General features: G+C 38.0%; 21 protein-coding genes and 1 long non-coding RNA gene across 28 annotated transcripts in view; 8 read left to right on the top strand and 14 right to left on the bottom strand.

Moving 5' to 3' along the window:
- Window positions 1-23,176: 23,176 nt before the first annotated feature.
- Window positions 23,177-23,937, bottom strand: LOC111518553. The gene is made up of 2 exons (XM_023175701.2): window positions 23,567-23,937; window positions 23,177-23,503 (listed from the first exon to the last, which is right to left on the bottom strand). Exons 1-2 carry the CDS (start codon window positions 23,924-23,926, stop codon window positions 23,279-23,281), a joined length of 585 nt encoding a protein of 194 aa, XP_023031469.2. The 5' UTR covers window positions 23,927-23,937; the 3' UTR covers window positions 23,177-23,278.
- Window positions 23,938-24,794: 857 nt separating this feature from the next.
- LOC6638035 lies at window positions 24,795-25,538 on the bottom strand. Its single transcript, XM_002061102.4, has 2 exons — window positions 25,145-25,538; window positions 24,795-25,071 (listed from the first exon to the last, which is right to left on the bottom strand). The coding sequence occupies exons 1-2, from the start codon at window positions 25,520-25,522 to the stop codon at window positions 24,880-24,882; spliced, it is 570 nt and encodes a 189-aa protein (XP_002061138.1). The 5' UTR covers window positions 25,523-25,538; the 3' UTR covers window positions 24,795-24,879.
- Window positions 25,539-26,634: 1,096 nt separating this feature from the next.
- On the top strand, window positions 26,635-27,405 carry LOC6638036. Its single transcript, XM_002061103.4, has 2 exons — window positions 26,635-27,033; window positions 27,108-27,405. Exons 1-2 carry the CDS (start codon window positions 26,653-26,655, stop codon window positions 27,321-27,323), a joined length of 597 nt encoding a protein of 198 aa, XP_002061139.3. The 5' UTR covers window positions 26,635-26,652; the 3' UTR covers window positions 27,324-27,405.
- Window positions 27,406-28,019: 614 nt separating this feature from the next.
- Window positions 28,020-28,781, bottom strand: LOC6638037. Its single transcript, XM_002061104.4, has 2 exons — window positions 28,383-28,781; window positions 28,020-28,308 (listed from the first exon to the last, which is right to left on the bottom strand). The coding sequence occupies exons 1-2, from the start codon at window positions 28,761-28,763 to the stop codon at window positions 28,117-28,119; spliced, it is 573 nt and encodes a 190-aa protein (XP_002061140.3). The 5' UTR covers window positions 28,764-28,781; the 3' UTR covers window positions 28,020-28,116.
- Window positions 28,782-30,013: 1,232 nt separating this feature from the next.
- On the top strand, window positions 30,014-30,652 carry LOC6638051. The gene is made up of 2 exons (XM_002061105.1): window positions 30,014-30,391; window positions 30,461-30,652. The coding sequence occupies exons 1-2, from the start codon at window positions 30,014-30,016 to the stop codon at window positions 30,650-30,652; spliced, it is 570 nt and encodes a 189-aa protein (XP_002061141.1).
- An 830-nt stretch (window positions 30,653-31,482) lies between these two features.
- Window positions 31,483-32,249, bottom strand: LOC6638052. The gene is made up of 2 exons (XM_002061106.4): window positions 31,851-32,249; window positions 31,483-31,776 (listed from the first exon to the last, which is right to left on the bottom strand). Exons 1-2 carry the CDS (start codon window positions 32,229-32,231, stop codon window positions 31,558-31,560), a joined length of 600 nt encoding a protein of 199 aa, XP_002061142.1. The 5' UTR covers window positions 32,232-32,249; the 3' UTR covers window positions 31,483-31,557.
- Window positions 32,250-34,381: 2,132 nt separating this feature from the next.
- Window positions 34,382-35,559, top strand: LOC6638054 (probable RNA-binding protein 18). Of its 2 annotated transcripts, none has more exons than XM_002061108.4 (4): window positions 34,382-34,637; window positions 34,700-34,788; window positions 34,905-35,072; window positions 35,148-35,559. In XM_002061108.4, the coding sequence occupies exons 2-4, from the start codon at window positions 34,756-34,758 to the stop codon at window positions 35,481-35,483; spliced, it is 537 nt and encodes a 178-aa protein (XP_002061144.2). In that variant the 5' UTR covers window positions 34,382-34,637; window positions 34,700-34,755; the 3' UTR covers window positions 35,484-35,559. The 2 variants fall into 2 exon arrangements, with proteins under 2 accessions (XP_002061144.2, XP_023031323.1); XM_023175555.2 differs by having other exon boundaries at window positions 34,384-34,637; window positions 34,859-35,072; window positions 35,148-35,558.
- Window positions 35,560-35,580: 21 nt separating this feature from the next.
- LOC6638013 (probable 28S ribosomal protein S25, mitochondrial) lies at window positions 35,581-36,360 on the bottom strand. The gene is made up of 3 exons (XM_002061109.4): window positions 36,118-36,360; window positions 35,851-36,045; window positions 35,581-35,791 (listed from the first exon to the last, which is right to left on the bottom strand). Exons 1-3 carry the CDS (start codon window positions 36,252-36,254, stop codon window positions 35,620-35,622), a joined length of 504 nt encoding a protein of 167 aa, XP_002061145.1. The 5' UTR covers window positions 36,255-36,360; the 3' UTR covers window positions 35,581-35,619.
- Window positions 36,361-36,811: 451 nt separating this feature from the next.
- On the top strand, window positions 36,812-38,666 carry LOC6638014. Its single transcript, XM_002061110.3, has 3 exons — window positions 36,812-37,017; window positions 37,100-37,646; window positions 37,718-38,666. Exons 2-3 carry the CDS (start codon window positions 37,180-37,182, stop codon window positions 38,523-38,525), a joined length of 1,275 nt encoding a protein of 424 aa, XP_002061146.1. The 5' UTR covers window positions 36,812-37,017; window positions 37,100-37,179; the 3' UTR covers window positions 38,526-38,666.
- On the bottom strand, window positions 38,656-42,070 carry LOC6638015 (chitooligosaccharidolytic beta-N-acetylglucosaminidase). The gene is made up of 3 exons (XM_002061111.3): window positions 41,819-42,070; window positions 39,168-40,705; window positions 38,656-39,100 (listed from the first exon to the last, which is right to left on the bottom strand). Exons 1-3 carry the CDS (start codon window positions 41,971-41,973, stop codon window positions 38,919-38,921), a joined length of 1,875 nt encoding a protein of 624 aa, XP_002061147.1. The 5' UTR covers window positions 41,974-42,070; the 3' UTR covers window positions 38,656-38,918.
- A 16,498-nt stretch (window positions 42,071-58,568) lies between these two features.
- Window positions 58,569-60,416, top strand: LOC6638016 (diencephalon/mesencephalon homeobox protein 1-A). Its single transcript, XM_002061112.4, has 2 exons — window positions 58,569-58,801; window positions 59,626-60,416. The coding sequence occupies exons 1-2, from the start codon at window positions 58,595-58,597 to the stop codon at window positions 60,253-60,255; spliced, it is 837 nt and encodes a 278-aa protein (XP_002061148.1). The 5' UTR covers window positions 58,569-58,594; the 3' UTR covers window positions 60,256-60,416.
- Window positions 60,417-60,941: 525 nt separating this feature from the next.
- Window positions 60,942-62,241, top strand: LOC6638017 (palmitoyl-protein thioesterase 1). The gene is made up of 4 exons (XM_002061113.4): window positions 60,942-61,489; window positions 61,550-61,699; window positions 61,856-61,982; window positions 62,038-62,241. Exons 1-4 carry the CDS (start codon window positions 60,975-60,977, stop codon window positions 62,155-62,157), a joined length of 912 nt encoding a protein of 303 aa, XP_002061149.3. The 5' UTR covers window positions 60,942-60,974; the 3' UTR covers window positions 62,158-62,241.
- Window positions 61,984-69,939, bottom strand: LOC6638021 (carbonic anhydrase 2). 2 transcript variants are annotated; one of them, XM_047011128.1, is made up of 5 exons: window positions 69,467-69,771; window positions 67,207-67,370; window positions 63,190-64,025; window positions 62,984-63,120; window positions 61,984-62,909 (listed from the first exon to the last, which is right to left on the bottom strand). In XM_047011128.1, exons 3-5 carry the CDS (start codon window positions 63,662-63,664, stop codon window positions 62,769-62,771), a joined length of 753 nt encoding a protein of 250 aa, XP_046867084.1. In that variant the 5' UTR covers window positions 63,665-64,025; window positions 67,207-67,370; window positions 69,467-69,771; the 3' UTR covers window positions 61,984-62,768. The 2 variants fall into 2 exon arrangements, with proteins under 2 accessions (XP_046867084.1, XP_002061150.1); XM_002061114.4 differs by lacking the exon at window positions 67,207-67,370 and having other exon boundaries at window positions 69,467-69,939.
- Window positions 69,940-71,200: 1,261 nt separating this feature from the next.
- On the bottom strand, window positions 71,201-72,497 carry LOC6638022 (AT-rich binding protein). Its single transcript, XM_047011439.1, has 2 exons — window positions 72,060-72,497; window positions 71,201-71,971 (listed from the first exon to the last, which is right to left on the bottom strand). The coding sequence occupies exons 1-2, from the start codon at window positions 72,390-72,392 to the stop codon at window positions 71,231-71,233; spliced, it is 1,074 nt and encodes a 357-aa protein (XP_046867395.1). The 5' UTR covers window positions 72,393-72,497; the 3' UTR covers window positions 71,201-71,230.
- Window positions 72,498-72,773: 276 nt separating this feature from the next.
- On the top strand, window positions 72,774-76,359 carry LOC6638023 (ATP-binding cassette sub-family F member 2). Its single transcript, XM_002061116.4, has 5 exons — window positions 72,774-73,038; window positions 73,904-74,700; window positions 74,786-75,291; window positions 75,353-75,889; window positions 75,974-76,359. Exons 2-5 carry the CDS (start codon window positions 74,040-74,042, stop codon window positions 76,103-76,105), a joined length of 1,836 nt encoding a protein of 611 aa, XP_002061152.1. The 5' UTR covers window positions 72,774-73,038; window positions 73,904-74,039; the 3' UTR covers window positions 76,106-76,359.
- Window positions 76,360-76,892: 533 nt separating this feature from the next.
- On the bottom strand, window positions 76,893-78,325 carry LOC6638024. Its single transcript, XM_002061117.4, has 2 exons — window positions 78,058-78,325; window positions 76,893-77,987 (listed from the first exon to the last, which is right to left on the bottom strand). The coding sequence occupies exons 1-2, from the start codon at window positions 78,249-78,251 to the stop codon at window positions 77,123-77,125; spliced, it is 1,059 nt and encodes a 352-aa protein (XP_002061153.1). The 5' UTR covers window positions 78,252-78,325; the 3' UTR covers window positions 76,893-77,122.
- A 158-nt stretch (window positions 78,326-78,483) lies between these two features.
- Window positions 78,484-80,509, top strand: LOC6638101 (U3 small nucleolar RNA-associated protein 15 homolog). Its single transcript, XM_002061118.4, has 2 exons — window positions 78,484-78,759; window positions 78,830-80,509. Exons 1-2 carry the CDS (start codon window positions 78,667-78,669, stop codon window positions 80,357-80,359), a joined length of 1,623 nt encoding a protein of 540 aa, XP_002061154.1. The 5' UTR covers window positions 78,484-78,666; the 3' UTR covers window positions 80,360-80,509.
- A 692-nt stretch (window positions 80,510-81,201) lies between these two features.
- Window positions 81,202-87,727, bottom strand: LOC6638102 (ubiquitin-conjugating enzyme E2 Q2). 3 transcript variants are annotated; one of them, XM_047011274.1, is made up of 9 exons: window positions 87,643-87,727; window positions 85,571-86,455; window positions 83,943-84,059; window positions 83,505-83,873; window positions 83,359-83,433; window positions 82,991-83,282; window positions 82,782-82,930; window positions 82,626-82,707; window positions 81,202-82,556 (listed from the first exon to the last, which is right to left on the bottom strand). In XM_047011274.1, the coding sequence occupies exons 2-9, from the start codon at window positions 85,730-85,732 to the stop codon at window positions 82,525-82,527; spliced, it is 1,278 nt and encodes a 425-aa protein (XP_046867230.1). In that variant the 5' UTR covers window positions 85,733-86,455; window positions 87,643-87,727; the 3' UTR covers window positions 81,202-82,524. The 3 variants fall into 3 exon arrangements, with proteins under 3 accessions (XP_046867230.1, XP_023031302.1, XP_023031309.1); XM_023175534.2 differs by having other exon boundaries at window positions 87,333-87,727; XM_023175541.1 differs by lacking the exon at window positions 87,643-87,727 and having other exon boundaries at window positions 82,626-82,704.
- Window positions 87,728-88,564: 837 nt separating this feature from the next.
- On the bottom strand, window positions 88,565-92,270 carry LOC6638103 (hypoxia up-regulated protein 1). 2 transcript variants are annotated; one of them, XM_002061120.4, is made up of 3 exons: window positions 92,117-92,270; window positions 91,495-91,831; window positions 88,565-91,275 (listed from the first exon to the last, which is right to left on the bottom strand). In XM_002061120.4, exons 2-3 carry the CDS (start codon window positions 91,827-91,829, stop codon window positions 88,785-88,787), a joined length of 2,826 nt encoding a protein of 941 aa, XP_002061156.2. In that variant the 5' UTR covers window positions 91,830-91,831; window positions 92,117-92,270; the 3' UTR covers window positions 88,565-88,784. The 2 variants fall into 2 exon arrangements, with proteins under 2 accessions (XP_002061156.2, XP_046867231.1); XM_047011275.1 differs by having other exon boundaries at window positions 92,220-92,266.
- A 7,842-nt stretch (window positions 92,271-100,112) lies between these two features.
- On the bottom strand, window positions 100,113-109,484 carry LOC6638040 (homeotic protein ocelliless). Its single transcript, XM_047011451.1, has 2 exons — window positions 108,722-109,484; window positions 100,113-101,453 (listed from the first exon to the last, which is right to left on the bottom strand). The coding sequence occupies exons 1-2, from the start codon at window positions 109,054-109,056 to the stop codon at window positions 100,190-100,192; spliced, it is 1,599 nt and encodes a 532-aa protein (XP_046867407.1). The 5' UTR covers window positions 109,057-109,484; the 3' UTR covers window positions 100,113-100,189.
- Window positions 109,485-109,673: 189 nt separating this feature from the next.
- Window positions 109,674-123,819, bottom strand: LOC124460509. 2 transcript variants are annotated; one of them, XR_006954420.1, is made up of 3 exons: window positions 123,758-123,819; window positions 123,635-123,703; window positions 109,674-109,697 (listed from the first exon to the last, which is right to left on the bottom strand). It is a non-coding gene; the product is annotated as an uncharacterized LOC124460509 (long non-coding RNA). The 2 variants fall into 2 exon arrangements; XR_006954419.1 differs by lacking the exon at window positions 109,674-109,697 and adding an exon at window positions 111,452-111,778.
- A 14,018-nt stretch (window positions 123,820-137,837) lies between these two features.
- Window positions 137,838-137,975, bottom strand: part of LOC6638041 — a 1,138-nt gene continuing 1,000 nt past the window's right edge. Inside the window, exon 2 of the mRNA XM_002061123.4 lies at window positions 137,838-137,975. This exon is cut by the window's right edge and continues 479 nt beyond it. Within this exon, the coding sequence (XP_002061159.2) occupies window positions 137,873-137,975 (103 nt within the window). The 3' untranslated portion in view covers window positions 137,838-137,872.

A 137,975-nucleotide genomic window follows, 5' to 3' on the forward strand; every position in this document is an offset into this window, starting at 1 on the left:
ACTTGATGAATTAAATGCTGTGGCAAATATGTTTGTCTCAGTGCTGTTTAATTTTTAGACCAGGGTCTAGGAAAAAGCTTTTTATTGCGGTTTGATTTTTTTTGCCTTCCTTGAGTCGATTTACTATATATTTTTTGGTAATGTTTAGCAATTTTTGGGAGGAAAGGTAGGAAACAAAAGTGCTTGGCATTGTGCCTGCAAACCATATGCCAAAGATCATTGTTTTTTTCTTTTTTTTTTGAGTGTATGCTAAAATCTAGATGATGCCAGTCGCAAATTTTGCAGACGAAGACGAGGCAATAGCAGCAACTCGTCGTGATTGACATTTGAACTGCTAATGAAGCTATCACTCGTACGAGCACACTACACACACACACACAGTGGAGAGTGCAAAGGTGCAAGGACAAAACAGAAAGGATGTAGTACAGTCGCATATATGTATGAATGTTTATAGCTATAGTCGTAGCTGTCATCGTGTGGCAGTCAGAGAATAGAGTTGAGCTTCTTTCCGCCTCGTAGGTGGCACAAAATTTTACCTCACATTCTTTTGCTTTCTTCCAATGGCAACACAACGTGGCAACAACAACGTTGCAACAAAACACACACCGTGCACTGAAGGTTGAGTGAGAGACTTTGTGTGAATGCTCTTAAAATTTCGCTTCTTTTTTTTCTTTTTCTTTTTCTTTTGCATTTTCTGTGTTTTGACAACTGCGAATTCATCAATTCCATTGCAAAAGACAATCAAACGAATGCAAATTGAAGTAGAAGCGATTAAGCTGAAAATGGATTTGTGTATTTTATGCCATTGGCAGAGAGGCAAAGGAAGAGGAAGGCTTAAACCCCATTCCATACCAATCCATCCGTCCCATTCACTCTATAGTCAATCGTTCGCTCGCTCGCTCGCTTACACTCACTTAAGAGTGGAAAAACAGCTTGACTCGGCAAAAGTTTTTGTAGGCCGCCGCTAAAGTTTGCCACGCCCACTTGAGTAGCAAAAAGGATGGGACAAGGCGAGTCTGAGGCTAAGAGTTTTGTGCATTATGCAACCTTATTGTAGAATTCTGCTGATGTGGCACCAACCGCCGCCACCTCCATCTACATTCCACACCATGTCGTCAGGACAAATTGCAAATGCTGCACAAAATGCAAAACGCAAAATCTTACGAAAATACTAGACGACGCCGGCGACGACGACGACGACAACGACAACAACAACAACAACATCGAAGGAAGCTTTCGTTTTCGTGTTTTTCGTTTTCTTTTTTTTCTTCTTCTACTTGTTTGCCACAAAAGCCCAAAAGATAACGAGACAATTTCGTGCGAAATTTGGCGCAAATCTCAGTGCGCTATTTGTAAAACGTCTTCTATGAAAAGTAGAAAATAAGAAAAACCGAGAAAATGACAGGCATTCAAAATGTATCGTTATGTCAATGTGTGTGCGCCTCACATTTCAAAAGATTTGATTAGACATAGACACTTACACACAAGTGCAACTGCAAGTGTTTTTCACTGTCAACTATCTTTAGCTAAATCATTTCAATTAGTTGTTAGATCGATCGAATGGGAAGCTCTCTGCCAACTTAAGCCATATAGTCACTTGGGATGAACGAAAGAAAAATTCCCAAAAATATCTCCCTAGTGGAGCATCCTAGAAAATTAAGACTCGAGGAAACAACGACATAAAGATGGAGCAGAGCAAATCCTGGAAACTCTCTGGCATATCCAGCCTTAATAGAAGCATTTGATTGTGCTGCTTAGAAAGTAGAACACTATTTGATTAAGATAAGAAATATCCATCTACAGACAAAATTGTTTTTATTATTTTCTTTCTGGTGTTTCTACCATGCATGCATGATAAAATGGCATACTAAATTATTCAAAATGTGTATAGCATAAAAGGCAGAAGGATCAGTATTAACAGACATAGATCTCATAGAGTATAAAAGCTAAAGGCACCAAATTTATCACCATTTTCAAAAAGTTTCGTTTAAAATTTGTTTAAATTGGCATTAAAACCCAGAAAGGTAAGATTTTAGCCAATTACTGAGTGTTTGATTAAATTTTAAAAGAATGCTTTATTTAAACTTGTAAAAATATATAATCAAAATTTCTTTATAATTTTTATCTTGGGAAATTTGTAATTCGACAGAATTTTTTGTCCGATTTTCAAAGTTTTTATCTTTACTTTCTGTCTTGTCTTTGAATTTGTATACCAAAGTCTTCGCGTTGTTTCACTTTGTGCTATATTGAAATGAATTTAATTGACTTTTCTATTTGTTTGATTGACTGCAAAGGGAAAGTTCTACTAAGTAGTATTTTCTTTTGACTATTCCAACACTTGGCACTGATTTTTGAGCCTTGGTACAAAATTTTGTGTGTCATTGATAAAAACTGTATACAAAAGTAAAATTTTTTAGGTTGAAAAACAAAAATATGTTGCTACTTGTGTACTTTTGCATTGTTTATACAAGACAATATCTTTGGGCCTTTCTCTCTCCCTGTCTCTCTCTCTCTCTCTCTCTCTCTCTGTGGAAACATTTCTCCTTTAGGTCAGGCAATTTAAGTTTTCCCTTCAATTCTGTGACCAGCGATGACGATGATGATGATGATAATGTTGTGCCCCATTCTCTGGCTGCCTTTTTTTTATTGTTTTATGAGGCCTTGCAGCAACTGCAACTGCAACAGCAACAGCAGCTGTTTTGGGGCGCAACTTTAAACATAGCTGGCCGTGCCATGGACCTATGGGGCATCTTCGTGTTGCAGCTGCAACAATTTCATAAACTGCTGATGATGCACAGCGAACTTCTACATAGATGAGGCATGAGTATGGCCATGGCCTCTAACCTAGTTAGGGCTTCGTGTTCGAAGTACTTCAGAAGTTCGCTAGTTTTTTTTGTTTTGGTTTTTGTTTGTTTGTTGTTGTTAGCTAGATCAAATGCTATTTCTTTAAGGTGGACTTAGAAGTTTTGAATTTAATTCGATAATATGTATTTAACCTCATCTTATATCATGAGTCAGTTGATCAATCTTATGCTCTGTTACTGTTCGATATTTACCATTAAAAGTCTTTGTATGATAAGCGTATCACTTAGGAAATGCAACAGCTAATACAAACAGAATAATGCTTACGTCACATGAGTGATTAAATAGCTCAACCAAACGCAACAAGCAGGCAAGCATTTTGCACAAAAAGGGTCTAAGGGTCTCGACAGGGAAGGGCCATGGAAATGGAAACAGCAAATATGACATGGCAAATTCAATGCACAATACACGAAAATGCACTTAACGGCAATCAATTGCACTGACGATGACGATAATGATGATTATGATTGTAATGATGATAAGGACGATGTGCACCATCATCTTGTGCACCTAGCGAAGGACACTTGACCCGCCTGTCCTGCCTGTCCTGCCCGGCCCGCATGGCTCGCTTGCTGGGTGATTGAAAAGAATCTCTTATGGCAGAGCATTGGAAAACAATGTGCACAACACATGCAAATATTTATTTTACTGTTTTACACGCCCATCAATGATGGAGTGAAGCCCAAGTCCACGCCCACTCGCTTCATACGCCCCATTGCCCAAGAAGAACAACGTCCTTCGACCCAAATATGGCTAAAAGAATATTGTAAGAAACAAAAACGCTGAAAGATTCCCTTCTACTTTTCTTTTAACTTGCTTGCATCTCGCCCAAGAGCAAAAAAAAAAAAAATAGAAAGTTTGAACTTTTGAAATTGTTTTCACTATGAAATTTTTATATTCGCTCTCCCCCCTCTCTCTCTCTCTCTCTCTCTCTCTTTATCTATCTTTCTTGTTCTCTCAGTCTGCACTCGTGGACAATGGACGGTGTGTGCGAATATTTCATGTTTATTTTCAAATCATGCGCAAACAGCAAAATCAAATTATGCAAAAAATGTGAATGAATGAATTTTACTTACGGAAGGAAGTCTCCAACAAGCACGACAACGACAAGAACAACAACAATGACAACATTTAGTTTCTGTTACTACTTTCTATTGTCCTAGCTGCAATCAAAACTTTTCTGTCTGTTCCAATAACCAATAATAATTTATTCACAATTTGAACATATTTTCTCGATAGATCAACTATCTAAAGTGTTATTTTATTGATGCTTTTTGTTTGCGGCGATCTTTAATTTAGATGCATTTTATTTACAATTAATCAATTTCACTTGTCCATAATCTAAAATTATTTACGTATTCAAAATATTGAAGTTGATTCTTAAGTTGATTAGTTCTTCAAAATCAAATCACGACAAGGGAAGCAAAGTTTTAATTCCAACAACTTACCATATTCCCCAAGGCTAAAGCTAGATTTTTTTTTTGGTGGTTATTGATTCTGATTGAAACCTGTATAGAAAAATTATAATGGTCATCTTTTGGATGGGATAGGCGCAATCTTTCTTTTTTGATTAATAAGCACATGTTAAGTTATTCAGTCAAACCAACTTACATTGGGCCAGAAACTCAGTTTTTTATGGCATTTCAAAGTTAAAGTTGTGAAATTTTGCAAAATCAGTAGAACTAATATTGAATTATGATATTTTCAAGGTTTTAAAATTATTGCTTAAAATTATTAAAATATGCATACTTTTAGGCGTTACCTTTTTTTCTCTTAAACTTTTTTTTGAAAGTTTGTTACAATACAAATATGAAAATTTGAAATCGTGTTGCTGATTTTAAATTAAAAGTCAGTTAAAAAACCAATTGAATGCATTTTACCAACAAACTAATTGAAAATTGCTTTTTTTCGATTCAGTAGAATAAAATTGCTCAACCAAAAAAAGAAACGAATGTCTAAAATTGGACAAAAATTATTAATAACAGGCTTTCGATTCGATGTCTTCAATATACTTGTCCCAATTTTTTAACTTTATGCCAAAACGAAAAGCAAAATCTGTCCCAATGTGCAATGAGACGTCAAAGCAACCAGAACAAAGCAGAAGAAGCAGCAGCAGCAGGCAGGACCAGCTGAGCTCGAACCACAACCTGGGACAAAAATGCCTTTACGAATGCTAATTCATAATCTTAATGACAATGATGTGATGTGCCGGTGAATGTGGGTTGTGTGTGTGTGCGTGTGTGTGTGTGTTTGTGTGTGCGTCTGTGTGAGTGGTGAGCGGATTGGGGTTTGCTGTCAGGCAGGCAAACAATTCTAAAATAATTTGCATATCCCGCACTCCCGCGCTTTTTCACTGTGGTTTCATTTAGAGGCTTGGGTTCGGCTGGATTTTGAGGCTGCTTTGTCATAACTCTGGCGACATTTATCTCAATTTCACGCACGCTAAATACTTGCCGTACACACACAGACACACACACACACACACACATACACATAAAGAGGCAGCTACTCGGCATAATAATAACCGGGGCAGGCAGACACCATCATTTCCCACATTCAAAAGTTCCCTCCCACCCCTTCAAGGTCTTCACTCATTTTACCAAAAAAAAAAAAAAAGAAAAAAGAAGAGAAAAAAACTCATCTCGTTGTCAACGTTGTCGCTCTTCGTCTGCTTCCTGTTTAAATAATAAACTAAGAAAGCTTAGCGCACAAATGCAAAGTTAAATATGCAAAATACACACACAGAGAGACAGAGACAGAAAGATAGATAAAGAGAGAGAGAGAGAAATAGAGTGGCCTCTATACCCCCATGTTTATCGTTCGGTTGAATTGAGCGGCATTCCCGCAGCAGCGCCCAAAACGAAGGATCATAAGCCGCTCAGCAGCTCGTTGAATGTATTTAAGCATAAATTTCAATTATGCACCAAATAAAAGCATCACAGAAAGACACACACACACCACAGAAAGGAGAGTAAGATAGAAAGAGATGGCCACATGCCCTCTGCATAGAGGCAGTGACTGCCTCTAAGCCGTTGCCATTAAAGCCGGCAAGTTACCGACTACGGCTTAAAAGATATTCCATCTTGTCTTATTTTCTTTTTCCTTTTTTTTGTCCTCCTTCTTGTGACATTTTCTAATATGTGGATTGGGGTAACGGTGAGGCGGGGAGGGTGCTGCTGTTGTGGAGCGTTGGAGCGTTGGATGTTAGCGATTTGCGTTGATTTTGTCTGCGTTGGCGGCTTTGAACTTTGACATGCGTAACATGCGTTCTGTGTGTGAGATAACAGAGAAAACTGGAAGTTGGAGGTGGAAGATTGGCCGGAGTACAGGATACACAACGTAAAACAAGTTAAGGCAATCAATTAGCATTAGGTTAGCCAAAAAGGCAATAAGAAGAATCTAAAGAGCATGGTAATGTTCGAAGTATTAGTCGACGCTAAAAGCCAAGAAATATTTTAACAAAATATGATGAAACACCATTGGATAAAGTCGGTATCAGTTCGGTTATACCGATATTTATACCTTTAAGTTAAGCCTTATGAATTAGTTTCATTCATATCCATATAATGCTGGAGTAGTTTAACTTGATCTGAATCATGTCGTTTGCATACTAAAGCTCCTTTTAAATTTATCTCCTTGATTACATGCAATCGAATTCCTAAATTTGCTTTCCGTTTTCTGAGATTTTAATCAGCAGTTATTGATATATTTAACTGTACAATTATGCGTCACCATGAATGAGACATTATCTCCCCCTTTTTGAAACAGGAGGAATGCAAAGAAAGCCATTATTATCGGCTATCCCTTAGGTAAATTGCAGTCGCGAACAGAGAAATGAATATAGAACAAACAATATAGAATAGGAGAGAAGGATTTAGCATTGTTTGACCTATTTGCCTACACACTTAAATGCGATTAATGCATTATCATGAATAGATGAAAGCTATGTGGAAATTTCCCCATTGTCTCAAACAAAATTTCAATGCTCGAATTGGACAAAATGGCACAGATAACTTTGCAACTGCAAACTACGGGGAATACATACATACAAATATATATGTATTTAAATTCATTTACATACATACATTTACATATATGTATGTATGCATGCAGAAAAGTGACAGAGAAATGCAATACCCGATGTCAATGTACCCATGTCATCCCAGAATTATTCCAGCCTGCCTGCCCCAGCCACTCACGGCCAATAGCAAACGTTTCCCTGCGGCAGCGAATGCAAAATCAAATTACATGTTTAACAAACAAACCACTTGCATGCTATCGAACATATACCGAACCACCCAGCCACCTACATCACACACACTCTATCCACACCATTCCCACCCATCTCATGCCTGATCTGGAAAGTGCTTGGGCCAACATCCTGGCGTAACCATAAATGCCCTCAATGCGTTATGTTTCGACTAATTATTCACATTAATTCTAATTTGATTTGTTTATTTTGTATAACAAAATGTGTTTGCATTTTCGGGGCGGGCTTAGCAATAATGGGCGTGGTGCGTGTTGTTGCATGCAACCAGCGCCACCAGAACTTGAGCAACTAAGTAGCCCATGGTCGTAGGGCAATTCCAAAGGGGGAGGTATTGGAATAATTGGAATTGAAACAACAAAAAAAAGAAGATATAATGTATACACATAGAAAGATGGGAGAAATGAATTTAAGTAAATGAATGAGATATAAATTTATAAATCTAAGAGTAAGAACAAAGAAAGAGTAGAATGCCAATGGAATTAAAAAGTAAATCCAAAACATTTCCAATTGGAATTGCATCACAAGTCAAATATATTTTATATTTAGAAATAATACCTACAAATATAAAACTATAAAAACCACAAACCTAAATTTAAAGTAGAAAGAAAAATAAAGAGGTTCGAAGAGTCTACGAAGAAGAAATACTATGAGAATAGAGAAAAATATGGTAAAAGTCTGATGTGAGTATTGAAGAAACTACGCCCCTATATGTGATTAAAGTCAGAGATAGTGTTAGACAGAGAGAGCCAGAGAGAACTTTGGTTGAAAGGGGGGTAAACAGTAAGAGAGAAGTCCAAATGCAATTGAATTTTGTTTAAAACGTAATTAAATAACACTAGTCTGTGAGTCAGTGAGTCAGTCAGTCAGCCAGGACGAACTATTGTTTAATGTGCATTCGTCTATGCGTGTGTGTGAATGTGTGTGTGTGTGTGTGTGTATATGCCACAATGGCTGACCAAAGTTAAATACATACAGACTTGCATATAAACCGATCTAAGCTGATAATAAATGTTTCTATAGAGAATGAGAGAGAGAGAGAGATATGTGTGAGTGAGTATGTGTGTATGTGTGTGTGTGTGTTTGTGCTGCGGTAAATCAAAATCGAAATCAAAATATAAATCGAAATCGTGTTCAGATTTCAAAATACAAACAATATGTACCTGCTCTTAAGAAACTATTGGTCGAACATTCTCAAAGTCACTCATTGAGCTAGTTGTTTCATTTGTGTGTATGGACTCTCAAATTCCTGTTTCACTTTGATTAAAATCTTTTTGTTCATATGTACATAAGTATGGGACTATTTGTAGTTGTGTGTGTGTGTGTGTGTGTGAGGGGTATAGAAATTATGCAAAGCACAAGTTGATTATGTTGAATTCTGTATTGACTCCATGTTGGGGTTGTGGGGGGAGTGGGAGTGTTGGGGTTGGGTTTCGGAGGTCTGTTTTATGCAGAGATTGTCAAACAGGAATAATAAACATAAACACAAGTCACACGCCCCGCGGCTTGTCAATAGGTTTGCAATAGGAGTCAAGTATAACCTTGTATGTATGTGTTGGGGGTGTTTGGCCAAAAGGGAAGGAGTGAGGCAGCGGAGGGGCCATACCATCAATCAAGGCGTCTGGTTGGAGGCACAGCTGCAAGAGGCTTCGTCAAATTCCAAATGCAAACAACAAAGCAACTAAAAAACACAACAAAAAAAAAACAAGAACAACAAGAAAGAAGCGAATCACGAAAAAGCCAAAAAGGGAAAGTACACAAAATCAAAGCAACTGCCGCAAGGCAAAGTGACTGAATGCCAATGTATAAAATTGTGTGTAAGTGTGTGTGTGTGTGTGTGTGTGTGTGGAAGTTAGAGAGTTTGGGCAAAAGACAAATCTTAATGAATGCCAAGCCAAATGAATGGTAATTAGTGTATACAGAAATTAAATGATTAAAATATTTCTAAAGTACATGCAGCAAGTGATTATAACTACTTAAATGATTAATGAATATTATCGAATGAAACAAGAAAACTACAAAATAACCTAGCAGACATTATTAAATGAAATTGCATTTCCAAGCAAACTGTTTTGAATAACTTCATTTAGTTATAATTCTCAATTATTTTACTGGTCCAGTGAAATCAGCTGATGAGAGAACAATTTTTTTAACATTTTTTTTCCATTGAATGGTTTTTCCAATCACCTCAAATGAGTTAGTTTCATTCACCATGACAAATTTATTTCATCGTCGTCGTTACGTTACATCTCTCTCCAGGATTAGTTTAATGGTATTTTTTTTTTTTGTTTTGCCTTTCTTCTGTTGCCGCAAACCACATGAATGTCTAGGGCAAATGTGGTTAACAGGTGCGGTCTGTTGTGGTTAAGGGGGTATAGTTGGCATGGAAATACACACAAATACTTACATACATATGTACGTACACATGAACAAAAAAGAATGGATTAAGGATGACACGAATGCGAAATGTTAGAGCAAGTGAGTAGCAGCAAAGTATTTATGTTATTTTGTAAGAGAAAACCACAAGCGAAGTCTAATTAGCAAGTATGTGTGAAGTGAACCACTCACTCGTATAGCATTCCACTCACACAGACAGATACACACACCACACATACAACAGAAGATGTTTTGCATACGGATAGCGTACTTAGATTTCACTTTACTCTCATTGAAAGAGAAAAAAGTATTAGAAGGAACTAAAAACAAAAAACTGAAAAAATGGAAAATGAGTTGAGGTAGAATATAACATTGGATTTTTCCGATTTGTTTTTACAGAAACAGAGAATGTCAAAGTCGAGCAGGTGACGTATTAGTTGAGTGTTGCCAAGGCATCATCAGGCAATTAGCCATCTGAGCCATAAGCTTTCATGTGTTGAAGTGATGGTAAAATCAATCAAATTCAATAATTTTTTTAAATAGAACACTTTAATTACATCGTTAAATCAGGCCGTTTTTCGTTTCCGCGTCGTTTTCAAACGTAAATCGAAAGCAAATTCGCATAGAAAGCTACTTGATTTAAATCTTGGTATTTAATCTTATGATTGCCTAACTTAAGCGATCGGAAAAAAATCAATAGACCTATAGAAAAATCTTATTAAAGTAGGCTTATTGCAGAAAAGTCTTTTTAATTTTAGTGGATTTATTTTTAAATCATCAGTGTGCCTATATTAAATACTATACATCCATACACTAGACAACTTATCCACTAAAGACTGCAGAAAAATCTTATAAAGTTTCAGGAAATAAATGATTTTAAAATGACCCGCGCTAAGCTTTGACTTAGCCAAAGTTAATTTCTTTCTCATTTGTCTTAAATTCAAGACAAACTTAATCTCGTGTCTCGATTAATTGATTTACAATAATACACGAGGCTGTTTCAAAATTTTGCTTAACTGCAATAAAAGCTCGAATTGTTGTAAGTATATATTTGTATATATATTTGTATATTCTTGTCAAAAAGTAGGTTCAATCTGATCGAATGAACAGTTAACGCAATTTTTTGGTCCATCACTAGAAATGTCATGTAAGGGTAAAAGTTCATGCGAATGTGCATATGATTAATTAAAGTTAAATTCCTCATTTGTCATATTTATAAGATCTGAAAAATGATGGCTACAATTTAAATTGCAGGACACTGTAGCAATTTGGCACTCAACTCGGCCAAAGGGACATCAGATTGTTGCCAATTAACGCAGCTGCCCAATTAATTTAAAATGCAACGCATCAAATCTAATTGCACAAAACTGAATTAATTTTGCCAAAACAACAACAGCAGCAACAACACAAAGAGTAAACCAAAAATGTACAAGCCAAAAGAGAGAAAAAATAAACATAAAAAGAGAATTAGCCAGTGGAAATTATTAATGATTTGCGTATACTCTTTATGAAATTAAATACTTTTGTTTAGTAAATTTTGTTTATTAAATGATCATACCTACAGACTTTTCGTTATATAAGTACAGTCTTTACTTTTGTATAGTGATTATGAAACGCTTTAAAAAAAAAATCAAAGTACTTTACCTTACACTACATTTATTCATGCAGTTGCCTCTTACCCTGGACTTGGATCGAAGTACAGAGTGCATGGGAAAGTAAGGAAGACATAAAAGTAGAAGAAGGGCAAAGTCATACGGCCACGCCCACACAAGATGCGTTGGGCTGATGGCATATTGTTAACAATTCTGTGTGCATACCAAAATGGCAAGGCAATGCCTTTTCCCACTATGACTCCCAACCCATTCGCAACCCAGACCCCTTTCAACCACACTGGATCCCTTGATGCTGTTGTGTTTAATTTCTTTTTGCTGCCTTTTGCCCCGCCTTCTCACTCCACACATATACAGACACAGACACACACACAGCGCGGCTGCATGCAAATGAAATGTCATAAAAATTGCAACTCAGCAGCTGCAAGTCGCAGTTGTTGCTGTTGTTGCTGGCAACCACACCAGCAACAGAAGCAGCAACAGCAACAGCAGCAGCGGCAGTGGCAAGAAACAGCGCTGCAACGCAGCGCGCATATTTTTCCAGGTTTTTTAATTTTAAAAAAACGCAGACTGTTTTATTTTTTTTTTTTTTTTTTTGCCTTTGCTGCTGCTGCTTCGTTTTTATGCTGCTGCTGTTGGTGCTGTTGCAATGTTGCATAAATGAAAACGGGAATAGAACAATTTTTACAGAGACCGCCGCATCGCTGCATACACGGACACATACCCACACACTTATGGGATAGTGGGACAAACGACAGTTTAGAAATTGTGAAAAAAGAGAGTATTAAATTTTCACTCTCTTGCCCCAACGGAACAAAGGATAACTCACCGAACCAACTAACCACAGGTTCCCCTATGGCCAAACAAACAATATCTTTATGCATGATTTTTTGTTTTTGTTTTTTTTTTTTTTTGTTAAATCAAAAGTTTTCATAGAATTTTCCACTATGAAATAACCTTTTAGTCATTTAGAGGGAGAGCATTACAAAGTCGGGTTGTAGACGACCGGTTTTTTCCACACTATTTTGATTTCAAATAGTAGATGTCTGTGACACTTTTTTTTCGTATTTTTTTGTGTTGCTTCTTTCGTGTGGCTTTTGTTGTGGTTGGTTTTCTTTCATTTGCTTTAATTGCAAAACTCAAACGCACACTGAACGCTTGGCCCCAAAAAGTAGGCAATGCTATTTGCCAGTCACGTTAAGCAGCGACGCGCGCGCATTGCGACGTCTACGTCGACAGCGACGCTGACAGCAAATTGCTATTGCACTTTCTGTCAATTTGTTTGTTGGCATTTTATTTGTCTTTTTTTTCCCGTAATTTGGCCAAAAATGTTTAACAATTGACGTCATCGTCTATATGTATTTGTGTGTGTGAATGTGTTGGAATCTGAAGTGTGTCTAAGTGTGTCTGATGGATTTAAAAGTGTTGATATGTGAACCAAAATGTTGTTAAAAACAAATAGATAACCAGAAACGAAGAGGCGCAAAAAAGTGTTTTTTTCTATCCGGGAATGGACAATCGGCAATACAATATGATATACATGGGACATTAGCAGTAATATCCTTCAAATCAGATATTTTGTGTAAATACTTTATACTTAATACTTTAGACCCCTAGGGATCCGAAAGACCATCCATCATTTGTAAATTAATTCCTTGCTGAAATATAAAATAGAAAAAATGTATATTGCTTGATAATTTAAAGCGAAGATTAAAAAGTAAAGAGTTGGCCAAAAGAAGCCTGAGCTTGGAAACATATTTTTGGGGCCTTTGCTTTTATTTTCTTTCTTCTACATTTGCCTTCAACCCATTTCGCACTTCCTCTCCATGGGCTCTCAACATGAAGTTGGCCAATGTTGCTGGTGCTGATGATGGTGATAATAATGATGATGATGATGTTATAGTCACATTCTCTAGCATTCAGCCATCTGCTGGACTTGCAGATGACCACAAATACCACAACACTTGACAGGCAACTTTGACCCACTCTCACATCTTCCTATTGCTCCTACTACTATCTCTAACTCCTGCGCATTCATTGGTGAACAATGTAACAACTGCGTGTAAAGTTGCACACACACACACACACACATACGCATTGCGGAGACAAGTTTCATCAGTCTTCAATTTGGTCCCCATATGAGAATGCTCATCCCCATTTCTCTTGATACTTCTATCAAGCTGATCAAAATTATTTGAAGCTTTTTGCAATTTTTGTAATTAAGCGAACAAAGCGAACAAACATTTGTTCAGGCATTTGCCTTATTGTCCACTGGTGATTAAAAGGGGGACTGTGAGGGGAAGAAGAACGCTTGCGAATGAAGTGGTTTTTTTCCAAATGGAGTGTCGAGGGGTAGGGCGGGGGTGGATGCTGCTGAGAGTGGCAGCTGAAAGTGCCAGTTTTATTGTTGTAAAAGTTTGGGCTAGCACAAGTGCAAAAACTGCAGCATGCAAATCGAAAAATAATTACAATTGCGCAAAGTTTTTTAAAACGAGCAGACAACTACACAGAAAGAGACAGACACATGGCAAAAGAGTGAAAGGGAAGTAAAGGCTTCACACTGCCCCAACACACACAAATCAATTACGTGAATACTAGAATTGCAAAAAACTCATCAAAATTTCCAATTTTCAATTAGTGTGTAAGTAATCGAAAGAGCAATCGTTTTGATGGATGTTTAATTTTTTGGTTGCTCGATTTGGATTTTTCTCCCAGTGTAGATTAACTGGCATGTGGTCAGCAGCAGCAGCAGGAGAACTAGGAACCATGTGAGTTAGGGAAGTGCCTGATTTCTTTCCGTTTCCTCTGGCCCTAGCAAAAAACCAAATGACAAAATGTGTGTGTGTGTGTGAGTTTGAGTGTGTAAGAGAGAGAGGGAGAGAAGGAGAGTGAATATGTGTGTGTGATTTGACAGTGCATTTGGCTATAGTATCAACTGCTTCTACGTTTCTTCTCGAAACGAATTGCACATTAGACTCACACATTTACAACAAAACAAAAAAAAAACATATATACAAAACTGTAAGTATTTGTCACTCTCTCTCTCTCTCTCTACCCCTCTCAGTTTATAGTATCTCTCTTTCTCTATCTTGAAAAACTTTGAAAACTCATTCAGTGTCATGTAGATTTTTCGTATTTTTGCGTTTTGCCCCGACAAAAAATAATTGTTAGAGCTAACTTTTTGCCAAGCTCATAAAACTGTGCACTAACCCCCCTCCCCCACCCCATTCATTCCCTCACCAAGCCACTCAGCTGGTGGCACATCTAGCCTTTCAACTGCCACCATCAAAATGTGTTTTTGTGTGGGTGGGTGTGTGTGTGTGTGTGTGTGGCATTTTAAAAACTATTGTTCATTTCAAGCATCAAGAAACTTGCAAAATTGTTGTTGAAGCACAGTCGAAACTTTATAATTTTGACGCCTTGGCAGGTGGCAAGTCTAACCCGCAGCACCAGCCCCAGAGCAACACCATCAGCAACACCCACCCACCAACCCCCCTCTTACCCCACTCCTTCTCCAATTTATAGACAACTGAAAAAGTTGAACATACATACATACATAAATATACATAGGCAGAAATACAATGAAATAATGGTAAGCAGCGGCAAATGCAAAAAGCAAACAACAAATTTTGGTAATCAAAAAAATGTTGTACCATCAAATGCTTTAACTTCAAATTGACGCTTCTTATTTATTATGGAATTCTTAACTTAATAAGAGAAACAACCACAAACTAACTGAGTGACTAACATATTTTTATCATTTACTTAGTATGCATAATTGAATAGACTGTAGTAGCCAAATCCCACACCACACATCTACAACAAAGGATTGGGAATAACATTGCAAGTGAAACATACGAATCCCACTGGCATCATCCAACATCATCCCAAAGTCGTCCAAGTTATGTTTTATTAGGAAAACTACAAAAAATGAATAATTAATTTAAAAAAAAAAGGGTTTACTTAACAATAAAAAAGAACAAATGGATGAGATATACGGTTTTTGGCCATCTGCTTACCTATTCATGTGGGAATTCTTTTTAGACCCACTCAAAATGTGTAGGCTTTTCTTTCACATATCAATGGGTAACTTCTGTTTCAGTTCTATTCATGTAGATGCTGCTGTATGGAAATCGAAAGTAAATAAAACCTGATGTGAGATAGAAACATTTGCCGTAGATGATGAATTGAATAGGGAAATTTTGGAATAGGATATAAAAAGTAAAGCGACTATATTATATTTAAATCAAAGTTAATACAACCCTGAGAATGAGAAATAAATAACAAAATTTTGGAATAGGAATATGGTATATGGCGATTGGATAGATTTTGCTGTCATGTGGGAATAGCCTTAAAAAAAAAAACTCTAGAAAGGCGATTTTTAATGTAATTTTATCTAATTTAGTGGTATTCTTTGGGGACTAGTATGTGTTGAGACCTATGTATTTGACTTTTAGAATTTGTAATACATAAAAACTCATATATTAGATGACCCTTCATCCAAATGTATACATATATATGTACATTTACAGTGGCTTTAAAAACCACTCAAGTTAAGTACTCGGTAAGTTAACTCATACTAATTACTTACACATCATTCTTTTTATGGTTGTGGGGTTTTTTTTTTTTAGTATTGAATTGAGTTGGAGGTGAAATTGCTTAAAAAGGTATTTATGAGCATTTTGTTTCTCCCTCATTGCTGGCGTCGTCTTTGATTCAATTAACTTTGTTTATCCGCTCATAATGCATGGATTATCAATATCAATTGACATCAATTTGGGCCACCACCACCAACAACACCAACAACACCAACAACAACAACAACAATAGCGACACTAACACCAACAACCATGTTTCGATATGATTTTATGCTGAGGCATTGAAAAGTTGGCTTTACTCCCTAACTTTCTCTAAGGGCATAATCAAAATTGAAAATGGACTAAGGAAACTAATTATATCTGTTTGAAATCTCAATTTTATATTCAAATATAACCATAAAGGCAAGTGAATCCAAGATGAGACTAACGTTAAGAAGGTTTTTGGGTTTAGAAGTTGCTCTAATGTAGTAGAATTCCAGCAATCCAATAATAAAGAGCATTGAAACTTCGTTATTAGCTTATAAGGATAGATTTTGTATATATGTATATAGATTTTTTTTTATTATTTTTGTTGTTTCGATTTTTTGTTTTGTGCTTTTCTGTGGCGACGGCATTTCAATTAAATCCTCTTCGTCTAATTGAATTGAATGAAAATTGAATTGAATTACGCTTTCAGCGTGTCGGTGTATATATGTATATGTGTGCTGTGTGTGTGTGTGTGTGTGGCTTTTAAAGCTGACCCTCTGACCCATTAATGTTCCTGGGCAAAAAACGAAAAATGTAATTTTCCATTTTGTAGCTTTTGAGTTTAAGTAGAAATTTCTGGGAAAAAGATTGATGCAGGACCAGAAGCAAGAGAGTTGAGGCAGCCATATGGATGTGCTTGCTTTTTATATGTCTTTAATTGCCACACTCAGATACACAAATATATGTATGTATATACAAAGCGAAAACGAGAGCGAGATAGATACATACGAAGGAAAGGGAATGGCAACAGGAGGATATAATTTAACAAAAAAAAAAAGTAAGAAAAGCGGAAAAATCTTTGCATGTTTTCGTATTTTTAATCTATTGCGCTAGCAAGATGTTTCTGCCTCCATTTCTCACTCTTCTTTCTCACTGTGTTCCTTCTCTTGAGACAGTGTGTGTGAAATGTGGGGGAGAGAGAGAGACAGTTTACATACAACTTGCCACAATTTATGCATTATTATTCGGTTGTTGTTGTCTTTGCTCTTTTGACTTTTCAGTACCCTGTTTTACATACGGGATATACACGAAGTTCGAAGTGCTTCGAGTTTCTAAAGAAGGTCAAACTTTAGCCGACATAAAAATCAGAAGATACTGTATTAAGCAATATGAAAACCAAACAAAAAAAAAAAAAAAAAAACTATCCAAGCAAGAATTTGTGTTTATATCGACCAGTCTAAGAAGTGAATCGGTAAATTGCTTAAATAACAACAACAAAGAGCAATGCCAAATCATACATTTAAAATTCGTTGATTTTTTTACTTACTTAAAGCCAACCAACCTAACTTATGCTGGATATGTCTGTGTTCCATATTCAACTACTTTAAAACCGCCTTAACCTCTTCATTTGCTGACAGTATTTTTCCTTAGTTGTTTTCTTACATTTATGTTGTGCTTTTTATTGCCCAACATTTGCCATAAGAATGAGATGTCGAATACGATAATGAACAACAGAATGATGGTCATAATGAAGATGAAAAATAAGAACAAAAAGACTAAGAGAAGTTGAAGACAAACTACAAGGCACATTGGGGCCAATGGCAAAGAATTTGAGAGTGGAAATTTTGGCGACTTTTAACCTTACCCCTGTCCATGTGGCGTATACGTAATTTTGGAAGCATCTATGTATGTACCTAAACACATATATGGTCAGGGGAGGGCAGCGGCGTTGAACTTGCTTTAAGTTAAAAGATAACTGACAAAGCAAAAACCAAAGCGGATTTAAAATTCTAACCAAATGTTTAATAACTTTTTTACTTCACATTTTAACTAATTTTGTATTGTTAACAGAAAAGAAAACATTAGTTTTAACCATTTCACATTTAAATTTATAACTTTGTACAAACAAAAAAAATTGGCAATTGGGCCCAATGTGCAAGGTTTATATAATCAAAATATTTTCAACTCTCTCTCTCTTTTCCTCTTTTTTCTTTCTCTCTCACTCACTCATCAGCAAAAGCGAATGCGTTTTCTCAACGTCGCGACGCGTCGTCAACGCTGGCAGAATGTAATTTGTTTTATGGTTTTTGTAGTACCGTTAGTTTTACATTGCCGACCCTGCCCACGCCACATGCACAACTCCCCCCTCTACCCTCATGGCATTTGCCGAGTGCCGAGTGCATTCAGTGTAAGTTAAATTTATGCAACACTCGTCATGTCTTTGTCTCCTTCACATCTGATCCTTCTTCTGCTCATCTTGTAATTTCCCTCTTACCATTATTATTGTTATTATGATTATTATGATTATTATTATTAAACATTTGTTGTTGGCATTTCTCACATAAGTTTTAATTAAAATCCAAATCTGTTCAAATCTATCTATCCATCATACATACTCACATATGTAAATGTAAATATGTATATGTATATGTGTGTGTATGTCGCTTTATGTTGTTAACTAATTTGCAATTTTGAAGACATTTTCCACCTTCTTTACATGCACTTGGCGAAAAAACTCTTTATTTTTGGTTCCAACTTTTAAGATCCGCCAAAGTATGATCATCATTTATCGATATTAAATAGCGACTGCCTATCGATCTCGTTGGGTTTAAAGCTACGTTCTTGCAAATTTTGTATGTTTTCTTTTTGCACAGTGTATTCAAGTTAAAAGATTATGCATAATATGCCAAACGAAATAAGTTGTATTAAGTTTATGGTATAAATTTTGTATTATAAGTTTAAATTTGGCCCTTGATTTACAAGTATGAGATAAAAAAAAGCATATAAATTTAATGGATCTCTATCATACTTCTCATCAAGAAGAAATCATCATAAGAAATTTTACTCCTAGCTCAGTTGCTTTAGTTAGCTTAAGCTCTAAATATATATTTTTGTTAAGTCATCGCATTGTGTCCATTTAAATTTTGGGAGACTTGTTCTCGCCATTATGATATTTGTGTTATGTGTTCTGGGGATATAATATTCTGAAGTATATTTTAGTGCCCCATAATATTTTGCATGTCCTGATCCAAGGCGTTGTCCCATAAATTCCACGTTAAGGGGAGCAGTTTTTGCAAGTAGATAGATACACACCGATGCGCATACATAATTTGAATAAGTCACAAAAATGCACATTTATCGCATAATTCTGTCGTACATCAGCATGGCAGGCACACTCCCACACACACACAGCAACACATACGCACGTGTGTGGGTAGGAATACTTTCTTTCTTTTATTTCCTTTTTTTTTTTTCATGCTAAAACTTTGAAAGCTAAAGTGACTGCTTTGGGCCAATTCCATGTACCTTGTATGTATTTTCATTGAAAAGCTAAGTTAAATGAATACATTTTGTTCAACAATCTGTATAATTCACAAAATTCTCTGTCATTTTGGTATGCTAAAATGACTCCATGAGAAAAAAAGTACACTTAAAATTTAGTGGAAGAAATTTGTAATAACTAGTCCGATAACATGCCGATGGCTAATCGATTGCAGTTAAAGCTATCGAGCATTCAACATCTCTATAGGGATCAGCTGTATGTCAGATACTTGGAAAAATTTGTTTTGACATTTAAAATGTAATCAAAGATAATTTCTAATGAATGTGGTGCAGGGTCAAGTGATTGTATACGAATAAAGGTCATGAATATACTTAAATAATAGTCCAATCACATATTGATAGATAATCTATTGCAATTAAAGCTATCGACAGCGTAGTTTTTTGTGGTTTTTTTTTTAAAGAATTTTCAAGCTGCATTTAAATTCTTCATTTATGTGGTGTGAATAGTTTTGAGTGTTGTGTGCAAATTGTCCTGCCATATCATCCTTCTCACAGATTTTACTGGTTCTGGCAGATAACCAAAACATTTGACAAAATCATTACAACCATTTCATATAGTTATCGTTATACAGATGCATACCATATATATATATATATATATATATACATATGTATACCTATAGATATAAATTTTTCCTGTTCTCTTGTTTTTGTTGTTGCTGCTGCTCGAGGAAATGGCAAAAGCTGTAAAAAAAAAATGAAAAAAGAATTTGCATTTTTATAACAACTTAAGTCACCAGACGACTTTACTTTTTTCCAAGCACTTGAACTGGTTTGCTGCTTTCTCTCCTATACAAAATTTTGCATGCGTGTCATGCCACGCCCCCTCAACCTACATATACATATGGAGTATGTGTGTGTGTGTATGTGTGTGCATTTATAATAGCAGTTATATTTATGCACTAGAAAACGAAAAGAAGCAAAAAGCAGAAGAAACTTCAAGGAAGAGCGGGAGGAAAAAAAAGGCAGCAAAAATTGTGTCCATTTTGCAATTTGCCGCCGGGCAGAATGAGCAGATTGAGAAGGCGGTGGTGCACTTATATATATATATATATATATACACACATATATATATAACTTTATATGGTAAATGGTATGATAGTGTGGCAGCAAGGGAGTGTGCCACATATGGAGAAATTGCTGTTCATGGCAGACACTTTGACTTCTTCTATCCTGTCCTGTTGACTCAAATCAGTTGATATATAATTTGAGCTACTTTTTTGATTGACTCAAATTACACAAATTGCAATTGTTAATAGTTAATACTCCTTCAGAGAAAGACTATGCAACAGTTCTGTAGCTATTGAATGACTGGCAAATACCTATTTTTTGCCCATACCAATTGAATTACAAAAAGCTAGGAAAATAATTTCATTTTTTATCCCAAATATGTCTATTACGTATGATTTAAGGCCTATAAAAAGTTCATATAAATTGTCCTAATATCAAGTTCTAAAGCAGTCTAAACAATAGAAAGTGAAGAAAACTTCTTTGAGTTAGCAGAAAACTCCACTCTAAATACATTTCATAGATTTTATTTAGTTAAACAGTTTATATTTTCCAGTACAACAAGTATTTCATATTGGGTATCTTCAAGTCGCATATTTTTCGTTTGGTCTAGATTAATATTTACTATTATGAAACTACAAAATCGACGACAGACTGCTCTAATGTATGAGGAAAGTGCATAATTTGTTATTCAACAACTTTTTCAATTATCCAAGAAAATTGAATATAATTGACAAAACTGAACTAAGAGTTTGAAAACTATCTATGATTTATCTTTGATTTATTTATAAACACATGTTGAAATTCCAGTTAGAGTCTTGTTATTTTTCAGTAAGTTTCATATAATACACACTAGTCTAGGGTCCCATAAAACTTAAGGGGAGGTAAAATAAACCATTATATAATTTGATTCATTAAGTGAAATTGTTGGAATTGAAATTTCTATGGGATAAGAGACCAATTTATCTAAAAAGACATATATGTTTTAGTCAAGAAACTAAAAGAATAAAAAAGAATATAAAGAAACTATAACACCTTGAGACTCTTTTTTAAAAAAAACAGCCTCCTCCACTGGCGCGTACTTAAAACAATATCGCAAATAAACAAAAAGATATTTAATACATATGTAAATATATAGCTGATTTAAAAATATTGTTTTTCTTCACAACGACGAATGCTTCAAGATGAAAAATTTGGTTTTTCAGTCGAATGTTTTGTAGTATTTCTACACTCCGACGTGAGCTTATAATTTCAGCTATATCTCCGAACGTATTTATCGGATTTATTTCAAATTTTATACATACATACTTTACAATTTACACATTCCAATAAAACAAAACAATTGATCTCTAAATTTTTAGGTGAACAAATATGTTGCCTTAAAATAGAAAGAGTTAAATTAAATGAAGTATATAAGATTTCTGGTCAAATCTGGCCTTCAATTTGATCTCCTAATTTTAAAATGACATTTAGTAAAATAAAGCAAAATAAAAGACCAAGAGAAATGCTCTAAGGACTAAAGTTGACTGGCAACAGTGCACACAAAATGGTCAGCACAAAAAAATGAAACAAAAAAAAAAAAAAAGAGAAAAAAAAATCATTTGAAATATGCAACAGACGTCATACCGTCGTCCAGTTGTCCAGTCGTCCAGTCGTCGAGTCATCCCATCGTGCCGTCGTTTTGTCGTTCATTCATTCCGTCGTTGTCGTGGTCATGGTTCTGTCGCTGTCCGTTGTCCTCATCCTGCTGGACAGGATGGAAATAACTTGATGCGGACGCATGTAGACACTGCTAATGCGCATTGTATGCGATAAGTTCCCAAAGCTTCTCTCTCTCTCTCTCTCTCTCTCTCTCTCTCTCTCTTGGCTTGGGTAGCTGAGTCCGTCCCAGTGTGCTCTGTGTGTGCTGCAGCTTCCGTCGTTGGAGACGCCGTCTAACAGGAACCATGTGAAGCTTGTGCCTTTCCGTTTTGTCGCTTCACATGGCTGATGGGCTGTTGGGCTGATGGGCTGAATTGTGTATGGTAGACGGCCTCTTGGCCTCCTTGACTCGACCTCGCCGACCAAAACACAAATTACCATCGTGTTGAGCCACTAACAAGGAGACAGAAAAAGGAACAGTTGGTGGAGCACAAACGATGGCGAATCTAGCAAGGAACTAAAATGGGAGTGAGTTAGCCATTCGAGATGATGAAAAACTGTGGCTCTTAATATGTATGCATGTAAAACATATATATGTATATCTGTATGTGTGTGTGTGTGTGACTGTTCCTTTGCCATCATTTGTTTAAATAATTCACCAAGCGCTTGAGGTCCCGGCATGCATATCGAGTTTGTCCAGCAGCTACGTCAACTGCCATCCTACACATGAATTAAAAAAAGTTATCTTAGTTTTCAACCAACTAGTTAATCCTGTGCGCAGGCTATTCTCCTTAGGCCATTCCCACAATGGAATAAACAATACATCTATTGAGTGAAACTTTTTCTTTTTTTTTTGGGATTAGTTTAGTAACATAGAGGAAACTAACTTATAAGCACGTGTCATCCTTTTGTCTACAATTAGATCATGATCATGAAAATTTATGAGTGTTTCTCCAAGTGTAGGGATAACAAGGTCCTTAGTTGGGGTTTTTTAGTATGCAAACTGCAATTTCTATATATAAGCTAAAGATGTGATGTGATGTGATGTGCCGCTTGCAAATTTCCTGCTTGTGCGCACATTTTAATGTGGCTTACAATTTGTTGTGCATGCAGCAGCAGCAGCAGCAGCAGCAACATGTTGGCCATTTGTCCTAGTCCCATAGTCCTGTCCGGCCAAATCACTTGAAATGGCGTAAAAATTGGACGATTGTGGACTCACTTACGCCATTAGTTGTAAAGAACTTAAAGTGCCATATAAACGAATCACGTTATAAAGCTATCGATAATTTAGTGATGCATGGGATTTTTTATCGAAAGTGTATCCCCAAAGTTGATAGATTTATTTGGCAACTTGCTTAGTTCTTTAGAACTATTGTATCGATCAGAAGTCATAATGTCACCGATGATGTTGCATCCGCCTTGGAGAGACCATTCGCCAAGCAATCCTCTAAATTGGACTCTTCATTATTCCGATTATTCGAATAGGTGCGATAAGATTCGGCATAACATGCCTCGGCAATAATGTCAATGCGACGAAAATCTTCGGCAATTTCACGTGCCAATTGAGCTCCATCCAGGGATAGATTGTTAAGGGGAATGGACTTCTCGCTACCCTTCAATAACGATAACGGTTATAGCATCATCATTATTATCAAATTGAAATTCAAAATACTTACAACTTTATCGTAACACTCAAACACGCTTTGCGTTTCACTCTGCTGGGGATCGCATTGTAAAAGTGGGCCACAAATGTCATAGGCAGACGATGATAGATTCTTTCGTGACTCGGAATAAAGTTCCTCGATTCCACTAGCTCCAGATTGACGATCGCTCCAACACTTCGTATAATCGATTCTATATTGTGTGTCAATCTCTTGCAAAATAGGCAAGTACACAGGGAAACATTCAATGTTCTCTCCCGTTTTTGATTGACGCAACATAAGTTCCATTAGTCTTGGACTATCTGAAATTCCTGTTGGTTCAGCCCAAATTGCACCAATCAAGGCAAACCAAACAATGAATACTTTTGGCAACATTTCTTGTTGGTTGTTTGTTGGAGTGAAAAGTAGTTATGATTCAAAGAAAGACACTGGCTACCTATTTATACCGCAAGTTGTCTGAGATTTATAAGGGTAATGTCCCGTTTTGCTTTGCTTATCGGGTATTCCTGTGCTATCAAATAGGCAAACAGAATTGATAGCTGGGTTGGGCATTGCCTTGAGGTTGTAAATTATATTAGCCATCCAACTTGAAATTCATTTGTTGTCCATTGTTATCAAAGTCAGCAAATCGTTTCTGAAGTGGGCCAAAATCTCAAATGCTATGTCGTCATGGCAAAACAAATTGTTACTTAAAATTTATGAATGACTTAAGTTGGCGTTTCACAATATATATTCAATTGCTACCTTCACGCGTGGTAGACAGACTTTTATTTCGATAGGCATCAAATGTATATACCTATATATTCAACAAATATATTTTTTAAGACGCTCAGGAGTTTGCTTCTCAATTTTTAGCATAAATCATTTTATTATTTTTATTGTATGAGCTTGTTGTATTCAACATAAGTAAAAGTTTCAGTTGCCAACTGCTTGCTGTAGTAGGTCGAGAAGCTATACAGTAAACCCTTGATTAGCAAACACAGTAAATTATTGTAGTTTGTTCGTTAAGCAAGCCTTTTTGTTCCCAGAAAAATGTTTACCTTATACTTCGTTTTCCCCAGTGTTCCTTAACCGAGGGTCCACTGTATATACTTTTTTCCAAATAGCAAGTATTATACTTAAAGTGGCATTATAAATATAAGTTCTTTCCTTAACAACCAACCATAATATACAACAAACAAAGTATTTGTTTTTTTTTTTTTAAATTAAATGATATTTTAATTCATAAGTTAAATCTAAATAAAATAGGATTTTTTTTTTTGCTTGCTTAAGGATCTGTTTATTCTTTAGCCAAGTTAGAAAAACTATTCAAGCTCAAAGTATGCAATTCAAACACCATTTGACAAGCAATACTCCAGACTTGACTCGGCCTCGTTCCGGTCATTGGAGTAGGTGCGATAGGCAGAGCCGTAACAAGCTTCGGCGATAATGTCAATACGACGGAAATCTTCGGCGATTTCACGAGCCAATTGAGCGCCATCCAGAGTCAGATTGTTCAGTGGAGTGGACTTCTCGGTACCCTTGAAAAAGTTCAAAATAATCGAATAAGCTAAATATTATTGGAAATTGAAAAATTCTCGTCAATCTACTTACAGTCTTCTCGTAACACTCAAATACGAGCTGGGAGCTACCTTCTTTTTGCTCACATTCCAACAGTGGTCCGCAAATGTTTTTAGCATTCGATGATAGATTGTCTCTGGGTATTGTATAGAGTTCCTCGATTCCACTTGCTCCAGACTGACGATCCGACCAGCATTTCGTGTAATCGATCTTGTATTGTGTGTCTATTTCCTGTAGTATGGGCAAATATACGGGGAAGCATTCAATATTCTCGCCCGATCTCGACTGACGCATCATAAGATCCATCAATTTCAGATTGTCAGCCATTCCCATTGGCTCTGCGGAACGTTGAGTGGCCAGAATTGAGCCAACGAGGGCCAGCAACAGGAAGGTAAATACTTTTGAGAACATTTTCGTTCGAGGAGTAACAAACTCGTATGTGTCAAATGGAACGCATGCCCACCTATTTATACTTGAAACAGATTTCATTCAAACAACCTCAGAAGAGAATGTCGCCTTGGCTTTTGTTATCAGACGTTATCAGATGTTAAAGTCCGTAAGGACGGATGCACGACAATGCCGTAATATATATGAGAGTCGTAAATTCCGTACGAATCCAGCCGAAATTCGTAGAAACCATTATCACGTTTGCGATCTTTTCAGTAAGAGAAAGTCTTGGTTGGTCTAGTCGAATTTGATTTTAGTCGACTTCACAATTATCAGCTTATCAATGAAAACGTTTTGATGGTCTAACAATAGATTAAACGATTCTAAAAATAGAACCATCGATTTGAGGGCTCTCTAGTAATTCCCCTTAGGGGGGATTCTTAGAGATATCTTCAAAAGTCTTATTCATAGATCGCTATTTATTATATCGCTTGTGTCAATTTGTCAAATTAATCAATAATTATGACCAGATAGATAAGAAATTTCCTGGAGTAATAAACAATGTGGGGAAATTTGTTTTCAATTAATTGATTTATCTGTGTTATTTTGATGCTTTTTTAAGGTGAATATCATTCAATGTACTTTTTCCTGCATTGAGACAATTCATACAATTTGATTTCTCCAAATCAGACTTTAAAATGTTTTTTTTTTGTATCCTTTCAAACTCTGATTATCTCATCCTCTCGATTCTTAAAGGATTAGGCTTTATTTTACCATACTTGAATGACTCATATGAGGAAATCCAGACATGAGCATCAAAAGCCTTGTAAATATAAACGAATATTCAACATTTTCTTCAGTTTAATAAAAATAAATAAAGGCACGACGAATTTTGCGCCAAGTTAGAAAATAGCCCAATTAATATTGATAACGATCTCGTCATGGGTAAATCGTCATTAAGTTGCTCAACTATTTAGTATTATGACAACCGATTAGATTTCCGTTCGGAAACGACAATATCCGCAATAACAATTGATAACCCAACTCAACGGGACATTCCCTTATAAACTTTTACAATTAGTTTCTACTATAAATAGTCATAAGCTAGCCGTAGTTATGGCACAACAATTCGACACTCTGTGAAAGCTGGAAACATGTTCCCAAAAGTAATTACTCTTCTCGTCTTGGCCTCCATTGGCCAAATCCTGGCTGTTCCTTCGATTGATTCGAAACCAACAGGAATGTCTGAGGATCTCAAGCTAATGGAACTTATGATGTATCAGTCGAAATCGGGAGAGAATATGGAGTGCTTCTCTGTGTATTTGCCGATTCTACAAGAGGTAGACACCCAATACAAGATCGATTACACGAAATGTTGGACGGACCGTCAATCGGGAGCTAGTGCAATCGAGGAACGTTATTCTGAGCCCAGAAGTAACCTTTCATCTACTGCCTATGACATTTGTGGCCCACTCCTGCAATGCGAACAAAAGGACAGTGAGACGCAGAGCGTGTTTGAGTGCTACGAGAAAGTCGTAAGTTGAAATAATTTCATATTGATTCCATTTACCTCATCGACTAATCATTGTTATTCTCATTGCTTTTCAAGGGTACCGAGAAATCCACTCCACTGAACAATCTGACTCTGGATGGCGCTCAATTGGCTCGTGAAATCGCCGAAGATTTCCGCCGTATCGACATTATCGCCGATGCTTGCTATGCCGAGTCCTATCGCACCTATTCGAATGATCGAAACGATGCCCAGGCAAAGTTGGAGGACTGCTTGGCAAATGGCATTTCAAATACAAAAGATCCATTTAATTAAGAGTATAATTTTAAAATGGTTGGCAAACGATAAACTTTTTCGAAATGCATAAAAGCAAATAAACATTACTTAATACTTAAAATATTACAAAAATATTCTACTTGTTTGGGTGACCCTCTTGCAATTCCTTAAACCTGGTTTGGTGTCCAAAATTGTTCCAAATTTCAAAACAGTTGACTATTTGGCTAATTTAAGTACTATTAATTATTTAAGTGACTTGATCTAGTGAAAAAAAATCAGTAGGACTCCAAGGGATGAATTTCGCTCAGCAAATAAATAGACATATTTTGTTTTAATTTTGTTGAAAATAAATAATTAATTAAAAGATTAATAGACAGACGTTTGTGTATTTATAAACCATATAATTTGTTGTTTGTAATCTTTAAACAAACTAGAACTCTGCCTATATTAGGTGACTTCCAGCATTTTAAAAGGTTTGAAATATATCAAGACAATTTATAAAAATAATTTGAAAAACTAAGATCTCATTTGGCTAAAAAATTAATTGGTCTTCCCACCAAATTTACCGAAGTGCTGTCTAATAACATTCCAAGAATTTATTAAAAAATAATTCAAATTACTGACATTTTCTTATTCGTGGAAACACTTGGAAAACTAAAACCATGAATAATGTCAAACTGATGAGAGTAAAGAGTAATAGTTTAGTCACGTATTTATAAAACAGATTATTGCATTATTATAACTTAAAAGTTTTTTATTTCGGATTGTTTTGAATGTATTTTTTCAGACTTTGCTAATCATAGAGAAAACTAAAGCGTTAAATGGGTTCAACTCAGATACCATTTGCCAAGCAGTCCTCCAACTTTGCCTGGGCATCGTTTCGATCATTCGAATAGGTGCGATAGGACTCGGCATAGCAAGCATCGGCGATAATGTCGATACGGCGGAAATCTTCGGCGATTTCACGAGCCAATTGAGCGCCATCCAGAGTCAGATTGTTCAGTGGAGTGGATTTCTCGGTACCCTTGAAAAGCAATGAGAATAACAATGATTAGTCGATGAGGTAAATGGAATCAATATGAAATTCTTTCAACTTACGACTTTCTCGTAGCACTCAAACACGCTCTGCGTCTCACTGTCCTTTTGTTCGCATTCCAGGAGTGGGCCACAAATGTCATAGGCAGTAGATGAAAGGTTACTTCTGGGCTCAGAATAACGTTCCTCGATTGTAATAGCTCCCGATTGACGGTCCGTCCAACATTTCGTGTAATCGATCTTGTATTGGGTGTCTACCTCTTGTAGAATCGGCAAATACACAGAGAAGCACTCCATATTCTCTCCCGATTTCGACTGATACATCATAAGTTCCATTAGCTTGAGATCCTCAGACATTCCTGTTGGTTTCGAATCAATCGAAGGAACAGCCAGGATTTGGCCAATGGAGGCCAAGACGAGAAGAGTAATTACTTTTGGGAACATGTTTCCAGCTTTCACAGAGTGTCGAATTGTTGTGCCATAACTACGGCTAGCTTCTGACTATTTATAGTAGAAACTAATTGTAAAAGTTTATAAGGGAATGTCCCGTTGAGTTGGGTTATCAATTGTTATTGCGGATATTGTCGTTTCCGAACGGAAATCTAATCGGTTGTTATAATACTTAATGACGATTTACCTATGACGAGATCGTTATCAATATTAATTGGGCTATTTGCGAACGTTAACCCGAATTTTGTCAAGCCTCAATATTGGTAGTTAATTGAACAAATTGTTAAATATTCACTAAAGTTTAGATGGCTTTCTATGTCTGATAGATTCTAACTTATTTTGAAGGCAGATAAAGGAGACCTTTTTGACCCCATAAGGTATATATACATATATAGTCTTGATCAGCATGAAAAATCGACTCTTTATAGCTATATCCATTTGTACAATCATAGGTACTCTTGTCGTTAATTTTAGAGCTATGGAAGATAAGTATTGAATGGACAAAAAGTTTGAGTAACTTTATCAATTTTTTAATTTAAAAAGTTTTAAGTATTAATCGTTATTTTTAAGTTTGAAATCAAATAAACAGAACTCATGCAGTGGAAGATCTTGCTTGCTGGAAAACCGTTGTGAAATATCGCAATTTGACCATTTTATAAATCAAAGAGGTCGTCTGGAGCTGGGAGATTTCCGTGATGAAGCGGAATCTGGGACTTTTCACTGAATTTCCGTTTGAAAACAAATTCAAAACTAAATTTTCTTATGCGAATTTCCAATTATTTCGTATCAAAGAACTATAATAATACGAAAAGGAACCGTAAATATTTCGTTTACTACTTGAAAAGTGTCTAAGTACTATGCCAGAGAAAGATAGATAAGCAAAACCTTTATCGATTTTTCAGTGAGAAAGTATAAGAGTATAATAAACTTTGACTGCTCGGAAGTTAGACTGCAGAATCATTAAAAAATCTTATCGAATATTCAAATAAAATCACCTTTGATAAGCTATTGATTGAATCAAATAAAATGCCGGCCACTAGACCAAGCAAAACTTTCTCTTTTTGCCCGAAATGCCTTAACAATTTACAATGCAAATAACTTAAGGAAATGGCAATATCCGTTATTAAGTACTTTAGTTCGATTTTCCTTCACTTCTAGAATCTGTTTTGAGTATAAATAGGCGGACACAAGTTTCATTTAACACATAACAGTTTGTTAGCTCTTCGACAATCCATACATAGAAAATGTATTCAAAAGTATTCACTCTTCTGGTCCTGGCCTCCATTGCCGAAATTCTGGCTGTTCCCATAGCTTCAAAGCCAACAGGAATGTCAGAGGATCTCAAGCTTATAGAACTTATGATGGTTCAGTCAAAATCAGGAGAGAATATGGAGTGCTTCGGCGTCTATTTGCCCATACTTCAGGACATAGATACCCAATATACTATCGACTATACGAAATGTTGGACCGATCGTCAATCTGGAGTAAGCTTAATCGAGGAAACTTACTCCGAGCCCAGAAGCAACCTTTCAGCAACTGCGTATGATATTTGTGAACCATTATTGCAATGCGATCCCCAGCAAAGTGATACCCAAAGCGCCTTCGAATGCTATGAGAAAGTTGTAAGTGTAATCGATTAATTTTTCAAACTCCTCGTCCTCATTGTTATATAATCTTTTAAACAATTAAAGGGTACCGAAAAGTCCAGTACGCTCAACGATCTAACTCTGGATGGCGCTCAATTGGCTCGTGAAATCGCCGAAGACTTCCGCCGTATCGACATTATCGCCGATGCTTGCTATGCCGAATCCTATCGCACCTATTCGAATGATCGAAATGAGGCCCAGGCAAAATTGGAGGACTGCTTGGCAAATGGCATTTAAAGCGCAAAAGAATTGAATTTAGACCATAGCCTTTGAATGCTTAGCAAACGATGAACTATTTCAAATAAACTTATTTTAGATACCCAACAAATTATTTTGTTCCTTTGGCAACCTTCTAGAAATTTGTCAGATTTCTATGTTCATCAAATATATATATATACAAACATATGCTTTATTAGTTCAGAAACCCCTTTTCCTCGTTTCCTTAAGAGGTCAATTAAGGAAAATTTCCACTCAAAACTAAGATTTTACCTCAGAAATTGAACAAATTTTGATATATAACGAACGATACCACCTTTAAATGCTTAAGTTTTCTCCTTAAATGCAAAGTCAATTTGGCTCTATTATATAGTGGAATTATAGTTACAGCAAGGAAAGCAGTATACCAAAACACTTGCCAAAATGTACTTTTTCTTTAATACACCAAGTGCGTCACATTTTAAACAACATCTGCCAACTAACTTTATCTAAGGCATTTGCAAAACTCTTGATAAGTCACTGATTAAACACCAATAAACCAGCCACGACCTCTTTTTTTGTAACCAATTGTTATGTAGGTCAGGAAATTAATAAAGTATTATGAATCGAGTTGTTTTAAGGTTAAAAGGATTTAGTTATACAGTAAAATCACGATATAATGAACTTATATCGTTATAACGAAAAACCTATTATAACATATTTTTTAAGTACTATCAAGTATCCATAGCAAATCTGTCGATATAGCGAAGCATTTAGTGAGTCCATTTAAATTATTTACATCAAGGTTTCACTGTATATTGGTTTCGAATAACAACTATCTATATATTTTATAATTGATCAATTAGTAATGATTTTCTAATGGGGAAAATAAGTACCATTTTATTCGCAATTTTCATTTAAATTAAATTTAAAAAAAAATATGTATTTTAATTCATAATGGTGGTGACTGTTTCGGAAAGACCATTTGCCAAGCAATCCTCCAATCTAGCCTGGGCATCGTTTCGATCATTTGAATAGGTGCGATAGGATTCGGCATAGCAAGCATCGGCGATAATGTCGATACGGCGGAAGTCTTCGGCGATTTCACGAGCCAATTGAGCCCCATCCAGAGTCAGATTGTTCAGTGGAGTGGACTTCTCGGTACCCTTGAAAAGCAATGACAATATCAATGATTAGTCAATGAGGTAAATAGAATCAATATGAAATTCTTTCAACTTACAACTTTCTCGTAGCACTCAAAAACGCTCTGCGTCTCACTGTCCTTTTGTTCGCATTCCAGAAGTGGGCCACAAATGTCATAGGCAGTGGATGAAAGGTTACTTCTGGGCTCAGAATAACGTTCCTCGATTGCACTAGCTCCCGATTGACGGTCCGTCCAACATTTCGTGTAATCGATCTTGTACTGTGTGTCTACCTCTTGTAGAATCGGCAAATACACAGAGAAGCACTCCATGTTCTCTCCCGATTTCGACTGATACATCATCAGTTCCATTAGCTTGAGATCCTCAGACATTCCTGTTGGTTTCGAATCAATCGAAGGATCAGCCAGAATTTGACCAATAAAGGCCACCAGCAGGAAAGTAAATACTTTTGAGAACATTTTGCAAGCAGCTACCAATCGTCGAAGAAGTAAGAAACTGTTGTGATTAAAATTAGTTTGGTTTTTAACTATTTATACTGGAAACAGATTCCAATAGCTTGTGAAGGGAATGCCCCCTTGCCTCGGGTAATTAAACGTTATCAGACATCAGAGTACGTTTTGACGGATATTGCCGTTTCCGACATCAAATTTAATCGAATTTCTTCAGAAATCGTTATCACCTCGCGATCTGTTCAAGAAGAAAACCGATTGCACTGCTGATTATATTTTACTAGTAATCTATCTGTAAACTTTAATTAATACTAATGACGCGATCGATAAGGAATTTGTACGAGACTTTTTGCAAATATTTACTTAGATCATGGTTAACTATTTTATTCCAATTTATGACATTTTGCCATACACATTCAACGTATTAGGCTGCCTACCAATGGCATTCAAAATAATGTCATAAGCACATAATGATGGTATTTGAAAAGCTTAGATAAGATATTGAAATTAGATTTGATGTGCTAATTTTTAGTCTTTTAGGTCTCTTTTAAGGATGATTTTCCATTTTAAATAACACAATTACAATCGAGTTATGACTAAACAACTTAGACCTTTAATAATATTAACAACTTTTCATGATCATATTATTAGAGCAAAAAGAGATGTGTAGAGCTATTTTATCACAAGCTTCGAGCAAATAGATCATACCGCTGCTTGAACGCTAAAACTAGTTGGAAATTGTAACTAGATAAGGTGCAAAGAAAAACCCCGCTTATAATTTTAAACAACATAAGTATATAAAGTATTTCCAATAAAAGTTCTGCTTTCTTTTATTTGATTTTTCTTTTGAAATGTTTTATAGTTTCCATTCGTTGCATATTTAATATCCAGTTACTGCGGTTGTGTCTGTAAGGCCGTATTGCAAGCAAAAATTTAAATCGCTTTGTGCCTCTGTACGATCATTCGTATAGACACGAAGAGCCTCGCCGTAACATGCATCGGCAATAATGTCAATGCGACGGAAATCTTCAGCGATTTCACGGGCCAATTGAGCGCCATCCAAAGATAGATTGCTAAGGGAATTGGACTTCTCGGCACCCTAGTTATGACCAACGATGATTAGATAGATCGTTAAAAAGTTAGAGAACTGTACTTACAACTTTCTCGTAGCATTCGAATACAAGCTGGGAGCTACCTTCTTTTTGCTCACATTCCAACAGTGGTCCACAAATGTCATAGGCAGTTGATGAAAGATTATCCCGGGGCAGAGTATAGCGTTCTTCGATTCCACTAGCTCCCGATTGACGATCAGTCCAGCACTTTGTGTAATCGATTCTGTATTGTGTGTCTATGTCTTGTAAAATGGGCAGGTGAACGGGGAAGCATTCGATATTCTCTCCCGATTTCGACTGATAGACCATAAGTTCCATTAATTTCAGATTCTCGGACATTACGGTCGGTTCGGCAGAACGCTGAACTGCCAAAATTGGGCCAATGATGGCCAATAACAGCAGAGGAACAAATACTTTTGGAAACATTTTGAAGCTAACACGGAATGATGAAGGAGCAACAAATGGCTATGCTTCAATTATAAATCGCTGCTACCTTTTTATACCCAAAATAAAAACAGATTTCTGATATTTATGAGGGAAGTTTTGGTTATCAATCGGTTATCAGTTTTAATGCCATGGACAACGAAATTTGAAATCTTTGGTTGTAAATTCGATGAAAAGTTTCAGCCGAAATTCGTAGAAATCATTATCATATCGCCGTCTGTTCATTTAGAAAGTTAACTTCCAAAATAGGCATCGGACCAAGTTGGACCATAAAAACTAAAAAAAAAATTAAGCACATGTAAATATTTGGAAAAACCGGGAACTTTGCATTTGTTGTTGTTAAGAAATTGAGGCTTGACTAACAAACCTTGACATTGCTGAGTAGGTAAAATAAAACAGCTACGAGAGTTTCGACCTGGCTAAAGACTTCAATGAAATAAAATATTTAATATTTAAATATGAGATTCAAAAATTTGCGTCAAATTTAACTGCAATTTGTTATCGATAAGCGATAACAATATCGACCTCTAAACAAAAATAGTGGGAAATGTTCGAGTTCGTGAGTAAAACACCCGAACATGTTCGAGCTCTGCAGTTAAACACCAAACTTGTTTGCATAAAAAAACTGAAAATAAATAGAAATTTTTTTTGTTTTTACGCGAAAATCAATCAATACAAACATTATCCTCATACATATATTGAAACGATTCGAAGCAAACATTACCAAGATGTCCAATGACCACCAATAGCAGCTAATCCTAAACCAAAGCCAATTTTGATGACCAACGACAGAAAAGGAAGCAAGAAAGCAAAAAATAAAAATAGTGATATTGACCACTTGACCAAAATGGCAAGCAAAGTAAGTAAAATAAGGATAACCATTTTATATGTAATTCGATGATATAAATATCACTTATATAGACAAACAATACGGCAAGCTCCAGCTCTAACAATAATGAGGAAGAACAGAGACGCATATGGGTGGGCAATCTGGATGCACGAATCACCGAGTAAGTTAACCCGTCTGTTGTTTGTGCCCAATGTAGTCGTTAACCTTTTGCCTTATTTTGTCATTTATCGGTTTCAACTACTCAAACTAATGCAAAAATGCGGCGCCATTGAAAAGTTCGACATGCTCTTTCATAAGGGCGGTCCCCTAATGGGTCAGTCCCGTGGCTACGCGTTTGTTACCTTTGCCCACAGTGATGGTGCAACTCAGGCATTACTGAAATTGGATGGCAGTCAGGTTGGCAGCCGTTCCATAGCAGTGCGTCTGGCCAAAAATATCAAATATGTGAGTAGAAAAAGAACTAAATCATGGAGAGATGAAGAGTGAGACAACTTTTCAATTCCATCTTACTCTTACCAGGATGACCTGCAGAAACCCAAACCACGTCTAGAGATACCCGCATTGGGTACTGGTCGACGAGAAGAGAAGATAAGCAAAACGGAGGCTATAAGAGCTATTGAGGCTAAACTGAAGCTTTTGGAGCGACAAACAGATGATAATTTAGAACTCAACACCACTCAGATGGGCCTGGGCGTGTCTTATTCCACGGGTCGTGGCAGAAATGACCAGCAACATGGCCCTGTACCTTTCATTCAACGTTACCAATTCAACAAGGAGCGCGAGGAACGTGATCGCAAATCCTCAAAATCTTCGGCTCCCTATCATAGGCAGCAACGACCTAATCGACGGCGCTGAAATATTGCCATTTGACCAGACGTCAAAACAATCAATCCGCACTCATCCTCATACCATTAACAATTAATTTATTACAAAAAAAGAAAAAAAAAATAAGTAACGAAACCAAAAAATTGTTTAATTTGGTTTTTTTTATCTATTTGGGTGCAAATAGAAATTTGCCTCGCATTTTTTCGGGCAGTGGCACCGTTCCAGGGCAAGCAATCTGTCCAGGTATCTCACAGATGCAATGCCGATCACAACCATAGCCAAAATTAGCTGGATTATCCTTACTCTCGGCCAGACGCGCCTCAGCATCCAATTGTTCTCTATAAGACGACGAAAGATTAGTAACAAATGGAAAAGGGAGCATCATCGTCATGCTTACCTCGTCTTACCCACCACCTTGACCAGATGATCTATAATGTCGTCATGTCCCTTGCCATCAATATCGATGAGCATATCTCGTCCATCCTCAAAGTAACATCTCACAAATGGCGATGGTGTCATATTCTTAAGCGTTAGCACCTGAACCTGAGGATTCTTGAACTGCACTTGTGGTATATTCCAGAACACAAACTCTCTGCAAGATGTACATAGTGTGAATCAATGGGAATCTATTAAGAAATTCCACCTGCCCACCATCGCTGCTCACCTGGCTCCCGCATGATGTTCGCCGTATGTGTTATAATTTACACTGAATATCCGCACTTTATCCTTGAGAACTAGTTTGCCAGCATTTAGATACTTTAAAGTACGGCGTATGGGTTCACGTCCTTTCATAAACGGCATTTTCACACTAGTTCTTATTCAACTTTCTAGCAAAGAAATTAAAAAATTAAAAAAAGTCAACAAATTCGTTTCTTGTGTAAGCGGCTAATTCAGTGTGACCAGGCAGTATTTGGTTTTAGCGGTTTTTAAGAAACTGTGACTTTGCTTAAGAAAATGTAACGAGTTATGTAGATCAAAATAATATATAAGAATGTTTTTTAAAAGCAGGTATGACATATAGAGGAGCTAGCCTTTATGATTTACAGCACGATTTAAACTGTTTTCTTTGGAGCCATGCATTATATTTACTATTTCTTAGTTATCAGTTATCAAAAGCATTGCCAGATCGCTAAAACAAAAAACCTTAAAAATCTTCAAAACTTGGCGGGACTTTTTAGAGAGTTGTAAATTTTTACAATATATGTTTCATAATTAAAATTCATTACGAAAACAGTTTACTTTTTATAGTAAAATGACGTGTCGGTGCTGATGTAAAACTCATAGAAAAATTTCGTTTTAACAATTCGAAAAGAGAAAAGGGACATTCCCATATTCTGGCAACTCTATAGAAAATTATATTTCACTTGTTAGTATTTTTCCACGCAGCATATTTCAAATAACTTAAACCTGTCACAATTTATTCTTGACTAAACTGAGCAAACAATAATCCCAAACTGTAGATCCAATTTCACCCTATTATCTATTTTATATGAGCTGGCGGTCATCGAAGGGCACGGCTTATAAAAAAAAAACTGATTTGAATTGAGGACCACCCGCAAGCAAGGTGAGTTGATTAAAGAGGAAGCTGAAGACTGACGTGTAGTTTTCCAGTTTTGTTATTTGTTTGATTTTCCAACTGATTATAGGTTAGACCGTGCTGCTATCACAAACATATAAATACATAAACTAGCAAAACATTCGCAGTATTAGTTTCGCGACTCCCAAGATGGCAACAACAACTCAGACGCCAACTTTTGGCGATATTTCGGCAAAATTCACTTCTGCAACGCTCGATGAGATTATCCGGAATGCTGGCGGAACCAAGCATACCTCCTACACTTGGGGTGAAGGCGGCAAAAAGGGAGATTCCTATTTGAGCAAAGTTTTCCGTATGTGTGTCTATGGTGTCAAGGAGCCCGAGAACACAACGCTGGTAGCGAATGTTATTATTAAAGCCATGCCAGACAACTTGCATAGACGACGACTCTTCCGCTCGACGGACTTTTTCCGCAATGAGATAAACTTCTATCAGAAAGTGGTGCCAGCCATTGAGGCCTTCCAGGCAAGCCGTGATCCCAAGCCCAACAACCCATTCGTTGAGTATCCCAAGTGTTTAGCCGCTCTATGCGATGGTGTCAATGACTTCATTGCCCTAGAGGATGTTGGCTTCCGTGGCTATCGTGCGCCCAATCGGTAAGAAAATGAAACGAAACCAAATCTCCTTTCAAATTGTTAAAATGTAAATATTTTTCGTTTTATTTTAGTCAAAGCTACATTTCTCTGGAGGATGCCCTATTGACAATGCGTTCGCTGGGTCGTTATCATGGCGTGGCCTTGGCATTTAAGGCATTGGATTCGGATAATTTTGAAAAGGCTGGCAGTGCATTGGAGGAGACCTACTATAGTGAGCATACCAGAGAATGGTATACTGGATTCCTTGCCCTGGCCGAGAATGTGGCTAGTGATGCAATTAAGAAGACGTATCCACATACAAAATATGAAACAATATCCAATAATTTCCTGCAACCTCAACTCTTTGATGATCTAATCAATTTGGTTTCCACGCGCTCCAACTTGACCGTTTTCGGTCATGGCGATTGTTGGACCCCGAATTTCCTTACTCGTTACAATGTTGAGGGTAAACCAGAGGAGATCATAATCATTGATTTTCAATTGGCACGCCTTGCCTCACTGGCCCTAGATATTACCTTCTTTATATACTCGTGCACCAGCCAGTCATTACGTGAGGAGCACTATGATGAACTATTGAGAGCATATCTGGAGAGTGCACAGAAATTGATTACCGATTTGGGTGGCAATGCGGAGGCTATTATCAATTGGAATACCTTGCAACAGGAATTGCGTCAATTTGGTCGTTTCGGTTGCGGCATGGGCATTGAATCGTTGCCCATGTCTCTGATCGAAGACGATGAGGTGGCCGATTTGGATGCCATTGTTGAGAACGCTGTACTCACCGATGTTTGGAATATAACACCATTTAAGGAGCCTGGCAAAAGCCAACGTATTGCTGATATATTCAAGCATGCCATTGATCAGGGATATCTTAAATAAGGATTTTCTCTTTCTACATATATCAAATATTGACAATATGAATAATGTACCTCAAACTTTTTAGACATGAGTCGAATAATTCCAATTGAATACTTTTTGACTTTTAAATAGATAAATAAAATATAATGTATATTATACATATATGTATATATTTGCCTCAACATAAGGATGTATATATGCTGAATCATAGGCAAAACATATTACAAACGATTTTCATGCACAAGTTTCATAATCAGTAATTGTGTAACAATTTCTAATCACTTTGTCAACAAAGCCATCTCATTTTTAAGTTAATCAAAAAGATTTATAATCACGAAAGAAAAAAAACTTTTATTTATGTATATGTATATACCTAGGTATGTATGTATATGTGAATGAACTTAATTTTAAGGACTAAAGGCAATTGCCCTCATGCAGAACACACCAATGTGGCGTAACCGCATCCGCGTGTATGCCACGTGCCAATAGACGCTCACGATAGCGATAGAAGCGTCTTTGGGCCAACAGGGCAGATGATTTCGGATTCGACCAAAGTCTTTCGGCAGCAGCTCCAGCTCTTGGCCAAATGCGGGCCTCTGTAAATATGCAGAATGGAATTACTCCTACACTAATCACAAGTTGTCCCTTTCTCTTTGGTCTTACCCAATGAATTTTGATCAACATATTCACTCCACATGCACACCTCACCACCAAGCACTTGATCCTTGCGTGCACCTGAGGGCAAGGCATTGCCATAGACAGTCTTCCAATTGTAGTAGTTGGTGGAGCCCCAGAAACCATGATCCAGATACCAAGCATCCTTGGTGGATATCAAAATACGATAGCCCCGCTGCAAGAGTTCCCGATTCAGGGAATCTGCAGCACTCACCCAGGTTTGGATGATGAAACGTTCCTTGGGTAGAAATTCCTCAATAGTTTTCGGATCTGTCAAATGACTGGACCATAATATCACTGGTTTTGGTTCCTTATTATTCGGAAACATGCGCTGATTGATATCATCCCAGGCATCGAGATTACGCTGATGGAACTGCGACCATAGACGCAGGAAACTCAAAACTCCGAGGTCATAGCCCCGAGCTACCATAACATCGGTTATCTCTTTGGTATTGTTCCAGCAGGGCAGGAATACCTCATCGCCACCCATGTGTATGGTCTCTTCGGGTGCACCCAGTTCGGCAATATCTTCGAAAATCTCCTTTAGCACAGCGTACATGTGATCATTTATGGGATTAAGTTGCCCACATGGCGGTTGGACGCAATACTTTCGCCATGGCGATTGATTCAGGCATACGGATATATTGCCCAAGCCGGCACTGGGACCCCATTGCCAGCCGTTGCCTGCATGTGAGGGACCATCGATTTCGATCAGGACACGAATACCCCGGAGACGGGCATATTTTACCAAGTTGACGGCATCTGCCCGGGAATAGGTCTGTGCCGTAGAATAGGCACCAAAACGTTGCATTTCCGGTACACGGGTTATCTCTAGGGGAAAACTATGTGTGTCCACCACATGCCAATGCAGGACATTCAATTTGGATGCGGCCATGGCATCTATAGTGCTTCTTATGTATCGCAATGGTAGGAAATTCCTAGAGGTATCCAAGAGCACACCACGATGTGGAAAAACTGGACGATCTGTTATCCGTGCCGCACTGACCAGAAGCAATCCATTCGTTATGCTCCCGGTAACCAAATTACTCAGCGTCTCAAAGGCATGTCGGGCCCCATAAACTGTTGGCGCCTTGATATCGACAAATGTGACTTTATCTGTGCTACGCACCACCATCATATAGCTCTCATCCGTGGTCCAGTCCAATACCAAGCTATTCGATTGCACTGTAGCCTTGACAAGGACCTCCTTACTGCTGGCCAAAGTGCAATTGCGGGTACATTCCTTGAGTAAATTGCTTACGAACAATCGATTCGTTTCGTGTAAAAACTGTGTGGTCACATCATTGGGGGCCACCACGTTGAAGCGTACCTTCCATGGATCAAAATGCACCCGCTCATGGGACAGGGAGCACTCATCCCCAGTGGGCATTGGCCAAATGGATCCATATTTGCCACACGATAGACGGCAATCGCGTTGACTCTCGAATTGATGTGACAAGTACTGGACACCCGGAACTTGTTCATCTTCTGAAGTGCAGATATCCGTTGAACTGCACAGCCATTTACTGAAATCAATACAAAAAAAAAAGAAAAATACAATATAAATTCATGTTATATATATAACATCGTTTAAACGGCAAATCGATCTGTACTCTCGAATAAAATCAAAATTCTTGGATGAAACATTCTTCAACGAGCCGAAACTGTAGCCCCTTAAGTAAATCCGTTTTTATCCTATTTACCATTTATCTAAATCACCCCAAGGCCAAAAATCTAGGATTAATCTAGGATATTTTATCTGCCTTATTACCTTTTTTGTCCATTAGCACGGATAAACGAATGTAATTCTATGGGTCAATTCTTACAGATTCTAGTATCCGATCCGCCAAATGCCCTTTGTATTTAAAACCTTTTAACTTAAACTTGTTTTTAATTTGTATTTAATGTACACAACATTAAAAACAACTTTAAATACAATGTTTCTTACAAATAGCTCATAGACAGATATGTACACCCCCTTTTGGGGGATTCCTTGAAAAGTCTTGAAGTGGATTCTCTTAAAAAATCAACCGTCAGAATTCGGGAGAATTCCATCCTGGTGCTTAACCCTAGACCGTCATCGTTTGTCGAATCGCCATTTTCAAAATCGTCAAAAATATGGTGTTAGATATGTGGTTTTACTACATTTAGATAAATCTAAAAATATTTTTTTTATTTCTCACAAATTTCATATTCCGTATGTGGTTCCCCCATGTACATATGTATATGTATGTATGTATATATTTTAGATAAAGCCACATACTTTGTTTCTTTTGAGTAATAATATAAGTGCCATTGTTTTGGTCAGATGTTTATATTCTACACAAGTGGGCTTCACATACATAAGTATACTTATATGTATTTTTGTATATTCAATTAGATTTGCACTAAACTAAAGCTTCGTTTTCACCTTAATGCACAGGGCAATTTCCCCTAAGAGTTTCAAGTTGAGCTAATAAACTTTTTCTGTTGGCCAGCAAACTTGGCTAGAAGTATGCATAATATAATCACCATGTAACTGTAATATTAGTTGGATCAACTCTATATAAAATTAATATTTCGCGCACATATTAATCAATCAGATTTCAGTGTGTTTCCGGTTTATGATTTCACTTTCAATTGTTAGCCGAGACACAAACCTTCTGCCGCTGATTCTATTGCTGGACGTCTCAGAGCTATCGTTGGCGTATGCAACTGGTGCAAATGCAGTGATTGCTGCAGCTGCAGCTGTGAGGCAGAGAGCACTCCATGCACCCCAATGATAACAATGTTTGTAACTAGTCTGGTCGGGCATCTTTTTCCCTTTTAAACGGTTGGCCTGCAAATTTCTTGCTATTTATACTCCACAAAATAACTGAAACACACTCTCACACACACAGTTGATAAAGAAAATGGGTGAAGAAAATAAAAAAAAAAAAAAAAAACAGAAAAGAAAAGTAAAAAGAAATGCAAACAAATCAAGGCGAAACTAAGCGAAATTTCACTTGCAGCCTATCGCATGCAAATGGGCGCAACACAGAAATAAAACTGAGTTAAAATTTGTGCTGCAAAATCCAAGCTTATCGACAGAATTACTTAGACTCAGCGGGGCAATTCGGCGCATTCAGAGAGAGTGAGAGAGAGAGAGAGAGAGTGAGTAAGGGGGAGTGAGAGTACAAGAGTGGAGCGGATCGACGTGAAGCGGCATGAAAATGAGCGACATCGGGCAAAAGGGAAATGGATTGTGATTGTGGCCAGGGTTGGACTTAGAGAAATGCAGGCGGGCATCTAAAACTTCAATGGCGTGTCTATGGGGGATGAAGTAAGAAGAAGACAACTAATCGACACACAAGATCCGCCACCTGACAATAATTCAACTCTCCCTTAAGCCCTATATGGATGTATTTTGTGTGGTCCCGCTTGATCCGCCCCTGTATGTGTGCGAGAGTGTGTGTCGCTGATTTTTTACTGTAGCTGCTGCTGCTACTTCGGATGGTCACTGTGGCTACTGCTGACAAAGCTGTGCCTCCCCAACTGTCCATTGGCATATATGTATGTATGTATGTATGTACATACACATACAAGTACATACATACATACATACAAACGTCGACTAGGGCGACCCGAAAAAAATAAAACAAAACGTCAACGATCCACCAAAATACGAATAAAACAAACCACGCAAAAACAAATACCACAAACAGATAATAAAAAAAAAAACAAAAAAATAAAACAAACTACTTAAATTTTTATATGTATGTATGTATGTATGTATGTATGCATTTATATCTATAGTAATTAAGTCTGGGTACTGATTTCTTGATAACAAACGTGTATCGAACTTCACTAACACACCTTTTCCTTTTCTGGATCTATCTTTCAGAGGGTTCGAAATCGATTCTTCGACTTTGATTACCCTGTATACATACATACATACATATGTACATACATATGTATATATGTATGTAGAGGCATTTGATATTCAATTTGTCAGTTGTCATATGTCCCAAATCAGATCAGTAAATAAATTATGTATTTTTTGTTTTAGAGATCGTAATATTTAATAATAGCGTTTCGAGTCTGGTCATGTTAGCTTTGGGATAACTTTGCCCTCTAAAGTATGCAGTAGACAAGGTAAGATACATATGTATGAACATGAAGCAATACTAAAAAAAGGAGTTCCGTCGGGGATAACGGAAACGATTGTGGATAACGAATAATTTTTTTTTTTTTACATATGTATTTGTAAAAGCACTTTAAGGTTGACTGAGCCCCTAGATAATAAGTGTATACAGTGAAATCTCGATTTAATGAATTTGAGGGGGTCTTTCAATTTGTTTCGTTTTATCTATGGATTCAGTATGGGAACTTAAAAAAGACTAACAACGCCCACAAAAGGTTTATTAAGAAAGTTATGGCAAAAAATATTTTTTTAGTCAACAGGTGCGCCACAGTGCTTGCAATAGTGAGATGCCATGATTGAATTGGACATGAGAAGAAAGTTTAAGTTTAATATATTTACGACTAGAAGATCTAAATTGATTGATCGACTGATCAGATTAGCTATAGACTTATGTGATTTTTCAATTTGTTTATTCTCTTTTTAGTCATCCCTCGGGTAGGCCATCGATATTGATAATCGGACTACCCATTGAAAACAAGTTGAAAGCAAATTAAAAAGTACAAAAAGAATATGTGGGATATGGGGGTGTTTGAGTGTGTGGGTGTTCTAGAGCATTGTTGATTATTATTTGATTGTATTCACACACACACACACACTCATACATATATATGTGGTTCTTTTTATTATTTATCATTATTATTATGATTTTTATTATATGTATATTTCAATTCCATTTCCATGTGCCATGCCATGCCATGCCATGTGTTGTTGTTGTTGTTGTTGCTGTTTGTGTGTGCGCTTTTGTGCGCTTTCAAATGAATTATGCTATAGCCCCGTCGCCTTGGTCCATTGTTGTTGAACCCAACCACCCACCCCCTAAAATAAAACCTCTGCCCAACACATGTGCCATGTGTATGTGTGTGTGTGTGTGTGTGTGTAAAATTATAATAATTAAAAAATGTGCAAAACGTTGCTGTAATAGGGCAGAGTAGAAAGAAAAAAACCAAATCGCAACCAAAACCCATGACTTAGAGATGAGTTTTAGATTTGAGAAAGAGAAACCATATATGTACATATATATTCGACTATAAGTAGCCATTCATGTGTATACTATTGTCTCTCATATAAACTAGAAGCTCTTACTAGTCATCATTTGCACTCATTGCCCTACACCAACCTTTTCGAATAGTGAAATATTTCAAGTGTTTTTAAGTGATATCAATTGTTTGTTTCTTTATGCCTAATAACAGACAGAAAAATACTTAATTTCATTATCGCAAAATGAGATGTTTTTCAAAATAATGTCACGTTTTTTATGAGTAACTCACATGACTTCCAAGTGAGAGTTCCTCCTACAAAACTAAAGAATGCGATACTCGATATTGCCATATACATAGAATAGAATAGAACTTTAATATCTACAGTGGGTGCAAATTAAAAAAACTTTTAAGAAGTTAATTTAACAGCGAAGTTTTGAATAAGGAACTAATACAAATATTGTCGATAAAAGTATTCGAAACGGACTGGAAATACTTATACTTATACTAATTATAACACTTTTGTAATGGCAATGTGTTTAAGAGCGAAATTTTAGAAAATGAGTAACTTGTAAATTGAAATACAAAAGTTTTTCTTACTGAAAATAACTGAAAATAAGGGGGTATTTCTAATAATGTGGCAAGCACTGTACTATTTGTTTATCAGACTTGAGATTGGAAGTGTTTATGCGTTTTCTTTTAAATTTTTTATCCTTTATATACTTTTGATAGTTCACTTGGAGATCATTAGCTTATATCCCTCAGAATCACGCCCTCATCTCTAATCTCTCATATTCAAGTGTGTGAAGAAAAGGAGTGAGGGGATTTACCCACACACAATCACATGCGAGTGAAATTAATTTTCTCAACTTTTTTTTTTGTTTTTCTAGATTCTTTTTATGCTATTTCTGAACCAGGATCATGATTATCATAATGCAAAATGATAACGATGTTGATGCTGATGATGCTGATGATGATGATGCTGATGATGATGATGATGTTGGCAATGTGGCAACAAACTACTTCAACTACGCTTCTCTTTACTATGTCGCTCTAGGACAATGCAACAATCCAAATGCAGATGCAAATGTGAGTCGTCTCGTCCGTCCGTCGCCACTGATTATGATGTTGATTACATTGTGGTCACGCCCACGTCTCTCAGTCCGCCAGTCTGTCTGTCAGTTGGTCTGTCAGTCTGTCAGCCAGTCAGTTAGTTTGCCCCGTCCGTCATGCTTTCCAAGCCCAAACCCAAACCCATCCTGCCACATTTCACTCGTTTTTGTTTTCTGTGAGCTTAGAACAATGCAAGATTAAAAAACTGTAACAAATTACAAGCAAAAGCGGCAAATAAATTACAAAACCAGAAAAGAAAACAAGTTAAATAGAAGATGAGAAATAAACAGAGAAAAAAACCAACAAACCAGAGAAAAGTTTTCCACTCGTTAACTAGGTATTTGATGATGGCCATCATGTACTTACATTTCACATATGTGTAAAATGGAAATCGAGTTAGATAACAAATCAGAATTGTAAGAAAATTTATAATGTGGTTTATTTACTACAATTATTATTTGGGAGCTATGGTATATAGATAACAATATTATTCATATTGCCATGTATGTATCTACAATTAATGGGCACTTAAACCGCAAGAAGTCGAAGAAATTGTGAACATTTGAAGGAATTTCCTTAGAAAAATTACTCATTTCCTTATTTTGGGTAAAGATACAAGAGAGGAAAGTAAGAGAAAGAAAGGATTGCGGAGGAAAGTTTACAAATTGATTGTCATTGGAAACCTGTAGATTTGATTTGGCCTTTGATATTGGACAGGTTCTTCAGGTTAGATGATGTTAGAGATTTCTCCAAAAAAAAACTTTCTCTAGAGTTTACTTATTTAAACTATTTAAAAACACTTCTGACTCTATTTGATTTCGGATATAATACAAAATCCAAAGACCTCAACTTAGGGCCTTGAACTTCTATAACAATTCAAGTGTAGGATAATCAAATCAAAAATAAAATAAAAAAAAAAACTCAATATCAGAATCAGAATTAAGCAATTAATTAAAAAGCTAGAGAAGAAAAAGAAAGAATGGAAAAAAACAGCAAAAAAAAAAACAAAACAAATGCAAAATGCAAAAATAGAACCATGTGTGTAAAACACAACACAACAACAAGAAGAAAAACTTTGCACAAATTAAAAAAAAAAAAACAAAAAACAAAAAACAAAAAAAAGCTAGTAGAATCAATTTAAGTTTGGCTCACACCGATTTTTGAATACCCTTGTTCGATATGATTAAGAAGTAAAAAAGAGTTACTCTCTCTCTCTCTCTGTCTCTCTCTTTATCTTTATTATTCATTTATCTATCCAATTCTTTTTGAATTGTATTAAACGTAGAATTAGAACGTCTTAGAAACTCAAATTTAGCAATATTTTTTTAATTATAGGTAATTGAAAAATAAATAAAAATATAGTGTATTTTGAGAAAGTTAACTTAAAAGTAAAGAATATATTTCTGTTACACCTTTAAAACTAAAACAAAGCTCGCCTAACCCTTTCAGGATCGAAATAAAACGCAACAATGGTCCAGAAGGGACAAAATTTTCATTGTATATAGTACGTGATTTACTTAGCCAAGTCTTTAATGTAATATACCCATTTGAAATGAAGTGTATTTAAAAAAAACCACCAACCGGACTAACATTGGCTCTTCATTTGATTCTCGTTGTTCCTGTTTGTTGGTGGTACTTTTTCCATCTATCTCTCTCAGTCACTCGCTTTCTCTCTATGCATCTTTCTATCTCTTTCTTCTTTTTGTTTCTGATTGAATTGAAAACATTTTATGCATTTGATTTAATCAAAAGAGAAATAGAATCTGAATCTCAATGTGAATGCAGGCGGGTTCAGTTCAGGGCATTGAAAATGAAATGCAAAATGGCATTCATTCATGCAATTTGCATTGTTTTGTTGGTGGACGACGACGACGACGACGACGACGAAGTCGACGATGATGACGATGACTACAAGAGCAACAGCAACAGCCTCTGCCTCATTCACTTCCGATTTACAACCCCCCATCCCTGTAAAACGTTTAGCCAACCGCTGCCACCTGTGCCCACCCATTCAACCGACCATCATCATCGTCGTCATCGTCATCAGAACTGAGGGTCGGGACTGCCTTCAGCTGTGGCTTAACTTCTATGCCCTTGCGTAAGGCCTTTATAACCGATTAGATATATATTTTTGTGTAGCTACACATCTTATATGATTTACATACAAGGACAAACGATAGACCTTAATTGCTCTAACTAAAACAATATGTAGTCTAAATTTTTGTCAAATGGGTCACGGATTTCTCTCAAAAATATTTCCTCAAAACTTTTAGGCTTTCTGCCATAATGGCATCTTGTTAATAAGGGATTAAAGATTTCAAAATCAATTGTTAAATTCAAGAAGTATATATGTATACATTCTTGATTTATGCTGAGCAAGAGAGATAGGATCACATATAGAAATGGATCACACAGTGCCACTAATCACAGAATGTATTGACTCTTTGTCCATTTATTTATCAAATTACAGTCTGACCAAAATGGGAAAGTTGACGAAAACTAAATTTTAAAAATTCTGAAAAATGTTTTAAATCTCTTAACTTTGGGAATCTGTAACTTTGCCAAATTTTAACCAATTTTCGAAAGTGAAATCTCATTTTAGTGCTCGTAAATTCAATTTTAAATTGAAAGGTTAGAAATGCTAATTATAAAGTTATCTTTTCAAGCGAGACAGAAAACGCCAAAGAACTTCAAAATATTTCAACAATCCCGAATTTCATGAGGCTCTAATTTAGTCAATTTTAGATTCCGATGTTATTGATTTTCAATATTCTGAAATGGGTTAGAAATAGGCCAAATTACCGACTAGAAAAAATGTATGTTTGAAATGTTCTAAACGAAACACATTTTGTTTGTTAGTTTTAAACCGATTTTCATTCATTCATGCTATATTCCATTTTTATGGTGGTTCAACTGGTGTCTTGACTGTCTATTAGTCTCTTTATGTCCATTTGAAATTTGGTTCATTGGAAACAATAATAACCATATCTAAATGGTCAGAAGATGAAGGACTCAATCTAGCCTTTGGGGAAGGGGAGAGGAGCCTATCGACTCCAACTCCATAATTGGTCTGTCATCTCTTTTCATGCACATCTGTCTATCTTTATGGTAAAGCATTAATTAAATGAACTTTGTAAAACATTTACACACACACTCATACACACACATACATAAGGACGCCTATTTAGTCAGTTGGGGGCAATAAAATGTTTGCAATATTGAAGATTCAATCAAAATTTTGCATCCAAATAAAATGCATTTATATTATTGGCATAAAAAGAGAGCTGCAATGTTTCTAAAAGCTAAAGGAGTTGTGGGCGTGGCAGAATGCAAATGCAATCAATATAATTGATGGCATCCTCACACACATGCATGTGTGTGTGTGTGTGTGTGTGTATTTGTATGCGGTCTTTCGACCTGAAATCGTTCATTGCATATTCCATTGAGACCTTTTGAGCAAAAATAAACAAAATAAATATCAAATGCATTATAATTTATAAAATTGATTTTGTAAAAAGCATTTAACAGATTATTTTTAACAACAATAAAATGAAACAAAACAAAAAACTACAATTTTCAGCATTTCAATACGCCAAAGTAAAACTAAGTGCATGAAATCTTATATTTACTTTTATGCAGAAAGCTCTTTGACCCACACATAATCAAACAAAATAAATAAAATATCTCAAAACTATCCTTTATTTAGAATTCATTTTTATATCCAGTTATTAACGGATTTTCAACACCTTGAAAAACTGTTTAGTTGAAATTCTTTACACATTTCAGAACATACTTTTAGAGTCAAGACTTCTGATCCAATTTATACTTTTTGGATTGGATGGAGGAAATTTCAAACAAGGTATTCAATAATTCTTTCCTCATACCTTTTTTGGCCATTATGCCTTTTACGTCACTCAATCGTATGTGTTTTCAAGGAAAAAGTAGAATTCCTTCCCCATTGAAAGAATTCTTTCTTGGAAAAATCAAAGAAGAATTTAAAATAAAAGGATAGCTTATGTATCATTGAATTCTTGCACTTTTGGGGCTGAAAGAAAACATACTTTAATTATATTTAAGGCATATTTTACGAAAGTTTATCTAGTGAGTCCTCCCTATTAGTTTCCTAATGCTCTAGTATGATTTGATTGTTACGATATGCTGGAATAAAAGGACAAAATGTACACTCCTTGTCATTAGATAAACGCCAGTTTCCCTTTCCCTTCTATATGCTTAATACTCGCTTATACTTTCTTAAGAATATCTCGACAGTTTTAAAAATTGTATACCTATTAAGTTTAATAGGTTGAAATCAAGTTCATTAAATGCCTTCTATTAGCTATGATTTTGAAATGTTTAACTATTTTGTTTTACGAACTAGTATTTAGAATTTAGGGAATTTAGACTTAATAAAAAGTCTACAAATTGTTGCTTGTTTCTTTTGCCTTCCTGTCCATTTCTCTATGTATCTATGTAGCCTATCTTATCCCATTCTGTAACTGTATAAATGTATGTAAAGACCCTTCCCTGTCTAGCATTTGGAAGGCGCCAACATAATCAGTATAACAAATGAGATCCTTGTCGACAGTTGTTTGCAGCTTTTGTGTCAGTGGCATCATCATCATCAACTTCATCATCATCATTATCATAGCAATGAGTGAGAAGTGTAGGTGGGTGGAGGGGAGGCTTTTGAGGGGTATGGATATATGGCAAGGTACTGTCGTTGTCGTTGTCGTTGTTGTTGTCGTTGTCGACTGTTGGCTGCTGTCGGCTCTTTTTGCCTGACGCTCTACATTGTTATTGTTATTATTTTTGCTGCCTTTATGCAATGTTTTGATTAATTTTTGCCACAGACCTCACCCCCCGTGAACCCCCACCACCGTCCCCTTTTGGCCCTGTCTCTCTCTCTCTCTCTTTCTCTTTCTTTCCTTCATCACCTTCCCTTCCTTCGCGTGCATTTGCTTGACTGCATTTGGTTGGCTGGTAGAAAGGACGAAGGCAAGCAGCAAACATAGGCGATAAGCATGGTTTTAGGTGTGGGAGTAGGTAGAGCGGGGGGTGGTTGTTGTGGGTAGGCGTGGCTGTTTTGTTTAGTAGTTTTATGGCTCGCCTCGCGGTAAACAATGAACACAACAGCAAAAAACAACAAAAAAAAAAACAAAAATTTCTGCCACTGTGCATTGTCTCGCATTCTAAATCCGACCAGATGGGGGGCGAGTGATGGGGAGGGGGAGCGAGAGCGGGGAGGCCGCTGGATGTAGTGAGTCGGAGACGTTGTTGTAAGATTTAATAAATCAACATGGCAGCCAAAGACGAATGAGATTGTTGGAAATTCTGAAGGATAAATTTGAATCGATGACTGCAAATTGTTTTTGTTTTTTTTTTTTTTTGTGTTGTTCTTCATCTTTTTCTCCTTTTTGTTCCGAAATGTTGTACAAAATTAGTTTCAGCATGAGACAGCTCGTATAATTGGCTGACCTCAACTTTGAGATACCCTCTATACATACATCCAGGATAGTAGGGAATTAGGTGCCTTCTTAGGTAGTTCCCATGGAATAGCATCTGTCAGTTGATTTTTGTTTAATTTCGACACTCTCTGACGAATCCTCAATTTCTAACCGCTTTTTGAAAATGATATCTCTCTTTTTTTATAAATTTGCTAGAAAGGATATATTAATTTTGGTTAGAAATGCTGAACGCAGGCACCTCTGATCATATATGGTATTTATTATATTCTTCATCTGCGCGACAAGACGAGTTCATATAGCCAGTTCCCTCCGTCTGAATGAACGGAAACTCCTCCAAGACCGCAGAAATTTTGCATATGTCCTTCTATAAACTGCAGATCATTGCGTATATCGACCTTGGCGTGATTGAACCACTATATCACTATATAGCTGTCGTAGAAACGAACTTTATTATTCCACAATCGTTTGTTGTTAAAATTATCCGAAAATATACTTTATTAGATTCGAAAAGTTTCCGCCTGACAGTTACATACATTTGGGCGACTTTAATATATCATTTTAGCCTCTCTTGATGCATGGTATAAACAAAATGGTCTATCTTCCATCTCTTCATTACTTTAAAAGCCTAGAGAAATGGCTTGACAGAATCCTATCAAATCAAAAAATTATGTTTAAGAAGTCGTTGCCGAAGATTCAAAAAGTAAAGCTGAATCAGTACAGATCAGAGCTCTATGTCATCTCAAGTCTCAAAGGAAATCAGCAATGCAATTTGTTTTTGTTTCCTTCATTCATTCAAAAAGAACGTATTAACGCTTAGATGCGATGGGGAGAGGGAAAACGACGCAGAAGCAGCTAAAGATGTTGGTTAATTGGAATTTTTAATTATGATTTGTCAATGCAAAAGGGAAAACGAACACACAAAAAACAACAAAAAGAAAAACAAAAACAAAACAAGAAAACCCGCTGGCTTCGCCTTCAACTGTGCGAGTCAACAAAGGAAATTTGTGCACAGGCAAACTAAGAGGCAGATGAAGAGGTTAGAGGTAGCCAGTTGATGGAGCAAACATTGGACGGATGGATGGTTGATGGTTAGATGGTTGGTTGGAGGCAAAGTCAATGAAAACGAATCTTACAAAGCGCATTACGCATTAAGACAAAAATCATAAATGAAAAAACATAAATTTCCATATCTAGAAATTCTCGGACAACTAGCAGAAACAGAATATCTGCAACTTGTAATCATTTTAATTGGCACAATAATAAGCCATTTAGTACTCGGCCTCTCCTCTCCTCGCCACAAACCTTTTACCCTTACCCATCTCACAGAAAGAATCTCTCGCTTATGAAAATCATTAAGTTAATTACATTTTTTGTGCAAAAAAAAATAAAAAACAACAACAAGCAACAAAAAACGACAAGAGAGCCAGAGAAAATGCATTAAAACAAAACAAAAAACAGAAAGAAAAAAAACAAAAAACCACGATATTGAAAGCAAGTTTCAAGTAACCGAAGTGTTGAATACCCTTTAACTAGGCTTTGAAACTATGCACATATAAGAGCAATAGAAATTCAAGAATCTGTTTAGATTGATTAAATCTCAGAATAAATCTTATAAACAAGATTTTTTTTATATCTAAAATTAATATCATTATCCCATAAAGATTCCAAAAATTTCAATGGTCAATGCCAAAACTAGTTGGGAATCATAAGGCAAATATGAAAAACTAAACTCACATTGCCAAATATCCAAAAAAGTCTATAATAAATCGACTTAAACTTGAGGACTTTGAACTGACTAACGAGTTTTAAGATCTAACTAAGAGCACTGTATTTCAATTTTCTAAAGAAAAAAGCTAATTAAGATGAAAAATATTCTCACAATGTATTATAATCCCAAAGTTTTGAGTCAATTTTAGGCGAATACCTTTGGCAAGGGTATCAAAACGAAATATAAAAACACAAAAATTATAATCAGCGCCACACAAAAGTACATGGTGCCAGAGAGATGGGACTAGAATGAACGAAAGTAGATGGGCAGGAGGCGTGGTTTAGACGCCTGAGCCTTTTTGGGGTCTGTGGGGTAGAAGTAGAAGAAAAAGGAAAAAAATGTGCATTTTTTTTTTGTGTTGCTGCTTCTTTTTAATAGAAACAACATGAGAAAATTTTTCATAATACTAATTGCATAGTCACAATGTCATTTTCGTTGAGAGAGGGAAGAGGAGAGGGGCCCAGGGAAAGAGTGGTGGGGTGGGGGGGTAAGGCAAGGCCTATGCCTATGGCGCTCGCCCGTGTTTCTGTCTGTCTGTCTTTCTGTCAGAGCTCAGTCAGAGAACGAGATGAGATGAAACTGAATTTATGCTAAAATGCAGCCAAGCAAAAACAACAACGAGCTGCACGTCAGCCAAACGAGCCCCTCCACCCTCCACCCTCTCCTTTACCCGTCATGGTTGCCCATCGCATCAATCCGGGCAACAAGGACTCAGCAAGGACTACGACTCGTCGACATCGTCGTGCCTGTCGCTCTCTTTCTCTCTATCTATCTCTATCTCTTTTGCTGTCACTGTCTCTGGCTCAGCCTCTGCCGGCTGCATTCCACAAAAGAAAATGAGTTGGAAAAAAAAGTAATTAAAAAAAGAAGCAGCAGAAACGCATGCGGTAATTTACAAGTCACAACGAAGTGACAAATGTCCTACAGATCTCAGAAAGATAGAGAAAGGATTCTCAATTACATGTTCGATTTGTATAACTATAATCAAACAATCTAAACCGAATTTTCAAATTTTAACTGAGAAATTTCACTCAACATAGATCAAGGGCTGTGAAATGGGAGAAACTTTACCCCCTGAAGTATGCAATAAGCAGTCAAAAAGTTCATTTTCTGAACCATTTTATCCTTGTGCTTCTCAAAGCAAACATTTCAAGCATTTCAAATTGAAAGCAAACTGAATCTCAAATATTTGACTCCAAAACATTTTTTACTTCAAATTGTACTTATTATTATGCTGAAAAGTCGTATATAACTGATTGGTAGGGTAAAATTTGTAGAGCCTTTTAGAGAGTTGCATTGGGCCTGTCAGGGGGGAGGTGAGAAGAGTCCATGTTAATGGGAACTGGGTACTGGGGTAAGGAAAATTAAAATGCATTAACACAACGTAACAATGTGGGCAAATGTTAACATTGAGCGCTAATTTGCCACATGCCGTTGCAGCTTGCCTCTGGAAAAATTTTCATATGTGGATAATGCAATGAGAGAGAGAGAGAGAGAGAGAGAGAGAGAGACAGAGAGACAAAGAAAAAAGAGTGAGTGGCATGTATGAAAAAATAAAGGATATGTAGTTAGCATGCGGGAGTATAAAGTCAAATTAAGGATTGGGCTAGAACGCAATTAGTTTTGGGACGTATTAAGTTATAAGAATTAAAAGAAATATAATATGAAAAGTTTTCTTTTAAAACATATACATATATCCCAAATTGTAAGCAATTATTACTGTATTACTTATCAGGCTCTAAATAAAATCAGTCAAATGTTTTTAATATATTTTTTGTAAATTTCTTTAAATTTAAAATTTTAAATTTTTGGTTCTTTAACCAACTTGAATTTTTCCATGTTTTTACTACTTTTAATGATATAATTAAAGAGTCTTCAACTTTTCTGACTGGCTCTGCTTCGAAACAAAAACCTTGCGCTATAATAACAAAGGGCTATATATAACATAATAAAATAAATCACAAAATATGAAATGAAATTATACAATATTGAATGAGGATCGATTTACTGCAATGTTGCACGAGGATCCTGTGTGAAATACTTACTACAATGTTAAATGAAGATCCTCTGTGAAAGGTTTATTATAATATTAAAAAAGCATCTTCTGTAAAAGATTTACTGCAGTCATAAATAGTTCCAGCTGAGTAGACCGATCTGAGAAATGGGGATAAAAGAAATCTTCGAATTTATTTATGGATAATTTTGCATGTCCTAGAGCTAAATATTGATGGTAAGCAATATTATGTTAAAGGTATTGAACAATTTGCACTGAAATCAATTTTTAAACTTTAAAACAATTTTCAAAGAGATTATACTAACATGATAATAGACTTCAGGACATTGAGAAAAAGGTTGAAAATAAAAAGCATTAATTAACAAAATGATGCAATAATACAATGAATTATATTTTTGTAATAACTAATGATTATGGTTATCATATATTCCAAAAAAAAATGCATTAGTAATAAGAATTAATTGTTTCCATTTTATCAGCCAGTTATTGTTGCAAAAAGTGTTGCCTACTTGCGGGATGTAACTGGAAAATTACACGTCAGACGCCATTTTGATTCAGTTTTTGCTGTTGTTCCTTGTTACTGTTACCGTTGTTGTTGTTGTTGTTGTTGTTGTGTTTGCCTGTGATGCAGCCATATTAAATCAAAAATGCAAAAAGCAACATGAAGAGAGTAAGAGACAGAGATAGAGAGAGAGAGAGAGAGAGAGAGAGAGAGAGAGCGAGCGCTAAAATAAATAATTAACAAACATGCGCGAATGAGATAGCAAAACAATAGAGAGTACTCACACTCTCCTCTACAAGCACACACACACACACACGCATACAAAGAGAGCAAGAGCAAGCTAGTGAAAGACCAATCAGCGCGACAAAACAATGGACACACTCACAAACACACACTTACACAGGGTGGGGTGGGGATAGGTAGCAGGGGGCGATGGGAAAGGGTGTGATGGGGAGAGGGTACAACTCCTTGCAATGCTCAGGTGGAAACGCGTTGCCTAATGAATTCCAGCAACAACAGAAAACATCAGCTACAACAAAAACAACAAGAGAACAGCCCAGCATCAAATTACAAAATTAAAAATGGCGCTGAGGCCGTAGCAGTAACGGTAACGTAAAAAATGTTACTTCAGAAATACCCTGAGAGAGAGAAGGAAGAGTGCTGACTTTACCTACTCTTGCCGAACTACTTTTTTTTTATCATATTGTGATCTTAATTCTATATGCATATATACAGAAAGAAGACTGCCAAGCAATGTTAGTATGCCTTTATCTAGATCAACTAAAATCACCGATCATAGATCTATTTTGTACACAAATATTAAAGCAAAACGGATTTTTTAAGACTTTATAAATGCTGTAGTAGGTAGCTTAGAAAGGAGTTTAAAACCACACAATATCTATCTATGGACGAAAAATGATAGAAACATGCCCGCTTAAGTATGCTATACATATTTCAAGGAAATACCTGGCCAATTCAGAAATCCATTTAATAGAAAATGCCATAAGCCGATACAGAGTATGTCCCCCTAAAGTATGCGTTTCGAAATAATGGGCTTTTTGGGATTCTTTTGAGATATATTGATATAATTTTCATAGAAAATGCCAACAAGTCGATACAATAACAAGTTGCATTGATCATAGACAAAAACTAATGTCGAGAGATATGAAATACAGTAAATTTTGCCTCTAAAGTAGTCATCGAAATCCTATTTTGGGTGATAAACATATACACATGTAAATCGTAAAATTTCCATCTTTTTATCAAGAACTTCCGCTTTTTTACAGATTATATTCTATGCAATTTACATATAATTTGTTTTGGGTATTATTAGTTTATTTTTAAATCATTGACCCAAAAAAAATGAATTAAATAGTTAGAACCAAATGGAATTTAATTAACATTTTCGAAAGGTCAGTTAAATTTATAGTTATTGGCATTACTTGGAGCTTACTAAAGTTGGTTGGACATTTAGCCATTTTCATACATCTTTCAACTCCACTGCCATTTGACAGCAACAACAATACATTATTCCGAATGGGGGCCATAATTTTCATGAGTTTTCTCATTATCTCATCATTATTCGCTTCCTTGTTCTGTTAGGCCTGATGCCTATGATGCTTATGGTCCACCCTCACAGCTGCTCTCGCTTATGATTGGCTTCGGCGCAAAACAAGTAAAATGAAATAAAACACAACAGACGAGTGAGGGAAGCGAGAATGAAAGGAGTAAAAGGACCTGCCACGCCTATTCTTCATAAATAATAAATAAATATAATTTCTAGCGCAAGCGCAAGGCAAGAAAAAACAACAAGAACAACAAAATAAACGAAACAATGCCATGCAAATGAGAAAATTACATCCCTTCATTTGTTTAACTTGCTCACACACATACACACACTCACACACATAGACGGAGACTTATATGAAGCTTGCATTGTGTGTTCATCTTCATCATCATCATCTGCTGTGGTGGCAACCTCATTTAAATGCACACAAATACACATCTCTCTCTCTCTCTCTCTCTCTATGTGGGTGTATGTGTGTGTGTGTGTGAACGGAGTGTTGCCCTATTGTTATGCAGCTCGACGTCGACGTCGCTGCTGGCAGCATTAAGTGATTTGAATTTTATTATTCACAGGTACATTTCTCATATACAAAACAATACACTGGCGCACCACCCAACCATCGAAGCTCATCCACCCATCCGACTTTACACCACGCACCGCCTGCATGCACAGTGGGTCAGAAGTCGGCCAAAACAATGAAAAATTAGGGGAAACTGCGCCCTAAAGTATGCAATAGGCAGTAAAAGAGTTTCTCTAAAATAAAACGTCCCTTTATAATGCAACATACATAATTTTTAAGCTAAAAGACATTTTCAAATTGAAATTTTTTCATTATAATTATCTTATGATTTAGCAAATAAAGTAAAATTTTTGCCTAAGAGCAGGTTACAATTTTGAAAGTCCTTGAAGCCAGACTGAACCTGCTTATACATACATATGTCAAAATTTAGTAAATTTAATATGAAGCCATTTTCAATTTCTTGAAGATTTTGATATTTTCTAATAAAAGATTAAACCAATTATTCAACTTACTCTTCATTAAGTCTCATTGAAACGAAAATGTCGAAAAGTATGCTACAATTTCTTTTCATTGCTTTGAGTACACTGTGCACCACTCATACATACAACCGCATCCGCATCCTTGGCAAAAACAACGTTTATGAGGTTTTTTGTGCTTGTGCCGTAATTTAACGAAGTCAAAACGAGAAAACAATAAACCAACCAACAAACGCAGCAAATGCCAAAGACAGAGCGAGCTAGAAAGTGAGCAGTACGGAAGTAAAAACAAGAGCAAGAGAGAGGCACAATAAATGAAAATCACACACACAGAGAGAGAGAGAGAGAGCTCACAACGAATCGGAGAATGCTTCCGAGGATGCGCAGCGTTATAGAAGTTAGAGTGAGATGGTCAAAACGTCGGGAATAAAATGAATAATTAATAGCAATAATTGTTAATCAGAAAACTAAAATTTTTAATATAAAAAAAAACTAAAAATAAAACAAATTTGCCGACATTCTTCTCCGAATCAAAACAAAAACACGAACGCCTTGCGTTCGCAGGCGCAGCATCGCACACGTAAAAGCACATGCACACACACACACACACACAGCGAAAGAGACGAGCGCATCCTTGTGCATAAAAGCCAAAGGACATTGCCTGCATTTTCACAGTCGCTGGCCAAACGTTCAGCTCGAAACTTGATTGCAAACGCAAGTGGAATTGTCCTTTTTTTTGGCGGATCTCTAGAAAACATTTTTCGTATTTGATATTTTGATTTTTGTTCAAGTGTGTGTGTGTGTGTGTGTGTGTGATTTGAAAGTCGAAAACAAAACTAAACGAAAAAAACATGGCTGGACCTTTTATATCGCCTCTACCGGGTGATCTGCTAACGGAATATATGTTTGGTCGACGAAGACAGCGAAGAAATCGCACGACATTCACTCCACAGCAATTACAGGAACTGGAGGCTCTCTTTCAAAAAACCCATTATCCTGATGTCTTTTTGCGCGAGGAAGTGGCCCTGCGGATTAGTTTGAGTGAAGCACGCGTTCAGGTGATTTAATAGATCTAGTGAACAGAATCGAAACGAGATCAAAAAACACATTCTCGAACAAATTGCTGGACAACCCAGAAAGACTGTAAACGAAAACTTTTCAAAAACCATTCAAAAGTCCTAATTATAAAAGAAAAACAATAATAAACCAAACATTTTTCAATTCAGATTCATTTCTTAGAATCACATTAATTTTGTCATAAAACTCAAAGTTAAAAGCTTTTTTGTATTCAACTAAATAAAATGAATAATAATTTGGGTTTTCAAGTGTTTTTAAGTAGGGTTTTTCACAATATAATATAATTCAAAACTTCAATTTTCAATATTTAAAACAAAAAGAAATACTTCAATTTTTGTTGCTCTTAAAAAGAACTTAGGACTTTCTAAGTTATCCCATAAATTTTGGTATTCTTTATAAAGAGATTTAGCTTAAAGTGAATTAGACAAATTTAGACGTCTATAGTTATTATGAAATCAGTAAAAGAATCTAAGGACAAAAAAATAACCAATTCTGCTGATTTGTATTACTTCAATCCAATTGATTATAGCCCTCAAAAGAATAAAGAATTAGATCCAAAGGCAGATCCAAGGCTATAAAATGGGAGAACTTTGTCCCTTAAAGTTTGGAAAATTATTTATTGACTTCAAAATATGTACAACTTTTCGTGTTTGCGTCAAGGATTCTTTTTTTATCCAAAGGTTATTCCAAAGCAAAGCAAAGTTTTAAAATCATAATTTTTTTAACAAAATGTTAAAAAACAAATTTAGAACACTTTTTTTTGTCAAAAATTTAGTTTTGAAGAATATTTTGTTGTTTTATTTAGGTCTGGTTTCAGAATCGCCGGGCCAAATGGCGTAAACAAGCACGTCTCCAGCTTTTGCAAGATGCCTGGCGTATGCGCTGCCTCAGCCTGGGTACACCGCCAGTTATAGCTGGCGGAACCGGAGCTGGAACTCCATCGGGAGGTAACACAAATGGCACTGGCCCCAATCGAAATCAAACGGCAGAGAATTTGAGCTCAGCCAAGGATGATTTGGTCAATGGAGCAACAACGCCAAATGGTGCCAATTTCACTATGATGCATCCAGCGTTCCAACAGCATCAGCAGCAGCAACAACAACAGCAGCAGCAACAACAAGCCCTAACACATCCGCAACATGATAATAAACAGCTCGCGAAAACCTATACGGAACTGAAATTGTACAAGGAGTCAACTCATGGATTAGATTTGGGCAGCATGGCCGCCTTGTCGCCTGCCTCCGATGATGGTTCAGATGATGGTGGCGATGTCTCCGATGGTTCAGAGGAAATTGATTTAACTTCTGGTGCCTGCATTGATTTCTCACAGAGCAGCAAATTGCAGCAACAAAATCAACAGACAGCTGCCTCTGTGGCATCATCAGTGGCAACGGTGGCATCTACCGCATCTGCCGCGACGAATGGTGTGCACTAGAATGGGATGGGTAATGGAGGTGCATCGGATCTATTTAATGCAATTTATTTTGTTTAGCAATAAAGCTAAAAAAAAAAAACAACAAAACCAAAAACAAACCATGTGATATGTCTTAAAATAAAACAGCGGTGAGTATGGTAAGCCAACACCTGATGCTCAAAAATCATCATAGATATATATTGGCGGGTCCTGTTTTCAAATGAAATCAGGAAAAGAAAAGGAAAATCTAAAGAAAAGCTGCTGTGAAATTATGTTGCTCATGATCTTAATGAACTTTTAATTTGAAAAATATAACTACACAATTTAAATAGAAAGCAATACGCAACCCTTAATAGTGCAGGAATAGAAAAACATGGTGGCTTAAAAACCTGAGTTAGCAGAAATTTAGTTTTCAAATATTTGAGATTTAACGGTTTCAAATTCATACATTTCAATCGATACTTTTCGTTAGTAATCGATACCTTGGACAACAAGTCGAATATTCCTCGATTTCATAACACAAAATACTGTTCGTAGTACAACATTTGGCAGCCAAAAACCAAGTTGGGTACAAAAGGAATCTTGCTAACAACGTTCAAACTTAAACGCCAAAACGAAATTCAAACAACGCGCCAAAAAATAACAACTGGCAACGCCAAAAACGTTTTCCAGCACTAAAAGCCGACCTTTCCTCTTTTCAACACTGAAATCTCGAGTATATTTATTTACAAACAAAGGCAATGCATTTGATGAACTTTGTCTCGTTCGTGCTCCTGGTCCTGGTTTACCTGATAAATAGTCATGTAGCTTCAGGTGAAAATGCAACAGTTCTACCTGTCGTCCTGTGGCATGGCATGGGCGATACTTGCTGCCTGCCGTTCAGTTTGGGCTCCATTAAGAAACTGATCGAGGAGCAGACAAACGGCACTTATGTCTACTCCCTGAAGATTGGCGGCAACATTGTCCTGGACTATGAGAGTGGCTTCTTTATACATCCCAATAAGCAGGTGGACTACGCCTGCAAACGTCTGGCCCAGGATAAGCGCCTGGCCAATGGCTACAATGCCATTGGTTTCTCCCAGGGTGGCCAATTTCTGCGAGCTGTGGCCCAACGTTGTCCAGAGCCACCAATGCGTACGTTAATTAGTCTGGGCGGTCAGCATCAGGGTGTCTTTGGTCTACCCAAGTGTCCAACATTAAGCACCAGTACCTGTGAATCCATTAGCAAGCTACTGAATGTTGCCGCCTATGAAGAGTAAGTGGAACATACAAACTTGACCAAGACTAACTCTGTCTACACTATTTTTGCCAACAGTTGGGTCCAAGATGAACTAGTCCAAGCCACCTATTGGCATGATCCATGGCATCAGAATAGATATAGAACAAAAAGCTCTTTTCTGGCGGATATTAACAATGAATTGCTCATCAATAAAGGCTATTCCGAGAATATCAATAAGCTAAGAAGGTAATCGAAACCAATCTGCTTACTCATTGCTTGTGTACAAGTTTCACAACACAAACACACCTGCTAAAAGTTATTATAAAACAGCTGTATATAATCACATTCATATTAAGTCTCTAATTAAAATTCATTGATAATTTAGTATGATTTTTTCCACAGGTTTGTTATGGTCAAATTTCTAAACGATACCATAGTCCAGCCCAAAGAGTCACAATGGTTTCAGTTCTATATACCCGGACAGGATCGTCTCATCCAGCCTTTAAATGAGACAAAAGTCTATCAGGATGTAAGTCAGAATATGGATTTATAATTTATTATTAATTTTCTGCTTTTCTTTGCAGTTGGGTCTGGACTTAATGCATGAACAGGGTAAACTTCAATATCTTAGCACTGAGGGCGATCATTTGGCCATATCAAAGGAATGGTTTATAAAAAATTTAGTTCCCCTGCTATTAGACTAATTCTATAACTAGTTATGATGTATAATATCCTTATAATAACTCCCCCCAATATATAGAGAGAACAAAAACCAATTCAGCTTTAAACGCAACATTATATGTGTGTGTGTGTGTGTATGACATGTATATACATTTAAATATATATATATTTATATAGAATTTTGCTTCCAATTAAGATCTTTTTAGTAAATTCATTTTGTTTTTCTATGTTTTTTCCTTTTTGCATACAAAATACTTAATTAAATCATGCTTTATATTTCTCCGAAATATTTAATGCAAGGCAACTGCGTGTTCCGACTATTAGGATTAATGTTTATAGATATATATACGTATATATGTATAGGCACATATACGTATGTAGTATATATATATATATGTATATAACGCTATGTACATGAGGCAAATAACAAAAGAAACTTATCGACAACCATAGTTAGGATATACGTATATAAGTATATAGTGAATAATTATATAGAATAGGAAAACACTTAGATGAAAAGTCAGAACAGAGACCCATTGGAGGAGGTTTTTTTTGTGTCATTTTGTTTTTTGTTTTTTTTTTTCTTTGTTTATGTTTTTTGTGTATGTCTTCTTTTACTTCAAGCTTAAGCACATCATAATTTGGATTTGGGTGTTGTATTACGAACGAAAAAGGTTTCCGGATCCTTATGTGGACGTTGTATCTCACGATAATTATTCACTATCTTTTTGGACTCATCTTTGGGACATGATTGCAAATTGCGAAAGACGCTGACCTATAAAATGAAAATAAATGAATGATTGATTACCATTTTGATCACATTTGAATTGTGTTAGATTAGATACTCACTTGTCCACGCGATACATATATTGGCGTACGATAGATAATCCAAGTGACGGATTCAAAATACGGCGCCGTTGTCAGCGATCCCTTATATGTGTAATAATGTTTACTCAACTCCTGCAGTCCAATCCATGATAGACAGTCTATAGATGGGTAAAAAGTAATCAAAGTAGATTATAATCGAAGAAGAAAGGGATTTATGCCCATCATACCGGAATCGAGTGATGCATTTGTATGTATCTTTTGGACTATCCGAATGCCTTCGGTGATTTTTTTAAATTCCGGACAATCTTTTTCTCCGCAAGCCTGGATGAAAAAGGCAACAACTGCCAGGCCATCGGGTTTGTTTTTGGCCTCTGCGAAGTCCTTATACTTGGCATTATAATGGACAGCATGAGCTTCCATGGAATACTTCATGCCCTCGAGTGTATGCTCACAGCCAGATTCATCCGAATCGGCCCAGTGGAAATGCAGTTGCTCGAATACATATTTATGCGTTTCCAGTGCGCCGCCAATTATAAATGGTTGTTGTTTTCGTTTACTGAATGTCACCATTGCCGATGTTCCTGTATTTTGTACACGTGCCACACCCACAGGCTCCCAATGTCCATGATATTCCAGTGGATCAACATCATCAATATGCTCGATGGCTCGATTACTTATCTCAATCGGCGATTGTACTGGCATTGCGTACCGAGTTTAAATGATTATTGATTACTGATGATGACGACGATGACGATGACGATGAAGATAAAGATGCTTCTATTTTTTGCCACTCGACAAAATCCTCCTCCAAGACGACAACAAGCTACTGTCTAAACTGAACGAACTGTGATCACTCTATGTTATGTGTGCAGCGGCGTATTGAAATTTCTTTTTCCTCAGCTTATAGACACGCCCGCGATCGTCGGCGCTGGCGTTGTCCAAGTGCTCGGCTGACAGCAGGAAAGCTTGCGGCGGCGACGTCGTGATGGCGATTTTTATAATCGACTTCGGGGTGGTACTAAATAAATTAATCGGCCTTAAGAATGCCTCTCTCAAATGGCCACTGCAAGGCAAGGAAAAAACAAGAAAGAAAGAAAAAGTCATTATGTAGTTTACATTGCGTGACATTTAGTTGCTATTTAGTTTTGTTTGTTTTTGTTTGTTTTTTCTTTTGGAAACTGGACACCAATAATAATAATGCAATTGTCAACTAAAACACCCAAACAGACAGCCAAGAAACCGAACAACCAATACCCACCAGCTCACCACCCACCTGCGTGTGTTTGATTAGCCATTTGAGAAATTGATGTACCTCCCCTACACGCCCTCTTCGATTCCTTTTCGTTTCACATTGTAAATGAAAATGACTTTATTACAAACTCTTATTTCATTTGCTATACCCTGCATCTAAGCTCAAGCATTTACTCGACAATCAATTAAGTAATTCTAATAAGAAGTTTCGCATGCAGGGTATTTCATAGTTTTCACACTTTACTCATACGTTTCATGTCCTTTTTTCACTCCCATTTGTCTAGTTTGCTGAATGCTAATAAAACTATTTGCATTTATTGATTTTTACTTAAATTGCAAACACACACACACACACACACACACACACACACACACACAATGAATAGATAGCAAAAACAAACAATTTGTTTTCTTTTTATCTTTCAATTATTTATCCATATTGTAGAAACTTAGAGCCAAAGTTTGTCATGCAAATACAAGGATATATGTGTGTATATAGGGCGATGTATATCTGGATGTAATCTTGGGGTCAAGGGGTTATAGTATTGCATTTCAAATGACACATTTTCGTTGGCTTCTCTTCATTTACTCTTTGACTTCTTAGATCCCTCTTTTACTTCTATATCCTTGAGATACTCTCGGATTGGGCACTGATATAGAGTGGATAGATATCAATGTAGAAAGAGAAATCTTTCTCTCTATACCCCCCGAGGATCCGCCACTGGCCATCAGACCTACATACATACATATGTAGGTAAAACTTTCCATTGATTATTAGCAGATCAAGTTACTTTCTGTACAACTATTACCTTGCCATTTGTGATATTGTGTGTAATATGATCAATTTGTTTCAAATAAAACCTTCTGGCCTCAGAATTTCTTATTGAAGTTTATATATCCAAATAAATAATCTTTTCATGAATTAACGCTGAAAAGCCAACAGCATTTGGTCCAAGTTGTTAATAACCACACGAGTTATGAAGAAAACTACTCGACTCTGGTTAAAATGTTTTTCATAGATGTCAAGATTCCAAAACTTTTCAGTCCCAATCCCCGACTAATTGTGGGAAAAATGGTAGAACAGATTTCAGCCCAGAGAACTTAACCAAATTGAGAATGAGCGAAGCAAATAAGCCAACAAATTTATCAGTATAAGCCAAAACTAAGCTGGAAAATTAAGTAAAACAATTAAATTTACTTTGCAATTTAAAATTTGGACAAATTTAATACACAGAATGTTCAAGGCTTTAAAAAAAGGATTATTATATATTTTTGTGAAAAGATCTTACAAAGATTACAATGACAATTTTTTGATATTGCTAATTCATCAATGATTCGAGTCAGAATTCTCAATTTTGAGATATTTTTTTGACTTCTTACGCGTTCTTAAAGAAATGTCTTTTTGGGTATTTGAAATGTCTAGTTCACTTCTAGACCAAGTCAATCCATCAATCAATTTGTAATCAATTGAAATTGTTTTTCTTTTCTTTTTCTCTCTGATAATAACCTTTAAGAACTTAATTGCCAAATTGTGTGACACGAGATGTCTTTATATATGTATGTATGTATGTATGTACATACATATACATATGTATGTATTTATAGCCAAATCTAAATGGTGCTTATCTCAGCTCTAGTCTCGAGAATAAATGAAACCCTTATCATCACACATCGATCACAATCGTTAATCGAAAATAAAATCGTTCAAGCCGCGCAATCAACTCTTAAGCACTTAATGACCCCCAAACAGAACGATTAGAGACAGATTAACTAACTACCCATAAAGCAGTCAATAGAAATGCAACATGTATAAATTTAGCTTTAAGTAAATATGATTTTAATTGGCATTTTTATGATGGCCACGCACATTCGAACTAAAGTATGCACCAGAGCAGTTAGTTAATTGCTTGCTTAAGTATTTTGGACAAAAGTCGCAACACTTATGATGTAGGCAAAAGACTAGAGACTTATCGCTAATGGAAAACCGATAGGAACTAAGCCTCGATGGTTCTCTCTCTCTCTCTCTCTCTCTCTTGATTATAAATTTACGACAGACACTTCTTTACTCCTTCTCATTTTTATTGGGCGATCAAAAATGAAAAGAATTTATGATAAGACTGGCAATTTTTTTCCTTTCTTTTCCTTTAGTTTTGAAAATCATTCACAATCGTTATCCATTTAAGAGACCAACAGCTAACAGAAAGCAGAAAATTCTAGAATATCGAATTCAATTGTTCATGCCATAAAAACATATATCTGTATACATGTATGTATGTACATATCTTTATACATGTGTAGATAATAAGCCCAATTCTTGTTTTAATACACGTAGTCAATTTTAATGATATCTTATCACTTTTATTTCTTTCTCTTTCTCTGTTCTTTTCAACATTAAAACTATGTCACACTTTTTGGGCTGCGTCATTCATAAGCTACGTCATCACTTGATTATATAGATTTCCTTTGGTAGGTCTCTTTTATCGTCTTCATGATCCTTCAGCAGGTTCTCAAGGTTTGAAAGCATTCGTTATGTTCCTAAGAACAAATTTTGATTATACCTAATTAATTGAGTGACAGTTTAATTAGTATAGAATAGAAAATCGAGCTGAGAGATATATATTCTGGGCGTCTAGTCAATATAAATAGTCGTTTACAAACGTGTCTCCTGGAAAATTGCTCCCCCAAGAGCAATTTATTATTAGCTCCTAACCTGCTATGAATATCGATTTCCAACACCAAATCGAATACGTAAGACTTGGATCCTCAACTGATAAAGATTCATTCAAAAAAATATAAGCTTTTTCCAGCCTTAAATTTAGGACGAATGGCAAATAAAAAGGAATGTCTAATAATTGTATCAAACTGTCGATTAATTCGGCCCAGGCTTTCTCCAAGATCTGTACAATTAGGTCACACATATCCGTGAACTAAAAATTCAGAGGATATTCCTTGTGGTCTTTTTGTTGTCGAGGACTCTGTCCATTTTTGCATACCTTTTACAATAATCTTGAACAAAATGTTATATCATTCTTCCGTTTTGCCATTTTTATTTAGTGTTAACAATTAACTTCACTTGTCTAGACAGTAAATTCTGTGATTATCTTATCCAAAGTAAAGTTCCATAGTTGCCAATTCATTATCTTGCTTTTTAGACTTGCTAACAACAACAAAAAAGAAGAAAGGAAATTCAATTATTCAAATGGGGCTTTTCGTTTCGTTGTTTTTAATCAAAACATTATTATTAAGTAGACTTCTCACTCACCTTCTGTTTCCAAGTACTGAATGTACTGGAAACTGATATCACTTGGTAATAACCGGATTCGGCAATTCTTCTATTTGTTTTTTATGTTTGTGTGTGTGTGTGTGTGTGTGTGTTTTGCCGTTTATCATTTAGTTTACGTTAATTATCCGGCGCGTTGAATTACACAACTAATTTGTGGGAAGGGGGGGAAGGGTGGTCTGAGGTACTTGTTTGTACTTGTACAAAGTAATATAAATTTACTTGGACTTTGTTATCTCGCCACGATGATGATGGCTATCATTAATATTGTATAATTTGCATAATGCTCGAAATGGTTTTGATAGGTTTGGTGGCTTTTTGGGTGGCAGTATTTTAGTTGTTCGCCTGTATTGATAACAAGAGAATGTGTGATGGAAAATTAACAGAACCGAAGTTCAAGTGGCCTAGGCCAGGCAGGCAGCAGGGCGCAGCACTTGAAATCGATGGAAACGTCAGTCATGGCCTTGAAGAATGGCATAAACCACCAAGAGACCCATGATGTGGATGTGAATGTGATGGATGAGACCCGACCATAACTGAGTGAGAGTGGATAATCAACTTTAACTTGAGCGTTTTCATATCGCCATGTCAAATGTGGTTTTTTTTTGGAACACTAACTAAAATTAAATATGTTAGTCGTTCATACTAATTGAATTGACCGACCGACCGACCGATTGATGAAATGATAGCACAGCAAATACGTGCAAAAAGCAAAATTCTACATCTACGCATTAATGATGACCTCATTCTCATTCTTTCACCATCCACTATTACATGGTATGTAAATATGCGTATGAAGCAACAGGCAAAATAGAAGAGTAAAAGAAGAAGAAGAAGATAGTCACAACCAACAGCAACGTGCCATCGACCAAATAACTAATCAAAGTAGCTAACAAAAGAACCCAAGTACGTCGAGACTAGTTGAAGGACTACAAAAACAATGGGACACACACAAAATATCCTTCAAAAGCAGAAATAATTTGTCTAAATGTATACAATATCCTACAAATCATCTTATAGATAAGAGAATGGTCAATAACATTTCTAAATTAAGATTAAATGATTAGAATAACATCCGAGGGGGTGGTGGGAGATTTTCGATAATTAGGAAATGCTTAACTCCATTGTTGATCGAAATTAATTAATATTGATTGCTTTGTGTTTTGTTTTTTTTTCGTAGATATCTAAAATTTAAAGATGAATTTAGAACTGTTATCATCTATCCGTCTCTCTATCTCTCTCTCCCTCTCTTTCTGTTTTACAAGAAGAGTATCTCCCACAAACATTTATCGATAAATCTTCTACAACAATAAAAATAACAACACAAACGCAATTATTCATCATTATCATTAGCGAAATGATCTTGCTATGTATTCATAATCGAATGATGTTTTCGTTAACTAAAAGTTAACCGTTAATCACAATTACAGGGTGATTACTCATTCTCTACACTCAGCTGCAAGTTATATACATACATACATAGGTACATATATGTATGTTTGTATCTTTTTTACTCTAGGAAACACAGAAGCCAAAAGTTATGATAGGAAAAAAAAGGCAATCAATAAAAAGTTGTTTTTTTCGCTTCAAGTGCAGGGTCAGACATACAGAGACCTGACCTTCACACACACACACACAGAGGAGAGAGAGAGAGAGAGAGAGGAGCACTCTCTCTCACACACACATATATATATATATATGTACATATTAAAAGCCGGGTGGATTGTAGGTGGTATGGCAAAGAGCAATAGTGGGATGAGGGTGGGCCAAGGGGGATCTTTTCCTGATTCAGATGATTAGCAGTACCCAAGGAGAGGAGACATTTTTAATAACTGTGTTACTTACACACAAGCACAGAAAACACACGCACGCCTACTTACACAACTCTATATAAATAGTAATAATGTCTATTTGTATGCGGATAAGTGGAATTGTTTCATCTTATTTTGCTCTGCTCGTCGTTTTCTATTTACCTGTTGATTTACTTTTGCACTTTTCGTATTATTGTGTGTGAGTATGTTTTCTTCTTCTTCTGCTATCGCTCTCTGTCGTCTGTATCGTTGTCTGGCCACAGCAGCAGCGGCGGCAGCAGCAACAGTAACAACAATTTATTTATGCAAAATTGTTTTTTTTTTTTTGTTTTTTGTTTTACTTCGACACGCGCGCACTCAATTTCGCATCAGCCTCGCACTCTCTCACACTCATGTACGCACATATACACACACTTAAACGCATTGAGCCTGCAAATGCTTATAATAAAAAAAACACACATTAATAAATTTTAAAAAAAAAAAGTGGAAAAAAACGTATCGGAAATTTTTTGGTGTATAATTTAATTTGTTGTTTTTTTTTGTTTTTGTTGTTGTTGTGGTTTTTTTTGTTTGTGTTTTCACTACTAAGACAGTATCGGAAATTTATATGTCGCGCAGCACGAACTTCATTATTAGTAATGAAACATCGATGTCAATACCGATATTATCGATGGAACCGATGGAGTGCGATAAATCGATGGGAATTTTTCGATGTCGATATATCGAATTTCTTTTAGCCTCTGCTCTGTTGAACATGTTGCAAGGGGGTCGCAACTCGATGGAAGATCCAACATGCAACAAAAGAGTAAAAATTGTGAAAAATAGTACCAACATCAGGTAAAGGAGTCGAACTCGATGCAACAAAAGAGTCGAACATCGTAGAATAGAGTACGTCCGTCGACCAAAAGAGAACGATGTATCGATATTAATTTACCGACCTCTACGCCGTTGCCAATCTGTTGTTTTTGTTGGCGCGTTGTTTAAACTGCTTTTATTTTGGCGTTTAAGTTCGAACACTGTTAACTTAAACCTAGCACAACAATAGGTTATATATTTTAATTTATTTGCAACTTTACATACATTTTTATCGGATACCATCACAGATATTTCAAGTGTTTACAAGGTTTTCTTCAATTCAACTAATAGACTTCAGTTCGAAGTAAATGGCAGTCCCGGCTGCGGCTTTATATAATTCTTACTAGAAATTTTGACAGACGGTGCTGCAAACGAAACATTGACGCCACCTAGCGTTTGAAGGCATAATCTCAATTTTCTACTTGTTTCGTAAAGTTAGCCTCACTGTTAATCTTGAGAGGGAGTGGTAGATAACGGTTAAATTATTTGATTTTTTTGGTCGTTCCATGTACATGAATATTTTCAATGGAAAATTAAATTTTTGTTCGATTGCCCACATTTTGGAATCCAGCTCTCGATACAATATGTAGGCAGGATTGCCTCATGCAAGAAAATGAATAACATTCGGGACACAACTGTCCCTTATATATATGGAATATTAAAGAAAAAAAAAACCATAAAGTATTCCACTTAGTTAAGAACTATGATGAATAAACAAATGAATATACATTAAAATTATTTTTATTTACCTTGAATGAAAATAAAGGTATATCACTTTTCTGAAATAGAAATCAAAAATATCGAATAATGTTTATATACAAAGACACAGACTCTATAGTTTCATCCGGCTGTTATTAGTTCAATTCATTTCAAACGAATAATCAGTTCGTGTTTTAGTTTTATAAGATTACTTTGCATTCGGCAAACCGAACATCTATCAGGACAATATACATTCATTTAAATGCTAGAGTACAATAAAAAAATTACTAGAGGACATAAATACATATACATATATATATATATATATATATATAATTCGAGACTTAACATGCCAAAAAAAAACTTAAATAATTAAAATGTATGTAAATGTGCACTAATTGTGTCTTGGCTGGCAGAGTTTTGAAATTGTCCCGTTTCGGCTTCAAACAGAACCTGCTGGATACGCAATTTGGCGACGGATCGTGAATATGAGTCGGTAATAGTACGCAACTGTGAGGCGACTGATTGACCAAAAATAACTAAATTATCTTCACCGCCAACAGGAAATGCTGATGCTGATGCTGAAGCTGATGGTGGTGTAGAGGAATCATGTGTTAATTGATTTTGGCCAGTTCCCTGAGTAGACAACTTTAGTTTCCTTGGAGTAGGCTGCAATTGTTGTTGTTGATGATGATGCTGCTGCTGCTGTTGTTGTTGTTGGTGATGCTGTTGTTGTTGGTGTTGTTGTTGCTGTTCTACCACACAGAAACCAGAATCATCAATGCTAATTTCCGTCTTGCCGGTGGCTGTTGATCCCTCAATAGCAGATGGTCGCTCCAAATCGCTGGCATTGACAACAGCGGAAACGTTGCCTTGACTCTGACTTTCAAGAGCCCTAATGCCTTCAATTTCATCATCAATAGATTCCACAGGCTCGGCGTCGAGCGGCTCTTCATCCAGCTCTTGATCTTCCGCCTCCATGGTATCCTCACTCATACTTATATCGCCAGAGTTATTAAAGAGCAGTTTTCTGGACGTTATAAGGGTACTGTCTTCCTTTTTAACCGCCGTCTGGTTTGTATCTAGTTTCGGATTGATTGCTTTTGTCTTCATCTGTGTGAAAATAAGATGGCATAAGCATTAGCCAGATGTATGGATCGTATCAATGAGTGATAATGATACTGGCAACAGATTAACCTACCCTTTTACCATTGGAGAGGGAAACGGAACGTAAAAATGAATCTGCCAGTTTAAACCAAAACAGCTTTGGTGCATAGCTACGGCCCATCTCCTTCTCCCGCATCCAAATACGCAACTCCTTGGAGTAAACTGTGCGTACGCTTTTAATTTTAAGTTTGATGTCCATAACTGTCAGTTGGGGGTTTTTCAAAGATTTAATTATTGCCTTGTAGGCGTCTTCCCGCGACACCCGATTTTTGTAGGTACCCAATAGTGTGTTATACAGACATGGCTGCCGTCTGTACGCCTCCAGAAATTCGGTAATGGGAATCTTAGTGTCGCTTAATTTGGCCATTGGTTCAATTTCCAAGGGGCAGTCCCCCGCCTTCTCCTTCTAAAGGGCAATATTTATTATAAAAACAACAATTTTTGTTTACTATTTTTGTAACTATCGATAGGTTACTATCGATTATTCTTAGTGTCCGACGATAGGTTACGATAAATCGAAACGGTCTAGAAAAATTAAAATTTGTTCATAAAATTATTTTCGTACAAAGTCAGCACTGTTCAGAAAAAAACATCTGTTTATTGTAATTGTAATTTTCTTTTGTGATTTGGCTTTGTTGGTTTAAAATTGATTAAGAAGTTATTTATTAATAAATAAAAAAGTGTTTCAAACTCCCTCGTTCCAGCTTATCGCGAATTACCCGTCGCTATAATAACGGAAATTTTTTTTCGCTCGCTCCTACATATGCAAAGAAAACGCTGCGAAACACGTGGAGATTTTCTCAGTCGTCTCTCTCTTTTTGTACCGAAAAACGGCACATTTTAGCAGCAGCTGGTGCGTGTGTGTGTGTTCCCCCAGCTTCGAGTCCAAGTCCAAAAAGGCAGAAGACAGCTCAATAAATAATTGCAAGGCTTTTATCCTTACTTAATACCATTCTCAAGTGCAAGAGGGTTGCGTTTTTATTTAACATTTCGCAAAAAGATATAAAATTAAGGTAAGCTATGTGTCAGAATAAATACGTATGTGTGTGCATATTGCCTTGAAAAATTCAATAATATGCGCAACTAATACGTATGTACATATACGTATATATATACGTACACGCTTGTCGGCAAGGAGATCGTGAAGGAAGAGGGACCAAGTGTTGCAAATTTTTTTTGTTCCTTTTTTTGCCACTGTCTTGCACGCGAAATTCCTTTGTACATATTTGAGAGAGAGAGAAAGAGAGTGAATCATCTGAAGTAGCGTGAAACAGGTGAGGGGGAGTGTGAGTAAGAGAGAGGGTGACGGTGACGGTGACTTGGTGTAAGTGTGTTCACTCAGCAACAGAAGAAGGGAAGTAGTCGTCGCGTAGTCTTAAAATGAGGGAAACTATGCGCACAGTGGAAATTTTTTGAGTTTTTTTGTCGGTTTTTTGTGTTGCCTAATATCGAAATCGCGTTAGAGATCAAGATCGAAAATAATTTTTGTTGAAACAGTTGTTTAGTTATATGTACATATATGAATGCATGTGTTTATCTCTGTATGCGTGTGTTTGTGTGTGTGGGTGTAAATGTGCGTAGAAGCTGTGCACATGTCTCCCAATTCGTGATGACACTGAGCTAAATATTATTAGAAAATGTCGGTTTTTAAATAGAATGAAATTCGTTTACTTTACTTCTACTGTCAATTTGATTCATTTTTGACTAACAGGTCGTTTAAATTTTAATCCAAGTCATAGGTAGGTTCATTTAGGGTTGTTCAAAATAGGTCAATTGATAACTTGATCAATAGTGGTTCAGACTTCATATATACATATATAAACCTTATTCGTCTTGGTCCTAACTGTTATCTTATTTATCTAATTTTTTCTTACACAGAGCACAAAAATCAACAATCAAACAACAAAAAAAAAAACTCATTTTAGCCAAATTTTTCGCCACAAATATTTCTGCTACCATAAAATCCCATACTCAAACAACACACACACACACACAACCGTAAAGAAACGAGAAAATGTCATCTAACTCGAAGAAACGCGATGCCCAGCGCAAAAAGGATGCCCGGAATAAGAAAATCCAACAGATACCTTCTACCAAAAAGGCCAATGGCCAGCCGGATCGTGAACTGACCGAGGAGGAGAAACTGTGCGCTAAATTGGAAGAGGAGGCACGCATCAGTGCTGAGGCAAGATCTTGCACCGGATCTCTGGCCGTGCATCCACGATCGCGTGATGTGAAAATTGCCAATTTCTCGATCACTTTCTTTGGCTCCGAGCTGCTGCAGGACACCATGCTCGAATTGAATTGCGGTCGTCGATATGGCCTCATTGGTCTTAACGGCTGCGGGAAATCCTCGCTTCTTTCAGTGCTCGGTAACCGGGAAGTACCCATTCCGCCTCACATTGATATATTCCATTTAACACGCGAAATACCGGCGAGTTCGAAGAGTGCCCTACAGTGCGTTATGGAAGTGGATGAGGAGCGAATTAAGCTGGAAAAATTAGCCGAAGAGCTGGCCATGAGCGAGGAGGATGATGCGCAAGAGCAGCTGATCGATATTTATGAGAGATTGGATGACATGTCGGCAGATCAAGCAGAGGCTAAAGCGGCGCGTATTCTCCATGGTCTTGGTTTCGACAAGGCCATGCAACAAAAACAGGCCAAAGACTTTTCAGGTGGGTGATTTCAGTTGTTCCTCTGGGTTAATTACTCAAACTAACAAACTATTCTTTGCCTTCTCGGTGATGATAATGATGACAGGTGGTTGGCGTATGAGAATCGCCTTGGCTCGTGCCTTATTCGTTAAACCGCATCTTCTGCTGCTTGATGAACCGACCAATCACTTGGATCTCGATGCCTGTGTGTGGCTGGAAGAGGAGCTGAAGGAATATAAACGAATTTTGGTGCTGATTTCGCATTCGCAGGATTTCCTTAACGGCGTCTGCACCAATATCGTTCACCTGACAAGCAAACGGCTCAAGTATTATACTGGTAACTATGAGGCTTTTGTGCGCACCCGCATGGAATTATTGGAAAATCAGATGAAACAATACAATTGGGAACAGGATCAGATATCGCATATGAAAAATTATATAGCTCGATTTGGTCACGGTTCGGCCAAATTAGCCCGACAGGCTCAGTCAAAGGAAAAGACTCTAGCCAAAATGGTGGCCCAGGGTCTTACCGAGAAGGTGACGGATGACAAGGTATTGAATTTCTATTTCCCATCATGCGGCACAGTGCCGCCGCCAGTTATTATGGTCCAGGTAAGTCCTCTTTCCCCTCATTAAACACACACGATTGTAATATTTTTGTGTGATTATTCAGAATGTCAACTTCCGTTATAATGATGAGACACCATGGATTTATAAGAATCTTGAGTTTGGCATTGACTTGGACACTCGTCTGGCTCTAGTGGGACCCAATGGAGCTGGCAAATCGACTTTGTTGAAATTGCTTTACGGCGACTTGGTGCCCACCTCTGGCATGATACGTAAGAATTCCCATTTGCGTATCGCACGGTATCATCAGCATTTGCATGAGCTCCTTGATTTGGATGCCAGCCCGCTCGAATATATGATGCGCGCCTTTCCCGATGTCAAAGAGAAGGAGGAGATGCGGAAGATCATCGGCCGATACGGCCTGACGGGCAGGCAACAAGTGTGCCCCATACGTCAGCTATCGGATGGCCAGCGTTGTCGCGTAGTGTTTGCCTGGCTAGCCTGGCAGGTGCCTCACTTGCTGCTGCTTGATGAACCTACTAACCATTTGGATATGGAAACCATTGATGCCCTGGCGGATGCCATTAATGACTTTGATGGTGGCATGGTGTTAGTTAGTCACGATTTCCGACTCATTAATCAGGTGAGACAAAGACAATACAACGAAAGTAACAAAAAAAAAAACAAAGCATTGACTAAACTAATCATTTGTTTTTACCTAATCCAGGTGGCTGAGGAGATTTGGGTATGCGAAAAGGAGACGGTGACCAAATGGAAGGGTGGTATTTTGGACTACAAAGATCATTTAAAGAACAAAATCGCCTCCGAAAACGAAAAGAAGGCAAAAGCGGGAAAATAGACTTTGAGATGCCCTCCAATATAAACACACACATACACATACACACACATAGACCTCCCCTTCCTTGCCTTCTTCCTGCAATCAGAGCGAGTCCCATCTTCTGTACGAAATTAGTTTCAGTTTTCTCATATCAATGTTGAACTCAAATGGTCGGGAAACAACAACAGTAACAAAAATTACACAAATTTTTATGTGAATTTTCCTTTTAAGTTTCTTTGGTTTTAGATTAAATTAAGAGAAACAACAACCGCAAACACAAATAATATACATTTTAATATATATATATATATATATATACATATATATATATATATATATATATATGTTTATATATACACATATGTGTATACGCATGTGTATTTAACTAAAATCTAATTACTACCATTAGCAACAAAACTGCTTGTGATCTTGCTCTTAATATATATATATATATATATATCTTATATATATATGTTTTTTTTTTTGTTAGATTCTGTTGGCAATATTGTGTGTTGTAATTTATTTATGCCTCAATAAAATACAAACAAAGTTTTTGAATGTAAATTATACAAAATACGAAAAACCAACAAAACAAAAATCTTGTGATTTAGACCCAAATAACAGAAACCGATAAGGAAGAGAGGAGAAAGAGAAATATTCAAGCAAAAATAAACCTAGATAACAAAATAAATTAATAAAAATATTTAAACAAAAACCCAAGAGAACAAATGAAATTAATTCACTCAACTTTTGTTTCCATTCGATTCCCATTCGTTGGGCTTACACAATTTTTAAAAAAACTCGAAAGTTGTGATTATCCATCGTTTGGTTCTTCTTTATTATATTTAACAGATTTACAATTCTGACAATGTGTATGCTTTTTCTTCCTGACTTTTCTCCCAGTGTGTAGGCACGTTTTGAAAGTTTAGTTTTGGTAGACTTGGATTACACTTAGCGAGTAGGTTATTAAAAAACTATTACACATAAAACAACATAAATAACTCTAAATCATACAATGCACATACATATGCGTAATGTCTAGTAGATTTTGGAAAGGCCTGAGTATATTGTGGCAAGCAATTGCCTTTCGGCTGCACCAAGTGAACTGAATTCGTTGGCAAAATCCATCAGCAATTGCTTGAGATCGCACATTTGACGCTCCACCCAGGCGGAAACTATCTCGGCAAGGGCATATTGTTGCTGTTCGGGGACAAAGGCTCCAGGCCGTTCAATTGGCTCGTTGCTGTCACTCCAACAAGGTTGTGACTCAAGCTGGGCCAAGATAAAGTAGTACTCAATCAGCTTGATGTGAGCCGGCGACTGGCGGGCAGGTGGTAAATTGAGATGAACCAGAAGCAAAAGACGCATGATTTCCACACGGTGCAACAATTCGCCATATAGGCGAGCAGCCCGCCGCTCATAGATATTATCGACCATGTCGTCGTAATGCTGCAACGCACTGCGATAATCCTCCCTCTGCATACTGAGGTCTGCGCTTATTTCCAGATCGTGTATCTGGTGCGTGGGCGATGCAAAGCTGCTGGTGCTTTCCAATTGCCCTTGCAATTGCCTCAACTCACGGAGAATAGCTGCCTTAAACACGCAATTGTCAGCCGCTCGTTCTGCCGCCTTGTGATAGCAATGAAGGGCTCCTTGGCGCAAGCCATTCTCGTGCCCTGATCGCAGATGTAGCAAACCATGCTCATCTTTTTGAGCCTGAAGGAAGTCTCGAGCTGCCCGCAAATATGCCTCAGACTCACGCTGAGCGGCCCCGCCGTAGGATTCGCATTTTGCATAGCCAATATGGCACATGCCTGCATATTGCCAAATTCCGGATTCCTCAAAGCTATAAGCTAGCCGATGAAAGTCCGCCTGCACTTCGCTGGCATTTGGAGCAAATCGTCTAGACCCCAGCGAAAAGTTGGGAATGGAATGAATGGCCAAGATAAATACATAAGCCCAACAATACTCACTTAAAGAACACTGCTCGTTCAAATTTCTTAATTTTGCTAGAGGCACGCAAATATTGTTCAATTAAGTTTTTTGGATATTGTTCTACATTCAGCTGATCGGTCTGAGCCAGTTGCTGGTGATGATGACTAATGGGAGTCGCTGCTGCGGCTGGTGGGGCAGAGCTTGTGCCACTACTAATGTGTAATTTCTCCATGTTGAGTTATTGAAATGTTTATACTTGACTTTGTCATGGTAAAACAGCAAGCAACAAAAACAAAAAAAAAAAACATTCAACAATCAATTAAGTGTTGGAGAATGAAAAACTTCCATTCTGGGCAGTGTTGATAAACCAGAGAAACTAAAAAAACGGCGGATAGAAATGGGGTCTCTCAGATAACAATAATAAATATATGTACATATTTTTAATATTACCAACTTGTGCAATTCGAGATCGAATCATATTTGTTTCTAATGCGTTTTGTTTTTTATATGTCCAGTGTATAAATTAATTAACTCACACTTAACCCTGACACAGTGTGACCAGCTGTTTAAAGTCTTCTCTAGCACGTGCGCGGTAAACGGACGCGGCAATTGGTGCAAATCCGTCTTCAATCCATTGAGAGTCCACCATGAAGGGTAATTTCCAGCCATTAAATGTGAGACGTTTCCAACAAAAGGCCCAGGTGGAGACGCCTGACACCATTTATTGGGACCGACTGGCGGTAAGCAGTAATGCAAGTCCATTGTGTCCATTATCCCCATGCTGATCATGTTCGTCATCATCCTTTCCAGAAACCGGAACTTCTCAAAGAACACAGTACCATTGACTATGTTGACTTCAGTCCCAGCGATCCGGATAACTTCGTACTGACCTGCTCTGTTCGCGTACAGATCTATAATCTGGTCACTAAGCTGGTAGTAAAGAATCTTTCGCGATTCCAAAAGACTGCATTCGGTGCCACATTCCGGCAGGACGGACGTTTGCTGGCCGCCGGTGATGAAGAGGGTCATGTCAAGCTCTTTGACACCACCAGCCGGAACATTTTACGTTTATTCAAGGGCCACAAAGCACCAGTGCATCGAACCTACTTTACGGCGGACAAACTGCAGTTGGCGAGCTTTTCCGATGACAAAACGGTGCGTCTGTGGGATGTGGCCAACGAAAAGGTGGTGCAAACATATGAAGATGCCCACACGGACTACATACGAGCAGGCTCCATGCATCCCCAATCCTCTCATATGTTTGTGTCCGGTGGCTACGATGGCAAAATTCATTTATACGACACACGCTCCGAAACGGCCGTTCAACGTACCCTAGATCATGGCAGTCCGGTGGAGTCCATGTTGTTCCTGCCCAGCGGCTCCATATTCATTAGTGCCGGCGGCACTCAAGTCCGCGTCTGGGATTTAATCAGCGGTTGCCGGTTGCTTACGATGATGTCGCAGCATCACAAGACAGTTACCTGTCTTCGCTTGGGCTCCGATGGCAGACGTCTCTTCTCCGGTGGCTTGGACCGGCATGTGAAAATCTATGATGTGAGCACTTACAAAACCGTCCACACCCTTACGTATCCCAATGCTGTAGTCAGTCTGGGTGTGGCGCCCAAAGATCAGGCAGTGGTTGCCGGCATGGTGGATGGACTCGTGTCGATACGTCGCATGATTGTCGACAGCAAACCAAGTCACTTGAGGAAAATCCGCTTGACCCACAAGCAACGCCAGAAGAAAATGGAACTCGACAGGCTTAAAGTGCCCGCTCACATAGCTAAGAAAGCCGATCACATTGTCACGGAGCGGAAACTGCAAAAGTATCAGCCCTTCGATGTCCATTTGCGTAAATTCAATTACAAAAAGGCCTTGGACGCGGCCATGGTGCCAGTAAATATAAGCCAAAATCCCGAAATAGTTGTAGCCCTCATAACAGAGTTACTGCATCGACGGGGCCTGGACATTGCGCTAACCGATCGCTCCGATGCGGTGCTAATCCAATTCATCGACTTTCTCTGCAACCATCTGGGTGAGACGCGCTTTATGCGGCCCCTGATGAATGCCGCCAGCACCGTTCTGGACGTATTTGAACGCAAAATGGTGGCTTATAGCCGCCATCTAATGGAGGCACTGGAAAGACTGGCTGCGGCGATGCATGCAGAGATTCAGCTAACCACCGAACTTCTTCAGATAAAGGGCGCCATGGAAATGCTAATTGGTGCCTCTCTCGAGAGCGTCGAGTCGAGAACGCCAAAGGTGAATCATCAAGAGTCGCGAACGTCGCGAATGCAACCATCTAAGGAGGCCGAGAAATATGTCGTATTCGTGGAGTGACACCAGAGGGATAGAGATAGCATCTATTTGATGGATAAGTTTTAGCCTAATTATGTAAAAAGTGACATTTACCTTTTTTTTTACTGTCTTAAGATAACTTTGTTTATGTTTAAAATAAATGCAAATACGTGAATTAAGCCAAAATATTAATGGTTCTCTGGTTTACCAAGGGTTGACTAAACCAATGAAATAGTAATAGAAAGGGTAAGAACAAGACGGCTGTCTCTCTCTCTCTCTCTCTCTATTGTCTCAATTAGTTAGGTCTATTGTACATTCCCTCCCAGCAAATCTTCAGAATTAAAACAATAATAGTATATATATATATATGTATATAATTTAGAGTTTGTCTCTTTATGTTTTACTTCCTTTTATTATTATTATCAATAATATTTTCATAATTCATATTATTATGCACTTCTATGTATATCATTCGCTGCTTCATCATGATCTATCATCATCAATTTATCATTATTTTTTTTAAAATGAACAATGTGAGTTGCCAATTAGTTTAATGTACAGGTAAATTTCGATTTCGCTTTTGCTTTTGATACTTACATACATATGTACATTATCATACTATATGTATGTATATATGTACCACACACACATCATCATCATCATCATAATGATGATGCATATTCATCATTGTAATAGTAATGTAGCAACAAATTGATTGTTGCTTTTGTTTTTGTTTTTACCTTAAAGAGTTAACCTTTATATATATAAGAATATATATCATATATGTATATGTATATTTGTATATTTATATTAATACATATATATATATATATGTATGCTTGTTGGGCTTGCTATTATTTGGAAAGACGAATTTACAGTTAGAATTTGCTTGCTGATTCTCATCAATATTATTTTCGTTCCTTTTAATTATTACATATATGCGTTTTGTTTGTTTCTTTTCTTAACTTTTCTGCTTAACTTAAGGGCTTATAATCTATAAATTTAATTACTTTATATATATATATGTGGGTGTGTGTGTGTGTGTATATATATATGCAAATAGCTGCTAATGCCACATCATTTTACGCTTATCAAAACTAGAGAAAAAAAAACATAAAAAAATTACATAAAATGTAAAACTAAATTAATATATATAGATAAATATATATATATATATATATATATGTATAATTTGTTATATATATATATACATATATATATATATATATGTATATATGTGAGTGGGAGGTTGGTAATGTGGTGATTTTAAATGTGTGTTGATCGGTAAATATAATGAGAAGGCGGGTATACATAGACAGGCAAGGCAAGGGGGGGTGGGATGGGTGCTGTGGACGAGTGGCTGCGGGGGGAATGTTGCCTGCAATTGCCTTTAGATTTACATTTTAAAATTACATATTACAAATTACATACACACACATGCAGGTGTTTATTTTTTGTTATACAGATACTGCATATATACCTCGTATATCAATGTATGTGTGTGCGTGTGCATACATACATACATATATATACATATATATATATATATATACACACACGTATATATGCAGAGAATTTAAATGTGATCAAATTTGAAATCGTTAGATAATACAGACACAGTTGTATAATATACACATCTTTGTTATATCATGTACATATACACACGCATAATTTTGCAACAGTTACAGAGATACAGAACGAAACATTGGTTTTTGTTTTAGACTTAATATAGCAATTCATAAAAACCTAGACTGAATGTTGCATGTTGCATATATGTATATAAATGTATGGCTATTTGTTGTTCTTCTTGTTTCTTTTTGTTGTTGCTGAATTGAATTAAATATTGCATATATGTATATATGTATATATATATTGATCATCCCATTTTCGTTGCGGAAAAGCGGAGGCAGGCACATGGAGACTCTCCCAGGCAACCGGATTTGATCCCGAGTATCCTCTTTTGCTGCCCAAGTGTAGTGCTAGTAATTAGTGCTAGTAATCGTGACTCTTGGTGATGGTTGTTGGTGCTGCTAATGGTGATGGCTGCATTTGCAAGTGTTATCGTTGCTGTGTGTATGTGCTTGTGTGTGTGTGTGTGTACGTGCGTGCGTGTGTGTGTGTGTGTGTGTGTGTTTGGGGGTGTAGTTGGAGCATTTGCGTGAGAGGGGAATGGAAAATTGGAAGTGGAATGATGATTTCCTAAAACTTTAGCCATCCTCCTTGGGCGGTGTGAACCATCCTAATAAGATCAAGACGATATACATTTTTCAATGGGGTAACTTCATTTTTTTTGACAAAATATACTCACCATTCTTCTCATGTATCTGCACTAGAGACTTGAAACTTTGCTGGGCTCTCGCTAGGCTATATTGGCCCTGGGTTAGTGCCTGCTTTGAATTAGATAGTTCAATTAGTGCTCCCCCGCATTAGAGAATGTCAACAACCCTGTGGGGGTCGGTCATACCTTAGTGGCTCCGAATTGTATGCGTGCCTTGCCTTTGACCAAAGTGGCGGCAATTTGCATTATAACGGCTTCAACAGTATAGGCCGAGCTCCAGCCCTGTTTGGTCAACAATTCCATACAAATGGCACCGCCAATCAGCACGTAGCCACCTGTGTGTCAGATATTTCTTAAGGACAATCTGGGGTGGGAATAATTGTCAAGTGACTTACCTGAGATGATTGGATGCACTACACGAACAAATGGTGGTTCAAATGGATACGTCTCTTTAAACAATATATTCAATAATATGCTATCCTTGCCCTCTTTTTCTTTGAGCATTAATAAATCACTATGCAGCGGACTGTCGGGATCCACAGACTTGAGGCGTATATTCCATTCATAGATGGAGTCATTGACAAGCTCAATTGAATACATGTTCTTCTTGAACGCGTCTGAACGATAAATATCACGTAGTTCTTTCATCAAGCGGTCGGTTGCCTGAACGGAACCAGAAACGGAACCCTAGAAAATATGAAAAAACCAAAGGATTAAAGTTGATTCACCCTTTCTCTTTCCCTTCCCCTTCTCAATTACATACTTTTAAATAGTCTTGTCTTTGACTTTGACGCAGTCGTTCTAAAGTCGCCAAATGTTCCACTTCCATATCATCCTTCTGCAAATATAGGAAAACGGAGAATAAAGTAAAATTTTTATTTTGTTGGTTCACATTTAAAAGTTACTCACTTTATTTGTACTGCGTACATCATCCATTTCTAAAGGCAAATCCTCATCGCCTTCGCTCTCTTGTTCGCTCTCACCAATGGGATCTTCGATTTCCTCTTGATCGGAATCGGTCTCCTCATTACCATGCGAGCCAACGCCTCCACCTACTCCCCCACAAACGCCGCCGACACCACCGTTACCACCAACACCGCCGATACCAGCCATACCCCCGCTACCACATACACCGCCACCGCCACCAGCGGATCTCTGATCGCATCGCAATGGCGACACAGATGGAGGCGGAGTTTGCAACGGCAGCGTTAGATTATCTATATCTGGTGGCAGTGGAACATTGTGTAAACGGCATAGCTCACGAAGCAAAATGCCAACCTGGAATTGCATCAAATGAGGAATATAAAGTTCCTGTATCTCCAATATGTATATAGATTATATACATACCTGATTAATCACGTGATTATCACGACCATTTGTGTTGCTAAGTATTTGAACAGCATTTGTAACGCTCGTCTCTTCGCTTTCAGCAAACCAAACTGGCGGTGATGATGGATAAGTTTCCTGTAATTGTAAAGGAAAGAGAAAACATGAAAAAAGGAGCAACAGGATCTCATATATTCAGAATTAATCCAGAAGTATTTAAAAATGTCACATTTTCTTTTAATCCTCATGTATGCACATACATACATATGTATGTATCTATGTATGTACATATGTCTATAAGATATAAAATGACGTTTCAATACGCGACAATAACAACAACAATAAAGTTATAACCTTTAATTAGATCATTGAACCAAGCAGAGCGAGCAAGAGGCAAAGAGAAATAAGGGAAAGAGAGAGACACGACGACGACAACAGAAACAAAATTACCAGCGGGGAGAGGCGAGCTAGTTACCTAGCAAAGAGAGAGGAGAAGAGAGAAAGAGAAAGATCAAGTTGTCACAACTTTAGCAGCAAACTGAACTCAACTGACCGACCAAATGCGTCGACGTCGGCGACGACGTCGTCGATCGAACAAATATCGGGTGAGGGAAGGAGCCGGCGGAGGGACGCAATGTGGAGGATGAGTGTGGAGCTGAGGGCAATGAATCACAATTTATTGGTGGTTGCATTATTTTTTAATAATAAACAATAAAAAAGCTGCGAAAAATTTACATACATATCTCAAGATCAATAAGAATTATAAACTCAGCATTAAGTTAACTTCGTGGTTAATGAAATGAGGAAAACCCCACAAGTGAGCCATCACTATGACTGTTGGGATTATCGCTCTTTGCTGTGGGCCAAAGGACTAAAGTCCAATCATCCCAATGTCTTTATACTATAAATAAGAAATACATATCTTCTGAAATTAACTCTATGGAACCAATCATCCAAATTTGTGACCTACGACAATCAGAGCATAGCAACCACCTTATCCTAATCACATCTGAACCATACGAAGACAGATGGAAGTAATTAAAGACACAGTTGTTAAAATCTACAGGAGTTAGCGGGATCACTCTGTGGCCATTTCACACTCAATGAATTTGTAGGTGTAAAAACTGTCATCTCACAAGAAAGATAAGAAAAATAGCTACAAGGGCAACAGAGGGATAGATACAACAAATATCTTAAAGGACTCTTGATAGAAACAATATATAAACATAAATTTTACGTAACGGAATATGAAAAGAAGGAGATGAAAGATAAGTCTTAATGGCCAGTTTATATTGTTAAAAAGGATTAAATCTTTCTCTAAACCTATCTTCAACCCTTTAGAATCGAAAGAAAAATTTGTAATTCTTGGAATTATCGTCTCTCCATACATACTACAAAGAAGAGACAGTTTAGAATGCTTCCCCCCCTCTGGTAACAGGTGCGGTAACGGAAACCCAGGGACGGGCACTAACAGCTGATCAAAAGTGAAATCGCACCTACCCCAACGAAATTGTTCAAAATTGTACGAATTTTTGCAAATTGTTATCATTTTTATTTCAGATAAGTTAAAGCAATTAAACGGCAATCGATCTGTTCACATAAATGTATATACTTAGATAGATGGAAAGGAAAAGGGGAAATTGACTTACCGTTATGTTAGCATGTATATCATATCGTTTGCCATTCTTATCGATGAATCTGCACAATAACTCATCCACACTGGAGTTGAGTATCTGAAAGCGTTCATGGTTCTTGGGGAAAATTTTTTCCAAAGTTTTGATTTCCTGCTTTAGGGTATTAAGGCACGCCATATTGGCGGGCAAAGGCGGCTGCGACGACGACTAATGGCAGCGGGCGGCTGCGGCCAACACCGAATTCTTCAAAATTTTCTTTTTTTACTCCTTGGCTGCGGCGGCTGCTGCTGCTGCCCCCTTGCACCCACAATAGATGGGCATAAATGATGATAAATAATGATGTTGATAAGACGTCGACGAAAAAACGACGACGTTGTTGTTGCTGTTGTTGCTGTTGCTACTGATGAATATGAAGATGAAGATCGTTGCACCGAAATTAATTCCTCTTGATGTCGATTGTTTAGTTTTGTTGTTGTTTTAGTTTTTGGAGGTAGATTATTATTATAATGGCGTCGGCAACTCTGCCACCAGCATCAGTTTACGTCTTCTCCTCAGTTCCACCGTACACTTCACTTTTCTCACTTAGTCGTCTTCTTCTTCCTGCCGCTGATGCTGCCGTTGCTGGTGCTCCTAGCATGCGCTCTTCTTATTTTCCTTGTGTCTTTCTCTCTCTTCGTCTCTGGCTGACACTGGTCGTCGGTCTGTTTGTCTCTCTTTTATTTTCGATGTGGGGAAAATTTTTGGTTATGTCTCTTCGTGTTGCTTTTGTTCCTTTTTCTAAGTTTTTATTGTTTTTTTGTTACGGTATTTTTTTGTTGTCTTAAGTTGCTACTTTGACTTTGACCAAAGTCCTAGTCCAAATTAGCATTATATTTTTGTTGTAAGCATGTATGTATGTTTCTGGTAGAGGGGGGGGAGGAAGGGTTTATTTAATTGGTTGTTATTGGTCTTGTTGTTTTTATTTGTTGTAAAGTAAACACGTGTTTTGTTTTTGTTGCTGCTGTGGCCTCTGCACAAGCTCTGTAAGCAAAACAAAAACAACAAACAGCAGTCAACATCACACACGTACGCAAACGCACATACACAACACACACACACATGGGGAGGCATAGACTCATAGAGAGACACCCACACGCACACACACACACATATGAAAAAGAGAAGCAACGAGCGAGAGCTTTGCCTACGCAAAACTTTTTTTTCTTTTGCCAAATTAAAGCTAAAACGGCATAGGAAGAAACGGAGAAAAAAAAAGAGAGGAAAAAAAACTTGTCTCTGCGTGTTACTTGTTTCTTTTTGTTAAGAAAATATTTGCCTAACACAACAACAGCACACAACAACAAATAGTTGAATGCAGAAGAAAAGCCTAGGCAAAGAGGAAACGAAAGTTTTGGCCCCAAGCGCACAGTGGGCTGAAAAATTATACAAAAAATATCCACAGTGCGCTTGCCGCAGCTGAGGAGCCAGCTGCTGCCGCTGTCGTATCATGCATAACCTTTTTTCTTTTCTTTTCAGTATTGCATACACACACACACACACATAAACACTCAGCCTGCTTTAATAGGTGTGAGACATAGCGAAGGAGAGGGGCTGCTCTATCATTTTTCAATATTTTATCTAATTGCAGGCAGGGCGAGAAAGAGAACGAGAGAGATAGAGATAGAAGTAAACTTTAACTGCATTTTCCCGTTAGATTCAATTGCAATTTTACCTTGCACTCACACAGACCAACACACATACACATACATATTTTTATATATACATTTACATCCCATACATGTAAAAAGAACTCCTTTGTTTGCGTTTTTATGGGCAATTTCTTCTTGCACATCCGCACAGAGCAGAGAGGTACAGAGACACAGGCACATACATATACACACACATACACACCGACGTAGAGACTGGCAGAGGCTCCAACCTTTTTCCCCTTTTATTTATGTTTCGTCAAACCAGCAACGGTTCACAAAATGTATTCAACAAAACAAAAAAGAAAAAAACAAGTGCATACACATCATACATATGTATGTACCTGTGCACTGTCAAGTCTCCAAGTAAAAATTTGTTTAAAATGATAAATACACACGTACACACACACAACTTAAAGAAATGAAGCACGACGGGAGTCAGAGTAACACACACACAAGCTCATGTTAAACGGCGAAGGCGAACTGACTAAAACAAAAACAACGCACGGCGAGGGCGAAATAACAACAGGGCCAATTCGCTCGGCCAAACCGAATTTCGCTTCAAACAAAGCTCGCGATTTCAGTGTTGGAAAGTGTAAAATGCCGAAAAGTAGGCTAAAGGCAACTTAGTGTTGGCAACCGCAACATTTGTAATGTATTTATGGCGTTGCCAAACATTTGTTTTAGTGGCGCGCTTAATCGTTTTATCCTCCTAAATGTTGAGATACAATTTTTATACTTTAATTATTGGTGGACCCTTACCTTAATGATTTAAATACATTACGATTCCTCTTGGTCATTACTTGCGTTTGGTTAGTCTCGTTTGTGTGTGCATTCACTCTTGTACAATGTGATAAAAACGCAATGTATAAGTAAAAAATAAAAAATAAACCTAATTTAATACACTACTATATTTTTTGTTTTTTTTTTGTTGGTGTCTTTAGAGTTAAGATATGTAGATGTGCTACCATTACGAATAGAAAATATATTATAATGAAACATTTAAAATTGTGATCCTTGATCGACAATTCAAAGGTAACTACAAAACGAAAGTAAAATATTTATATTGTTTAAAGGTTTTTTTTTTTTCATTTTATTTAAGATTAAAGTAGCGTTGTTGTTGTTTTTTATTTATATAATTTAAACCCCGTTTTTAGCTAATTTTAATATAATTTGTGTATAAAAAAATCAAACCAATTTGGCGCGGAATGCTTGAGGGCCGAAGAGCTTAATGGAAAGGGAGGGTAAACGGGGGTAGGAAACAAAGCTTAGCCGATTAGTCTCGTTTTCTATATCTCTCAATCAATATCCCCCAAAAATTGCGTGATTTTTCCCATATCTATTTCCCGCCCCCGACCTAGAGAGACTATGTTATTTTTATTTTTGTTTTGCTTTCAACCCCACTACAGACCGCCCCGCCCTTACCAATGCTTCTGGCCAGGCATTACGTGCCGCATCTACTCTACTCTAGTCCATTTCCAGAAGCAGGAGCATCTAATCTTGGTCCTCCCTCTCTCTCTCTCTCTATTAAAGAATATCAAAGTTTAAAGTTCACTGTGCGGCGTTTTTGCATCTTCTGTGGGAGTGGGTGTGGGCGTAACAGTCTCTCCATCCTCTTGCTTGGCAGCCTTCTCGTTCTCATCCAGTTTGGGCTCTTCTGCCTCCGATGCCTTCTCGCCAGAACCTCCGTCTGTTTCCGTTCCATTTGTGCTCTTCTCTTTGATTTTCTTCTCAACTGGCTTCACCTTTGGCTTCCAGATCTTAATCTTGTTAACCAGATATTTAACCTCACGATCGAGGAGTCCCATCTTATCGGTTATATCCTTAACAGAAAGACGAATCTCCGAATTCAGCTTTAATTTCTTTTGGGCAGCGCTCTCCTCCTTTATCCAGACATTTGTCTCATCAATCACCTTGGATAATGTGTCGATTTCCACCTGTGTGAAGACATCCTTTTCGGGATTGGTCTCCTTGGTGAGATTACGTGCGGTGACTAGGAACTTGTCAGCACCCTCAATCATGCCCTTCAGAGCCTTCACAGCCTCGGGACGCTCCTCATGCTCCCAGTGGCGAGCCAGAAAGACATTTGACAACTTCTTCAACTGAGTCAATTTCTCCTCATAGATTTCAGCTTGCGGATCATCAAGATCTTCGTAAAGCCAATCGGAGAGGGTGTTGCATTCGGCCAGCAATTTCTCAGTCTCCTCCTCAGTGGCACACTTGGCATACGATGGCTCCGATAGCTTCTGCTGCACCTCAATGATGTGCGATTCAAGGGCATTGCGAGCGGATTCAAGACGAACACGTTGCTCCTCGGCCTTATTGATGGCTGCCAATTTGGCCACAGAGCTCTCATAGCCAGCACCAGACAGAGGCGGAGTGATCTGCAAATGCGTAGTATAAGTTACGGGCGATTTGACGGTCACAAGTTTAACCGCTGCCCCATCAGAAGTTGGAGCCGAAGTGTCATTCTTGCTGGCATCCCCAGCTTCCGCATCTGTTGGCTTCTCCCCAGTTGCCTCCGCCCCCTCTGGCTGAGCGTCGGCCGATTCTCCCGATTTCTCCGCTCCTTCAGACTCCGATTCGGTGCCAGTGCCGCTGCCTCCAGTTCCGCTCTCCTTGGTAAACAGTTTACTAATGGTGCTACCCAGTTTGGCCAGAGTGCTGTCCTCGTCATCGGTGCCATCATCATCCTCGCTCAATTTCTGCTTATCGTAGGCGTACTCAACGCCCGTGCAACGGAATATGCCAGAATCATCCAGATAGAAGTATGCCTTTATGCCCTTATTCTCGACGAGGGTCTTCTTCGATTTGTCCAGCAATTCCTTCACCTTTTTCAGTTCGACTTTTGTGATATTCAAACTGCCCAAGGAATTGATCTCCTCCTGAGTATAACGATCCAGATCACCATAGTTCACATAGAAATCAAAGTCATCGGTGTGCTTATTGAAGGTGATTACCTTTTTCTGGGGATACGGATTCATCAGGGAGAAGAGAACACGCTTAACCTGCTTAACCGCGGCTCCATCGCCGGGGTCTCGTTCGAAGGCCACTTGAAGGGGATAGAGGACAGCATCCTTGACAATGAACTTCTTCACCTTGAAGCCAGCGGAGAGATCGGCTGCCTTGTAGACGGCACCCATAGTGGCCGATTCATCAGCGTTCAGATTCTTGCCCAATTCTTGTTTGATTAGCTGCTTGATCGTTTCCTGGACACGTGGCACACGGGTTCCACCGCCAAATAAGATAACCTGATTGATCACATCCAGACCCAAATTCGAGGAGGCCAATGCCTGTTCCAAGGGCTTTGTGGCACGTGGCCAGATGTCTTCACAAATTTCCTCGAGCTTCTCGCGTGACACTGGCAGACGGAAATCAATATCCTCCAGCAAGTTCTCAATTTGGGCATAGTGATCATTATTGGCCGATAGAACATTCTTAAGACGTCCCGCCTCTTTGAATAACTTGGCCAATGCCCGCGGACTGGTGGTCACATCGGTTTTGGTCTTCTTCAATGCATTGAACTCAGCTGCCAAATAGTCACGCAAACGCAACTGAACCTCCAGGCCGCCCAATGTACGATCATAGCCGACACCCAAGACTTGAACAACTGGATTCACTTCCTTGGTCTGTTTATCCTTCACCAACTGATAACTAACCACAGCCGCCGATGTCTTATAGGCACCCATGTCATAGAATAGATAATACTGAGCCGTTTCATTGATTTCCCCGCGATGGAACACTCCATAGTTGAGGGCAACTGCAGCATAATCATTGATCAGTTGCAACACCTTCAATTGTGCCAATTGGGCAGCAGCCAGCAAAGCCTCTCGTTCCGCCTGGCCAAAATAACCGGGCACCGTGAGTACACATTCTGTGATCGGTTGCTGTGTCGACTCCTGGGCGAATTCTTTAGCCTTCACCAGCATTTGGCCAACCAATTCCTCTACAGAAAATTCCTCAGTGTCGCTTTTCCTGAAGATCACAGTATTACGCACAGGATCGCCAATGATATTGTAGTAGGGGAAACGTTTTCTGCAAATTAAACGAAAAGGGGTCACAGAATTGATTTATTTAAATGGATGAACGTATATTTGATCCACAATTCCGATAATTTTTGTTTTTTAAATGGTCCAAGATTGTATTTGCAATTTTTTTTCCACTAAATTTATGCACTAAAAGCAAAAAAAACGCCTTCGTATCTTTTGGATGATTATCACTGACGTGGCCAAAACTCAAGATATCTGTTCTTACCTGTACAAGTCCACAATGGGATTATCAATTGTCTTGCCGAGCAGATCAAGCAAATAGGCATATGCTGAGGATGGATCACGTATTCCTATCGTTTGGGCGTCTTCACCAATTGTTCGTACGCCATCGCGGAACGCAAGAATCGCTGGTGTCTTACGTTTGGATTCCCGATTTAGGGCAATTTCCATGGGAACACCCGGCGACACAACACCAACTTTCATCCATTCAGTGCCGAGATCAACAGACATCACAGCAGCACTATGGGCCATTGGCAGCACTAGAAAAATGCTGGCCAAGATTACCCCGAATAATTGCATTATCGTTGGCGGTAGCTTCATTGCTAAAAAAAAAAGGAAAAAGATAAAACTATACGGAAGAAGGTGTCAAGGGGGCGGGTGTGGGATGTGGGGACAGCAGTAAGAAGTGCGTTAACCTTTTATCATTCTCAAATTTATTTCTTTTCCTGCAACGCAGGCAGGCAGAGAGTGTAAGAGAAAGAGAGAGAGAGAGAGAGTAAGAGAGACTCAAGTCAAGCAGCTGGCAGAAGTTTGCCACCGGTTTCGATGTCGTGTCCCTTTTACTTTTCAATCTGACTAATCTCGGTTATTGTGGCTCTTTTACGTACCTGTTTTTTGGTTTCGGGGGAGGGTTTCTTTTAAATTTTTTTTATTTATTACGTTCCAATATTAGTTGATAGTTCTTTTTTCAATACCGAATGAATTCCTTACTTTTTTGCAAATGAGCCGCTCAGCTCATGGGCCCAGGTGTTAGGGGAAAGAAGAAGAAATCGTTGACGTGTTGAATTGATAGCAGTGTTGCCATCCTGGCTTATTTTCGGTTAGATCTGGCTTATTTCGAAGAGCGATTGCGGAACAACTTTGGAAATTGCGGATAACGGAAAATGTGGCTTATTTAGCAATCGAAATTTCGAATTTTACCAATTGACAAAGGAAAAGTGGTAATTATTAAATTTTTACATCTCTTGGATATGTTTTTAAACTTAAAAAAAAAAACCTCACTCCAATTTTGGAGTTTTTTTTTTTTTAATTCCCAAATTTTTAATAAAACATTCAAAAGAATATAGCAATTTCTTGTGTTTCGTTTAGTTTTTTATGAATATAAAAGTTTTTGTTTACAGATATTTTTTGTGGGACTTGGCAGTTTGTTGGCTTTTTTTTCGGGGAAAAACGACAACACCTTTTGATAGTTTTCGCCAGATGGCGTTTTCCATGCATCGATAGTTCACAATTATGATATCGAATTGCTCTGAGTGTAATCGATAAAACTCTTTTGGCGGTCACTCGAATTAAATTTCAGAAAGTTTTCCTGCATTTTAACCTTCTGCTGGTTATAATTACTTGACCTAATATTAGAATATCATATTCATTTAGTTTGTGGGAGGTTTTTTTTCTTTTTTTTTTTTTAGCAAATTTTGCTGATCTCATAAATTGCATACACATGTTTTGTTCAGCAGCCAGTCGCATCAGCATTTTCACCTGTCGCGGAACGCTGCTCGACTTAATTCGTGCCAACTGGCAAATATTTAAATGCAATTTGTGTATGGTTTCTTATGCACAAACTCTTTTAACCGAGTTGTTGCATCGAATACCATATCAATTCAATTTGACCTTTGTGATTTTGCCTTCAATTTCTTGCACTTGTTGGTCGTTTTTTTTGTTTGTCAGCATTTCAAAAATGTAGATCACTTGGGAAATTGCAACATACCAAAAAGTTATAATTAAGCAAAAACCAAAGAACTAATCGATTCAAGGAAATATATGCAACAATGCAATTTCATTTTGCTTGTCAAGCTGATCTTTTCTCCTATATAGACGAGTGAGTGCCCCCAACTTGCATTCAGTTTGAGTTTGACAATCGGTTATCCATCATGTTCGGATCGCAACTTGTAATATTCTTGGCAATGGCCATCTTAATGGCGAATGCTGCTCCCGCCAGTAACGAGCAGTTGGAACAGGATTTTGATTCCGTCGTGGCGCCGGAGACCGACTTCTACAACCCAGACCAACGTTTTGGACGCGCAGCTCAGGGTATTCCTGCACAGGCATATGCAGCCCCAGTTGTTTACAATTCCCAAGCAAGCTATCCAGCACCTAAAGCTTCATCATATTCAGCCCCTGCTGCTCCATCCTACTCCGCTCCTGCTGCTCCATCGTATTCTGCACCTGCTGCTCAATCTTATTCCGCACCTGCTGCTCCATCGTATTCAGCACCTGCAGCTCAATCTTATTCCGCACCTGCCGCTCCATCATACTCAGCACCTGCTGCTCCATCGTATTCAGCACCTGCAGCTCCATCGTATTCCGCACCTGCTGCTCAATCTTATTCCGCACCTGCTGCACCATCGTATTCAGCACCTAAGTCTTCATCATATTCAGCACCGGCGGCACCATCGTATTCAGCACCTGCAGCTCCTTCGTATTCCGCACCTGCTGCTCAATCGTATTCAGCACCAAAGGCATCATCATATTCAGCACCTGCTGCTCCATCATATTCAGCACCTGCTGCTCCATCATATTCAGCACCTGCTGCTCCATCATATTCCGCACCTGCTGCTCCTTCCTATTCAGCACCAGCAGCTCCATCCTATTCAGCACCTGCTGCTCAATCTTATTCAGCACCTGCTGCTCAATCTTATTCAGCACCAGCTGCTCCTTCCTATTCAGCACCAGCTGCTCCATCATATTCAGCACCTGCCGCTCCTGCTTATTCAGCACCAGCTGCTCCATCATATTCAGCACCTTCTGCTCCATCATATTCAGCACCTGCCGCTCCTGCTTATTCAGCACCAAAGGCTCCTGCTTATTCAGCACCTGCCGCTCCTGCCTATTCAGCACCTGCTGCTCCATCATATTCAGCACCTGCCGCTCCTGCCTATTCAGCACCAAAGGCTCCTGCTTACTCAGCACCTGCTGCTCCTGCCTATTCAGCACCTGCAGCTCCTGCTTACTCAGCACCTGCTGCTCCATCATATTCGGCACCTGCAGCTCCTGCATATTCAGCACCAAAGGCTCCGGCTTACCCAGCACCCGCTGCTCCATCATATTCAGCACCAAAATACGGGTATGCTCGCATGTCGGATCCTATTCTGGGCTCATCTCAAAGCTATGGCGGCTCCAGCAGTTATGGCGGCTCTAGCAGTTACGGAGCTTCAATCCCGGCTCCACCTTGTCCAACTAACTATGTCTTTAGCTGTAATAGTGTTTTCAAGCCTGCCCCTTGCAGTCAGGGCTCGGCGTACTAACACAGCGAACTCTATCTCTAGGCAAAACCCAAAAGTCGACATTACAAAGCAATAAACGTTAATGAAAAATGTACAATTTATATTTGCAACCAATCATTCTGCGACGAAATTTCCAAAAACTGTATCGGAAATTCCATTTTGTCACCACTTTTGATTCGAATAGAAGTCTTAGGTTTAGGGGTCGGAATTACAGCCCTCAAAACTTTAGGCATAACCCATTCTCTTTGAACGCCTCAAGGGTCTGAGCAGGGAGAAGTACTCTGCCAGTGGGCCATTCCAATGTTCTCCATCATAGAGTGGAGAAGCCCCATGGCCCAGTTCTGAAAAACCTGTATGCGTTTCTAGTTGGCTTCTTCGATGAAAAATCCAAATGTCAAAGATGTTTCTTTTTGTTTTGTTTTTTTTTACAGCTTTTTTGACACTTTTAATAGAGCATAAATAAAATAAAGACTCCATGTGTTTATACCATGCACACAGACGATGGAATGGTATATTAAAGTCGACATAACAGGCATATAGATAATCTTAATCAGCATTAGCATGTCCTTTAACTGGCGCACCGTGCGTATACGTTATGATCCGCCACTGAATACATATTTGCTAGAGCTTAAGCAATATTGGCCTCAAGGTCAGGTTGAGTATGATATTTACCAAGTTCTCCGCTACAATAAAGTAACCATTTGTGTGTAGGGTATTCAGGCTATCGGCTTTATTTTCTGTTTTGCCGGTTTAAGTTTGGCCTCAAGATCACTGACAAAAGAAAACTTGCCAAAGGAAAGAAGGATGGGGGGGATAGATGTTGGGGCTTTTCTCAAGCATTCTGTTAGGGGTATTCGTATATTTAATCCATCCTATATAAGGGGATCAATCCTTCCATTCTTCCCTCCAAAAATCAAGACAAATTCAAATCAAATGAATTCTTACCATTTTATTTTGCAAATTTGTTTTTTTTTTTTTTTGTATTGTTTTCTTATGTCTTGGTTTTTTGGTTTTTTTTTTGCTAATGTTTATCACACTAAAAGCAACTCATAATAAATCTTTTTGATATAATTATATATAATATATATAATTATTTTGTATGTATGTGTATATATATGTGTATATGTTGTTGTTGTTGTTGTTGTTGTTAGTATTTTGTCGTACAATATTATACATATTAATATTCCATGTTACATTTCCATTTCATTATTTAAAAAGCACTTATGTATCCTTAAATTTCTATACATATTACAATTCGAATATTATTTTCTTGTTTATCCATTTTCCTTGGAAAACAAAACAAAAAGAAAAAAGACATCGAAGCATTTTTTTGTTTTTTTTTCTGTTTTTTTGATTTATATGTACAATATTGTAGCATAAATATAAAACTCAATTTAATTTCTCTACATCATCGATATATATATATATGTATATATGTATATGTATGTATGTATATGTATTTGTATATGTATGTATATGTTTTTTGGGTGTGTTTTTAATGTATCTGTATATATACTTATATGTTTTATAAAACTGGTCCATAGATTAAGAGGTATTATTCAGTTAGCAACTCAAAACGAAAGACGAAAACAATGCAAAACCAAAATAAAAAAAGCTCTAGTTAAATCAAATTAAACCTATATCTGTCTTTATCATCATCAGATGATTTCCATATCATAATCAGAAATCGGTTTGTAACTCAGAAAGAAAGGAAAGGGAAGGCGAGAATTTTGATTAAAGGCCGATATCTGATGTGATCCATTCTTCTGTGTTACCTAGGTTAGGCACTACCTATATACATATATATATATATACATATAGATAGAGAATTTGGTCATGTCACAGATCCATGGACCGACATATAAGGCAAACAACTTTTGCAAGTTGTTCAAGTTGTTTGATGATGGCTTTTTTTCAGTTTTTTGGCTGTTTTTTCTTCTTTTTTTTTAGTTTTCGGTCGATGAACGACATTGGCTTTTTGGCATTTGCTTATAAATACCTATATATACACACATACATATGTATGTATGTATATATATCTATATATATATGTAGGTGTACATTCATGTAGGTATAAACAAAATGCAGTCAACGGAACCATTTATATATCTGTATATATTTGTTTTCTGTTCATTTCATTTTCAATCAAATTTGACCCCCAGAAACAAAGCAAAACCCTGAGCTAGGTCAACATAAACCAAACCCCAAGTCGACCCAAGTCGGAGCTCAGTATTTGTTATTGTTTTGTTTTGGTTTTTTTTTTTTGTATTTTTTTGTGGTTTTTAAACAAAATGAGATCATAGATAAAAAATATATTAAACAAAAACCAAACTGTTCCTTTGAGAACAGTTTTCAAAATTTGATGTTTCGAAAACTTTATGAGAGTCATTAGTTCAAACGATATGCGATCCAAAATATATATGCTTTTCCTTTCGCTCCTTCCCCCTCCCTCTGCCCTTTTGAGCAAACTCAAAATAGTAACCAAAATCAAATAAAATCAAATTAAACAAAATTGATTTATATAGATATATATATTTTTCTTGTTTCTTTTTTTTCGTTTTTTTGTTTGTTTTTGTTTTTGTTATACATGCCTAATGAAGAATGAAGTATATTAACTAAAAAGAAATGGAATTGTAATATTTTCTTTCTTTTTTTGTTTGTTTTTTGCTTTAGATCTAAAAAAAGGGATAATTTTTCTAGTTATAAAGAATATATATATATGTATATATATAATAGTAAAGTCAAGACAAAACTTGAAACGAAATACTTAAAAAACAAAAATAAAGTACATAATTATAGTTGAGTAAATACACAACGTATGTGTGTGTGTGTGTGTGTGTGTGTGTGTGTGTCTGTGTGTGTTCGTATGTATATAGCTGGTAATGAGGGCTAATCGGGGTTATATATTTTATTTCTTGGTACTTGGATTCACTTCCGACTTGCGATTTGAGATACAAAGACAGGAAAAGATCGAACGAGCGTTTAACTTGATCTAAACAGATCAAAGCAGAGACTATATATATATATATCCTGCAGGAACAGCTAATGTCGTCTTGTACCATAAACTAAAGAGAGTTGAACAAAAAACAAAAAAAAAAAGGAGGGGAAAACAAAAGTTGGGATGAATTGTAATGCAAGACATTCTTTGGAATACACCCATACCTTAATTATATAATTAATAATTATTAATTAATAATAATAATAATAGTAGTAGTAGTCATAATTATAATATAAAAATATGAAAGGTCCATGTTTTTCGTTTTCTTTTTGTTTGTTTCTTTTTAGTTTTCGTTTGTGTTTTGTTTATAGTTGAAGTATTTTGGCGTAAAAACGAAAACTTTAAACAAAATATGCAACAAATTAGCGAAAGTTTTTACAACAGAAGAGGAGAATAGGAGAAAGAAGGAAGATGCAAATTTGATCTGGCATATCCTTTCTCCTTCTTCTACCCCCCGTCGTTGTTTTCATGTTTCACATATAACATAAATATATACATATGTGTGTATGTGTATGTGTGTGTGAGTGTTTGTTTATGCAATACATGTATGTATGTGTATATATATATAGACTAAGTTGATTTTTTATTTATTTTTTTTCTCTCTCTTCCTTCTAATTTGCTTATATTTGTTGTTAATGTTTTGTTTTTTTTTTCTTTCTTCATTTTCTTGTTTTGTTTTTTTTTGTTTTTATTTTGTTTTTCTTAAGCCAAACTTAAAATTCTATCACAGCCATTTTTTTCGAAGAAAAATTGTTTCATGTTGCTTTTCTTTTTTCTTTCTTTCATTAATAGTTTTTCCCCAATTTCGGTTTTTTTTTTAATATTTTTTGAATGCACTTTTGTTGGTTTTTTTTTTTTTGTTGTTGCTTGTTTTTAAAAATTCTAATTGCACTTTTTTTGTGTATATTTTTGTCCATTTTATAAATTGCTATTAATTTTTAGTTTTTTGTGATTTTCTTCATGTTTTGTTTTAGATTTTCATTTTGTTGTAGAGTGCAGCAAATAATGAGCCTAATGGAAAGAAGAAAAACATTTAAAAAAAAACAACTTTACTTATTTAAATAAATGTAAACATTTTTGTTTTTTCCTTCTTCAAGCATAGAAAAATGAAACCTTTTGCTTTTTTTTTGCCTAATTTTGTGTGTTTTCTTTTCGGAAAATGCAACCGTTAGATAAATCCGATATCGGAAATGGAAAAAAAGAAGAGTAGAAAAAGTATAGAGATTGAAATTCGTTGGAAAATTCAAAAACCTTTTCATTTCAAAAATGATTGGCCAAAAAATAAAGCGAAACAATTTTCATAGCCCTTAAAAAGATGCTAAAATAAAAAACATATATTTCAAATTCGATAAATTGAAAAAAAAAAAAATAAAGTAACTATAATAATAACTTGCTTAATTTTCAGAGTAAAACATAACGTAAAAAAAACTTTGCTAAAACGGTTTTAAATATTATCTTCAGATGAGAAATCAGAAATAAAGAACCGATTCGGTGTATTTGGTTGCATTCGCCGCCTTCTCCTCTTCCTTCTTCTTGTTTGTTTGTTCTCTTTGTTTTTCGCTAGCGATTTCCGATTTCCGTTTTGACTAGGAGAACGGTTTAGTTTAGTTTAGTTTAGTTTTTTGTTTTTGTTTTTAAAGAGTTAACGATCTAAAAACTAAAAAGAACAACGATTCAGTTTGGATTGCAGGAACTACAATTTCTTGGATAATGGTTTCTTGATCTTGTTTAACTTTCTTTTCTGTTGACTTTGATTTTCTGTATTTTCTTCTAATTTTTGGAATGTTGTTGTACAAAAACAAACACATTAAATTTATATATGCATATGTATGTGTATATTATAACTGGAAGAGAGTGAATACTCTGGAAAAAACTTCCGTAGAAGCTTGGCGGGGCGGGGCGGGGGCAAAAAACTCAATTGTTTTGAACTGAATCGTAGTTTCTTCTCTTTTTTCTCATATTTTGTTTGCTTTTGTTTTTGTTTTAGTTTAGTGTTTGTCTCTTCTCTATATATAGTTTTGTTTTTCATTTTGCTTACATTTTGTATGATTTTTCTTTTTTGACTACAAATTCTTTGATTTTTGTTTTTAACTCTTAATTCAATATTTTTTGTTTCTTTTGTTTTTGTTGTTGTTTTTTTCATCTATTCAAAATTCTTTTGTACAAAATTGAAGCAGCTAATATTGCAGCATATTGCTCCACATATTGAGTAATACTGCCGATATATATATATATATATATATATATGTAGATATATACTTCGAACTTCTGCTGCCCTTAGACTAACTAACAAGCGGTATATATATATATATAAGTATATACATATATATATGTATATATGTGTGTGTATGTAATTGTGTAAATCTAAATCTTAAAACAAAAATGTTGACTTATGTAGGTAGAAAAAAAATAAAACGAAACAAAATGCTCGACAACATCTTCATTCATTGATACTTCCTTCATGTCTCCAAGGAGGTTACCACCAGATTGTGGAATACACTCGCCGATTCGCTCATCATGGCCGCCTGGCCACAGGAATCGGCTGCACTGCTTCCCGCACTGCTTGCCGGACTCGGTGTGCCCAGACGTAAGGCATCCATAATGACCTCAAAGTCTTTTTGATTCTGATTCATATCGAAGTCAACCAAATCCAAATGATGATCCGATCCATTCGATGATGAGCTGCTCCCACTGTCCCCCCCTCCGCTGCCAGCGACGACGATATTGGGATTCAATTTGGCCCGCTTGCTGCTGGGACCATCAGTGCCGGCGCCAGCGCCCATGCCCATACTCATGCCGATGCCCATTCCCATGCCCATGCCCATTCCCATGCCCATACCCATGCCCATGCCCATGCTCATACTCATGCTCATGCCCATGGACATGGACATGCCCATGCCAACACCAAGCCCGACCACATCCAGGGGGCACTCTTCAATGGCGGATATCAAACGCTGAGGTGGTATATAGAATTGGGAAAGGGCTTCCCGCACCAGACGATCGCTCTCATCCTCGCTGGTGCTTCGTAAACGTTTGCGAGTTGCTGCCGCTGCTAGGGATGATGCCTTCTCCAGTTGTTCGGCTCCTTGGGTTATTTCTGGATCAATTAGTGGCATGGGGGCATTGATGGCGCTTAATTCCCGATCGAGTATTTCCAGATCATTGACAAGGTTGCTGCTGCTCGATAAATGACGTTTACGTGAAATGGGCGATACAACGGCGGTGGTTGAGGCGGCAGAGGCGGAGGCGGAGGCTGATGAGGCGGACGATGAATTTGAGTTTGAATTTGGCGTTGAGTTGACAGCGGTTAAACTGTTGTTGTTGTTGTTACTGCTGGCGGCGGTGGAGGTGGAGGTGGAGGTGGCGACGGCGGCGGCTATGGAGCTGGCTGGATGATGATGATGACGCGTCCCCACCAATTGCGGTTGATTTTGAATGGAAGATGTGGTGCGTAAGCTGCCAGTAGTTCCACTGTTATTAGTCGTCGTCGTCGTCGTCGAATTGGATGAGTTGGATGTTATCGGGATGACAGATGAACAATGATTATTTACTCCGCCGGCTACTATTGAATCGGTGTATATCAATGCTTTGTTGTTGTTGTTGTTGCCATTGCCATTGCCATTGCCCATTGGCTTGGCATCATCCATATTTGGCTGGAAGAGGCTCTCACGTGCCAATTCCACGGCAGTGGAGCTGTTGTTGTTGTTGTTATTATTTTCGATTCTGCAAAGAGAAGCGAAAAAGAAAGTGAAGAAGGGAAAGTTAGTTGAATTTCATAATAACAAGAAAACACACACAAAAAAAGAGCAAGCAAGAGCAGCGAGAGAGAAAATGAATTTTCATAGGTCCAATGTTAGAACCTGCCACTCGATAACAAATAATACCGTTATTATTAATTGCCTCTAAGCAGCAATTGCAATTATTTATTTCCACAGTAATCAAGTTTTTATCGATAACATACGATGGACTAGGTTTTTTTTTTTCTTTTACTTCCTTTAATCAAATTTGCCTACATTACATCAGGACACATTTTTCATAGTAGCCAGAAGGCGACACAAAGAGAAGGGTGGAGGAGAGGGCCGAGGGGCGTGCAAGTTAAGCGAGTTTAAGGGAAGCAGATTGGAGACTAGGCTTTGGGGCATTTTGGGGGGGTTGCTTTGGGGGCAAGTTCGGCCCGTTCTCTGTGTTCTTTTAATTAACTGGGCCAACTGTTGTGCATCGTTTGATGACCAGCAGCGAAGTAAATTTCAGCTAATTTCTCTTTCAATAAAAGCAACAACCAACCACCACGCCCACAGCGCCCATGACAACAATATGGCAACCATTTCAAGAAGACAGAAAGAGAGAGAGAGAGAGAGAGGGAGAGAAGTAAGACTGTGAAATTAAGGTAAAAGACACATAAAAATGGCAGTAGAGCTGATACGTAGGGTTTTTTTTTAGGAGGGAGGGTGGGTGGAGACGTTTTAGAGCGGGGGGCAGTAGGGTCGGTGGCGGGGCACACAAACTCTGGTTGTCGATTAAGTCAGTGCGGCGACAACGCATTAAAATGCGCAGCTGAGCATGTCAATGTTGACTTTTAAAGCAACAATAACTGACAACAAGAATGACTCGGTAAGGGGGAGGGGCGTCATCACCGAATGTGGGGGGGTGGGGGGTTGCTCGCACGACCTGGAGGTGGTAGCCAAGTGAGAGAGAGAGAGAGAGAAATCGAGACGAGGGGCCTCTGAAAAAAAAAAGCGAAAGTATATGGAAGTACAAAAACACCAAAACGAAACGCAAAGAAAAACAAAACAAAAAAAATAGCAGAAAATCGCTGGCAGAAACCAGAAAGCGTACAAAAAAAAAAAAGAAACGAACAGGAGGGGCGGGCGTTATGTTGGGTGGGAGGGTACAGGAGGAGGTTGGCGTAAAGTGTGTTAGTTTTGTTGTTGTTGTTGTTGTTGGCCCCCATAGTCTGTGCACCGTTAAGTTGAAATGATGGACGATGGACGGGCCAAACACACACACACACACACAGAGAAATGGGAGCAAACCTTGTCGAAGACTCGTGTAGAGAGACGTGATGCGATAGGTAGGAGGAGGAGAAAGGGATGCGGGAAACATAAGGGAGCGGCGCTTCAAGGCGTCGCGACGCGGCGTCACACAACTAACCAACGACCCAAAAAGAGGAAAAACAAAATGAGGTGTCGCCCGACCGCCCGCCGCCCCCCGCCAGCAAGCCAGAATGGCAACTGGTGAAGGGAGTGTGAGTCGAGTGGACTGACTTAGCGTGGCTAAGCTACCTCTTCTCTCTCCCTCTCCCTCACACTCTTACTAACTGCGCACAAGTGCAGCAATTAAATGAAGAAACAAAAAACTTGTGGGGGGTAGTGAATATAGAGTAGGGGGAAGGGGGAGGGTGGAGGAGTGTTGTAGGGTAAAAAGATTGAAAACGTTTTGACCAACAAATTGACAATCTCCCGAGGAATAATTTAAACAACAATCGATTAAGCGTAAACAGTGTAACTACTAACTAACCTGCTAGGGGTAATCGATATCTACGAAAACTTTTGGGAAACACGCCCTAGTGGGTGGGTGAATGAATATTTTCTTTCATATGAAAGGAGCAAATTATATACATATATTTGCGCATATGCGCTCACTTTGCATACTAATCATTTAATTACGCATTTTGTTTCGTTGTTCATCATTTCGAAGGAAAAGTGACCATCGCAGTTTAGTGACGTCATTAATTTATTTATTTATTTATCAGCAGCAAGCAACCTGCCACCAGTCGCCAGCCACCAGCCACCAGGCTAAAGCTTTTGAGATTTTTTTTTTCTGTTTTTGTTTTCTCTCTCTCTCTCTTTACTCATTTTTATTTTTTTTTTCTCTTTGTCGTCTTTGATTTTTGGTGACATTGAAGAAAGAGTGAGGGAGACGAAGTGTGTCGGGGCGGGAGGGGTGAAAGAGGAGAGTAAGTGTTGTTGTTGTTGTTGTTGTAGCATGCGACAGACTATCTACCACCAACGATAAGCCCTCAATAACTGTACAATCGAGGTGGGTGCAGTAAAGTGCAGCGAGTGATCTGCGCGTGTATGAGTGTGTCTGTCTGTGTGTGTGTGTGTGTGTGTGTGTCGTGGTGGTGTCTTATCTGTATTATTGTTATGCGCACGTTTTCAATGGTCGTTGCTTATGTGGCAAGAAATACATACATATGCATTAATTTACATGCATTTAACCAAATGGCCAAGAGAGGAGTTCAAGGCCAATTCCATATCTTATTCCCCCCCTCCTCCCTCTAAAAGGCTGTATTTCTCCAACTGATAAGCAGCGATTACAATTAGCAACAAGCAGCAAGTTAAACAAACTAAATAACGTAACAGAATTGAAAACCCGTTTTTGTTTATAACATTGTATAATCTTGAATTGTGCTAAAATTGTTTTTCCATACATACATAATTATGTTAAAAGAAAAGAGAGAGGAGATGTGCTCAAGGGATGCGGATGCACACACACACACACACACACACACACGCATAAAATACATACTACACAATTTGTTACCGAATAGATGTAGATGAAGATGATGATGATGTTGATGAGATGGTGATAATGATGATAGGACGCGCAACAGTCACAACAACAACAACAATAGTAGTAGTAAACAATCAAGAAAGATAGAGATAAAGAAAAGGCAAAAGGCAAAAGACAGACAGACAGACAGACAGTTAGACAGACACTGCCAGCTAGCTAGCTGGCTACAGGAGAAACGAAGATAACAGAAAAACTATAAAAATGTCGTCGTAGTCGCGAAATTATTACGACGACGCCACAAAAATGGGGCGGCCGTGTGGCCGTGCTTGTGTGTGTGTGAGAGAGTTGTCTGTTTATGTGTCGGTGGGGGGAGCCAGAGTATAGAGTGGGTTATATCTCTTTGTGTTTGGTGCTCTCGTGTCAGTGTGTTTGTGTGTGTGTGTGGCCTGGGGTAATGGTAGTGGTGGTGGATTGAGCGAGCATTTGGAGCGTCGTTGGTGGGGTGGGGGCAGAGCGGGGCGGGGAGGTGGTATGTTTGTTGTAGGTAGGTTGAGATTCGGTAAGAGATTGAATAAGCATGCCGCCAGCCACCGCCACCGACATCAACTTTTGCTTGTGCCATGAATCGTTTGTGTGTGTGTGTGTGTGTGTGTGTGTGTGTGTGTGTGTGTGTGTGTGTGTGTGTGTGTGTGTGTGTGTGTGTGTGTGTGTGTGTGTGTGTGTGTGTGTGTGTGTGTGTGTGTGTGTGTGTGTGTCTGTCTGTGTTGGTTTTGTTTTGTTTTTTTAAATATTGATATTCCGATTCCGTTTGAAATATTTTTGCATCAATTTACTATCCGATAACAATGATAATTAACGTATGTAGATACATACATACATATGTACATACATACATATGTATATAACTACATATGTTTCTAATGATATTGCTTTATAAGCTATCCACAAATAATATGACCAAAGAGTTTCCCTAATTTGATCAACCTTTTTGTCTGCTCTCTTTTTTGTCATAAATTAATTTTAGTTTTCCATCAAAATTTCTTGTTTTGTTTTCCTAAGGATCTATCTGGTAATAATGTATCTGGTATTTTAATATACAAATTTGATGTAAATACGGCAGCACTGTATGTGCATACATACGTATGCATGTGTGTATGTATGTATGTATGTCTCTCTCTCATTAACATGATGTAAATTTTTCTCATTTTAATTCTGTTTAATGAATTTATCGATTGCGCTATGCTATTCATATGCTTCAGCACGTATGTTTTCTTTTTGTCTCTGTATGCGAACGACGCGAGCGAACGGGGAGAAAACATGTCAAAGAAAACGGAAACGCAGCAGCAGCAGCAACAGCAAAAGCCAAACCAACGCGACGACTTTGAGCCGCCGCCGCTGCCTCAGCCTCTGCCGCTGTCAAGCAGCGCGCAGCAAGCAAAAAGCAAGCCAAAAGGAAAAACTATGTACACTTGGTATGTTTTGTGTGTAAGAAATTTTGAGCGAGCGCAAAAGAAACAAAAAACCAAGAGCTTTAGGTTTGTAACGGCATTTTGTTGATGTTGTTGTTGTTGTTGCTGCTATTATTATTATTATTATTAGTGTTGTTTAAGAGAGGAAAAAAAGAAAGCCAAAAACGTTTGTTTGTTATTGTAAACTAAAAACATAGATAGATACATACATACATACATATATATGTACATATGTATGTATGGATCACATGCAGTGAAGGAGTTGCAGTCGCTGCAGGAGCAGCTAAGCGGCGACAGGTACAAACATGCATGTACATACAGAGTGATTACAAATATTAACGGTAAAGGAAATGCATGGGCAGCAAAGTCAAAAGAGCATCGGAGTAAAATGAGAAGTTCAAACTGTTTTTTATGTTGCTGTTGTTGTTGCTACTGGCCACCAGGCTAACGACTCACACACACACATCTGCGCAAGCATGTTTGTTACGGAAAGTTTTTTGTTTTTGCAATATATTATGATGAATATAACTTTAGTAAAAATCTATTCTTTAAGAAACATCATACCTATGTATGTATGTATGGATGTATGTATGTACATACATACATATATACAAACAAGGTAAAAACTAAACATGTTTGGCTGGGACGAACAAATATTAACTTGTACGCTGGCTCAAGGTTTTTTCTTCTTTTATTTTTTGTTTTTTTTTTTGTTGTTTTATGTTAAAGCTGCTTGTGCTTGCGTTTTGACTTTTTTAGTGGAGAGGCAACGGCGGCAACGGCTGCTGCTCTCTGGCGGCCTCCCCACCCCTTGGCCAAACTGCGCCACTGCTGATATCATTGCTGTTGTTGTTGTTGTTTTAGTTGCAAGTGGAACGTGATTATTTCCACGAGCAGCGCGCTACGTTTTTTTTCATTTATTTTTTTTAGTGCACACACAACATTGAGAGATAGAGTAAGAGAGATGGTAAAGAGAAAGAAAGAGAATGAGTGGAAAAACAGCGAGAAAAACGACTTGCATGCCTGCATATGTATGTAGGCATGTGTGTGTGTATGTATGTATGTACATGCATGGCCTATGTAATTATGTATTTGTGCTTTGATTTCAGTTTTGTTGTTGTTGCTGCTGCTGTTGTTGTTGTTGCGTTTATTTCGTCGTTGTTCCTGTCTGTATTTTTAATTACACTTTGTGCCAATTTTTCTCTCTGCCTCTGTCTCTGTACTCTTTGTCTTTCGGCGTTGTTGTTGTTGTTGCTGGTTATTGTTGTAGTAGTTGTATTTGTTTTATTTTAATATTTATTTCAAATCGGATGCCCTTCTGGACAAATTTGTTGGAAAATTACCAACAACAAACACACACACACACATACACACAAGAGTTTTTCCATTGTGTAGTGTGTTTGTTGCTGTTGATGGTTGGTTTGGGGCCAGGCCGTTGCTTTTTCTTCTTCATAATCATCATCATCATCGTCATCGTCGTCGTCTTCTTCTTTGTTGTCGTTGTTGCCTTCTCTGTCTCTCTCTCCCTCTCCCTTCTGTCTTATGTGGTGTGTTGTGTGTGTGTGTGTTGTTTCTGTTTTTGGATTTCGTGTCGTGTTTCTGTTTCGGCTTTATGTCTCTTTGAGTTGCTGTTGTTGTTGTATCTGCTTTTAGTTATGCTTCGTTTTGCTTTGAGCTTGGCCTGAATGCTCGTTACATATAATTGTCCGTCTCTGTCTCTCTCTCTCTCTCTCTCCCAGTCTTTCTGTCTATCTGTATCTGTGAGTGTGTCTTTACTAGTAGTTTGCAGGTTGCAGCAGTTGCTGCTGCTGTTGCAATAATGAACTTCGGAGAGTGGAAGGGTGGCTAAGTAGTACGTCGTCGTCGTCGTCGTCGTCGTAGGCATATATAAGTATGTATAGCTTCAAACTAGATATAGGCAAAAGAAGACAGAGAAAAGGCAAGTGGGGGAGAAGTAGAAGAAGTAAAATACTAAAAAGCAAAGTCGTCCTTTTCCTCATTGAAGCCATAGAACGGCGAACACAACACAATCAACACCTCCTCCTACACAGCCCAACACAAAACGACGACGTAACCAACTTCATTTGTCTCTCTCTCTCTCTCTGTGTGTGTGTGTGAGTTTGTTGGTTTTCTTTCTCTTCTGTCACTGATGCTTTTGCTTTGTCTGAAGGGGTGAGCCCAGAGAGGGAGGAGAAGAAATTGCAGGCATTCTTAGCTCTAATTTATATAGTATTATTAAACATATTTCAACCATTTCTCTAAATTCGTCCCTGGCTATCACAAACTAATTTCAATTTGTAGCAGAAAATTAAAGAAGATTTTTTTTGTTGCATCTGCGATCATTTATAATTCGAGAAATCGAAAAAGTGCGCTCAATTTCTGTCTCTCTCATTACTCTCTCCCTCTGTATCACACACACACACACAGATAGAAAAAAGATATGGCGTTTTTTAATGGTTTGTTGATGGTGAAGAGAAATGTGTAATTAACAGATTGAAAACGTTTAACCTCAGCTCTTCAAAAAAAAAAAAATGTATCTACATATGTATGTGTGGATAGTGTATAAGGTACCCCCCTCCCTTTCACACATCGTCCTCACAATCATTCGATAATCTTCTCGACTAGTCTTATTCACTCGAAAAACGCAAACTCTTCTTCCTTCCAGTAATCAGTTTTAAGTTTTACTTCACTTTTAGCAAACGACAGAAAAAAAAAAACAATTATTGCCGCACTGATGCACTGATGTAAAATGTCACAGATTTTCTGCTCCCTCGCAAACGCAACGCCTACTGTTTGGCCTTTACAAGCTGATTATGATGCAGACGCCGACGCCGACAGAGCTCTGTCGGCACCGCTGCTGCTGCTGCTGAAAAGGGCAAAAAGGAAAAACACAAACGCGTGGGGGGAAAAGGTTCGTTTTGGTCGTCGTTAAAATTCATTTTCGGGTTTCTCTATCTACTATTACGGATGTATGTATGTATGTATGTATATTGAATGTGTACTCACTTGGGCAGATTCTGAAGATAACGCATTTGCTTCTCGCGTCTCAATTCATCGGTTAGACGGCAATATGTATTGTTTATACAAACGCTACGTCTTAGATTTGCTTCCGAATCCTTAATGCGTTCCAATTTATGGGCACACAGCTGCAAGATGCGTTTACGCTCCTCACGTTGACGCAGCTTTGGCGATATCATGGGGACGCGAGATCGATGATGATGATAACCCATTGGGGGCGAACAACGTGGCGGACCAAACATGTCCGAGTCATCGTCGCTGCCGCTGCCACTGCCGCTGCCGCTGCCATTGTTATTGGCATTTGTATTGGTTGGCAAGGTCATTGCGCGTTCTGGTACGTCCGTTTGTTTGTTGGCACTCACACTCGCTCACACACACACACACACACACACACACGCACAGAAAGGCAGCGGAGTGAGTGGGTGGCTAAAGTTGATGGTGGTGAAGGGGGCGGGGGAAACAGCAATAGATTTTGATACTGCTGCTGCTTCTGTTGTTGTTGTTGTTACTGCTGCTGCTAACAAGGTAAACCACAAATTTGTTGTCTATCCGTTGCTGTTGACTTCTTTACGAAATGTCTGTGTGTGTGTTTGTATTTTTTTTTTTTTGTGATATTTTTTGTTAGCTTTTGATTTTTGGTTTTTGCTTTTAGGAGGAAGCAACTTTTTGCATCACACACATAAAATGTGGCGCAGCGACGGTGCTAGCTCTTTCTTTCTCTCTCTCTCTCTCTCTCTCTCCTACACTTGAGCTCTTTTTTGCTGCTGCTGGTTGCGTCTTCTTTTTGTTTTTTTTATTTTATTTTGAGATTTCACTTCACAATTACCGTTTGCATAAAAAAGTTTGCTTGCTTGTTTGTTTTATTTCTTGCTTTTGCCGATTGTCTCTTTACATGTGTTTTTGTAATTTTATATTGTTATTGTAAATTAAATTCAAAATAATCCACGACTTTTGAATTTTTGCACTTTAACACAAAAACAGAAAAAAAATTGGGTTTAGAGTTATAAGAGAGATAGTAGGCACACAATTGATAACAACAAATAGATTCAGTGGGCACACGGGGGGGTATAAGAGGAGAGGTTCGGAAGCGCAATTCAATCGTAGACGACGTTAGGCAGTGTTTTGCTTAGATTTCTACTTGCTTCTTTTTCCTGTTTAATAATAAGGAGATTACAGTTTGTTGCCTCTGCCTGTTGAGGATGCAGCAGCAGACGACATTAATGGGGCGAAGGGACCGTTTGGGGGAGAAGAGGGTCGGCGAGAGCGAGCGAGAGATTGATTGTATGTGTGTGTAGTAGTGGTTCACTTCTTCCGTTTTTTTTGTTCAAAGTGTTAGTCGTAACTGATTTTCGTTTATTTCTTTAATTTATATTGGTATTAACTCTCTTTTTTTTCGTCTTGTAACAAACAAATTAACAAACAAAATAAAAAACAAAATTTTTATCAATGTATTTCTCTTCTTTCTTTCCTTCTTTTGTTGCTGTTGTTGTGTGGTTTTTCTTTGATGCCGTTACACGAGGCGAGCGAACGTCCGCACGGTTCTCGCGTTGAATTCAAAGTGCCAGTATTTCCCGACCAGTATTTCATATTTAAACTCCCGTCCCCAACTTTAATGCACGATTGTGTGCGCTTCGCTCTCTGTTGCTTAACATTCCCAGTATATGATGCTCTCTCCCAGTATTTGATGCAAAAGAATTAAAAAAAGAGAAAAATAGTTACTATTAACAGTCTGTTGAGACTCTCTTTGAGTGTATCGTCGTTTGGCACAGATGTTCGATGCGTATTTCGGCTGTTTTTTGTTTGTGTGCCGAGCGGAAGTAAGCATTCAAAGAGAGAAAAGTAGCAGAAAACGTTCGCATTTAAAGAGAGAGCAATAGTATTAAGAGAGTGTGGCCAGTGGCCTACGTGCCATGAAGAGGCTTCAATGATGTCTCTGCATGTATGTATATATATATGTGTGTGTGATATGCATGCAAGTGTCGCAAAAGATTTGCCCACCGCATAAATGCGCGCGTGTCTGTGAATGTGTTTGTGTGCGTAAGTATCTGTGTGTGTGCCATTTGTAACGGAAGCAAAACGCAAACACGCGCGCCGCTAGGCAATAGGTCCAAACAGTAGACGGGTGGGTGTGCTAGGCGAGGCGGGGGCGTAGAAAATGTCACTTTATTTGCAGGTCAACAAAAAAAATGTATAGAAATTTAAAAGATTGCAACGAAATAAAAACAAAACAAAAAGAAAAACCAATTGCGGCAGACACTAAAACAATACATAAATATGCTTTAAGTCAAGGAAACGTCTTAACATAGCATGATTACATAGTTATTTTTCCAATTTAAAAAAATTGTATGAATTATTATTGTAAATTAGAATTTACTGTATGACTTGCATATGTATTTATGTAGTCTGTAATGTCATCCTTAGAATTTACTAAAATGTTCCAAAATCAATTATGAGTCTTCATTTGTGGTAATGTTTTTTTTTTTTTTTGCCACTTTGGTTTGTCTTACATATAAATTAAGATAAATTCAAATTACGTAATTAAGGCAGGAACAACAAAAACAACAATACGAACAACTGGTCTAACAATTAAGTATTTATTGCTTTCAATTTGCTGCACGATAACAGTGGAATCTCAAAAAACAAAAAGGCAACACACTCACATATACATACATATACACACTCATGCATATATGTATGTATGTACATACAGATGTGTGTGAGCATAGGCCGTCACACTAGTAGGCTCACTATTGCGCCTACCTGTATGAGGAATCATCGCGCGCGCTTTTTCATATCGTCTGGAGTTGTAGATATTTTTTTTTTTCGGTTGTTTCTTATTTTTTGTTTGCCGCCGCCCGCGATTAACACAGGGCATGCGCTTTTTTTCACTTCTAGGTAAAAAAACAGTTGCCGGACAAAGAGAGTGGGAGCTGGCGAGAAAGAGAGGCAGAGAGTGGAGCGAGTGAAAACAAAATCGCCAACGCTTTTTTTTGTTGTCTCCATTGGTATCTCTTGTTGTTCTTGTCTGGTTTGCCTTCGTCGCTCCTGTTAAGCAAAACATTTACTAATCGGCCATATGCACATACACACATGTACATATGTATATGTATCTCTGTTCCCTTTTATATATGTATGTATGCATGTATGTATGTTTGTAGGTATTAGTAGATATGGACACTGGAACAGGCATGGCTTTAATTTTAATTATCAATAAACAATATTATATTAAAACTGTATTTATCCCTCCAGTTATTAACTCTTCTCACTTTCACACACATTTTGCTCTCTCTCCCTTTAGCTCTTACAAAATTTTTAGCGCGCTTGCTCTCTTTAGCTTTTGTCGCTCTTTACATTTGCACAAAGCATTTAAAAATTGAAAAAGGACCAGACCGCAGCGCACAGTGGTGCATATTTAGGCATTGCATATAGAAGGAATCTTGAATACGTTTTAACATTTACATAGCAATGCATTGAACTTGCTTATTGCTTATCACAACTATGCACAATAAAGATGATTTAATTTATTTTGTATATAAAGCGTGACACAAATTACTTTCCTACCACTGTGCATCGTGTGAATGAACGTATAAAAAGTGAGAGCGTCGTCTGGCAGCGTGCTCCTCAAACTCATAAACGAAAATCAATGACTCCCAATACGCGACGTTCCCCCACAGCCCCTCGTTCGATTCAACTGCAACAGCAGCTACTTCCATTGCCATCTCTTGTTGTTCCTTTTCCCCCTTGTTGCTAATGCCGTCGCTTTTTTAAGATGCATTAAAAATTCAATATGTTTGCGGGTGATTGTTGGATTCGAATTATGTATGCATTTATGAATCCTTATATGTACATATCCTTATATGTATACATCGTGTATATGTACATATGACATGTATGGATGTGTGTGTGTGTTTTAGAATCGATGGGTACAAAAGGCTAATGTAACGGCTAACCGGCGAAAGCATTTGCATTTTATTTGCCTTAACCCTCTCTCACTGTTGCGTCTGCTCCTTCTTTCGCTCTCTCTCTCTCTCTCTCTCTCTATCACTCTTTTACTACCACTCTCTTAGCCTGTTCGCCTCTTCTTTTGTGTGTGTCTTTGGCATGTTTGTTGCCTTTGTGTTTATGCTTTCAACATTGATACGTGCCACTTTTTGCCGCCAACACAGATACACACATGCACAAACATACACGCAAATAAATGTAGACACTTACATTAAGAAAATAGAAAGGGTGGTGGACAGTGGGCAGCTGGGTAAGTTTTTTAATTAATTGCGGCCTTGCCACATACACATACATACATATGTACATACATACAAAGTATGCTCATATGTACATATGTATGTATGTATGTACATTCAAATAGCCCACAACCCTATCGCTCTATCTCTCTTTCACTGTCATTTTCTCTCATGTTGTACTTGGACAGGGAGAAAGCTAGATACAGTTACAGTTAACCAAAAGTAAAGCTCGATTAACGGTTAATGAAGGCTTAACAGGTAATTGAGTGAAAAAGGCTAATACATACATACATACATACATACATATGTATGTATGTATGTATGCTTGTTGATGCGCGTGTGTTACCAACTCCCTCCACACACAACAAAATGAAACATTTTAGAATTCATTAAATTTGTACCTTTAGCTTAACCGGGGGCAATCAAAAAATAATAAAAAAAAAAAAAACACACGCACACACAGTTCATCTTAAGCCTTAAGCTCTATACCCCTCTCTGCCATTCTTTCTCACTCTTGGTGTGCTACTCGTTATGTTCCTCTCGTCACCTGTAAATGCATTTTTTGCGCTTCGTTTCGTTTCGGTTGGTGCTTGTTCCTCTCACTTACTCACAACTCAACTTAACTTAAACTTATCGCATAATCTATTGTCAAGACAGATTGTGAGAGTCTATAGATGTATGCATATACATATATGTACATACATACATACATACATATGTATGCATCTGTGTCTCTCTCTCTCTGTGAGTGTGTGTGTGATTGTTATTGCTGTTGCAGCTATGCAATATTTTTGCTTTTGGCACGTTTTGATTTTGTTGTTGTGGTTGTTGTTATTGCTGCTGCTGCTGTTGGCGTTAAGACGTAAGACCATAACGTAAGACCACTAGAAAAACCAAAAAAATTCAACAGAAAATACATGTACATATGTACGTATGTATGTATGTATGTACATATTAATTCAAGGTTTCCATGGTATGATTGTTGATACATATGTACATAAGCCTGATTCCATAAATTGCGGTAAAAACAATATTAAGTTGCTCTTTAGCTTAATTCTGTCTCTTCTTCCCCTCTGCGTCACTCTCAGAATAATATACCTACATATGTATGTACATATGTATATACATACATACATACATACATATTCCACAAGGGCAAAATTGTGTTTGTATGTATGTACATATCTGTGTGTACATCTTTTGTTGCTCTTTTGCACTTGGAAGGATTTTTCACTGGATCCTATGGTCAATATAATTGTATGCAGGTATTTCGATACATACACAAATACATACATATGTATGTGTGTATGCTCTAAAAACAAAAAGAAATCTCTTAAATTTCGTAAATTACCTAAAAAAAATAACATTTCAGTTTGGGGTTTTTTTTAATAAATCCATTTTGCAAGATACAAATATCAATGACGTTACAAACATTCAGTGATGTCCAATATATACATACATACATATACATTTGTATGTACAGTGAAACCTCGATATAACGAATCTGAGGGGGATCGCAAAATTATTCGTTATATCTATTGATTCGCTATAGGTACTGAAATGTAAAACCTTAGTCCTTTCAAGGGACTTAACAAAAAATTCGTTATATTGGGTTTTTCGTTATAACGAAGTTCGTTATATCGAGGTTTCACTGTATTTAAATCTGGATGTAATTTGACTTAGCATAAATAAGTATGTAGCTATGAATGTATGTAGATACATACATACATACATATGTATGTGCTACATTCCAACTTTCATCAATTGAAAATTAAAAGTATTTACTCTGCCTCTGTCCGCTCCCCGTTTATCAGTCTATTCAGTGTGTTTTTTTTTCTTCATTGTTTCTCTATTTTTCCCTCTTATTCTCTTTCTCTCTCTCTCTCTCTCCATCTCTGTCTTTCTGCTTGAGTGTGTGTGTGTGTATTTCTTTGTTGCTTTGTAAGGCCATGCCATGTGTTTGGTGTGTGTGGTTTTGGTTTGCTTTCGTTCGTTCGTCATCGTCATTATCATTCTCATCATCAACAACGTCATCATCATCATCGTCAACAACATGATTATCGCCATACAATATATTCATATTCGTGGTGTTCCACTTAATTGTCAACATTTTGTTTACGTTTAGCGAAAATACTTTTTGGCTAACTTTAAGGTAAAGCCCAAAGATACAATTAAGCATACAATACACACACACACACAGACTCACTCACACACACAACAAGCTAATAGTGTTGCTCTATTTTCATGTACTCTTTATAAAGGCGTTCCCGCTGTGCCTTAGAGACTTTTGAATGTTTATTATCCTTTAATTAGACAAAGGCATAACTGATAAGCGAATACTCTGAAAAAAGGAGACATTTCTTATATTGACAAGCCATTTCCATATTCGTCAAGTGTCTGGTGAGTATCTTTACATATCTATTATACGTACATACATACATACATATGTATGTATATATACATACATACCTAGAACTTAAATTCTTGATCAGCATGACAAACTATGGTTATATAGTCACGTACCTCTGATATTTGTTCTTCAATCGTAATGCAAAACTTTGCTCTGCACGATCACAAAAAAAGAGAATATTTCAGTTTTGGGGGAGAGGGGAAAAGTAGATTCATGCTTTTTTAGGCGAATGTTAATCAATTCAGCAAGAAATATATTATTCTCGTTATGAATAACTTGTTTGTCGCATTTCGCTTTCAATTTCTCTATTGAACTCATGAGAAAAAGCCACAGGGCTAAGCTAACTTCCTTCAAGCCGAAATTCATATACCCTAAAGAAGTCTGGCCCTTAAAAAGACTGAGGGGCTTGCGGACAAAAGGACCGACAAGGCTTGTGACGTCATGCCAAGTGACATTATTAAACAAGAGCACGACAAATGGAAAAGGGAAGAAAGATCTTCAATATTTAGTTTACACTTAAATGCATACATGAATGTGTACATCATTATCTATGTACATATGTGTACGTGTATGTATGTATGTATGTATGTATAAACCATTTTGATTTAATTGCCTTTATTTTTCAATTTGTGAACAGAAACAACAATAAGCAGCGAGAAGCAACGATAACAGGCCAAATGGAATTTCCGAAAATCATAAAAAAATCCCCCTTCCCGCAGCTCAACAAATGCTTGTACAAATCGAATAAATGAGTGAGTGAGAGAGACCAACCACAACAAGAAAAAACGCCGACGCTGACGTCTATGATACGCACACACACACACATCCACGTTTGTATGTATGTATGTAGAAACGAAACCGAAGCGTCGACCTGTATTCGCGCGCGCTTTTTACGTTCGGCCTGTCATAGGAAGAATACCTGTGCCGTGTCTTTGTCTGCATGAAGATGCAGACACATCTACATACATATGTATGTGTGTCTGTATGAGTGTACAAATGTTGCCATTTAGCGCACAGTGCAGCGAAAGAAAAGTCAATGAGTGAAATATCTTTGAAAATAAACATGTTTCAGTTTAAGAAAAATATGTGTAGAAGTTTTCAGTGAAATAAATAGATTTTTATGTGTAGATACTTATGTATGTATGTATGTATGTATGTACTTATGATCTTGACTCGATTTATTTCATTGCGGATTGTCGACCACGGTGCCACACTAGGCTCAGCCTCAGTCAACAGCTGGCGGCTGTCAAGAGGCAAAGCCAAAGCAGCTTTATGCCCATAAAAAAGAAAAAAAAACATTGAGCGACCGCACCAGTAAGTAAGAGTAAGAGAGAGAGAGCAAGTGAGAGAGCAAAGTGGAGGGAGCGTAAAGAAATAGGAAAAACAAAACCGAGTGCAGAGCCGACAATTTTATTTGATTTTTGCAAAGAGACCCCCAGTGTGTGTGTGTGTATGTTTGTTGCTGTCTCTCTCTCTAGCTTAAGCGTGTGCTTGAGCATAACTATAAGTGTGTGCGTATGGCTGTGTGTGTGCAAGTGTGTTGTGTTTGTTTGTTTGTTTGTGGGTGGATGGATGTGTGAAGCTTTTTTTTTTTTTTGGTGGCAAGGTTGTAAGCAGTTGCGTTATGCGTGTGTGTGTGTGTTTTTTTTTTGGGTTTTATTGCCACTTGCGTGTGCTGCTATTTAGCGCATTTAATTTAATAATTAAGTCGCTGATGAAGACAACGCGCTGCTTTTCGGTGTTAATACGGTTGTATCTGTAGGTAAAACGAGAGAGAGAGCGAGAAGTATCTACAAAATATACATACATACATACGTGACATTGAAAATGTATGCTACATCCATACATACATACAAACATATGTACATATGTACATACGTACGTTCATACTTGCATTCTGATGAAATAATCGCATTTAGTTATCGAGTGCATTACTCGAAATTTCCAGCAGTTACAGTTACCAAGTAAACTACTAACCCCCTCCCATTATCATTATTACTCGACAATTGTATGACTATGATAAGAAACAAACAATTTGCAAAACAACAACCCAAGGGGGCAACGAAAGACTAACTTAGTTAAACCGAAATATGTGAACTTTGCTCGTGTAAGCTTTGCCAATCTTCACTTATGTACATACATACATATGTACATATGTATGTATGTATGTAGTTGCAACTCTCAACTAGTTTAAGCATAGCATTTTAATATACATATATGTACAATTGCCGCTGTCATCAAGTTGTATAGAACTCAAAAAAAAAACAAAAAAACACTGTCTTGCCAAAACTGTATGTATTCGTGACCTAATATTCAATGGCAAAAGAAAAAAGGAGTGCTAGGCCAACAATTATCCATTTAACACGATTTTTCATTAGAAACAAACCAGTATTTTCCCCTTTCGGTATGGTATTATAATAATCTGCCTATGGGTATTTTTCTTAGTATTATTTTCCCTTCATAAGAATTGTGAGTCATATGATAAAACAAGAGCAAACAACACTTTATTCTATCTCTCTTAACTATACATACAAACATGTGAAAATATTTGTACATATGTATGTATGTATGTATGTATGTATGTAGTTAAAGACCTTCTCTAATTAATTGTCGGCCAATGTCCCAAATATTTCGTAAATCAAAATAAACATTACCTTGGGAAATACAGATAGTATGTACATATGGATGTATGTACATACATACATACGTACGTATTTTTTAAAACGTATGAATCAATATGTATCTATAGAAAGGGTAATGCCCCACAAAATAAAGCATTGACCAAAAGTGACATTGGGTTATTCAAACGCGCTGAGTCAAAATGTTTGGCTTTGGGCCGGTCATTCCACTACACTCCACTCCATTTCGTTCCGATTCTCACACCCTTCCCCGTCCACTTCCACTCCCCTCATTCCACATTCCCTATCCCTAACCTTGAGAAGACGAAGCTTTAGCACAGCCATAGGAATAGCCTAAATACTCCCGATTACCATACACACACACACACACACACACAATATCACGAAGAGAGCAAACGGGAGAGAGACAGAGGCAAACAAACTGTTAAAGATGGAGCGCAGCGCAGCCGAAAAATTGTCGGCCAAACACTTTTTGGTCATGGTACATGTGGGTGGTGGGAGGTTACGGTGGGGGTGGGGTAGAGAGGGCAGGCAGTGGTGAGAAGGGGGAACAATTATCTTGTCACCCATCCACCTTCGTCGCCTCCTCTTCTCGCATCTTGGTGGTTATTTTGGCCACTACAAAGCAGGCTAACAGCTCACCCGCATGCACAGTCGTATGACCCCCTCCACACCCTGCATATCATCCCTACTTTGTCTGTCCCCGCTCCTCTTCCCTTTGTCCACATGTTTTTGACCCTCTCGACAATAATACTATTTCACTCTTTTTACGGTTACACGTGCGGCGTCGTCGTCGTCGTCTACGTTGACGCCATCGCCTTGCCTCGCCCCCCATTCCCCATCAAAATCCAACATAACAATGACCGTAACAGAAACAGAGCGCAACATTTTGCCGCTCTTTATACGACTTTTCTCTTTAAATTTGTCTCTTTCTGTTTGCTCTCTATCTCACACACACGCATACAACACTTACGTACATTTACTCTGAGCATTTAATGAGTTTGCTTCGATTTAGTGTTCAGTTTTGAAGGGGGACTTTTTTTTTTCTTTCTCGTTTTATGTGTTTATTTTTTTTATTGTTTTTGTTGAAAATGTTATTCGGCTTAACCTAACCACACATACATAATTTAATTAATTTTGGAGACGAATTTCGATTACGTATGTATGTATGTACGTATGTATGAGTATCTAGAATAACTAAAAGACGATAACAAATTCTACATCATTTCAAGGTTATGTTTGTGTGTTCGTGTGGCATAGATAGTATCTAGTATCAGGTACATTGGCTAAAATCTATCTTTAGTCAAATATAGTCTGTTTTTTCATTCTTTATTTTCGTTTTTTTTTTTTTTTTTTTGAGTACGTATTCCCTACCTACTTCCTGTTGTGTTTGTAAACAATGTCATTGTACAAATGTATGTATGCATGTTTGTGTGTGTGTGTGTATGAATAAAAATAAGAATTGTGCGTCAATGCGCGATTCATTTGGATTCAACTGAGATTTACAAAGTAGCCTCTACTAACTAACTAACCTAAACTAAATGTACGTATGTATGTATCTAATGGCCAATCAATGATTATGACGCTTTCAAGTTTAGTTCATTTTATATCTCAAATTCTCAAGTTGATATCAATTTGTTGTTGTTTTTTTCGCCACGTTCCATTCGATTTTCGCCTTGCACGCGTGTAAGTTGCCTTCCACTTGATAAGAAGGGATGGTAAATGACGCTGATACATACACCCATACGTACATACATACATACATACATACATAGAAAGTTTACGGTTAGTTTTCTAACGTGTTTACGAGTTAGTTTGTGTTTTTTTTTTTGCATTCAAAAATTGTTGATGATACAAAACGAAAATGAAGATCAGGCTAGACCAAGTTTGTGCCTTTTTATGTTTTCTTCCTTTTCCTTTGGTCTTTTTCTTCTTTTGGTTTGAAACTTAAACTGCAACTGAAACGAAAATGTTGAACATTTCATTCCCTTCCCCCAGGGTTGTTGGTCCCTTTGTTTTTGTTGGGTTTCCCCTTACCTACATGATATGTATGTATGTGTATCTGTATGTACGTGTTTTTCAATACATACTTGCATACCTTCTTGTAACGCCCCCTTTGACATGAAATCATTTTATGGTTTTAGGGAGAGGGAGAGAGAGAGAGAGTGAGAGCTAAAGAGGAAGATGTTGAAAAGAGGGGACATGGAGAGGGAGCGAACAAGGGCGAATAAGATAGCCAGCCGGACGTAAAGGCAAAAGGGAAGAAATATTCGTATGCTCTTTGAGTGACTTTTAAATGGTTTTTCTTTTTTTCTTCTTTTATTTGACTGATTTTTTTAAAGGAATGTACCTATGTACATATGTATGTATGTACATAAATAACATATGTAATCTAATAACATACAAATGTACATTTGTAGGAATATTAAGGTTGTTTTGCATACTAAAATTAGAGAAATTATTCATTTTTCATTAAATATAATTTGTATTAAAAACTGACAAAACGAGCACATGGTAAAAACGGTTTTCATTTACGTACATACATACTTACATACATCCATACATATGTATGTATGTACATATGTATGTACATGTGTATTTGCAAACTTAGATTCACCAGTGACACGAAAGGCTAACGAGAGGATGTCAAAGTGATGAAACATGTACATACATGGGTATGCATGGCTGTATGTACATACATACATGTGCAAATTGTGTGGTAAAGGACATCTGAAAATCGTTGAACCGATTAAATTGTAATAACCAAAGATTAAGCCAAGAATGATCTTTAAAACAGCGAAGAAAAAAAGAAATTAAACACAAAAGAGAGTAACGAAATTTACATATGTATGTATGTACATACATACATACATAAGTAACAAACTTTTCACTTTGAGAAATTTTTTTTGTAACAGGTTTTTTAATTTTTGTTGTTAAAACAACAGAAGCAACATGAAAGACGCATTCGCATTTAAACAATAAACAAAACAAAAAAAAAAGCACAACAATTTGATGAGCAGGAAAAATGACGGAAGTTAAATCAAACGTCGACGCTGACGTTAACGCGGCCGACGACGGCGACGTCGACATCACTGCAGTTGATCATGCTGACATTGTTGTTGTTTATTGTCAATTTCAATTACAATCCTTACCTTTTTTGTTTGTGTTTTTTGAGCGCGAAAAACACACAGCAACAATTACATATGTATGTATGTACATACATATATGACAATCTCTGCGGCAGCAAAGTAAATGCTGTCGCTACCGCTGCTACTGCTATGGCCTCTGTTTCTTACGCTGTCTCTCTCTCTCTCTCTCAATCGCTCTTTCTCTTGGCCTGAGTGTATGTGTGTGTGTGTGTGTGTGGAAGTCTTCAAATTTTGTTTTCATTTCGTTGTATCTTTTTGTTATAAATATATTGACAATTGAGTGGCCGATTTGTTACTGTTTTGCATAAGTAACAAAATATGTACATTCATACATACATATGTACATACATAAGTAGATATGTATTTACATATGTATGTATGTATGTATGCATGTGTGTTATTGAGATCAGCTTCAAGTTCAGCTTAGTTAAGATATTTGCTGGCATTGAGAGGTGATTTGGTGCCACAATTAAGCGAGATAAACACAGAAAGAGAGGGAGTGAGAGAGATAATAGGAGGGGAAGATAACGTACAAATGTACAAATTACAATTTTTATTACAATTATTTCCTATAGTCGAAGAGTTTCGATATTTTCTTCAAACTCCTTTAACCGCAATTGTCTTAGTCATCAGTTTTATGGAATATTTAAACCAAAACAAAACATTGTTTTTTTGTTTTCTTAAATTCATATTTAAGAACAAACAAAGCAACTCTCTCACCAGTTTGTACATATGTATGTATGTATGTGTATATGTACGAACTAAATTAATTTGTTTTCTCTTTTTTTTAGGCTATAAATAACAATTTCACAGATTGTTAATTAATATGGTAAATAAACACACTTTTAATGTGAAGCATGAAAACTTTAAATAAAGATAAGAGTTCATAAAGGAAAAATTGATATTTTTCTGGAAATGTACTAAATGTATTTTCTGTATAATCAAAAATAAATCTAAAACAATGTGAAATCCTTCTAATATGTGCAAAGGAATCATCAATAAATATTGTTTTCGTATTGTCTTTGTTTTTGTATGTATCTTTGGTCGGTAGAATACATACATAATTATAACATTTTTTTTAGGTCAAAACCTGTTGACACCATATTCACACACACACACACATACAAATGGAACTTGACAATTTCAACAACTAATAACATTAAATAGCAACAACAATAACGAGAGCAAGAAAACCCCAAAGGAAACAAAAACAGTAAAGCAGAAAAAAAATGGGAATCATAAACGTAGCGCAGGGGGATTGAAAATAAACAAAATGGTTTGTTGTAATGAAATGATTTGCTTCTATGGCTGCTCTTTTCGCTTATCAATATATTAATTGAGAAATCAGGTAGCTAAATCTTGGCCTTAAAGAAGTTATTTGCTACGCCCATGTAAACCGCTAAATAATAAAAACAACAACAACAACTCATTCGTGTGGCGATTATCTTGAAATGAGACCAAAGCACATACACACAGGCACACACACACACACACGTACATATATACACTTGGTCTGTGGAGAGACACACACACACATACACAAAAGTTAAACGGCCGCGCAACAATAATGTCTCTGCCTCTGTTGCGCCTGAGTCAACCAAAGAGTCAAAGAGTCACACAAAGGAGCGCGTAAGAGTGCGCGCAAATAAAAAGAGAGAGAGCATCGACAGCACCAGCAGATAGAGCGAGTCGATGGCGTCGACGGCGAGGTCAAACACACAAACAAAATTAAACACAAGTGAGCAAAAACAAAAACAAAATGAATATTGTTTTGTAATGGCAATGGGTAAGGCGGTGCAGAGCGGGGTGGTATTCCCAATCCCACCACCTCCGCCAGAGTCTAGAGTCTAGGCTGTATGTCCTGGCTGAACATTTGATTATTACTTTTAATATTTTTTGCTGTTTCTGCTGTTCATATTTGGCCAAAAATAAGGAAAAATACAAAACGAAGCAAAAAGGAGAACGCGCGCCCTTTATGCACACTTGTACATACATATGTACATGCATTTATGTGTTGTGTGTGTGTGTCTGTACGCGAATGAGTGTGTATTTCTGCAATTATACTGGTTTGCCGTGTGCTGCTACCTCTAAGGTCCGATAAAAGAAAAAAAAACACAAAATTAATGGGATTTTGCACGCCGTCTTGGTCTTCATTTTCGTTTTCTTCCTTCATTCATTTTTGGTATTGGGTTACTCTTGGCCAAGTTAATCTGCACCCCTCCTCCGTCCCCACCCCTCATGTGTACTAAGCAACAAACTACACTCCACTAACATTATCTCTCTCGCTCTCTCTCTCTCTCTCCACCCATCGAGCAGTAAAACTTTCTAAGGTTTCGGCATAGGCTACAGTTAGTTAAATATCATGCCATTGCGTCTCATAATTAATAATCAACGTTTGTGTATCTTCCAGATACATACACGCACACACACACACACACACACAGACGGTGGAATACACCTTGTACCTTGCGAGAGAACGTATCTTTGTCCGCGGGTGCTCCGTTGTTAACTCCAAATTCGGGCATACAAAAGGCCTGTAGATCAAAAAATTTTAGCCAAGGAGGACCTCTGCAAACTTGGTTACATACCACGCTTCTGGGATTCGTCGGCCGCAACCACTGCCGATCCTACTCCAGTTTATAACCCAGCCGGTTGGCCCACTGTGGCGGACGGGGGCGAGGGGAGGAGCCAGTCACCTCTCCATTTACTTTTCCCGCCTCTCAGTATTGGCCCCGTTTTTTCGTGGTGTGGGTGAGAATTTTTATCCAGTTTTCCAGTTTTCTGCGAATTTTCATTGTTGTTGCACAATTTCTTCCTCTTCTTCACACCGGCACAAACATCTGATCGCCCCAGTGTTGAATAACGAAGAAAGACAAGGGGAGCCCCTAGCCATAAAATCGGCAGGTGGCGCCTCTGATTAACCGCCCGGATTTGAATTCAAATTCAAAATTGTAACCATTACCGCAATTTTGTGTTTGGATACTGCCTCCGAACTGGGTTTCTTGAACCAATGGATAAATTTGTGGCATCGTTGGATCACCATTCCCAGCCAGAGAGTGATCCATTGGGCAACATGAGCGAGGAAGCCGTATTTGGCCGACGTCCGTTGATCGGAATATCTCCTCCTCCAGTACATGGCAACGCAGCCAAAACACCCTTAGCGTGTGCACAAGCAGTGCTTAACAGCCCAGACGTAACGTCTTTAGCTCCCAGTCCCCCAGTGATCTCTCGCATAGCTGAGCTGGACGAACTTGGCGTGTTAGTATGGCAGTTAGATCACTTGTTTAACAAGCGGGACGACAACAAAAAGCCAGTGCGACATATCAATATGAGCACAAAACAAGCCATAGTAAGGCTGAAAGAACTCCAAGAGTTGCTCTGCCAGAAAGCGTTGGCGGGTATGTTCCAAAAACCCAGGGATGTTCAGGAAAGGAATACGCAAACCTCTCCAGCGGCAATACTCCTGGGCAAGCAAACAGCAGAGCCAGAGCGCAGAGACACACCAAAACGCCCACGAGAGGACGCGGCAACGCAACGAAAGACGCCGCCAAAGAAAAAGCGAGGAGCCCCTCAGTTTCATGAAGAGCGGGTAGCCAGCTCCCAACATGCCGATTCCAACAAGCCAGAGGATAACAGTGCAGACTGGCAGCAAGTCACGGTCAGAAGGGCCAAACGGACGCCCGCGCCAAGGCAAAAACTACCAAGACACAGGTCAGACGCTATTCTAATAGCAAACAAGGGCAGCCTAACGTACAGCGAAATGCTAAAAATTGTCACTCGTAGCGAGGATGAGAATCTAAAGGCTATCGGAGCGAACGTAAAAAAGGTACGACGCACCGCAAAAGGCGATCTCTTGCTTGAGATAGAAAAACCCATGGGTAACAATCTCCAGCAAATGAGCGTAGACATCGGCGCGGCGCTTGGAAGCCAGTTTGAGGCCAAACCCCTAACTGAGGAGATCAGACTCGATATCAAGGATCTCGACGAGGAGGTAACCAGAGACGACATTATATCGGCATTTTGGGCAGAACGCCAGATTCAAATACAACCTCAGTCAATAAAAAGCCTCCGCCCAATGTACTCAGGCTACCAGCGGGCCACAGTGAGCGTCCCAGCATTGACAGCCAAGGAAATGCTCAAAGTCAGCAAAATTAAAGTTCGCTGGAACGTTTGCCCAATTAGCATCAATAACGCTCCAAAAAGATGCCTCAGATGCCTAGAGTACGGCCATATTGCGTCGAAATGCTCCAGCAAAATCGACAGAACGGGACTCTGTCTAAAGTGCGGCAAAAGCGGGCACAAAATAAGTGAGTGCGTCAACAGCCCCTCATGCTGTCTATGTATCGCCAGCGGCGAGCAGAACATCGGCCACATAGCAGGCAGCCAGAAATGTGTTCATGGCCCAAGAGGAGGGATTTCGTCTCGCCATGATTAGATTAATCCAAATAAACCTCAATCACTGCGAGGCGGCGCAGGACTTACTAGTCCAAACCGTCAGAGACCTACGCACAGACATTGCCATCATAAGCGAGCCTTATAGAAACTTATCGTCTTCCCAATGGGTCCAAAACAACTCTGGAAAGTCTGCGATTTGGTCGTGCGGGCCTACACCGGCACAAGTACAATCTCCAGAGTCTTTCAATGGTTTTGTGATAGCCAAAGTATCCAATTACTGGATCTTCAGCTGCTACCTCCCTCCCTCTTATAGCCTCGGAGAGTTTAGCGCCGTGATAGACGAATTGGCAGACCAGATTCGCAGCCACAGGCCGGCAATTGTTGCCGGAGATTTTAACGCCTGGGCATCAGAATGGGGTAGTGCATCAACCAATGCAAGAGGCCAAACTCTACTAGAAGCTTTTGCCACACTTGATCTGGCACTTCTAAACACAGGCGAGGAATACACATTTCAACGGGGCAATATCGGCTCGACGATTGACCTTACTTTTGTAAGCAATGCACTTTGCCCTTACGCACGGTGGGAAGTGAGCGATACCTACATGGCCAGTGATCACAAGGCAATCCTATGCACTATCGAGGGCCGGCGTAGATACGACAGACCAACAGCGAGACCCCAGCGGTACAACACAAAACGCATGGACATGCAAAACTTCACCAGCACACTAGCTCAGAATGTCAACACCGCCACATCGGCAAGAGGACTATTCGAATGGCTGCGTAACGCATGCGAGTCCAGCATGCCGCGTAAAAATACCTGCCCAAGGGAACACATACCGACATACTGGTGGAATGATGAGATCGCCAACCTTCGCAAGGAATGTCATATAGCCAGAAGGAGACACCAACGGAATCGAGTTAGCGATGATTGCGAAACTCTCCGCATAGAATTCGAGCAGAAGCGCAGGGACCTCAAACTGGCAATTCGCCGCAGCAAAAGGAGATGCTTCAATGACCTTCTTGTAGAAGCGGAAAACGATGTATGGGGCAGACCGTACAAAATCGTGATGAAGAGGCTAAAAACCAACCAAAGGACAGAGCCCCACTCTGTTGATGACATGGACCGCATAGTAGGAGAACTTTTCCCCCCCAGCCACCCACCAATAGTCCCGCAGCACCAATGGATGTGGAAACTATACCTCCAATAAGTGTACGGGAGTTACTGGCAGCTGTTGCGCGAACCAGAGTCAGGTCGTCCCCGGGCCTCGATTGCATCCCCAACGAAGCTCAAAAAATTGCGGCGTACCAGCATCCGGATATATTCGCGTCTGTATTCAACAAATGCATTAATGACGGAGTCTTCCCAGATCTGTACAAGAGACAAAAGCTTGTGCTGCTACCAAAGCCAAGAAAGCAAGCCGGCGAAGCCACAGCATACAGACCTATATGCCTTCTGGACACGACAGGCAAAGTGCTTGAAAGAATCCTAGCGGATAGACTAGATGAGGCACTACATTCTGCCAACGCACTGTCGGATAACCAATTTGGCTTCCGAAAGGGGCGATCTACTATCGACGCTATCCAAAAAGTGGTGAGCATAGCACGCAATGCAATAGCCGGTGATCGATGGAAAGGAGGTGCCAAGAAGTATTGCATTATAGCCACTTTAGATGTGAAAAATGCATTTAATTCGGCAAGGTGGCCTTGCATTCTAGATGCCCTGCGAAATTTCGGCATACCACACTATCTATGGAAGGTAATAAGTAGTTACTTTTCCAATAGAAGTCTACACGCAGACACACTTGAAGGAGAGAAAATATACAACATCACTGGAGGTGTCCCACAGGGTTCGGTTCTGGGACCCCTGCTTTGGAATGCTATGTACAACGGCGTCCTAAATTTGGAATTGCCTGCTGGGGTCGAGATTGTAGGCTTTGCTGATGACGTAGCCGTAGTAAGTGTGGCAAAAAATCTGAGCGAAGTAGAGACAATGTGCTCGAACGGGATCGCTCGAGTGCAACAATGGCTGGCTACAACGGGCCTTCTTCTGGCCGAAAATAAAACAGAAGCTGTTCTTGTAAGCAGTAGGAAAAAGGTGGAGACAGCAAGTATACAGGTCGGCGGCACGCAGATTAAAACAAAAAAGGCAATAAAGTACCTTGGAGTACTCATCGATTCAAGGCTCAACTTCAAAGATCACCTCTCGGCAACGGCCAAAAAGGCCAGAATAACTTGCTCTGCCTTATCACGCTTGATGCCCAACACAAGAGGACCAAGCCAGAGCCGAAAAACGCTGTGGCATGGCGTAATCAAGGCAACCATGCTTTACGGCGCGCCCGTTTGGGCAGAAGCAATGTCCACAAAATCGTACGCCAGAGAATTGGACTCAATATTTAGAATCAGCGCACTAAGGGTCTGCTGCGGATTTCGTACGATTTCAGGTATCGCAGCCATGGTACTAGCAAGCGCAATCCCAGTCGGAATCCTGGCCGATGAATCCAAAAGACTCTTTTGGGCACTAAAAGAGCCAAACTTAGTGCCAACCGAAAAAGAATTGCTACGGGTCCAGGCGCGCGAAATAAGTATAGCAAGGTGGCAATCGCTATGGGATATGTCGCAAAAAGGCAGATGGACCCATCGGCTAATCCCAAGCCTAAAAGACTGGTTGGCCAGGGCCCATGGAGAAGTCAACTTCTTCTCGACGCAACTTCTGAGCGGTCACGGGTGCTTCCGTGGCTACCTACACCGGTTTAGACACGCATCAAGCCCAGAGTGCGCATGGTGCGCCAATGGAGAAGACGAGACGGCCGAACATGTCCTCTTCAAGTGCGGACGCTTCGAAACCGAGAGAGAACACCTCGAGGCGGAACTCGGGGAGCAAATCACGGTATCCAACTTGGTCCCAATGATGATTCGTCGCAGGGAAAACTGGGAGGCATTCAACGAGTTCGCGGCTATCGCCATGACTGAGCTCCGCAGAGTGGAGCAGCTGAGTCGAGTCGAATGACCTGAGAGCAGGAAGCGGGTGGAAGCACGCCTGTGTGAAGCAATACCCTCGCTGGCAGTACCACACAAGCTACTTCCCCTCGCAAACTTTTTTCCAAATTTCCTTTCCTTCTTTGTATATATTTCTATCACTTAATAAATGAATTAAAAAAAAAAAACACACACAGACGGTTTCATATATGTATGTACATGTATGTATCTGTTGAACCATTTTGCTGGGAGACGGAGACAAAGGGCCAGCCAAGCAAACAAGCGACAATAGGCGGGCAGAATGAAAGAAAAGGAGGTGGAGAGCTAGTGAAAAGGAGCGCAAGCAGCAGGAGGACTAGCAAAAGAAGATAAAAAGTGTGTGAGAGAGAGAGAGAGAGAGAGACAGAGAGCCACTGATGAACACGTACAAAGGACCAGCCATAGGACAGAGCAGGGCTCAAAAGAGTGAATGGAGCGGGGGGTAGGCAGACTTTAAACGGGTAACAATTAAACATGGTTTTTAGGCATTTGTAACGAAAGCTTCAGACTAAAAGCAAAACTAGAGAGACAAAGAGAGAGCGATATACATATGTATGTATGTACTTAAGCGCCGAAGAGAGATGCAGTTAGAAATTTTAAATGATGACGAAATATTATTTGAAATGTAAACTCAAGTCAAAGGGCACTTAAGCTATTTTTCGTGAAAAATTAATTGGTTAAAAGAATATGATGTAAAGTATTTACATTGAATATTGTTTGACAAATCTCTTTCTACAAATGTCATAAGTCTACTATTCGAAAAAGATGCAACTTTGCATGCAAGAATCAAATTGGATAATGAATCACTTACAACTTCATATGGGTTCAAATAATAATGAATTTACCAATATGTTTGTATACATACATACATATGTTTGTCCGTATGTATGTGTGAATATTACAAGCAACGTTCGTTTTGTTCAAAAAGAAAGCAACATGCATGCTGGCGTTTGTTTTGTTGGGAGGGAGGTGCGGGCGGCGGCGGGTATTTTCCCATCAAAAAGTCTTTACATGTGTTGCAGCTGTTCCGCCCAGACAATCACAGGTAAACATATACAAAAAACATACACACATACCAAGACAATTGTCAGCTGTTATTATCACTGCAATTTATGTTGTCTCTTCTCTCGCTCGCTCTGTCTCTTGAGCGCTCTCAAGATCAGCAGACCTTGTGGTATTCGGAAGTTGTTGAAGAGAACTGCGCATTAAAAGAGAATACCTGCTACAAAAAGAGAACGAGAGCATGAAAGAGTGTGAGCGTAAGCGTGAGAGAGCCTGATACTGAGACATCGACGACGTCATCATGAATTTCCAATGCTATCAGCTGTTAAAAAATTCATACAGCTGCTTCTGCATTCTCATCATGTATGCGAGTGAGCAAGTGTGTGTGTGTGTGTGTGTGTGTGTGAGTGCGTGTATCTATGTGATGTTGCGGTTGCCAACGTTTGTCGCTGAGGGGGTTGCTTTTTGCTGTGGTTGTCAGCGATGCTGCCACCACTTTTGACGTCGCTGTCGTCGTCGGCGTCAACGTTATAACGTTAACACTAACACTAATACTGTTGTCAATTCTTATCGCCTTTGACGCTTGACAATGAATTTTTATAAATTGAAAATCACTTTCAATTTCAAGCCGATCGCTAAATTGCCACTTAATAACAACTTACCACCACCCGTTCACCCCATACAGACCTCATCCTCCCCCTCCTCATACTCTACGACGTTACGGCATATTAACTTGATAGACAGCCATTTAATGGAGCCAGTCAAAATGTTCAAAAACTAACTGAACTTTGCTAACTGTTCTTTGACTGACCAATTAAGAGATGAATTTTTCACACATTATGACAATGAAAAGTGCAGGATAAACTCTGCCAAGGATAACAGTTGCTGGCGGCCTAAGAGAGTTTTATGAAACATGAGGTTAACTTTTGACGTGAATCTACATTAGGTAATCTTTATGATTAGGACAATTTTTAAAAGGTTTTCTAGTCTGCGGGCAATGGAATATCTACATTATATGTATACATTTTTCGTCATTCAACGTCAGAAGTTCATTAGCATACGCACACACACACACACACACACACACACACACACACCTCAATTATAATGCTTCCAAACAATCGCCCACTTATAGCTCCTACATTCTACATAACATTCTCTTCATCCATCCATTCATACATACATACATACATACATACATACATACATACGACAAACTGATGGCGCACTTAAACTAATTAAACCGGTGATTGCCAGGCAACAGAAATTCGTTGTTGGTCGTTTCGACTCAAAATGAGAACATGAATAAGAAGAAAAAGAGGGAGAGAAATGATAGAGAGGGAGAAAGAGTACCAGAGGAGGGATGGGGGTGTTTTTTTGTTTGTTGTAATGGTAGAGAAAAGCCCTCTAAACGATTTTGCGGGCTGCTGCATTAAGTCCCATCAACAATATCGGCAACACCAACAACAACAACAACAACAACAACAAGGGCGAGAATAAGTCATAGCCCCGACTTTGTTATACTCTAACATCGGTTATGTCATCTCACTCATTCTCATAAAAAAGCATGGCGGCTTAGTCTCCTATTGGGTTAAGTTCCTGAACGTTTAAGTCGAGTATATGTTAAAGAATTTTGCAGATCAATAGTTTATATATATATCTTAGAAGAAAAACTGATCTGTTAGCCAACTTAATGGTATTTTAGAGAACAAAGGTCATATTTTTCAATGGTATTTGCCGTTTTTTGACTGACACCAGAACGTTAATACTACAGCGCTTCAAAAATAGTCAAAAATTCAATATGGATATATGGATAAAAATAAATTGGTGTTCTCTGGTCTCTGGGTCTGAGTTTTGTTCTCCTAAGATATTGGAGTTTCAACTCAATATCTAAGACATGCCAACCTCATTTATGGGTAGTATACCCTTTCAGGGTATTATAACATCTCGTCATTGCTGTCGTCATTGTTCATGTTGTTGTTGCTGTTGCTGTTGCTGTGGCTGTTGCTGATGCAGGGCAAATAGCCAACGCCACCCGTTGACAGAGAAACACTCTCGGGACAAGGGGTTTCAATTTCGTTGTTGTGGAGGGTTGCTTTGGCCTCTTGTATATATGGATTTAGTTTTGATATCGTTTGCGAAAATGGAGTGACAGAGATGGGGATGGAATTGGTCATGAAGATGATGGGGTGGGGGAACTGTTTCCATTGGAGTGTGAAAAATCAACACACATTATACTTATTTAAAGTCGCCATTATTACACTTTATATGTGGGTCAAGCTAAAAGGATCATTTCTACCTTTACATCAGTTTTCGCTTGCCAAAACGATGACCTCGATTTTCCTTTCGACTTCTTCAAGAGGACCTTCAGGTAATGGATAGATTAATATATTCTTAAAATTAGACTCTATCGCAATCACTTTGAAAAACAATTTAAGAGAGTTTGCGTTTCTTCATTTCATTTTTAAGAATCTTGTGGCAGTCTAAGAGGACAGTTCAAGGGGATGGCTTCTTTAAAGGGGTCTGATGTATTGACTGTAAGCAAAATAATGGAGTTTTCTAGTTTAAAACGCCAAGAAAGTAGTCATTTCCCAGGCATCATCAGCATCCATCGTAAGCAAAAACTCTCTCTTGCTGGGTTATGTTTCTCCTTTTTATTCAGTTGTTTCTCTTCTTTATTTTTGATACCATGTACACGGTGGATGAAATGGTATATGAAATTGGCAAAATGTATGTAAGATGGAGAAGCTAGACACTACCGACACAAATGGCCAAGTTATTACCACGATGAATTCGTGGGAGGAACCGCTCATTTGCTCACATTTGTCTGCATGGTATGACTAAGTCGGTGAGGTAACTTAAATGATTCATTTGCTTTTGCAGATGCTTTATGAAATTTACTTTTAGTTTGCTTTCGATTCGGTACCGATAGCAGGCCTTCTTTTGTGGATGCATGTCGTCTACACACTTACACACACACAACCACACACACAGGCGTCATCCGTCACCACGTCAATGCGTCCTGCGGCCTGGGTTGTTTCGTCATTCTCCAGTTTCTCTCTCTCTCTCTCGCTCTCCCTCTCTAAATCTCTCTGATTCCTGCAGTCGTCGTCAGACTTACTTGTATGTTTTCGACTTTATTGTTTTCTTCGTTTGTTGGTCTTCTTTTTCTACTTCTACTTTTCCTCTATAACGAATGGAGGGAGAAGAGGAGGGCAAATGTTGTTCTTGCTGTTGGCTATTGTAGGCCATTGTAGGCCCAGACTAGCATCATTTGGTAGCGTCAACGGAGTAACCGCTAGCGTCATCATCATCATATGCTCCTTCTGCATATCCTGTCGCTTCCATTTTGTCTGTTAGTCAACTTTAATATCCCCACCACACCACCCCTTCTCCCCTCCCCTTACATATAGAGAGCCAGAGATACCCACTCATCAGCTGCATCTGACATCTGGTACTCTATGGGTGGGTGTATTTGTGTGCGTGTGTGTGTGTGTGTGTGCGTGTCTTTGGGTGTGGGTGTAGTAAGCCACATTATACTTGCGTCATACTGCACATACTCAATGCGACCTCCCACTGTGCAGATTTCTTTCTGTGAAATGGCATATGAAAGTCGCCAAAATGTATGTTACAGGCTGAAGGAAGCTCTGTTGGCCCCATTAAGGATATATATTCTTGATCACCATTCTTGACTGACACCTAGATCTCGGAAATTTTGCGAACTAGAGCTACCAAATTTGGTATGTAAACTCGTGTAGTGTCCCGTGTGTCTCTACACTTTTGTTCTCAAATTCTGACGTTATGCAATTTTGGATAAAGGCCTTTCCTTAGTGGGTGGCCACTTAGGCCCTCAGGCACTTATCACTTTTCCCCCTAATCAGAAATTTAATTCATTTTCTTTTGTGGCTTGAGAAAAATAATCAATTATTAATGTCAAATGTTTGCCGAATCAAAAGGCGAATCGACTGCTAATCGGATTCGGGGGATTAGATTGTGGAAAATGAGGGAAAATTTTCTTCATTTGATCTACGTTTGTCCTCTCCCTGGTCTGAAATGCAGAAACAACTGTTCTAAACTATTCTCAATTGATGCGATACAATGTGAAAGACAACGCCGCTAAGCTGGTCGCCCTATTCGTTATGAGACAACAGCCCCCCTCGCCCCTCTCAAACAAATTGTTTTCATTTACATAAATGGCAATAAGACTGATGTAATTATCATCGCGTCGTCCTCCCCCCCTCGCCGCTCCCTGAGAAAATTCAATATTTTTATTTTTGGTGGCATGTTTGTTTTACAACTCTGAAAAATGACACAAGAGTGGCAAGCGATGAGCGGGAATTCCAACATACACACACACACTCACGCATATCGTATCGGTAAAATGTGACCCGTGTTTCCTCAGACGTTGTCCCCCCATCCTAGCCCCCCCCCCCCCAATGCTCCACCAACTTTCCAGTACGCTCGCGTTAAAATACTCAAATGCTCTCTTACTTTGCGTGTAAACAATTCAAGTTTATTTCCATTTCACCGTCCCCTGACCCCGGCCCGCTCTCTGCACTCCATCCACCGCTCCACCAACAGTTGGCGACTTTTCATCATCATCTTCTTCTTCTTCGCCTCGAACTCATCGTTCGTTTGGTCGTCGTCGTGGTCGTTCGCCTTCTGCTTCGTTTTTTCTCCATGCTTTTCTTCTCTCTCTCTCTCTTTCTCTCTCCTTATTTTTTATCTTTTGTAAAAACGAGTTCTTTAAACCTAAAACAGAATTCAAGACACGTCAAATTGATTTTCATCTATTTTATTTACCAAAAAAAAAAAGAAAAAAGTAAAGCGAATTACATGGAAGCAGCATGGGAGAAATGTCAGACGACATATTTCTGTATGCAACAACAACACGACGGCGACGTCAACGTCAACGTCAACGTCGACAACGGCATAGAGCAGAATTTCAGAATCAAAGAATGTTTCTCTGAGTTTGCTCCCTCTTCCTGACTGCCTGTTTGGCTCTGTGTGTGTGTGTGTGTGTGTCATCCCTCTGCCTCTGGCTTGATCCGTCTTCCTTACATTTATAAATACGGATATGGGTGTGTGTTTGTGTGTGCACATATCAACATGTATGTGCACACACGTGTCGCGTCCGTTTTTGTTGTTGTCGTCGTCTTTGTGCCTAGTTTGCATGTGGAAATGAAAATGGAAGTGGCAGGCAAAATGTGAATCAGAAGGCCCCCATCTCCTACCTCGCACCCCGCCACAGCCCACTCCAGTCCACCCCTCTAGCATTTCCCACTAACCGCATATCTCATGCCCGTCGTGCCGCTCCTCCTCTTCTCTTCTGCCCTCTCCACTCCTCTTTATACTGAAAACTAGAAAACCCAGAATCTAAGGCGAATCAATCAACGAATAGGCAATGAAAGAGAACAAGAAAGGGACAAATGGTAAGAGATAGAGAGAGAGGGAGGGGGCGAGGGGGGAGAGAGAGAGAGTAAAAGAAAGGCCGAGATTCTCGTTATCTTTGTAAAAACTAAACGATTATTTGGATTAGCCTGTCGCATTTGTTGTAAATGCCAACGCCGGCCACAACTTGTTGGGCTCTTCGTTATACCCTTGCAAAGGGTATTCAAAAAGTGGTCAAATATTTCCAACTGAGAAGGAGACGTTTCCGTTTCCATGAAGTATTGTAGGATCCTTGACTCTGACTAGTTGCTTGGCTTGTGGACAAGGCTTCCTGGGATGACAAATATGTATAAGTATGGCTATGATCTGTATGTATCTGAAAATTTGCTTTTTCCTTCTATTAGTTAATGCTTCTCACGTATAGAAATCGATTCTCTTTCGGTATAGAAATAGTGTTTTAAAGGAAAATGGACGCAAAACTAGAAACTCTCACATGTATAGGTGCCCGAAATTCGAAAAGGATATATTTCAAAAGTCGTGTCCTAGTAATAGTTCACAAAAGAAAATTACTTGGCTTAAAGATGGAAATGCATTGCTAATGAATAAATTATGGATTAAACATTGCTAAAAGTAGTAAGTTACAAACAGGAAATGAATCAATCACAGTTTCTTGTGAGTCAAACATCGTGATGTGATGTTTTAATTTAGAGATATTACAAATATTGATATCAAGTCGATTGATAGTATGAGACGTATTATGAGATGAATCAGTTCTATTTGAATTTGATGAATTGCGAGTTCCCTTTGAGAAACCGAGTCCATATAGCCGTGTCCGTCTGACCGCTACTGAAATGAAACCTTGTATTTAAAGCATTTTGTTGCCTAAATGAGATCAAAACGAATTGGTCGGATCGGATGGCACTATAGCCCACTTTATTAACAAATATCACAGTGGAGATATAAAAATATCTTTGAAAGTAGGCTTGCCGCAAAACTTCTCATAATATAGAAAAATCCTAAAACGTATTCAAGGAAATTTATTGAAGGACTTCACGATTTTAAAATGGTTTTTACCCTTTTTGGAGTGAAGCTCAGCCAAACTTGGCTTTTTCTCGTTTAATCTGGTAAACAAGTAAAAAGGAGCCTATTTTCGCTTGAGTCTTTCAAAAAAGGACATCTCTGGTATGCCGTAAAATAGCTGATTTGACAGATCTGGTGCTGATAACCCTTAGGCAGGCAATTGGCAATGCCCTACATAAGGGTATCAAAGGGAAGAAACAAGAAAATTCTCAACTACTTTTCTCATATGAACATACATATATGTATGTAGGTTCAAAGGCGACAGCAGGTGTGACGACATTGCAGCTCGGCAGCTAAGTAAACACAAACACATACACATACACTTATGTACGTATGTACATGTACATAGGTTCATATATTCCTGTATACTTTTTATGTTGTTTGTTGGTATATTTACATTAAACTGCATAAAATGATGTCTGAGAGATGATGGTTCGGTTCAGTTCAGTTCGTTACCTCCCGCACTCTTTCACACACACACACACACTCACACATACACGCAAAACCTTTATTAAACCAAGACGAAGACGGACGAGCTAAAACGGTAACCAGACAGCAGATGGAAAGCAGGAATTGAGACGGTTTGGTCTTTTGGTCAGCCTTTGTTGTTGTCACTTTCACACACACTTACTTACTTCCATACATACATATTAATTTGTTGATTTGCGTGTGTGTCTGTGTGTGAGTGTGTGTGTGTGCGAAATAGAATATTAAAACTTTCCGCACTCTTTTTGGGATTCATCGAGTAAAAGTGGCACCAGCAAACACAAAAAAAACAAAAAAACCCGCCCTCAAATGTTAATCATCCCCTCATCCCTCGTCGTCTACTTGCTAAACCAGTGCCAAGTCGTTTGTTGGAGTCGGAATCGGAGTCTGCGTCGAATTGAAGGTGTTTGACCCTGTTGAACTTTTCGTTTTTCAATTCTTTTGATTGAACCCCTCAGCAAATTTGCGAGATGAGGCCAATGATGAAACAATGATTGGGGAATTGTTTTCTACATGTGATTAGAAAGCCCTAGAAAAAATTTGAGAATTGGCATCACTTATCATTGAAGTGAAATGAAATTTGGTAAAATGTTTATGCGAATATGTTATCAAGAACCAAAGCCAAACTTGTCTTGTCTTGCCATTTCCTAAGTACTTGAGGTAAATGTCAACAGATTGGTAAGAGAATGAGAGGCAGACAGTCAGAAATGAAATTTATGCCTAAGGGAAATACGACTAAAAAAACAGCACTTAGGTTATAAGATTTCTAATTTGTTTAAAATCGCTGCATAAAATGGTATTTAAAGAAAACAACAAAAAATACTTATTTTAAACCTAGACACAATGAATGAATGTTGCTAAAATACGCAAGTTACAAACAGGAAAATGAATCAAACACTTTCTTATGAGTCAAATGTCATGATACAATAATCTAATTTTAAATCTTAACACATATTGAAAACAAGTCGATGGATCGCTTGAATTGGAATAATGCAATTGTTGGTATCCTGTGTTTGAAAATGAATTAGTCAATGGAATTTGATATTAATGGACAGTTAATTCTTGAAGGAAACATTAGGATATAATTAGAGGGATTGTAAACCCATAAACACTTGGAAACATTTAGAAAACAATTTGAAAATCTATAGAATAATTTAAATTTAAAAAAAAGTTTCACTGATTTACATTTGATTTATTCACCTAAATTGGTTTTAGCACCTCATAAATTATCATTCTAGATATATAAATAAATATTACTCTAATCACATAAGAAATTACTATATTTTGGTTGGTCTAATTTTGTTTACTTTTTGTTAAGTTTTTTTGGTTGACTTTCATGTGAAATGTATTTCGGATATTTTAGATGAATCGAGGTTATCGAAATCACCCATATCGGCCTTATATAGAATGCGATTTATCTGAAATTGTATAATATTT

The sequence above is a fragment of the Drosophila willistoni genome (assembly GCF_018902025.1).
Source record: "Drosophila willistoni isolate 14030-0811.24 chromosome XL unlocalized genomic scaffold, UCI_dwil_1.1 Seg141, whole genome shotgun sequence".
NCBI classification, from domain to species: domain Eukaryota; kingdom Metazoa; phylum Arthropoda; class Insecta; order Diptera; family Drosophilidae; genus Drosophila; species Drosophila willistoni.

What these genes read in the sequence shown, in the direction of transcription:
- LOC6638101 (XM_002061118.4), top strand. Translation starts at nt 78,667, where the DNA reads ATGAAGGGTAATTTCCAGCCATTAAATGTGAGACGTTTCCAACAAAAG. An exon ending in TTTATTGGGACCGACTGGCG is followed by an intron (nt 78,760 to 78,829) that starts GTAAGCAGTAAT and finishes CATCCTTTCCAG; the next exon opens with AAACCGGAACTTCTCAAAGA.
- LOC6638016 (XM_002061112.4), top strand. Translation starts at nt 58,595, where the DNA reads ATGGCTGGACCTTTTATATCGCCTCTACCGGGTGATCTGCTAACGGAA. An exon ending in TGAGTGAAGCACGCGTTCAG is followed by an intron (nt 58,802 to 59,625) that starts GTGATTTAATAG and finishes TGTTTTATTTAG; the next exon opens with GTCTGGTTTCAGAATCGCCG.
- LOC6638103 (XM_002061120.4), bottom strand. Translation starts at nt 91,829, where the DNA reads ATGAAGCTACCGCCAACGATAATGCAATTATTCGGGGTAATCTTGGCC. An exon ending in CCCATTGTGGACTTGTACAG is followed by an intron (nt 91,276 to 91,494) that starts GTAAGAACAGAT and finishes TTTAATTTGCAG; the next exon opens with AAAACGTTTCCCCTACTACA.
- LOC6638051 (XM_002061105.1), top strand. Translation starts at nt 30,014, where the DNA reads ATGTATTCAAAAGTATTCACTCTTCTGGTCCTGGCCTCCATTGCCGAA. An exon ending in TCGAATGCTATGAGAAAGTT is followed by an intron (nt 30,392 to 30,460) that starts GTAAGTGTAATC and finishes AAACAATTAAAG; the next exon opens with GGTACCGAAAAGTCCAGTAC.
- LOC6638017 (XM_002061113.4), top strand. Translation starts at nt 60,975, where the DNA reads ATGCATTTGATGAACTTTGTCTCGTTCGTGCTCCTGGTCCTGGTTTAC. An exon ending in AATGTTGCCGCCTATGAAGA is followed by an intron (nt 61,490 to 61,549) that starts GTAAGTGGAACA and finishes TTTTGCCAACAG; the next exon opens with TTGGGTCCAAGATGAACTAG. An exon ending in AATATCAATAAGCTAAGAAG is followed by an intron (nt 61,700 to 61,855) that starts GTAATCGAAACC and finishes TTTTTTCCACAG; the next exon opens with GTTTGTTATGGTCAAATTTC.
- LOC6638035 (XM_002061102.4), bottom strand. Translation starts at nt 25,522, where the DNA reads ATGTTCTCAAAAGTATTTACCTTCCTGTTGCTGGCCCTCGTTGGCTCA. An exon ending in TTGAGTGTTACGAGAAGACT is followed by an intron (nt 25,072 to 25,144) that starts GTAAGTAGATTG and finishes AACTTTTTCAAG; the next exon opens with GGTACCGAGAAGTCCACTCC.
- LOC6638014 (XM_002061110.3), top strand. Translation starts at nt 37,180, where the DNA reads ATGGCAACAACAACTCAGACGCCAACTTTTGGCGATATTTCGGCAAAA. An exon ending in GGCTATCGTGCGCCCAATCG is followed by an intron (nt 37,647 to 37,717) that starts GTAAGAAAATGA and finishes GTTTTATTTTAG; the next exon opens with TCAAAGCTACATTTCTCTGG.
- LOC6638022 (XM_047011439.1), bottom strand. Translation starts at nt 72,392, where the DNA reads ATGGCCAAATTAAGCGACACTAAGATTCCCATTACCGAATTTCTGGAG. An exon ending in CCCTCTCCAATGGTAAAAGG is followed by an intron (nt 71,972 to 72,059) that starts GTAGGTTAATCT and finishes ATTTTCACACAG; the next exon opens with ATGAAGACAAAAGCAATCAA.
- LOC6638036 (XM_002061103.4), top strand. Translation starts at nt 26,653, where the DNA reads ATGTTCCCAAAAGTAATTACTCTTCTCGTCTTGGCCTCCATTGGCCAA. An exon ending in TTGAGTGCTACGAGAAAGTC is followed by an intron (nt 27,034 to 27,107) that starts GTAAGTTGAAAT and finishes TTGCTTTTCAAG; the next exon opens with GGTACCGAGAAATCCACTCC.
- LOC6638102 (XM_047011274.1), bottom strand. Translation starts at nt 85,732, where the DNA reads ATGGCGTGCCTTAATACCCTAAAGCAGGAAATCAAAACTTTGGAAAAA. An exon ending in ATGTACGCAGTACAAATAAA is followed by an intron (nt 83,434 to 83,504) that starts GTGAGTAACTTT and finishes CTATATTTGCAG; the next exon opens with AAGGATGATATGGAAGTGGA. An exon ending in AAAGACAAGACTATTTAAAA is followed by an intron (nt 83,283 to 83,358) that starts GTATGTAATTGA and finishes CATATTTTCTAG; the next exon opens with GGTTCCGTTTCTGGTTCCGT.
- LOC6638021 (XM_002061114.4), bottom strand. Translation starts at nt 63,664, where the DNA reads ATGCCAGTACAATCGCCGATTGAGATAAGTAATCGAGCCATCGAGCAT. An exon ending in AAATGCATCACTCGATTCCG is followed by an intron (nt 63,121 to 63,189) that starts GTATGATGGGCA and finishes ACCCATCTATAG; the next exon opens with ACTGTCTATCATGGATTGGA. An exon ending in TATATGTATCGCGTGGACAA is followed by an intron (nt 62,910 to 62,983) that starts GTGAGTATCTAA and finishes TTCATTTTATAG; the next exon opens with GTCAGCGTCTTTCGCAATTT.
- LOC6638023 (XM_002061116.4), top strand. Translation starts at nt 74,040, where the DNA reads ATGTCATCTAACTCGAAGAAACGCGATGCCCAGCGCAAAAAGGATGCC. An exon ending in ACAGGCCAAAGACTTTTCAG is followed by an intron (nt 74,701 to 74,785) that starts GTGGGTGATTTC and finishes TAATGATGACAG; the next exon opens with GTGGTTGGCGTATGAGAATC. An exon ending in ATTTCCGACTCATTAATCAG is followed by an intron (nt 75,890 to 75,973) that starts GTGAGACAAAGA and finishes TACCTAATCCAG; the next exon opens with GTGGCTGAGGAGATTTGGGT.
- LOC6638024 (XM_002061117.4), bottom strand. Translation starts at nt 78,251, where the DNA reads ATGGAGAAATTACACATTAGTAGTGGCACAAGCTCTGCCCCACCAGCC. An exon ending in GAACGAGCAGTGTTCTTTAA is followed by an intron (nt 77,988 to 78,057) that starts GTGAGTATTGTT and finishes GCTGGGGTCTAG; the next exon opens with ACGATTTGCTCCAAATGCCA.
- LOC111518553 (XM_023175701.2), bottom strand. Translation starts at nt 23,926, where the DNA reads ATGTTGCCAAAAGTATTCATTGTTTGGTTTGCCTTGATTGGTGCAATT. An exon ending in TTGAGTGTTACGATAAAGTT is followed by an intron (nt 23,504 to 23,566) that starts GTAAGTATTTTG and finishes TCGTTATTGAAG; the next exon opens with GGTAGCGAGAAGTCCATTCC.
- LOC6638015 (XM_002061111.3), bottom strand. Translation starts at nt 41,973, where the DNA reads ATGCCCGACCAGACTAGTTACAAACATTGTTATCATTGGGGTGCATGG. An exon ending in AATAGAATCAGCGGCAGAAG is followed by an intron (nt 40,706 to 41,818) that starts GTTTGTGTCTCG and finishes TATTGATTTCAG; the next exon opens with TAAATGGCTGTGCAGTTCAA. An exon ending in TGTTGATCAAAATTCATTGG is followed by an intron (nt 39,101 to 39,167) that starts GTAAGACCAAAG and finishes GCATATTTACAG; the next exon opens with AGGCCCGCATTTGGCCAAGA.
- LOC6638013 (XM_002061109.4), bottom strand. Translation starts at nt 36,254, where the DNA reads ATGCCGTTTATGAAAGGACGTGAACCCATACGCCGTACTTTAAAGTAT. An exon ending in GAACATCATGCGGGAGCCAG is followed by an intron (nt 36,046 to 36,117) that starts GTGAGCAGCGAT and finishes TACATCTTGCAG; the next exon opens with AGAGTTTGTGTTCTGGAATA. An exon ending in AAGGTGGTGGGTAAGACGAG is followed by an intron (nt 35,792 to 35,850) that starts GTAAGCATGACG and finishes GTCGTCTTATAG; the next exon opens with AGAACAATTGGATGCTGAGG.
- LOC6638054 (XM_023175555.2), top strand. Translation starts at nt 34,557, where the DNA reads ATGACCAACGACAGAAAAGGAAGCAAGAAAGCAAAAAATAAAAATAGT. An exon ending in CTGGATGCACGAATCACCGA is followed by an intron (nt 34,789 to 34,858) that starts GTAAGTTAACCC and finishes TGTCATTTATCG; the next exon opens with GTTTCAACTACTCAAACTAA. An exon ending in TGGCCAAAAATATCAAATAT is followed by an intron (nt 35,073 to 35,147) that starts GTGAGTAGAAAA and finishes TACTCTTACCAG; the next exon opens with GATGACCTGCAGAAACCCAA.
- LOC6638052 (XM_002061106.4), bottom strand. Translation starts at nt 32,231, where the DNA reads ATGTTCTCAAAAGTATTTACTTTCCTGCTGGTGGCCTTTATTGGTCAA. An exon ending in TTGAGTGCTACGAGAAAGTT is followed by an intron (nt 31,777 to 31,850) that starts GTAAGTTGAAAG and finishes TTGCTTTTCAAG; the next exon opens with GGTACCGAGAAGTCCACTCC.
- LOC6638040 (XM_047011451.1), bottom strand. Translation starts at nt 109,056, where the DNA reads ATGACCTTGCCAACCAATACAAATGCCAATAACAATGGCAGCGGCAGC. An exon ending in TATCTTCAGAATCTGCCCAA is followed by an intron (nt 101,454 to 108,721) that starts GTGAGTACACAT and finishes TTCTCTTTGCAG; the next exon opens with AATCGAAAATAATAACAACA.
- LOC6638037 (XM_002061104.4), bottom strand. Translation starts at nt 28,763, where the DNA reads ATGTTCCCAAAAGTAATTACTCTTCTCGTCTTGGCCTCCATTGGCCAA. An exon ending in TTGAGTGCTACGAGAAAGTC is followed by an intron (nt 28,309 to 28,382) that starts GTAAGTTGAAAG and finishes TTGCTTTTCAAG; the next exon opens with GGTACCGAGAAATCCACTCC.